Here is a 138,505-nt window from a genome sequence, read left to right on the forward strand (position 1 = left end):
GCTTCTTTAAGTCTAGGGGTAAAAAGATACAGTCTTACGATGATGAGTAAAGTTCAGTTCAGTTCAGTTCATGGTATTGAGTTGAGTAGTGATGGAGAGAGAGAGGGGGAGAGATTTGAGTCTTCAGGTGAGCTGATGACGTTGATCTTCTCGTTGTCCTTTGAAATCCTTTAAAAGTCACCGACTGTGACTTTAACAAAGGGGACCGGTTTTCTGTGGTGGAGCTATCCCCCAGGCAAGGGTGGACACATGGACAACTCCCCACGAGTCAACCCTTTTCCTCTTTCCACTGCAAGAGCGATGGATCGATCTGCCTGATCGATCCTCCAAAACCCACTTTACCTGCAGGCACAACAATGCTCATTCAGTGTCCAAACATGTGTCTGAGGTCTATCATCTGACCTATTTTATCTTCCCGTGCTGAGCGTCAACTATCATTCAAATAACTCTTCTATCCTCTCCCTGTGAAAGAAATCCAAGCAGGCAAAAATCCTTGAAGAAAGTGTCAACAACCTGCCAAAAATCATGACATCAAGTGTCCATTAAATAATACCGCCTTCGGTTACAATTGCAACTTACGAGCTGCTCGGTGCTTTCTCCAACTCAGCAGAATGCCTAAAGTTAACGAGTTCTTTCTCGTGCCTTAAAGTGACAGTCCCACAGTTAGTCTTTGTCTCTCTCTCTTTCAAAACAAGCTATCGATGTTAAATAACTCTCTCTCTCTTTTCAAAAGCACAGTTAATAGGGGTAATCGAACACAGTTCATAGGGGTAATTCAGGACCCTGTCACACAGGGTACTGATTTGTAACAGGGGACACATCATGCAGCATCCACCCAAATGAGATTTCTGAAGTTGGGCCGGGCTGGGGGGCTATCACTGCCTATATTACGCTGCCAGCCGAAGCGCGACTTAGATAAGGTTAGATGACCGCGTGAATCGCTTCCCACATTCGCAGCAGGTGAACAACCTCTCCCCAGTGTGAACTCAATGATGCACATTTGGTTGACACGGCTGACAGAATCTCTTCCCAAAGTCTGAGCAGGTGATCAGCCTCTACCCATTGTGAACTTGCTGGTGTCTCTGCAGTTGAGATGACCAAGTGAATCCCTTCCCACAGTCTGAGCAGGTGAATGGCCTCTCCCCAGTGTGAACTCGCTGATGTCTCTGTAGGTGGAATGAGCAAGTGAATCCCTCCCCACACACAGAGCAGGTGAACGGCCTCTCCCCAGTGTGAACACGCTGATGTACCTTCAGATGAGATGACTGTGTGAATCCTTTCCCACACTCTGAGCAGTTGAATGGCCTCTCCCCAGTGTGAACACGCTGATGTCTCTGTAGGTGGAATGAGCAAGTGAATCCCTTCCCACAGTCTGAGCAGGTGAACGGTCTCTCCCCAGTGTGAACATGCTGATGTACCTTCAGTTCAGATGACTGAGTGAATCCCTCCCCACACACAGAGCAGGTGAACGACCTCTCCCCAGTGTGTACTCTCTGATGTACCTTCAGATGAGATGACTGTGTGAATCCCTTCCCACAGTCTGAACAGGTGAATGGCCTCTCCCCAGTGTGAACTCGCTGATGTACTTTCAGTTGAGATGACTGAGTGAATCCCTTCCCACAGTCTGAACAGGTGAACGGCCTCTCCCCAGTGTGAACTGACATGTGTACCAGTAGGCTGGATGACTGAGTGAATCCCTTCCCACAGTCTGAACAGGTGAACGGCTTCTCCCCAGTGTGAACTGACATGTGTACCAGTAGGCTGGATGACCGAGGGAATCCCTTCCCGCAGTCTGAGCAGGTGAACGGCCTCTCCCCAGTGTGAACTCTCTGATGTACCTTCAGTTGAGATGACTGAGTGAATCCCTTCCCACAGACGGAGCAAGTGAACGGCCTCTCCCCAGTGTGAACTCGCTGATGTACCTTCAGTTTAGATGAGCAAGTGAATCCCTTCCCACAATCTGAACAGGTGAATGGCCTCTCTCCAGTGTGAACTCGCTGATGTACTTTCAGTTGGGATGACCGAGTGAATCCCTTCCCACAGTCTGAGCAGGTGAACGGCCTCTCCCCAGTGTGAACTCGCTGATGCACCTTCAGTTGAGATGAGCAAGTGAATCCTTTCCCACAGACTGAGCAGGTGAACGGCCTCTCCTCAGTGTGAACTGACTTGTGTATCAGCAGTTCGGATGACACAGTGAATCCCCTTCCACATTCTGAGCAGGTGAACGGCCTCTCCCCAGTGTGAACTCGCTGATGTACTTTCAGTTGAGATGACTGAGTGAATCCCTTCCCACAGACTGAGCAGGTGAACGGCCTCTCACCAGTGTGAACTGACTTGTGTACCAGCAGTTGGGATGACCGAGTGAATCCCCTTCCACATTCTGAGCAGGTGAACGGCCTCTCCCCAGTGTGAACTCGCTGATGTACTTTCAGTTCAGATGCCTGAGTGAATCCCTTCCCACAGTCTGAGCAGGTGAATGGCCTCTCCCCAGTGTGAAGTCGTTGATGCAACTTCAGCTTAGATGATCCAGTGAATCCCTTCCCACAGTCTGAGCAGGTGAACGGCCTTTCCCCAGTGTGAACTCTCTGATGCACCTTCAGTTGAGATGAGCATGTGAATCCCTTCCCACAGTCTGAGCAGGTGAATGGCCTCTCCCCAGTGTGAACTCTCTGATGTATTTTCAGTTCAGATGATGTAGTGAATCCCTTCCCACAGACTGAGCAGGTGAACGGCTTCTCCCCAGTGTGAACACGCTGATGTACCTTCAGTTGGGATGATCCAGTGAATCCCTTCCCACAGTCTGAGCAGGTGAACGGCCTCTCCCCAGTGTGAACTCTCTGATGCACCTTCAGTTGAGATGAGCATGTGAATCCCTTCCCACAGTCTGAGCAGGTGAACGGCTTCTCCCCAGTGTGAACTCGCTGATGCACTTTCAGTTGAGATGAGCATGTGAATCCCTTCCCACAGACTGAGCAGGTGAACGGCCTCTCCCTAGCGTGAACTCGCTGATGTACCTTCAGTTTAGATGAGCAAGTGAATCCCTTCCCACAATCTGAGCAGATGAATGGCCTCTCCCCAGTGTGAACTCGCTGATGCACCTTCAGTTTAGATGAGCAAGTGAATCCCTTCCCACAATCTGAGCAGGTGAATGGCCTCTCCCCAGTGTGAACTCGCTGATGCACCTTCAGTTGAGATGAGCAAGTGAATCCCTTCCCACAGACTGAGCAGGTGAATGGTCTCTCCCCAGAGTGAACTGACTGGTGTGTCAGCAGATCGGTTGACCAAGTGAATCCCTTCCCACAGTCTGAGCAGATGAATGGCCTCTCCCCAGTGTGAACTCGCTGATGTACCTTCAGTTTAGATGAGCAAGTGAATCCCTTCCCGCAGTCTGAGCAGGTGAACGGTCTCTCCCCAGTGTGAACTCGCTGGTGTGTCAGCAGATGGTATGATTGAGTGAATCCTTTCCCACATTCCGAGCAGATGAATGGCCTCTCTCCAGTGTGAACTCGCTGATGTACCTTCAATTTAGATGAGCAAGTGAATTCCTTCCCGCAGTCCGAGCAAGTGAACGGCTGCTCCCCGGTGTGAACTCGCTGGTGAGACATTAGGTCAGATGATCGAGTGAATTCTTCCCAACAAGTTCAGCCGATGACCAGCCCCTGCCCAGGGTGAACTGACTGGTGTGTCCACAGATGGAAAGACCGACTGAATCCCTTCTCACACACAGAATAGGTGAATGGCCTTGTCCCAGTGTGTACTTGCTGATGTACCTTCAGTTGAGATGACCGATTGAATCCATTCCCACAGTATGATCAGATGAATGGATTCCCCTCTGTGTAAAATGACGGGAATGCCAATCGGTCTGATGATCGAGAGAATCCCTCCCCACAGTCTGAGCAGGAGGGATGATTGAGTGAATGCATTGCTCCACTTCTTCCACTGTATGGTGCAACTGTAACGAAAACCAATTTCCCCCGGGATCAATAAGTATGACTATGACTATTAAATATCTGGACGGAGACAGCAAAACTGGCGTGTTCTGTTCGAGAGTCCAGTAGACAAATTCCTTGTCATTTTTAACCTGTAAAAAGATTTACAAAATCCATCAATCAGTGTTGGAAAACCTTTCAGATGAGGTCACTTGAGTTGTCAAAGTGTATTCTGGCATCACACTGCTACAGTAAAGTTCAACCCAAGCTGGAGAGAGAAATCATCTTCTAACTGGGTACAGAGCTGGTATCTGGAATGATCATCAAATTCTCTGATGCTCTTCCTGTCTCTCTAAGAATGCGGCATTTCTGCCATCTCCAATCTGTGACCTGACTCAGTTTGACTCTCTCCATTGGTATTATTCCCTGTTCCCACTGAGCTGCATGGGTGCCTAGCCCCACAGTAACTGGTACACTCTCACACAAATAGCCGGCAGTGAATTCCACACACCCACCACTCTCTGTGTGACAAACTTACCCCTGACATCCCCTCGGTATCTATTTCCAAGCACCTAAAACTATGCCCCCTCGCGTTAGCCATTTCAGCCCTGGGAAAAAAACCTCTGGCTATCCACATGATCAATGCCCCTCATCATCTTATACATCTAAAAAAGGCTCTAAACATAAACAAGGAAAGTACACATTGCTTTGAGGATTGGAAAGAAGTATACAAAATTATGAGGGTATAGACAGGGTAAATGCAAGCAGCTTTTCCCACTGAGGTTGGGTGGGATGACAACCAGAGGTCATGGGTAAGTGGGGAAGGTGAAAATTAAACAGAAACATTTGGAAAAGCTCTTTACTGAAATGGTCGTGAGAGTGTCAGCACAAGTGGTGAATATGAGCTCATTTTCACCATATAAAAGAAGTCTGGATGGGAGCCTGGATGGTAGGGGTATGGAGGACGATGGTCCCAGTGCAGGTAGTTGCATTAGACAGCTCAAATGTTTTTTTTGGCATTGACTAGATGGGCCAAATAGCCTGTTTCTGTACTGAACTTCTCCATGTTTCCATGACAGAGCAGCTGGACAAACTTCTTTGGAAGGAAAAGGTAGGAGTGACAATGGAGCAGCAACGGCTGGAGTTTCTGGGAGCAATTCGGGAGCTGAGTGATAGATACATCCCAAAGAAGTGGAAGCATTGGAAAGGCAGGAGGACACAATTGTGGATGAAATGAGAAGCCAAAGCTAACATAAAAGCCATAGAGAGGGCAAACAAAAGAGCAAAAACTATTGGGAAAATTTTAGAAACCTGCAGAAGACAACTAAAACAAGAAGTCGGATGAGCTCAGGGTGTGGAATTACAATATTGTAGTCATTAATGAGTCTTGGTAGCACCCAACAGTCTGAGGCATTTAGAGGAACAAAATATCCGGAGACTCAATATCTCTTGAAAACCAAGGTTCCCTGCAGTAGTTACCTTTCAACTTTTATTTTGGCAGGCACATACAAACTCTACACCCTCAGAATTTCACTTCTGAAGGCCTCCCACTTACCAAGTACTCCTTTGCCAGAAAACAGCCTGTCCCAAACCACACTTGTCAGATCCTTTCTGATACCATCAAAATTGACCTTTCTCCAATTTAGAATCTCAACCCGTAGTGCAGACCTCTCTTTTGCCATATTTACTTTGAATCTCATGGCATTATGATCACTAATTTCGATCATCAGCCCTGGATCATTTCCTAACAGCTCATTGCACACTTCTATGTCGGGAATTCTACGAACTGATTAAGGGTACATTTGGCAACCTCTACCCCCTTGACATCTTTTACAGTATGGGAGTCCCAGTCAATATATGGAAAGTTAAAATCACACCTTTGTTTCTTGGCATGGTCTGCAATCTCTCTACAAATTTGTTCCTCTAAATCTCTCAGACTGTTGAGTGCAACCAAGTCCCAATAATGGCTACAATATCATAATTCCCTGTTCTGAGCTCATCTGGCTTTCCTACGATGCTTCTTGCATTGTGATATACACAGCTCAGCACATTCATCGCTCCATGCTCAACCATTTGATTGCTGACTCTGTCTGAGGTCTGAACAACATCTGACTGGTGTCAAAAAAACAAACTCTCCCTCGTTGTCACAAAAACAAAGGAGCAGATTGTGGACGGCAGGAGGAATGGAGACAGGCTAACCTCTAGTGACATCAGTGGATCTGGGGTTGAGAGGGTGAACAGCTTTAAGTTCCTCGGCATAAACATCTCCGAGGATCTCACATGGTCTGTACATACCGGCTGTGTTGTGAAAAAAGCACACCAGCACCTCTTTCACCTCAGACGGTTGAAGAAGTTTGGGATGGGGCCCCAAATCCTAAGAACTTTCTACAAGGACATAATTGAGAGCATCCCGACTGGCTGCATCACTGCCTGGTATGGGAACTGTACTTCCCTTAATCGCAGGAACCTGCAGAGAGTGGTGCGGACAGCCCAGCGCATCTGTAGATGTGAACTCCCCACTATTCAGGTTATTTACAGAGACAGGTGTGTAAAAAGGGCCCAATGGATATTGGAGTCCCAATTCACCACAACCACAAACTGTTCCTGCTGCTCCCATCCAGGAAACGGTACCACAACAAAAGGACCAACAGGCTCCGGGACATCATCTTCCACCAGGCCATCAGACTGATTAATTCATGCTGATACAATTGCATTTCTATGGTATATTGACTGTCCTATGTACAAACTATTTATTATAAATTACTATAAATTACACATTGCATATTTAGTCAGAGACGTAACGTATAGACTTCTACTCCTCATGAATATGAAGGATGTATGTAATAAAGTCAATTCAATTCAATTCACCCTCCCCACTATCTGTTCTGTCATTCTGGTTCCCATTCCCCCTCCAACATATTTTAACCACATCACCCTCTCCCCACACTAGCACTAGCGAGCCTCACCACTGGGATATTAGTCCCCTCTTGTTCTGTTCCCCTCACTAACGAGTCCCCTCTCACCCCTTTGACTTTCCTCTGTCAGTAATCCCCCCAACAGTTTCTAAAGTGGATCCACCTGTTGTTGTGTGGGATGGACACAAGATTACTCTGCGATGGCTATTTAACCTCATTCTCCTTCCTGACTCTCACCCAGTTTCCTGTGTCCTGCACCTTGGGTGTAACTCATCTCTCTTCGTGTCATATCTATCACCCCCCCCAACTCCTGGATGATCCGGAAATCATCCATCTCAGTTCCAACCCCTTAAAGTGCAGAGTTACAAGCTGCAGCTGGATACACATCTTGTAGGTGAGGGCATCAGGGACACTGGAGGTCTCCTCACCTTCCCACCAATGTACTCTCTAATTTGTAATGACCAGTGTGCACATCAATCTTGTACTCTGCATTTTTTTACCCAGTGACAACATGTGCACAGTGAATTTTATATAGAGAGATATTCATTTTAACAGCTAGCAAATCACTCTCGATAAGAACTTTGATCTCCTCTGGGTTTGATGGAGTTCATCTGCACTCTCACACAACCTATGTAGCAGGCCTGTAACGGGTAATGAAGGATTTTCTCGCCAGAGCTTTTGCACACCGTCCATATGTGGTTTGCTTGCTAAATTACGCTTTAAAAACTCAGATTTCCAAATATCACTCCACTTCTTCCCACTTGTAAATTCTCCAGTAACTTTTACATCACCACAATACACACAGGTAACACCAGTTTCTGTATTGTACATAAATATTTCCCCTGAACCCTCCCCCAGGTGACTGACGGTGGTGAACTCAGTGATGGCAATGCCAATGAATATGAAGGAAGGGCAGTAGTCTGTCTCATTGGAGTCTGGCACGTTTGTGATGTGAAAGCTACTTGTTGCCCAGGGCAAAGGTGTTTGATATCATTATGTACCTGGAGAGAACAGGTCAAAACATGTCCCTGTCATTTGGAACCTGATCCTTTATTCGCTCTTTTCGGTATTTCTCGAGACTCTGACAAGCATTTGATCCCGGCTAAATGACGAACATTGTCTTTTGTCTCTCTTTTAGCTAGACGTGCAGTACTCCTTAAGTGGAGAGATGTAGTTCCCCCTACGCATGTTCGATGGCTCAGGGATATTATGTCTTATTTAGATCTTTAAAAGATTTACTATTCACTTTTTATTTCAGATATAAAGTTTCATAAGGTGTGGGGACCATTTCTGGAATATTTTCATAATTCTCACCTTGATTGACAAGTGTATTTTTTTCTTCCTTTGATAGTCAGAGCCTGCATTTCCAGCTTTCTTTGATTAGGTAGCAGGCTACTTTTTTTTTAATCATTCATTTCTCTTTTTACTACAATATATAGTTCTGGGGTGATAGAAGTTTATCTCAAATGTCCTTTTAAATATTTATACTTATAATGGTTGGCTTGGAGTTGGATCATGGGTGGGTTGGGAGCTTTCCTTTCTAACTTTTCATTTTTAATATGGGTGACTTGCTCATTTGTTAACATATGTATTATTGCTATTTTTGTCTGTATTGCAATGATCCCTCTATTTACACTATTGATTTTTTCTTCAACGCTGTAGTTTGTAGAAAATAACAAAAATAAAAAAAATTAAAAAAACATGTTCTCACGGGTAGAAAGTCCAGAACAAGAGGAGGGAGAACAAGCAACAGACACAAAATGCTGGAGGAACTCAGCAGGCCAGGCAGCATCTATGGAAAAGAGTACTAATGCTGAGTTCCTCCAGCAATTTGTGTGTGTTGCTCGGATTTCCAGCATCTGCAGATTTTCTCTGGTTTGTGACTGGAGGCAGAACAAAGGTGATTTTCACAACAGCTGATGTAAAAGATTTTGTTCCCTTTCTCCGAGTTCCCGATCCTTGCATTTAGACAGCTGGAGCTCAGCTCTGTCTGAGAGACCCATCGGTTCCCATTCCCTCATCAGCCGGAAGCTCCCCGGGGCCCGTGTACGGATGGTGGGGCTGAGAGAGAGGGAAGAGAGCAGGACTGTCCCGGGATTGCGGGTCACGGAGTCCGGAGTCACAGCAACTACCCGAAGTCGGTGTTGAAAACGCCGCCCGGTGAGACCCCCAACCCGGAGACCCCTTCTCACCTCAACCGATCATCCGGGGCCTTTTGTGCCCCGCGCGCTGGTGAGCTCGAGCTTGGTCGGTTTAACGGCTGGGCTACTGATCACGTGACCAGCCCCTCCCCCACCGCTGTCAGCAGAGCATTCATGCGCTGCGCTATTCACATTGGTGTGAAGCGATGTCAATCACTGCTTCCAACCAATAGCGGAGGCGGACCAGCCGAGAGGGCGTTACCCCCGATGACACCGTCTCCCGAACTTTCCGTCACGGCGGGACAACCGTCAAAGTAAATGTCCGCTTTCTGATTTATTTCCATTTCCCTCCGAGGGAAGTTGGGGCGTTTGTGAAGCGTCTCCTGCGGCCGGAGTCTGATGTGTCGCTGAGAGGTAGGAGGAGACCGCTCGGCCCGTCGGTTTGATGCCGGTTCCCCGGGGAGGGAGAGGATGAAGACGGTGAGAGAGGGGGCGGACAGGATGTTTGTCCCGGTGGGGACAGGAGGGGCTCATCTGTGGAAATGTCTGAGCCCACGGTGGTGGCGATTCACCACATTGGGGGGCAAACACCGGCAGACTGTTGCCCTGCAAGCGGGGCCAATGGTCCGGGCAAAGTGACAATTATTTGTGTTTTGTTGAGACTGTACCGGGAATATGGTGTAAAATCCCGCTCCCCACACTAACACGGGTCACACAGACCAAAGAACAAACTGCCGGAGGAACTCAGTGGGTCGGGCAGCATCTGTGGAGGGAAATGGACCGTCAACATTTCGGGCCGAGACCCTCCCTCTGGACTGAGAGTGGACGGGAAATAGTCCGAGAAAAGAGGTGAGGGGTGGGGATGGGGCAAGAGCTGGGGAGTGAGAGGTGGATCCAGGTGAGGGGGAGGTGGGAAGGTGGAAATAGTGACGGGGGTGGGAGGTGAGTGGTTGGGGCAACACGGGGCTGCAGAAAATGGAAATTAATTCCATAGAGGATTAACAAAGAGGTTAGAGAGTATTTGTTATGGAGAGTGCAATGAAGATTCACCAGACTGATCCCTGGAATGGTGGGGTCATCATATGAAGAAAGATCAAATGTGATAACCCTTTCAATTAGAGAATCGAGGACTGAGAGTTGATCACATTGAAATGCACAACATCATTACAGGCTGAACCAGGGATCCCAGTCTCTGAAAAAGGGGGTGGACTGTCCGGGACTGAGACAAGGGGAAATGTCTCCAATCCGAGGGTGGTGAATGTCTGTAAATCCCCACCACAGAGGGCGGTGAAGACTCAGTGATCGTCTTCACATAAAACAGAGGACGGCAGATGTGTGCAGACCGGAGGAATCGAGGAAATGAGGATCGGGCAGAAACGTGGCTGAGATGGGAGAGCAGCCGTCATCTTGTTGATGGTTAGAGGGGCTGAATGGCCACCTCCTGCTGTTTCTCACTTGATGTTTCAGTGTTCCTGTCCAGTGAGGCTGGAGGAATGTGAATAGAAATTAGTTTTTATACACAGAACTGATTTAAATGAAACCTGCACATTTCCAGTTTGGTTCTGAATTGTGTGTTGGACCGGAATGGGAATCGAGCCTGTGACTCTGTGACCTGGGGGTGGAGGGAAAGGGACAGGGAAGATCCGGAGGAAAAAGTAAAAATGTATCTGGTGTAAATATGGAATGATGTGGGAAATGAAGCATGTGAGGGGCGAGGAGCAGAGTCACCAGTTCAGATGGGAGACCCTCCACCCGTCATGTGATCCCATTTCCTGTTCACGCTTTTCCACAGACCTGCATCATCTGTAGTTCACTGCTGTCCGTGTCCGTGTACCTTCACCTTTCACCCGTTCAGACAAGGCAGTGAGATCCGGATCTGTCACGGCCTCTCGTTGTGGGTGGACAATGATTTATTCTGCAATATTTTCAGCATGTTTCCATAGAGCCACATAACAATTACAGCATGGAAACAGGCCATCTCGGCCCTTCTAGTCCATGCCGAATGCTTACTCTCACCTCGTCCCAGGCTTCAGACCATAACCACTGGGCTGAGGCCTTGGATTAGGCCTCATTCCACTGTTTTTACCTGCTGAAGGGCAGCCAATGTTTCTGGCTGTATGACCTATTTATGTGAGAATTTAGCCTTTTGTATTTATCTGAGCTTTTCATAAGTTTAGTTATAGTTTAGTACAGTTTAGTTAAGCTTCACTCCAGAATTTCCAAAATAACAACCCAGTCAGTCAAATAGTTCCACACAATTAAAATAGTTTACAGTATTACATTCTTAAAATGTTTATGTTGTACTACTTATATAATTTAACTATTTAATATGTATATTCTTATTTTAAATCACAATGGTTAAAATCTATTGTTATGAATTAGGTTCTGTTGCTGCCGCAGAGACAACAAATTACATGACATCTGCTGGTGCTATTAAACCTGATTCTGATAATTGGTCTGGGAGACCCACCACTGGTCACCTGATCCCAGTTACCGCAGATCGTAATGTGAGATTGAAGCCTTTTCTATTTATTTGCATTCCTCAGAAATGACAACAGTTAAGTTTCCTTCTCTGGTTCCAGAGCAGAAGCTCAGTCTGTCTAATATTTCCACACAATTAAAATGGGGAATTTGTTTATTCTTATCACGTACTGAGCTACAGTGAAAATCTTGCCTGACCTACCATCCACACAGATCAATACATTACAACAGTACTTTGAGCTGATATATGACAAAACAATAACTGTAACAAAGCATTATGGCTGCAGAGAAAGTGCAGTGCAGATAGACATATGGGGCAGTGTCACGTCGAGTAACATTGTGAGGTCGAGTCCATTTTATTGGACTGGAGACCATTAATTTGGCTGACAACCGCAGACAGGAAGCTGTCCATGAGCCTGGTGGTACGCACTTTAAGGCTTTCGTATCTCTTCCCCGATGGGGGATTGGGTTTGCAGCAATAATGTCCAAAGTTGTGGGCATCTTTGAGTGCACGGCCTGCTTTCCCGAGGCAGGGGAAGTGTAGGCAGAGTCCATAGAGGGGAGGCTTGTTTCTATGATGTTTCCAGATGAGACCAAAGATCTCTTCAGTTCCTTGCAGTCATGGGCAGAGCTTTAGCCATACAAAATCGTGAAGTATCGACAAGAAGCTCAGAGACCTCGGCCTTCACCCTGCCTTGTGCAGCTGGATCCTGGACTTCCTGTCAGATCGCCGGCTGGTGGTAAGAGTGGGCTCCCTCACCTCTGTCACTCTGACCCTCAGCACACATGCCCGACACGGTTATCTCCTTGGCCCCCTCCTTTAGTCTCTGTGCACTCATGACTTGTGTCGCCACCCACAGCTCCAATCTGTTAATTAAATTTGCTGACGACACTACATTGATTGGCCTAATCCCAAATAACAACTTTCAATCGATCAAATGCTTCCTGACAAGTCTCGGTCCAAACAGACTTTTCACCCTTCTTCAGGAGATTAGTCAGAGGAAGAGCGATATCAGCAAAGTTCTTCCAGAACTTACGATAATATCCAACCATTCCCAGAAACCTTCCAAGAGCCTTCTTACCAGTCTGTCACAAAAACTGTGGGTCAACTGTCTAAGAAAAATAACAAGATGGCTTGAGTCGCAAAAATAGATTGAGGTGCTTTTATTTACAAAAAGAGTGGAAAAACAAAAACTTGGATGTCCACATGAAAACAAGATCTTTTTTTTTTAAAAATACATATATATACACACACACACACATACATACACAGCTTGCAATTGTCACTTGTCTGGTTAACAGCCACCCTCAGACTAAACAGAAAAAGAAACGACCCAAAGCCTTGGTAACCTGAGGCTTATAACGGCTAAGCCAATCCCCCTAGACTAACCAAAAGCTAATTAACTCAATTATCTTCCATTTCACACAATCTGAAACTCTACCACCAGTTCTCACAGTAAACACATAGACTTCATCACAGGATTCACCATTTCCCGGTTAAATAAGTTGTATAAACCCCAAAACTTTACCACAAGATGAGTAATTAGGTAACATAACCCTTGTCCCAGGTAAAGATGGTATCCTCCACCATCGGCACACCTGTGCAGGTTGCTGCTGCCTCTATATAAGACAGCTCTATGCAGCAGCTCTGCTTCAGACCCAGTGACTGTGGAGGAGAGAGACGTCAGATTATCATGACACTTCGGCAAAACACTTACTGGAAAGATGAATATGAATAAATTGACCTGAGATAATAAAACTGTGACATAGTGTGTTTCTTTTTTTCATACCAGGGGATGAGTGTAAAATTGTGACTGTTGATTTATTGTGACGCGTGCACTCACCACAATAACAGAGGGAATAATGTGTGTGGATGACCCTTTGAGTGTTTTACTGAGTGTGCCATGAGATGTCTGTAATCAGTGACGGGCCTTCGTCACACAGTCGGAATAGGAACTTCAGAAATTGCCTGGATTTTGCCTGCACAGGAGCCAACTTGCCTTGACCTACAACACAGCCAAGACAGATCACGGTGGCATGGCCAAATTCACTCTTAGCTAAGTCAACTGTAAGGTTGGCCCTGGAAAGCCTGTCAAACAGCTTTTCTACTATAGAGATATGCTCTTCCCAAGTGTCACTCCCTGTGACTAAGTCATCAATATAGGCATCTGTGTGTCCTAACCCTTGAATTACAGAATCAATCATTCTCCGGAATGTTCCTGGAGCATATTTCATTCCAAATAGCGAAACATTGTATTCATACAACCCAGAAGGTGTCACAAATGCAGAAATTTCTCTACCTCAGTCCATCAATGGAACACACCAATACCCTTTCAACAGATCAATCTTTGTAAGAAACTACCTTTTCCAACCTTATCGATACAATCATCCACCCCAGGGATAGGATAGGCATCTGTTTTTGTTACTGCATTTACCTTCCTATAATCAGTGCAAAATCTAACACTACCATCAGGTTTGGGCACAATAACGCAGGGTGAGCCCCAATCTGATGTTGAAGGCCTAATAATACCATTTTCAGCATATATTCAATTTCCTGCTCAGCCAATTTACACCTTTCTACATTCATGCGATATGGGTGTTGTTTAATCGGTTTGGCTTGACCAATATCTACGTCATGTACTGCGACCGTGGTTTGCTTGGGAGCATCAGGAAATAAATCTTTAAACTTCAGAATTAATTCCTTCAGCTGATATTGTTGCTTTGGCTGCAGATGAGCCAACTTGTTGTCAATGTTTTCGAGAACAACCGAGTTCATTAGCCTAACTGAGACCATGTTTGGCTTGTGTAAAGTTACAGACGAGTCAATTGTTTCATTCTCAGGGTTGTCAGATTTATATGTTTGACAACACTCACCGATGGTGCCTGCTTGTCAGAATAAGGCTTTATCATATTGATGTGAACCACCTATGTTAGTTTACGTTGGTTGTGTGTTTTAATAACATAATTCACATCATTAATTTGAGAGACTAATTCATACAGTCCATTGAATTTCACTTGAAATAGAATCGTCAACATTGGAGATAAGGCAAGCACATTATCCCCCACCTTGTATTTTCTTTTGTGTTCGTCCACTTATCAAACCAACGCTTCATTTTGTTTTGAGAAATCTTTTAAGTTTTGTCTCGCTAGACGACAGGCTTGGTATAGTTTATTTTTGAACTTCAAAACATAGTCTAACAAGTTAACATATACATCCCCATCAATCCACTGTTCCTTTAACAAGGTCAAAGGTCCCCTCACTCCATGACCAAATACAAGTTCAAATGGACTAAAGCCCAGTGATTCCTGTACCAACTCTCTTAAGCCTGATTTATACTTGTGCGTCAAGTGTACGCCATAGGCACCACGTACCCTACGCCATACCCAACGCCGTAGGGTGACGTGCACCTCCTCTAAAAAGTAACTCACGCGTCGCGGCGACGCAGACCGCAACAACTGTGATTGGTCCGCTTGGTAGCATCGCATTTCTGGTTGCTTTTCTCCGCCATGTCTGTACACTGATGCAAAATAAATGGTTGGAGACAATGAACCAAATCGTCAAATCTACCTGCCGACATGGGAAAATATTTGAAATGCATTTCCTCATCTATGTCTCTCACGAAGAAGCTCAACAGTGTCAGAGAAACCCCACCACCAACATGCGTTTTGTTGGTGAAGTGCAGAGCAATGCAGACACAACTTATGCATGCTTGCTACGGCGTAGGGCTACGCAAAAATTAAATTGGGCCTACGGTGTAGGATATGGCGTATCCCGAAAGCACAAGTATAAATCAGCCTTTACAGTGAACAAAAGCAAATGTATTCCTTCATTCCAGTCGTTTCCATTTTCAACACAATATGTTTCACTCATTGTTTTGAGGGTAGAATGAAATCTTTCTAAAGCCCCTTGTGATTCCGGATGGTATGCAGACGATGTAATTTGTTTAGCTCCCAGTTCATAAACTACCTGCTGGAATAATCCATTTGTAAAATTACTTCCTTGATCACATTGGATTTCTTTAGGCAAACCAAATAAAGTAAAAAAAAACTTGTTAAGAGCCTTCGCCACAGTTTTAGGTTTAATATTTCTGAGAGGTATTGCCTCTGGGAATCTGGATACAGTACACACAATAGTTAGCAAATACTGATGGACAGCTTTAGTCTTTGGCAATGGGCCAACACAATCCACTATAAATTTGGAAAAGGGTTCACCGAATGCAGGTATAGGCCGGAGTGGGGTCACTGAGGTGACCTGATTAGGTTTACCCACAACTTGACAAGTGTGACAGGATCTGCAAAAGGTCACAACATCTTTCCTCAAATTAGGCCAGAAAAATTCTCTCATAATCCTGTTTACAGTTTTATTCTCTCCAAAATGGCCACCTAAGGGCATACTGTGGGCCAAAGTTAAAATTTCAGTCCAATAAAATTTAGGAACTACAACTTGGTGAACAATTGCCCATTCCTCACTCGCAGGTATAGCAGGTGGCCTCCACTTCCTCATTAACACTCCATCCTTGAGATAATACCCTACTGCCACTTTCTTAATCTCATCGTCTGAGAGAGCTGTTTCTTATAAAGCTTCAATCTCAGGGTCTCGGTTCTGTTCTGCTATAAACTCCTTCCTAGACAGGGATAAATCTTCCTCATCAGACTTACTACTTGAATCCTGTTGAAACAATGAAGGCTGAAAGGTCCCTTACAAGTCATCATAACCTGAATCCTGGTCAACCTGATTTTGGCTATCATGGGTATCAGAATCATGCTGCACAGAACCGTCTGCATTGGCAGACTTTTTAGCCATACTTCGAGTTACTGCACAGGAAGGATAAATGTTAAAATCCATCTGTGGGTCGTCAGTGGTTGGCTTAGTTGTCAACTGCACTGCAGGAACAACCTTACCATCCACCAGGTCATTCCCTAACAGCAAAGTAACATCTTCCACCTGTAAACTGGAGCATAGTCCGATCTTAACAGGTCCCGAAACAAACCCTGACTGTAAGGTTACCTTGTGCAATGGAACAGAAACAATGCTGCCCCCAATGCCTTTAATAAGATTTACCTCATCACTGTTCGTCTCTTCACCAAACTTTAGAACGCTGTCTCATGGAAGTGACTGAGAATCCCCAGTATCTCGAAGAATTTTCACTGGTACCGGGGTTGACCCTTCCATTACTAATACAAACCCATCTGACATAAAATGATCAAATCCCTTCTTAACTCAGTCAGACCTCTCAGTCCTTAACTGAGCCTCAACAGAATGTTCAGAACCCTTTGGGTTTATAGGTGCTTCAACATACTGATCACAGGCATTTGGGACTGTCTCCTTTTCCTTCTTCAGGACAGAACAATTAGCCATCATATGACCAGCTTTTTTACAATAGTAACAAAAAAGACCAGAATATTTCTCCTTCAACTGCTTCCCTTCATCCTTACTCTTGTCACTAGTCCCAGCTTTAATTTCTGATTTACCCTGGTTATCCCTGCTACTCTTTTGGAAGCTCTTATTCTGGGTAAACTTAACCTTATGAGTTAAAGCAAACACATCTGGTAATCTAGCAGACTCTGCAAAGTGGCAGCATCCTTTTCACCTAAATACATCTTTATGTCATCAGGGATGCACATTTTGAATTCTTCAATGAAAACCAGCTCTTTCAAGCTGTTAAAATCATCATTTACATTTTTATATGTGCACCAGCGGTCAAAACACACAAACTTCTCATCAGCAAATTCCATATAAGTTTGGTTCAGAGGTTTCCTCAAATTTCTAAACTTTTGCCTGTATGCTTCTGGGACCAACTCGTAAGCTTTGAGCACAGCCTGTTTCACTGTGTCATAATCAGTTGCTTCATCAACTGTCAAAGCAGAATAGGCTTGCTGAGCCTTCCCCTTAATTACACTTTGTAAGAGAATAGGCCAACCCTCTTTTGGCCACTTTAAACTCTGAGCAACTGTCTCAAATTGCTGGAAGTATTTATCAACCTCTGCCTTGTCAAATGGAGGTACCAATTTAACTTCTCAACTGGCCTCAAACTTATCACCAGAGTCTGACGTGAGACACCTTTGCTACAATCTTTCTATCTTTTCCAACTTGAACATCCACTGTCTTTCTGCTTCCTCTCTGTTCTTCTGCCTGTTCTCTCTGTTTTCCTGCCTCTCTAGCCTCAAACTGACTCTGCCTTTCCACAGCCTCCATCTTTAATTTTTCTAACTTGTACTGGAGCTCAAACTGACTCGGTTACTTTCAGGAAACACCTCCAACTCCTGCACTTTAAACACACTCTAAGATACATAATGCTCAGTTATGATCTTCTGCATCTGTGTCCTTCTCATTGTCAATTTCACCTTAGCAAGTTTTAACCTTTTAGCAATACTCAACAACTCAATCCTTCTGGTGTCCTTTACTGCCTCAGAGGTTGATGCTTCCAGAAATCTATCAACATCCATTGCTGCTGATTTTCCACACACAAATAAATCAAAAGGGATTTCCCCAATGAAATTGATAATTAATCAATACGCCTCCAAATCTTTTCCTATATCGGATGCAGGTCCCAATTTTGTCCCTGTAACACTTTAGAAATGAACCAGCAGCAACAAACTACAACTGGAGTCTGGTTTTGATGTTAAATCCACTATCTTTAATAGTATCTACTTATAATATCGTAACTTAAGCAAGATAAGCAAAAGTTAACAGTGCTATGTGTATATCTGTGTGTAAATATAACTCCCAAACTATTGAGCTCAGGGGAAACAAGGCTTAGTCTTGAGATGGTGAATTATGAAAGTTCAGTTCATCCACAGAATAGGTGATGAGAGAGAGATATTTGTAGTCCAGGGTAAATGTTGAGAGAAGGCAACTATGTCAAATTCCACAGGTTCCACAGTGGTAAAACAAGAGAACAGTAGCTGTAGATTTTATCCGTTGTCGTTTCACATCCACATACGAATTATCACCGAAAGTGACTTGTCACAAGGGGTATCGTCTTCAAGTGAATTTCCACACCACACCCAGGCAAGGGTTAACACATAAGTGGTCTCCACAGGATACCCCAAATCAGATCCACTCCTATTGATCAAACGAGGTGACAACCACACGTTTGATGTATGCTGAGTTGATAATTAACCCACCCTTGTCGGCATAGGAAAGTTCGAAACAATGACCCTTGGCCACTAGTTCCCTGGTTTCGATCCTTCCACTTTTCCGCCTTTGTCTCCATCTGAATCTGAGTGTCTGTGTCCTCAGTTAAAATTAAACAAGCTGTGAGTGATGTGAACAAGCTGAAAGTCAGACTGATTCACTTTCTTAATCTCTCTCTCTCGCTCTTAAAATGACAGTCCACAGCAAACGAAACCTTGTGATTCAGAACAACAGTAACTCCCCATTGTGAACTGACTGGTGTGCCAGTACTTCGGATGACCGAGTGAATCCTTTCCCACATTCTGAGCAGGTGAACGGCTTCTCCCTAGTGTGAACTCGCTGATGACTCTGTAGGTGGGATAACTGAGTGAATCTCTTCCCACAGACTGAGCAGGTGAACGGCTTCTCCCCAGTGTGAACTTGCTGATGTCTCTGTAGGGTGGATGACTGAGTGAATCTCTTCCCACATTCTGAGCAGGTGAACGGTTTCTCCCCAGTATGAACTCGCTGATGAATCTGTAGGTAGGATGACTGAGTGAATCTCTTCTCACAGACTGAGCATGTGAATGGCCTCTCCCCGGTGTGAACTGACTGGTGTGCCAGTAGTTGGGATGACCGAGTGAATCCCTTCCCACAGTCTGAGCAGGTGAGTGGTCTCTCTCCAGTGTGAACTGATTGGTGTGCCATTAGTTTGGACGACTGAGTGAATCCTTTCCCACAGTCTGAGCAGGTGAACGGCCACTCCCCACTGTGAACTGACTGGTGTGCCAGTAGTTTGAATGACTGAGTGAATCCTTTCCCACATTCTAAGCAGGTGAACGGCTTCTCCCCAGCGTAAACTCGCTGATGACTCTGTAGTTGGGACAACTGAGTGAATCCCTTCCCACAGACTGAGCAGGTGAATGGCTTCTCCCCAGTGTGAACTTGCTGATGTCTCTGTAGGGTGGATGAGTGAGTGAATTGCTTCTCACATTCTAAGCATGTGAATGGCTTCTCCCCAGTGTGAACTCGCTGATGACTCTTTAGGTGGGATAACTGAGTGAATCTCTTCCCACAGACTGAGCAGGTGAATGGCTTCTTCCCAGTGTGAACTCGTTGATGTCGCCGTAGTTGGGATGACTCAGTGAATCTTTTCCCACAGACTGAGCAGGTGAACGGCTTCTCCCCAGTGTGAACATGCTGATGTCTCTGTAGGTGGGATAACTGAGTGAATCCCTTCCCACATTCTAAGCAGGTGAACGGCTTCTCCCCAGTGTGAACTCGCTGATGACTCTGTAGGTGGGATGACTGAGTGAATCCCTTCCCACATTCTAAGCAGGTGAACGGCTTCTCCCCAGTGTGAACTTGCTGATGTCTCTGTAGGCTGGATGAGTGAGTGAATCCCTTCCCACAGACTGAGCAGTTGAACGACTTCTTCCCGGTGTGAACTCGCTGATGACTCTGTAGGTGGGATAACTGAGTGAATCTCTTCCCACATTCTGAGCAGGTGAAAGGCTTCTCCCCAGTGTGAACACGCTGATGTACCCGTAAGTGGGATGACTCAGTGAATCTCTTCCCACAGTCTGAGCAGGTGAATGGCTTCTCCCCAGTGTGAACTCGCTGGTGTCTCTGTAGGGTGGATGACTCAGTGAATCTCTTCCCACAGACTGAGCAGGTGAATGGCTTCTCCCCAGTGTGAACTCGCTGGTGTCTCTGTAGGGTGGATGACTCAGTGAATTTCTTCCCACAGTCTGAGCAGGTGAACGGCTTCTGCCCAGTGTGAACTCGCTGGTGAGCCATTAGGTTAGATGACCAACTGAATCCCTTCCCAGAGTCTGAGCAGGTGAACGGCTTCTCCATGGTGTGAACTCACTGGTGAGCCATTAGGTCAGATAACTAAGTGAATCCTTTCCCAGAATTTCAGCAGATGACCAGCCTCTGCCCAGTGTGAACTGACTGGTGTGTCCACAGGTGGGAAGACCGACTGAGTCCCTTCTCACACACAGAACAGATGAATGGCCTTGTCCAGTGTGAACTTGCTGATGTACCTTCAGTTGAGATGACCGATTGAATCCATTCCCACTGTGTGAAATGACGGGTGTGCCAGTCAGTCAGATGACCGAGTGAATCCCTCCCAACAGTCTGACCAGGAAGGATGGTCGATTGAATCCCTTGCTCTACTTCTTAAATATCTAGACAGAGACAGCAAAACTGGCGTGCTGTGTTTGCAATTCCTGGAGAAAAATTCCTTCTTATTTTTAACCTGTAAAAAGATCATCAAAATCCATCAGTGGGTGTAGGACAACATTTCAGATGAGATTACTTGAGTTGCCAAGGTTTGATCTGGTATCACACTGTTACAATGAGGTTCAACCCAAGTTCGACAAAGAAATCATCTTCTGACTGGTCACAGTGCTGGTATCTGGAATGACCATCAATTCCCTGATGCTCTTCCTGTCTCTATCAGAATGGGGCATTTCTGCCATCTCCAATCTGTGACTTGGCTCAGTTTGACTCTCTCCATTGTTGTTATTCCCTGTTCCTGCTGAGCGGCATGGGTGCCTGGCCCCACAGTAAGTGAAACAGTCTCACGCAAATTGTCTTTCTTGACGTGCAGCGAGGATTTTCTTTTATGTATTATTAACTTGAAGTGCCACAGTTTTAATGCCATATAAAAAAATCCTGCTGAGATGAATGGTTGGTCCACACAGCTATGAAAAGGACTTAGAGTGAATTTTTGTATTATTTCAGGTTCTTGTCACAGTCACAGAAAATTACAGCACAGAAACAGGCCCTTTGGGCCATCTGGGTTGTTCTGAACTATTTAAACTGCCCACTCCCATACCCCTACCATCCAGGTACCTGTGCAAACCTCTAAAATGTTGAAATTGAGCTTGCATGCACCACTTGTGCTGGCCGCCCATTCCACACCCGGATGACCATCTGTGTGAAGAAGTTTCCCCTCATGTTCCCCTTAACGTTTCACCTTTCACCCTTAACCCATGTCCTCTAGTTGTAGTCCCACCCAATCCCAGTGGAGAAAGTCAGCTTGCTTTTACCCTGTCTATGCCCCTCTATCACAAACAAATCTCCCCTCAGTCTTCCACATTCCAAGGAATAAATTCCTGACCTGTTCAATCTTTCCTTATAACCCAAGTCCTCCAGACCTGGTAACATCCTTGTGAATTTTCTCACAACTCTTTCAACATCTTTTACATCTTTCCTGTAAGTAGGTGACCAAAACTGCACACAATACTTCAAATTAGGCCTCACCAATGTCTTATACAAGTCAACATAACATCCATCTATTGTTGTCAGTACTTTGGTTCACAAAGGCCAATGGGCGGAAATCCTGCTTTCCGTCTCTATCTTACTGTGACACCACTTTCTGTGAACTAAGGACTTGTACTCCCAGGTCCCTTTCTTCTACAACAGTCCTCTGTGCCCGACCAGTCACTGTGAAAAACCTGCCCTGGTAGGTCATACCAAAGTGCAACAACTCGCACTTGTCTGCATTAAATTCAATTTTCCGCTTCTCAAACCATTTTCCCAGCTGGTCCAGATCGCACTGCAAGTCATGATAGTCTTTCTCGTTGTCCACTACACCACCAATCTTGGTGTCATTCACAAATTTGCTGATCCAGTTAACCACACTATCATCCAGATTACTGATATAAATGACAAACAACAACAGATCCAGCACTGATCCCCATGACACACCACTAGTCACAGGCTTCTAGTCAGAGAGGCAACCATGTGCTACCACACTCTGGCTTCTCCCAAAGTCAGTGTCTCATCCAATTTACTATCTCATCTTGAATGCTGAGTGACTGAACCTTCTTGACCAACCTCCCATATGAGACTTTGTTAAGTGCCTTGCTAAAGTCCATGTAGACAACATCCACTGCCTTGCCTTTATCCACTTTCCTGATAACTTCCTCGAGAGACTCTATAAGATTGGTTAGACATGACCTACCGTGCACAAAGCCATGCTGTCTATCCTTTATCAGTCCACACCTAACCAAATACTTACAGTATATATCCGGTTCCTGCACAAATGTTCCAATAACTTACCCAAAAACTATTGGGAAACTTTCAGAAACCAACAGCAGACAACTAAAAAAAGAGTCAAATGAGCTCAGGGTGTGGAATCATGATATTGTAGTCATTAATGGGTTTTGGTAGCACCCAACAATCTGAGGCATTTAGAGGAACAAAATATCCCGGGCCTCAATATCTAATGACAAGCAAGGTTCCCTGCACCTGTAACTTTTCAAATTTTATTTTGGCAGGCATGTACAAACTCTACATCCTCAAAATTTCACTTCTGAAGGCCTCCTACTTACCAAGTACTCCTTTGCCAGAAAGCAGCCTGTCCCAAACCACACTTGTCAGACCCTTTCTCATACCATCAAAATTGACCTTTCTCCAATTTAGAATCTCAACCCGTGGTGCAGATCTCTCTTTTTCCATATTTACTTTGAATCTCATGCATTATGATCACTAATTTCTGTCACCAGCCCTGGATCATTTCCTAACAGCTTATTGCACACTTCTACGTCAAGAATTCTACATACTGATTAAGGGCACATTTGATAAACTCTACCCCATCTAGTCCTTTTACAGTATGGGAGTCCCAGTCAATATATGGAAAGTTAAAATCACTTATTGGAACAACCTTTGTATCGTGGCATGGTGCAATCTCTCAACAAATTTATTCCTCTAAATTCATCAGACCGTTGGGTGCAACCAAGTCCCAACAATGGCTACAATATCATAATTCCCTGTCCTGAGCTCATCTGGCTTTCCTGCGATGCTTCTTGCATTGTGATATACACAGCTCAGCACATTCATCGCACCATGCTCAACCATTTGATTGCTGACTCTGTCTAAGGTCTGAACAACATCTGACTGGTGTCAAGAAAACAAACTCTCCCTCTTTGTCACAAAAACAAAGGAGCAGATTGTGGATGACAGGAGGAATGGAGACAGGCTAACCCCTATTGACATCAATGGATCTGGGGTTAAGAAGGTGAACAGCTTTAAGTTCCTCAGCATAAACATCACCAAGGATCTCACATATAACCATATAACAATTACAGCATGGAAACAGGCCATCTCGGCCCTTCTAGTCCGTGCTGAATGCTTACTCTCACCTAGTCCCACCAACCTGCACTCAGCCCATAACCCTCCATTCCTTTCCTGTCCATATAGCTATCCAATTTTACTTTAAATGACAATATCGAGCCTGCCTCTACCACTTCTGCTGGAAGCTCATTCTACACAGCTACCACACTCTACCACTCCCCTCATGTTACCCCTAAACTTCTGCCCCCTAACTCTCAACTCATGTCCTCTTGTTTGAATCTCACCTACTCTCAATGGAAAAAGCCTATACACGTCAACTCTATCTATCCCCCTCATAATTTTAAATTCCACTGTCAAGACCCCCCTCAACCTTCTACGCCCCAAAAAAATAAAGACCCAACTTGTTCAACCTTTCTCTGTAACTGAGGTGCTGAAACCCAGGTAACATTCTAGTAAATCTCTGTATTCTCTCTATTTTGTTGACATCTTTCCTGTAATTCGGTGACCAGAACTGTACACAATACTCCAATTTTGGCCTTACCAATGCCTTGTACAATTTTAGCATTACATCCCAACTCCTATACTCAATGCTCTGATTTATGAAGGCCAGCAAACCAAAAGCTTTCTTCACCACCCTATCCACATGAGATTCCACCTTCAGGGAATGATGCACCATTATTCCCAGATCCCTCTGTTCTACTGCATTCTTCAATGCCCTACCATTTACCATGTATGTCCTATTTTGATTAGTCCGACCAAAATGTAGCACCTCACACTTACCAGCATTAAACTCCATTTGCCATCTTTCATGTACATGGTCTGTACATACCGGCTGTGTTGTGAAAAGAGCACAGCAGCACCTCTTTCACCTCAGATGGTTGAAGAAGTTGGGGATGGGGCCCAAAATCCGAAGGTCTTTCTACAGGGACACACAATTGAGAGCATCCTGACTGGCTGCATCACTGCCTGGTATGGGAACTGTACTTCCCTTAATCGCAGGAACCTGCAGAAAGTGGTGTGGACAGCCCAGCACATCTGTAGATGTGAACTTCCCACTATTCAGGACATTTACAGAGACAGGTGTGTAAAAGGGGCCCAAAGGATATTGGGGACGCAATTCACCACAACCACAAACTCTTCCTGCTGCTACCATCCAGGAAACAGTACCACAGCAAAGGGACCAACAGGCTCCGGGACATCATCTTCCACCAGGCCATCAGACTGATTAATTCATGCTGATACAATTGAATTTCTATGTTATATTGACTGTCCTGTGTACAAACTATTTATTATAAATGACTATAAATTACACATTGCACATCTAGATGGAGATGTAAAGATTTCTACTCCTCATGTATATGAAGGACGTATGCAATAAAGTCAATTTCATTCAATTCACCCTCTCCACTATCTGTTCTGTCATTCTGGCTCCCATTTCCCCTACAACTTATTTTAACCACACACCCCCTCTCCCCACACTAGCACTGGCGAGCCTTACCACTGGGATATTAGTCCCCTCTTGTTCTGTTCCTCTAACTAACAAATCCCCTATCACCCCTTTGATTTTTCTCTGCCAGGTAATCTCAACAGTTTCTAAAGTGGTCCACCTGTTGTTGTGCGGGATGGACACAAGGGTACTCTGCGATGGCTATTTAACCTCATTCCCCTTACTGACTCTCACCCAGTTTCCTGTGTCCTGCACCTTGGGTGTAACTCACCTCTCTTCATGTCATGTCTATCACCCCCTCCAACTCCTGGATGATCCAGAATTCATCCATTTCAAGTTCCAACTCCTTAAAGTGCAGGGTTACAAGCTGCAGCTGGATGCACATCATGTACGTCATGGCATCAGGGACACTGGAGGTCTCCCCACCTTCCCACCAATCTCCCCTCAAATTTGTAATGACCAGTGTGCACATAAAGCTTGTATTATGCAATTTTCCCACATGTGCACAGTGAATTTTATATAGAGAGGTATTCATTTTAACAGCTATCAAATCACTGTAAGAACTTTGATCTCCTCTGGGTTTGTTTAAGTTCATCTACACTCTCACACAACCTAAGTTGCAGGCCTGTAACAGGTAATGATGGATTTTCTTGTCAGAGCTTTTGCACACCATCCATATGTCATTTGCTTGCTAAATGACACTTAAAAAAGTCAGATTTTCAAATATCACTCCACTTCTTCCCACTTGCTAATTCTCCAGCAAAATTTGCATCACCACAATACACACAGGTAACACCAGTTTCTGTATTGTACATAAATATTTCCCCTGAACCCTCCCCCAGGTGACTGACGGTGGTGAACTCAGTGATGGCAATGCCAATGAATATGAAGGGAAGGGCAGTAGTCTGTCTCATTGGAGTCTGGCACATTTGTGATGTGAAAGCTACTTGTTGCCCAGGGCAAAGGTGTTTGATATCATTATGTACCCAGAGAGAGTGGGACAAAACATGTTCTCACGGGTAGAAAGTCCAGAACAAGAGGGGGTGGAACCAGCAACAGACACAAAATGCTGGAGGAACTCAGCAGGCCAGGCAGCATCTATGGAAAAGAGTACTAATGCTGAGTTCCTCCAGCAATTTGTGTGTGTTGCTCGGATTTCCAGCATCTGCAGATTTTCTCTGGTTTGTGACTGGAGGCAGAACAAAGGTGATTTTCACAACAGCTGATGTAAAAGATTTTGTTCCCTTTCTCCGAGTTCCCGATCCTTGCATTTAGACAGCTGGAGCTCAGCTCTGTCTGAGAGACCCATCGGTTCCCATTCCCTCATCAGCCGGAAGCTCCCCGGGGCCCGTGTACGTATGGTGGGGCTGAGAGAGAGGGAAGAGAGCAGGACTGTCCCGGGATTGCGGGTCACGGAGTCCGGAGTCACAGCAACTACCCGAAGTCGGTGTTGAAAACGCCGCCCGGTGAGACCCCCAACCCGGAGACCCCTTCTCACCTCAACCGATCATCCGGGGCCTTTTGTGCCCCGCGCGCTGGTGAGCTCGAGCTTGGTCGGTTTAACGGCTGGGCTACAAATCACGTGACCAGCCCCTCCCCCACCGCTGTCAACAGTGGAGTCATGCGCTGCGCTATTCCCATTGGTGGGAAGCGATGTCAATCACTGCTTCCAGCCAATAGCGGAGGTGGACCAGCCGGGAGGGCGTTACCCCCGCTGACACCGTCTCCCGAACTTTCCGTCACGGCGGGACAACCGTCAAAGTAAATGTCCGCTTTCTGATTTATTTCCATTTCCCTCCGAGGGAAGTTGGGGCGTTTGTGAAGCGTCTCCTGCGGCCGGAGTCTGATGTGTCGCTGAGAGGTAGGAGGAGACCGCTCGGCCCGTCGGTTTGATGCCGGTTCCCCGGGGAGGGAGAGGATGAAGACGGTGAGAGAGGGGGCGGACAGGATGTTTGTCCCGGTGGGGACAGGAGGGGCTCATCTGTGGAAATGTCTGAGCCCACGGTGGTGGCGATTCACCACATTGGGGGGCAAACACCGGCAGACTGTTGCCCTGCAAGCGGGGCCGATGGTCCGGGCAAAGTGACAATTATTTGTGTTTTGTTGAGACTGTACCGGGAATATGGTGTAAAATCCCGCTCCCCACACTAACACGGGTCACACAGACCAAAGAACAAACTGCCGGAGGAACTCAGTGGGTCGGGCAGCATCTGTGGAGGGAAATGGACCGTCAACATTTCGGGCCGAGACCCTCCCTCTGGACTGAGAGTGGACGGGAAATAGTCCGAGAAAAGAGGTGAGGGGTGGGGATGGGGCAAGAGCTGGGGAGTGAGAGGTGGATCCAGGTGAGGGGGAGGTGGGAAGGTGGAAATAGTGACGGGGGTGGGAGGTGAGTGGTTGGGGCAACACGGGGCAGCAGAAGATGGAAATTAATTCCATAGAGGATTAACAAAGAGGTTAGAGAGTATTTGTTATGGAGAGTGCAATGAAGATTCACCAGACTGATCCCTGGAGTGGTGGGGTCATCATATGAAGAAAGATCAAATGTGATAACCCTTTCATTTAGAGAATCGAGGACTGAGAGGTGAACACATTGAAATTCACAACATCATTCCCGGCTGAACCAGGGATCCCAGTCTCTGAAAAAGGGGGTGGACTGTCCGGGACTGAGATGAGGGGATATGTCTCCACTCCGAGGGTGGTGAATGTCTGTAAATCCCCACCACAGAGGCCGGTGAAGACTCAGTGATCATCCTCACATAAAACAGAGGCCAGCAGATGTGTGGAGACCGAACGGATCGAGGAAATGAGGATCGGGCAGAAACATGTGGCTGAGATGGGAGAGCAGCCGTCATCTTGTTGATGGTTAGAGGGGCTGAATGGCCACCTCCTGCTGTTTCTCTCTTGATGTTTCAGTGGTCCTGTCCAGTGAGGCTGGAGGAATCTGAATAGAAATTAGTGTTTATAAACATGGACAGATTTAAATGAAAACTGCACATTTCCAGTTTGGGTCTGAATTGTGTGTTGGACGGGGATGGGAATCGAGCCTGTGACTCTGTGACCTTGGGGTGGAGGGAAAGGGACAGGGATGATTTGGAGGGAAAAAGTAAATATGTATCTGGTGTAAATATGGAATGATGTGGGTCAGACAGCGTGTGAGGGGCGAGGAGCAGAGTCACCGGTTCAGATGGGAGACACTCCACGAATCATGTGATCCCATTTCCTGTTCACGCTTTTCCACAGATCTACAGCATCTGTAATTCACTGCTCTACGTGTCCATGTAGCTTCGTCTTTCGCCCGTTCCGACAAGGCAGTGAGATCCGGATCTGTCACGTCCTCTTGTTGGGGATGGACAATGATTTTTTTTCGGCAATATTTTCAGCATGTTTCTATATAACCACATAACAATTACAGCACAGAAACAGGCCATCTCGGCCCTTCTAGTCCGTGCCGAATGCTTACTCTCTCCTAGTCCCAGGCCTCAGACCATAACCGCTGGGCCGAGGCCTGGGACTAGGCCTCATTCCACTGTTTTTACCTGCTGAAGTGCAGCCAATGTTTCTGGATGTCTGACCCATTTATGTGAGAATTTAGCCTTTTGTATTTATTTGAGCTTCTCATAAATGTGTCCAGTTTCATTCAGCTTCACTCCAGAATTTCCAAAGCAACAACCCAGTCAGTCAAATAGTTCCACACAATTAAAATAGTTTACAGTATTACATTCTTAAAATGTTTATGTTGTACTACTTATATAATTTAACTATTTAATATGTATATTCTTATTTTAAATCACAATGGTTAAAATCTATTGTTATGAATTAGGTTCCATTGCTGCCGCAGAGACAACAAATTACATGACATCAGCCAGTGCTATTAAACCTGATTCTGATAATTGGTCTGGGAGACCCACCACCGGTCACCTGATCCCAGTTACCGCAGATCGTAATGCGAGATTGAAGCCTTTTCTACTTATTTGCTTTCCTCAGAAATGACAACAGTTAAGTTGCCCTCTGTGGTTTCAAAGCAGAAGCTTAGTCTGTCTAATATTTCCACACAATTAAAATGGGGAATTTGCTTATTCTTATCACGTACTGAGCTACAATGAAAATCTTGCCTGACGTACCATCCACACAGATCGATACATTACAACAGCACATTGAGCTAATATATGACAAAACAATAACTGTAACAAAGCATTATGGCTGCAGAGAAAGTGCAGTGCAGATAGACATATGGGGCAGGGTCACGTCGAGTTACATTGTGAGGTCGAGTTCATTCTATTGGACTGGAGACCATTAATTTGGCTGACAACCGCAGACAGGAAGCTGTCCATGAGCCTGGTGGTACGCGCTTTAAGGCTTTTCTATGTCTTCCCCGATGGAGGATTGGGTTTGCAGCAATAATGTCCAAAGTTGTGGGCATCTTTGAGTACACGGCCTGCTTTCCCGAGGCAGGGGAAGTGCAGGAAGTATCCATAGAGGGGAGGCTTGTTTCTATGATGTTTCCAGATGAGACCAAAGTTCTCTGCAGTTCCTTGCAGTCATGGGCAGAGCTTTAGCCATCCGAAGACGTGAAGTATCGACAAGAAGCTTAGAGACCTCGGCCTTCACCCTGCCTTGTGCAGCTGGATCCTGGACTTCCTGTCAGATGGCCCCCAAGTGGTAAGAGTGGGCTCCCTCACCTCTGTCTCTCTGACCCTCAGCACACGCACCCCACAGGGTTGTCTCCTTGGCCCCTTCCTTTACTCACTGTGCACCCATGACTGTGTCACCACCCACAGCTCCAATCTGCTGAGTAAATTTGCTGACAACACTACACTGGTTGGCCGAATCACAAATAATAACGAGGCAGCCGACAGAGAAGAAGTCATCACCCCGACACAGTGGTGTCAGGAAAACAACCTCAGCCTCATGGTGACAAAAACAAAGGAGCTGGTTGTGGACGACAGGAGGAATGGAGACAGGGACCAAATTCAACATTTCCACGTCTGTTATTGACACAAAATGCACATTTCAATATTGATCAGGACAAAACATATTTATAGATTATCTCAATTACTTGTCTGTGATGCTGCCAGAAGTCAGTGTTTCTCTGTCCCTGTACCTTCCCGCACTGGTGCACTTGGCAATAAATTCAACAGGACCTGAGAAAACTCAGTGAGATTTGATTAGTGATGATCACCTTGGCAGCTCGGTAGGTTGAATGTAGAGGGACAGTACACTGTTGAATGAAAGTCCCTGAACAGTGTCGATGAGCAGAGGGATTTGGATCCAAGTTCACAGCTCCCTGAAAGAGACTGCACAGATTGATCGGGTGGTTAAGAGAGCTGTAACGAGAGGCTGGACAAACTTGAGTTGTTCTCTCCAGAGCGGCGCAGGCTGGGGTGAGACTGGATGAACGTTTATAAGATTACGAGAGGAATAGATAGAGCGGACAGATGACATATTTTTCCTGGGGTTTGAAATGTCTAATACATTTAGGGTGAGAGGAAATGTGAGGGGCAAGTGTTACGAGATCAGAGGTTTCATTTTGCTGTGGGTGTTATTGTGAGAGGCTGCAGGAGGCGGGAGTATGACGTCAGTACACTGACTGCTGGAGCTGAGAGAGAGAGAGACAGACACACACACACACACACAGAGGGCCAGCGGACTACAAGCTGTAGTTTGCTAAAGTAATGGGTAACAGTTTGATACCTTTCCCATGCCCAAAAGGACTGGGTGAAGGAGCGGCACGCAGTGACTGTCACTGTTTTGATCCATACGTGGATTGTTGTAGTATTTCTGTGGCGACCACTTTCGTTAACCCTTGCATGGATTCGGGTGTTGTGCAGCGACCACTTGTTCTAAAGCATATTCCTGTCACTGTCACTTTCGTGGATTTTGGAATACGGCTCGACGACTGAAAATCTTCTGTGATTTGTATTTCGTTTTCCCAGCGCGGAACCTGTGAAATTCTTTATGATTACTTCCTCGTTGCATTTTAATGTGGATTTACAAGTTTCCCCATTCCGTGGAAAACTGAAACTTGCCATCTTGAAACTTTCAGAACTGTTCCTAAACTTGACATTTTTGCAGCCACAAACGCATAACACTGTTAACTTCTGTTTAGAAGAGTAGTTTGTTTAATTGTCTCTATACTAATACAGATAGTAGTTTATACTAATACAGACTGAGTTTGTGGTCTATCGCTGCCGGTACATAACACAGAGTGACGGGCGGGTCGCTGGAGTCTCTCCCTGGGTTGTGGGACCCCACCGGTCACGTGATCCTGTTCGCCCCGCCCATTTAACCGCAGACGGGCAGCAGCAGCGCGTCTTTTCCCGAGGCCCCGCCCTCCGGATGACGCAATAATCTCTCCGCGCATGCTCACTGTCGCCAGATGGACGGTCTTTGCCTTTCCGCTCAGTGCTGAAGCGAGTTGTCTGCGGGATCGGGAAGGGACGATCGCCTCCCAGGTCGGGGAGCCGGGGGTCGGGATCACTGTCTGCGGGCCGAAGATATCACTTTCCCATCGGTGAGTACTGAGACCGATCCCGAGCGGGGAGATCTGATGTTGGCCGCCAGCCCCGAACGGCGGGCCAATTACTCATTTAGTACCCAGTTATCTGGGCTCGTCAGAAACGTGTCGACTTCACTTAATCTGCATTGAACGACCCAAACCAGGAGCGCAGGCTGTCTATTTCCGCAGAATTGAAATGGAAGTCCCGCCAACTGGTCACGTGAGGCTATTTAGCCCCGCCCTCCGCTTTGTGACGCAAGATCACGTGGTGTGTGCTCACACTCCCCGATGGGTGGCGATTCTCCGGGACCCCTGGTAGCAGCAGAGATGCAGAGGAGCAGATTGAGGGGCAGATTCTGGAAAGGTGCAAAAATAACAGGGTTGTTATCATGGGTGACGTTAACTTCCCCAATATTGATTGGCACCTGATTAGTTCCAAGGGTTCAGATGGGGCAGAGTTTGTTAAGTATGTCCAGGACGGATTCCTGTCACAGTATGTGGACAGGCCGACTAGGGGGAATGCCATACTAGATCTAGTACTAGGTAATGAACCGGGTCAGGTCACAGATCTCCCAGTGGATGAGCATCTAGGGGACAGTGACCACCGCTCCCTGGCCTTTAGCATTATCATGGAAAAGGATACCATCAGAGAGGACAGGAAAATTTTTAATTGGGGAAGGGCAAGTTATGAGGCTATAAAGCTCACACCTGTGGGTGTGAATTGGGGTGATGTTTTTGCAGAGAAATGTACTATGGACATGTGGTCGATGTTTAGAGATCTCTTGCAGGATGTTAGGAATAAATCTGTCCTGGTGAGGAAGATAAAGAATGGTAGGGTGAAGGAACCATGGGTGACAAGTGAGGTGGAAAATCTAGTCAGGTGGAAGAAGGCAGCATACATGAGGTTTGGGAAGCAAGGATCAGATGGGTCTATTGAGGAATATAGGGAAGCAAGAAAGGAGCTTAAGAAGGGGCTGAGAAGAGCAAGAAGGGGGCCTGAGAACGCCTTGGCGAGTAGGGTAAAGGAAAACCCCAAGGCATTCTTCAATTATGTGAAGAACAAAAGGATGTCAGGAGTGAAGGTAGGACCGATTAGAGATAAAGGTGGGAAGATGTGCCTGGAGGCTGTGGAAGTGAGTGAGGTCCTCAATGAATACTTCTCTTCGGTATTCACCAATGAGAGGGAACTTGATGATGGTGAGGACAATATGAGTGAGGTTGATGTTCTGGAGCATGTTGATATTAAGGGAGAGGAAGTGTTGGAGTTGTTAGAATACATTAGGATGGGTAAGTCCCTGGGGCCTGACAGAATATTTCCCAGGCTGCTGCACGAGGTGAGGGAAGAGATTGCTGAGCCTCTGGCTAGGATCTTTATGTCCTCGTTGTCCACAGGAATGGTACCGGTGGATTGAAGGGAGGCGGATGTTGTCCCATTGTTCAAAAAAGGTAGTAGGGATAGTCCGGGTAATTATAGACCAGTCAGCCTTAAATCTGTGGTGGGAAAGCTGTTGGAAAAGATTCTTAGAGATAGGATCCCTGGGCATTTCAAGAATCATGGTCTGATCAGGGACAGTCAGCATGGCTTTGTGAAGTGCAGATCGTGTCTAACAAGCCTGATAGAGTTCTTTGAGGAGGTGTCAAGGCATATAGATGAGGGTAGTGCAGTGGATGTGATCTACATGGATTTTAGTAAGGCATTTGACAAGGTTCCACACGGTAGGCTTATTCAGAAGGTTAGAAGGCATGGGATGCAGGGAAGTTTGGCCAGGTGGATGCAGAATTGGCTTGCCTGCAGAAGGCAGAGGGTCGTGGTGGAGGGAGTACATTCAGATTGGAGGATTGTGTCTAGTGGTGTCCCACAAGGATCTGTTCAGGGATCTCTACTTTTCATGATTTTTATTAATGACATGGGTGTGGGGGTAGAAGGGTGGGTTGGCAAGTTTGCCGGTAACACAAAGGTTGGTGGTGTTGTAGATAGTGTAGAGGATTGTCAAAGATTGCAGAGAGACATTGATAGGATGCAGAAGTGGGCTGAGAAGTGGCAGATGGAGTTCAACCCGGAGAAGTGTGAGGTGGTACACTTTGGAAGGACAAACTCCAAGGCAGAGTACAAAGTAAATGGCAGGATACTTGGTAGTGTGGAGGAGCAGAGAGATCTGGGGGTACATGTCCACAGATCCCTGAAAGTTGCCTCACAGGTGGATAGGGTAGTTAAGAAAGCTTATGGGATGTTAGCTTTCATAAGTCAAGGGATAGAGTTTAAGAATCGCAATGTAATGATGCAGCTCTGTAAAACTCTGGTTAGGCCACACTTGGAGTATTGTGTCCGGTTCTGGTCACCTCACTATAGGAAGGATGTGGAAGCGTTGGAAAGGGTACAGAGGAGATTTACCATGATGCTGCCTGGTTTAGAGAGTATGGATTATGATCGGATATTAAGGGAGCTAGGGCTTTACTCTTTGGAAAGAAGGAGGATGAAAGGAGACATGATAGAGGTGTAGAAGATAATAAGAGGAATAGGTAGAGTGGATAGCCAGGGCACCACTGCTCAATACAAGAGGACATGGCTTTAAGGTAACGGGTGGGAAGTTCAAGGGGGATATTAGATGAAGGTTTTTTACTCAGAGAGTGGTTGGTGCGTGGAATGCACTGCCTGAGTCAGTGGTGGAGGCAGATACACCAGTGAAGTTTAAGAGGGTACTAGACAGGTATATGGAGGAATTTAAGGTGGGGGGTTATATGGGAGGCAGGGTTTGAGGGTCGGCACAACATTGTGGGCCGAAGGGCCTGTAATGTGCTGTACAATTCTATGTTCTACGTTTCCTCTACGTTGTGTTGGGGAAATCTAATGTTGGCCACTGAGTCGCGTTAACTTCCCCCAACTCGCCTCGCTTCCTGAGGCCCCTCGCATTTGTCCCTCAGCTTTCGGCTGTAGACTTCTCCCCGATTGGGGTGGGTGAGAAAGGAGAACGTCCCAGGTTGTGGGGATCTTTGATTTCACTGCCTGCTTTACCGAGGGACTGGGAAGTCTAGGGGGCAGAATAGTTTCTATGATGTGCTGATCTGTATCCAAAGGTCTCTGGAGTTCATCACAGTCACGGGCGGAGCAGTTACCATGGAAACATGTGAAGTGTCCGGATGAGAAACTTTCTGTGGTGTGTTGATAAAAATTTGGTGAGGGTCAAAGTATATATGGCAAATTTCTTGTTGTTTGTTCTAACTTTGTCATTTTAGGATCTTTTATACAGTAGTATGTACTATTAATTCAGTATCTGTGTCTTGCTGGAGGACCATCAATGATTGTCTTTGATCCCTTCTCCCACCTGGTTCCATGTGCTCATCCCTGCCCATCTTGTTCAACCTCTGTCCAGTCTCCTAACCCCACCCCACTGTCCCGCTTCAGCGATATACATCAACCATCTGGGTCAACCTCGGTCACCCTGTGTCCCACCTCCTCAATGTTGTATATCAGCAATTTTTCTTCTAACCCTTGTTATTGTGAAGTGTTCTTTTGCACCTTTGGCCTTGCTGAGTTATTTCCAGAATCAGTTTTTGTTAGCTGGAATGCCAGAGGGTCATCAGGTACTAGTTGTGTTGTGCATTGGTGTGGAGATGCTGGTTTTTGAACTGTGACTGGCTGACACACTGCAGCATTTTCCTGTCAGCAAAGAGTACTGGGAGAGTCCTGTGATCTACATTCCAGGCATATGGAACTGTCGCTGTTTCGGTTTTGCCTTTGGTTAGTGCTTCTACAGATGGGGCAGGATGGTCGTCCTTCTGCAATGAAGCAGAAATTTCGAGCAGCTGGACATTGGTTGTGTGGAAATCCCAGAATGCACTACCCAGTCTGAGTTGCGGGGGTGATGTGTGAGATTTTCAGGGTCAGTGAGTGGCAGGTTCAGCTGTGTGAGGTTGAATCCTGGGGTATCACAGTTTTTGCTCCAGGTAAAATGGACCCGGGGATCGAGCTGCTTGGGTTTATGAGGTGTTGAGCGAGTATTTCTGGTCTGGGATCAGATGTTTATTTCTGGAGTTCCTTTGGAAGCAATGACTGCTAATCTGAGGAGAGGCTATGAGTAAATGGACTATTCTGTGTTTACAGCAGTAGAAATAGACCCATGAGTTTGGTGTTCAAACTGTGTTTGGAAATCCCCCCTGTCTGTCACTCAGTGGAAATCAGACAGAATCTCAAGTTGCTGGAGATTGGCACTAAAAACTGAAAATGTTTGAAGTCATTCTGATGAAACATTATTAACCTGAATTGTAAAGTGTGTTCCTGTCCCCACAGCTATTCCTTACCTGCTGAGTGTTTCTGGTAATTCCAGTTTCCTTTTATTACGTTCACCCTGGACTGGTTTATATTTCCTGAAATAAACCTGGTTTCACTTGGAAACGGAAATGGCTTGTTTTGTGATTGTAGTGTTATGTGGTCGGCAACTATGAATATAGAATTGAGTCAGGTTTTAACAAACAAACTGAAATATTTATTAAACTCTGCTCAACAATAGTGAAAAGTAAACTAACGACTAACTTAACCGGAAGTTAACTGCTATATGGCAATTTAACAAACAGCCAAACTCTGGAACAGTTCTTAAAGAGGTAAATTCAAACACAGTCTTAAAGTGGTAAATTTGAAAGTCCAAGTGATTTACGCAGTCAATAAGGAGAGACTTCTCTGGAAACGGATTTCTTCAAAGATGTGACGTTACTGCTGATTCTGTCCAAAGGATTCATGTCAAAGGAAATAAAACGGATTAAAGGAACTGACCTTTTTCTGGATGCTGAACACTGCACAAACCTTTCCCAAGCTTGCAGGGGTTATCTCAGATGCAGATCACTAATTCTGAACGAAGATTCAATAAGGTCGATCTTTTATGAAACCGCCAAATGACACAACCTTTACTCAATCCTTCAGGTTCCTGTAGTTTGGTAAAGGTCTTCACTCTCCGACACTAGACTGCAAAGGTAAACAAACAAAACCTGGCAGCGATTGGCGAAACTGCCAGAACAACGGTTTTACCTTAAAATAGAGAGTAAAACTTTGCTTTGAAACAAAACTACGTCATGAGATGATTACGCAGCAAAACTAACTGACGAACCAAAACTGATGAACTAACTCCGTAACAACAGGGGTTTCCCCATGTATACCTGTTGGAACAGGTCATCACATGACCTCACACTGGCAGGAAAATTACTTGACCCCACCATCACAACGCAATTACATCATGCTCACAAGATACTCCATTACTTCATGGTCATAAGACAGTCACAAGATGCCCACAAGGTATGTAACAGTAAAACAGTAAAGAAAGCACAACATTTCCCCCTAAATTATCCTGGTACCAATTTGTCTATTATTCCTGGAAATGTGTTTGTACAGTTGTTGCAAACAAGATTTACAAGAATAATCTGAGGAATGATCGGCATTATGTATGAGGAGAATTTCATGGTTCTGGGCCTGTGCTGGATGTAGTTCAGAGGGACAGTTGGGGTGGTGGAGGGATGTATGGTCAAGTAAACCTCTTGAAAGCTGAAAAGCCTGGATACAGTGGACATGGAGAGGATGTTTCCATTAGACGGAGAGTCTGTGATGTGACAGCACAGTCTCAGAATAAAGATGCTTCCCTTTAAAACTGACATGAGAAAAATGTTTTGGCCGAAGGATGTCCGATCTGTAGGATTTGTTGCCACAGATTTTGGTTGAGGCTGCCATTCGGGTATATTTTTGACAGAGATTAATATATTCATGATTGCTAAGTAACTTCGGGGTTACAGGAGGAAGGCAGGAATATGGTGTTGGAATAAAATTCAGCTATGGTTGAGTGGTGAGGCAGACCAGATGGATCGAATCACTTAATTCTGTTCCTGTGTCTTATGTCTTACCATGACTGAATGATGGGTTGTTCTTATCCCACATCGTTTTGTGACGTGTGAAGGACAATAATAGATTGTTCACTGAGATCATTATATCTGCCTTCAATGTTTAAATTTTAGTGAGTTTTGTTCTTAGTAACATTAAACAGAAATGTTTTTTTCTCCTTTTTATTGTTATTGTGCTTCATTATCTTTCACGTTAAAGTTAGACCTGCGGTGAGAGATTTATTGGAAGAAAAACCCCAACTGGAAGCAAACCACTACTGAAGATCAGGGAACAGCAACAAGAGAATCAGCCCGAGGGTTGAGAGCATCAGCTGGAGAGGACCCATCTGACTCGGAGAATCCAGTGATTCAGTCAGGGGAAAGTTTGGTGAGTCTCATTTACTCAAACACTGGTCTTTTAGACGTTGCATACTTGTACAAAGGATGGTAGGAAATAGTTGGGGTGAGACTGAATGTTCCCAGAAGAGCCAGTTATGCCTCTGTCAGACCCAGTTGCAATCACTCCAGGTCTGGTAATGTGCTTCCAGCAGCCCAGCCCTTTAAAACCACTCCCAGTCTGTGGAAGTCGAATCCGGATAAAGTCACTCAGAGATCGTATAAGTACAAACTCTTTATTCCAAGCACCCGGGGCTATTCAGTTATTCGCTCAAACAGGAACAGTCCATGACTGTTCCTGCCCAATCCACTAACTGACTAACAATTTCCCTTACACCACAGATATATCCGTCCAGATACCCCCCACACAAGACAGGCTGGAGTCAAAGTTATTTGCTAAAGACAAATTACAAAATAGTCATAATGGCTTACACACACAGAACAGACTGAATCTGTCCTATCTCTGTGCATGAGTGCACAAGGAGATAAGCATCCTGAAACCCTAGCTAGATACCCTCAAGAAGAAATATGGCTCAGCGTGGCTCAGCACATCTGTTGACCATCAGCAGTTTCTTTCAGAAAAACAGGCTGCTATCGTTTAACAACGTGTTAACCCTTTTATATACTTTATCATTCCCTCCTTTTGATCATTACATGATCAACAAAGCAGTAATTTTTCACAGAGAAAGCAACCGAGTACAGCATTGACATATCAGTGGGTAATAACAGCGTACAACAGTAATTATAACAATGACATGTAGAACTATTAGGCCATAATGCAATATCATGCTCCACATATGAGTGAACAGGCCTTCGAAGACCATCATTTTGACCCTTTGGTGACCCCATGTAAATCCTGTCCAACTTTCTTAATGCTGCAGTCTCCTCGGCAGTGTGCTCGGAGAGGGATGTAATGTTAGTAGACTCATCAGGGATATAGGTGTAGCATTCTGTGTCAATAATAGCACAGGTTCACCCTTTCTCAGCTGGGATAAAATCTGAAGCTATACAATTCTGTAGGACTGTGTGCCGGATTGCAGTCATTTCAGTGGATATTTCTGTTACTTGGGCCTGTGTTTCTGTCAGGGCCCCTGCAGTATTGTGGCCAGCTCCTCAAGTGCTGTAGCCAAATTGATTATCTCTCGTGTATTCCTGGCTACTTCATAGGAGAGAAAAGTGATCATCCAAAATTGTTCAGTCTTAGTTATTCTTCTCTGCTGCTGGCCACCTGCAAGTATGGCCAGGATGCATGTTTCCCAGTATAGGAACTTCTGTTTGGTGGGGGCCTGAGATAGCATCCCTCAAAACACTGACAGCCACAGTCATCTCTGACTAGACCACAGTTCCTCACCTCTCTTCCCCGGGTGTTATTTGAGAAAGCCCAGGCTAAGAGTTCCTCACTCTGGTTGAGCGGGATTACTGACATTGGAATCATAGTTTCACTATGCTGGGGAATTTCAGTACAAACCCAGCAGGCCCCAGTTCTACCTGTTTGGCATAGGTGTGACAGAGAGACAGAAAGATGTTAACATGGGGGCCCCCGGATGCTGGGGTGAGCCCTCTCAAAGACATGAACACAAACACCACTATCAGCCAATACATTTTCCTTTTGTCCGAGAGAGTCCTTCTACTCAGTTCCGTCAGTAACAAATTTGGTGTCTGTTCAATGTATCCACCGAGATTGCCCCTTCAGTTTCACAGCCGTGGGAGTGGTCAGTAACTCCTGATGTGGTCCTCTCCACCGAGGTCTGAGATTCCCTCAATCCCAGTTCTTCATCAGGACAAAATCCCCAGGTTCTATGGTGGGATAGTCACTCCTCTCTGCGGGGTAGTTCCCTTCCTTGCAAGCCTGTCGTACCTGTGAATGTAATGCTTGGAAAATTTTGGTTAGTTGGCATATGTATTTCCCCATCTCTTCCCCTAGAGTATGCTGTTACGTACCCCATAGGTTTTTTATATATGCTCAATTCCTCGGAGGGTTCAGGGGAAATATTTATGTGCAATGTAGAAACCGGTGTCACCTGTGTGTATTGTGGTGATGCAAAAGTTGCTGGAGAATTTACAATTGGGAAGAAGTGGAGTGATACTTGGAAATCTGACTTTTTAAAGCATAATTTAGCAAGCAAGCCATATATGGATAATGTGCAAAAGCTCTGATGAGAAAATCCTTCGTTATCTGTTACAGGCCTGCTACATGGGTTGCGTGAGAGTGCAGATGAACTTAAACAAACCCAGAGGAGATCAAAGTTCTTATAGACAGTGATTTGCTAGCTGTTCAAATGAATACCTCTCTATATAAAATTCACTATGCACATGTTGTTACTGGGTAAAAAATATACGGTACAAGATTGATGTGCACACTGGTCATGACAAATTAGAGGGGACATTGGTGGGAAGGTGGGGAGACCTCCAGTGTCCCTGATGCCCTCACCTACAAGATGTACATCCAGCTGCAGCTTGTAACCCTGCACTTTAAGGAGCTGTAACTTGAAATGGATGAATTCCAGATCATCCAGGAGTTGGAGGGGGTGATAAATATGACATGAAGGGAGGTGAGTTACAGCCAAGGTGCAGGACACAGGAAACTGGGTGCGAGTCGGGAAGGGGAATGAGGTTAAATAGCCATTGCAGAGTACTTTTGTTGCTATCCCACACAACAACAGGTGGACCGCTTTAGAAACTGTTGGGGGAGGAGGATTACTGACAGGGGAAAATCAAAGGGATGATAGGGGATTCGTTAGTTAGGGGAACAGAACAAGAGGGGTCTAATATCCTAGTGGTAAGGCTTGCTAGTGTGGGGGGAATGGGGTGATATGGTTAAAATAAGTTGTAGGAGGAATGGGAGCCAGAATGACAGAACAGATAGTGGAGAGGGTGAAATCAATTGAATTGACTTTATTACATACATCCTTCATATACATGAGGAGTAGAAATCTTTACGTTACGTCTACATGTAAATGTGCAATATGTAATTTATAGTACCTTATAACAAATAATTTGTTCATAGGACAGTCAGAATAACATACAAGTGCAATTGTATCAGCATGAGTTGATCAGTCTGATGGCCTGGTAGAAGATGATGTCCGGAAGCCTGTTGGTCCTTTTGCTGTGGTACGTTTCCTGGATGGTAGCAGCAGGAACAGTTTGTGGTTGTGGTGAATTGGGTCTCCAATATCCTTTGGGCCCTTTTTACACAGATGTCTCTGTAAATGTCCTGAATAGTGGGAAGTTCACATCGACAGATGTGCTGGGCTGTCCGCACCAGTCTCTGCAGGTTCCTGCAATTAACGGAAGTACGGTTCCCGCGATTAAGGGAAGTACGGTTGCCATATCAGGCAGTGATGCAGCCAATCAGGATGCTCGCAGTTGTGTTCCAGTAGAAAGTCCTTAGGATTTGGGGCCCCATCCCAAACTTCTTTAACCGTCTGAGGTGAAAGAGGTGTTTTTGTGCTTTTTTCTCAACACAGCCAGTATGTACAGGCCAAGTGATATTCTTGGTGATGTTTATGCTGAGGAACTTAAAGCTGTTCACCCTCCCAACCCCAGATCCATTGGTGTCAATAGGGGTTAGCCTGTCTCCATTCCTCCTGTCATCCACAATCAGCTCCTTTGTTTTTGTGACAATGAGCGAGAGGTTGTTTTCTTGACACCAGTCAGATGTTGTTCAGACCTCAGATAGAGTCAGCAATCAAATGGTTGAGCATGGTGTGATGATGTGCTGAGCTGTGTATATCACAATGCAAGAAGTATCGTAGGAAATCCAGATGAGCTCAGGACAGGGAATTATGATATTGTAGCCATTATTGGGACTTGGTTGCACCCAACAGTCTGAAGGATTTAGAGGAACAAATTTGTAGAGAGATCACAAACCATGCCAAGAAACAAAGGTTGATCCAGTAAGTGCTTTTAACTTTCCATATATTGACCTGGACTCCCATACTGTAAAAGGCCTAGATGGGGTAGAGGTTGTCAAATGTGCCCTTAATCAGTACGTAGAATTTCGGATGTAGAAGTGTGCAATAACCTGTTCGGAAATATTCCAGGGCTGGTGACAGAAAATAGTGATCATAATGCCATGAGATTCAAAGTAAATATGGAAAAAGAGAGGTCTGGGCCATGGGTTGAGATTCTAAATTGGAGAAAGGTCAATTTTGATGGTATCAGAAAGGATCTGACAAGTGTGGTTTGGGACAGGCTGTTTTCTGGCAAAGGAGTACTTGGTAAGTGGGAGGCATTCAGAAGTGAAATTTTGAGGGTGTCAAGTTTGTATGTGCCTGCCAGAATAAAAGCTGAAAGATGGCTGATGCAGGGTACCTTGGTTTTCAAAAGATATTGAGGCCCCGGACATTTTATTCCTCCAAATGCCTCAGACTGTTGGGTGCAACCAAGACTCATTAATGACTACAATATCATAATTCCACGCCCTGAGCTCATCTGACATTTTTTTAGTTGTCTTCTGTTGGTTTCTAAAAGCTTCCCAATAGTTTTTGCTCTTTTGTTTGCCCTCTCTTTGGCTTTTATGTTGGCTTTGGCTTCTCATTTCATCCACAGTTGTGTCCTCCTGTCTTTCCGATGCTTCAACTTCTTTGGGATGTATCGATCACTCAGCTCCCAAATTGCTCCCAGAAGCTCCAGCCATTGCTGCTCCATTGTCACTCCTACCTTTTCCCTTCCAACCAAGTTTGTCCAGCTTCTCTGTCATAGTAACATGGAGAAGTTCAGTACAGATACAGGTTATTTGGCCCATCTAGTCAATGCTGAAGAAAATATTTAAGCTGTCTTATACGACCACTTGCACCGGGACCATCGCCCTCCTTACCCCTACCATCCAGGCTCCCATCCAAACTTCCTTTAAATAGTGAAACCGAGCTCATATTCGCTACTTGTTCTGGCATCTCATTCCACACTTTCACAACCATTTCAGTAAAGAGCTTTTCCAAATGTTCCCATTAAATTTTCACCTTCCCCACTTACCCATGACCTCGGGTTGTCACCCCCCCAACCTCAGTGGAAACAGCTGCTTGCATTTACCCTATCTATACCCTCATAATTTTGTATACAGTACTTCTGGCAAATCCTCAGAGCAATGTATAATTTCCTTGTTGATGTTTAGAGCCTTTTTTAGGTGCACAAGATGATGAGGGGCATTAATCGTGTGGACACGAGGGGGTATCGCTTTAAGGTGCTTGGAAATTGATACTGAGAAGATGTCAGGGGTAGGTTTTTTTACACAGAGAGTGGTGGGTGCGTGGAATGCACTGCCGGCTATTTGTGTGTGAGTGTTTCAGTTACTGTGGGGCCAGGAACCCATGCAGCTCAATGAGAACAGGGAATAATACCAATGGAGAGAGTCAAACTGAGCCAGGTCACTGGTTGGAGATGGCAGAAATGCCCCATTCTTACAGAGACAGGAAGAGCATCAGAGAATTTGATGGTCACTCCAGATACCAGCACTGTGCCCAGTTAGAAGATGATTTCTCTCTCCAACTTGGGTTGAACTTCACTGTAACAGTGAGATGCCAGATCACACCTTGATAACTCAAGTAATCTCATCTGAAATGTTGTCCTACACCTATTGATGGATTTTGTAAATCTTTTTACAGGTTAAAAATGGCAAGGAATTTGTCTACGTGAATCTCGAACACAACACGCCAGTTTTGCTGTCTCTGTCCAGATACTTAAGAAGAGGAGCAAGGGATTCACTCGATCATCCTTCCTGCTCAGACTGTGGGGAGGGATTGTCATCTGACCGACTGGCATGCCCGTCATTTTACATATGGGGAGAGGCCGTTCATCTGCTCAGGCAGTGGGAATGGATTCACTTGGTCATTTCAACTGAAGGTGCATCAGCGAATTCACCTGTTCTGTGTGTGAGAAGGGACTCAGTCGGTCTACCCACCTTTGGACACATGAGTCAGTTCATACTGAGCAGAGGCTGGTCATCCGCTGAACTTGTGGTAAAGGATTCACTTGGTCATCTGGCCTAATGGCTCACCAACGAGTTCACACCGGGGAGTGGCCGTTCACCTGCTCGGACTGTGGGAAGGGATTCACTTACTCATCTAAACTGAAGATACATCAGCGAGTTCACACCGGGGAGATGCCATTCACCTGCTCAGACTGTGGGAAGGGATTCACTTGCTCATCTAAACTGAAGGTACATTGGCGAGTTCACACTGGAGAGAGGCCGTTCACCTGCTCAGTCTGTGGGAAGGGATTCACTTGCTCATCTCAACTGAACATACATCAGCGAGTTCACACTGGAGAGAGGCCGTTCACCTGCTCAGTCTGTGGGAAGGGATTCACTTGCTCATCTATACTGAAGGTACACCAGCGACTTCACACCGGGGAGAAGCTATTCACCTGCTCAGACTGCGGGAAGGGATTCATTCGGTCATCCTACCTACAAGCACACTGGTCAGTTCACACTGGGGAGTGGCCGTTCACCTGCACGGACTGTGGGAAGGGATTCACTTGCTCATCTAAACTGAAGGAACATCAGCGAATTCACACTGGAGAGAGGCCGTTCACCTGCTCAGACTGTGGGAAAGGATTCATCCAGTTATCCCACCTGCAAGCACACAAGTCAGTTCACACTGGGGAGCGGCCGTTCACTTGCTCAGACTGTGGAAAGAGATTCACTTACTCATCCCACCTGAAGGCACATCAGCGAGTTCACACTGGAGAGAGGCCGTTCACCTGCTCAAATTGCGGGAAGGGATTCACTCAGTCATCTCACCTGAAGGTACATCAGCGAGTTCACACTGGGGAGAGGCCGTTCACCTGCTCAGACTGTGGGAAGGGATTCACTTGCTCATCTAAACTGAAGGAACATCAGCGAATTCACACTGGAGAGAGGCCGTTCACCTGCTCAGACTGTGGGAAAGGATTCATCCAGTTATCCCACCTGCAAGCACACAAGTCAGTTCACACTGGGGAGCGGCCGTTCACTTGCTCAGACTGTGGAAAGAGATTCACTTGCTCATCCCAACTGAAGGTACATCAGCGACTTCACACCGGGGAGAAGCTATTCACCTGCTCAGACTGCGGGAAGGGATTTGCTCAGTCATCTGAACTACTGGTACACAAGTCAGTTCACACTGGGGAGAGGCCGTTCACCTGCTCAGACTGTGGAAAAGAATTCACTTGCTCATCTAAACTGAAGGTACATCAGCGAATTCACACTGGGGAGAGGCCGTTCACCTGCTCGGACTGTGGGAAGGGATTCACTCGGTCATCCCAACTACTGCTACACAATTCAGTTCACACTGGGGAGAGGCCGTTCACCTGCTCAGTGTGTGGGAAGGGATTCACTCAGTCATCTAAACTGAAGGTACATCAGAGTGTTCACACTGGAGAGAGGCCGTTCACCTGCTCAGACTGCGGGAAGGGATTCACTCGGTTATCCTACCTACAAGCACACTGGTCAGTTCACACTGGGGAGTGGCCGTTCAGCTGCTCGGACTGTGGGAAGGGATTCACTCGGTCATCCCAACTACTGCTACACAATTCAGTTCACACTGGGGAGAGGCCGTTCACCTGCTCAGTGTGTGGGAAGGGATTCACTCAGTCATCTAAACTGAAGGTACATCAGAGTGTTCACACTGGAGAGAGGCCGTTCACCTGCTCAGACTGCGGGAAGGGATTCACTCGGTCATCCTACCTACAAGCACACTGGTCAGTTCACACTGGGGAGTGGCCGTTCACCTGCGCGGACTGTGGGAAGGGATTCACTTGCTCATCTAAACTGAAGGAACATCAGCGAATTCACACTGGAGAGAAGCCGTTCACCTGCTCAGACTGTGGGAAAAGATTCATCCAGTTATCCCACCTTCAAGCACACTGGTCAGTTCACACTGGGGAGCGGCCGTTCACTTGCTCAGACTGTGGAAAGAGATTCACTTGCTCATCCCACCTGAAGGCACATCAGCGAGTTCACACCGGAGAGAGGCCGTTCACCTGCTCAAATTGCGGGAAGGGATTCACTCAGTCATCTCACCTGAAGGTACATCAGCGAGTTCACACTGGGGAGAGGCCGTTCTCCTGCTCAGTATGTGGGAAGGGATTCACTTGGTCAAGTCAACTACAGAGACACCAGTCAGTTCACACTGGGTAGAGGCTGATCAGCTGCTTGGACTGTGGGAAGAGATTCTCTCAGCCAAATCAACCAAGTGTGCATCATTGAGTTCACACTCGGGAAAGGCTGTTCACCGGCTGTGAATGTGGTAAAGGATTCATTCAGTTATCTATCCTTATGACACCCTATGCGATTCACACTGGGGAGAAAGTTTCAATAAGCTGCATGCTGGATATTTGTCCATCACTGTTGCTGAATGCTATTTCGAGAGTGACTGTCGGTGCTGAACTCTGCAATTATTGCTGCTGCTCACCCCACCCAGTTCTGCACCCTGGTCACTGGGCATGGGAGGAGGTTCTTCTGCTGCATATTCACCTTTAATGGGACTGGAGTTTTAATATTCTGGACCTGAGACAAATCAGTCAGTTCTATTTTAAACTCCGTCTCTGGTACTTAGTAAATTTATAACACACCTAGTGTGCAGTCGAGCAGCGGTCCCCAACCACCGGGCCACAAAGTATGCGCTACCGGGCCGCGAGGAAATGATAGGATTTGGCGATATGAGTCAGCTGCACCTTTCCTCATTCCCTGTCACGCACTGTTGAGCTTGAACGCACGTGAGGTCATTACCTGCGCGTCATCCATGTCAGCGCGGGAAGGAGATCAACTCCTCAAGCTTGCAAATGATGATGGGCTGCAAAGTATTTTTGACATAACATCTCTGCTGGCATTCTGGATCAAAGTCAAGGCTGAATATCCTGAGAAAGCCACGAAAGCACTGAAAATGTTGCTCCCATTTCCAACATATCTCTGCAATGAATGCAACGAAAACCAAATTGCGTAATGGACTGGACATAAGGAACCCCGTTCAAGTATCGCTGTGTCCCATCACCCCTCGATGGGACCATCTGGTTGCAGGGAAACAAGCCCAGGGCTCCCACTGATTCAGCAATATTGGTGTGTTGCAATGATTTATATGTTCATATGGGGAAAATATGTGCTGTGTATTTAATATCCAAACGTTACTTAAAATGTCATGATGCTATTGACATACTTATATAACCCTATAACAAGTACAGCATGGAAACAGGCTATCTCTGCCCTTCTAGTCCATGCTGAATACTATTCTCACCTAGTCCCACCGACCATGGAACACCGACCTAGACCATTCATTTCCTGTCCATACACCGATCTAATTTTTCTCTAAATTATATCGAACCTGCCTCTACCACTTCTACTGGAAGTTCATTCAACACTTACTTCAAGCTCCCCTGTCCTTCCCTGATACAGCAATTGACTTGTGGCTATATTCATGCAAGGAAAATATGCGCTGTGTGTTTAATATTAAATTTGTTAGATACCCTTTTAGAAACGAAATTGAGTGTATTAGCCACTTATCATCTATATTCCGGTCGTGATTAACACCTCCCTTCCCCCCACCCCGAACAGAATCGCCAAAAACGATTTCTAGAAGAAATCGGCAGGTACACGCATGCACACTGGTGCCCGCGCAAGGCTTCATGGTCATTGTAGTCTCTGTAAACAACGTATTTGGCTCAACTCTTGTCCATTGGCAACCCTACCCACCTCCCCCACCCCCGGGTATTGTCAATATGAAACCGGTCCGCAGTGATTCTGTTCCATGACCGTTCTTTTAAATCCTCCCGTGTACGGCCAAAGCCAGCATGGTTTTCCTCAGGAGAAATCTTCTCAGACGAATCTGTTGGAATTCTTTGGTGAAATGAGAAAGGCAGTGGGTGTTGTTTGTTTGGATTTTCAGATGGTCTTGAACAAGGTGTTGCACCTGACGCTGATTAACAAGACCACAGCTCATGGTGTTTGGTGTCTCTTTGCCTGTTCCCACTGGAGTTTAGAATAATGGGGGGGGGGGGGGGGCGCGGTTTCCTGAATACTGAGAAGCCAAGATAGAGAGGATGTGGAGAGGACGTTTCCCATAATGCAGAGCCCAGGACTGGGGGTACACCCTCAGACTACAGGGAAATCAATTCAGAAGAGAGAGGAGGAGGAAGTCTTATGATATTATGTTTATTCAACACGGCCGTGTCTGATCTATGCGTCTGTTCCCATCCCCCTCTATCTCCACCTCAATGTACCCAACCACCCGCCTACTCTCAGATACATAGACACTTCACTGATCCTGAAGGAATTTACATGGAAGATTTAGAATTCAGCAACTTCCATACGTCTCCATTTAAAATGAGCAGCCCTTTTCGATCTCTGTCCGTTTCCTTCTCACTGATCAGCAGAAATGTCAAAGAGCCCATCCCTTTCCTCGTTTATCTCCCCCGTCTCAATCCCTGGTTTCTATCCTGGTTTATTTCTCCATCCCTATTCTCTCCAATCTCTCTCCTCCATCGTTCTCTCCCACGTCCATCTCATTTCCCGCCATTCTCTCCCCTCACTGGTTGTCGCCACCGTCTCTCTCCCTTCTTGTTTCTCGCCTCCGCTACGTCCCTCCCATCTCTCCCCAGTCTGTCTCGCTAACACTCCAACAGCCTCTTATTTCTGTAACTCAGTTTCTCCCTCCCTCACTTTCACTACCACCACTCAGCCTGTTTTCTCTCTGTCTCTCTCTCTCTCTCTCTCTCTCTCTCCCCCTCTCTCTCTCCCACTTTCCCTTCTCTCCCCCTCTCTCTCTCCCACTTTCCCTTCTCTCCTTCTTTGAGTATTGTGACCATCATTGAACACAATACTCTAAGTGTGGTCTCACCAGAGATCTGTGGAGTTACAACATGGCCTCTCTACTCTTGAACTCAATCCCCCTGTTAGTGAAGCCTAGCATCCCATAGGCCTTCTTAACTACCCTATCAACCTGTGCAGCGACCTTGAGGGATGTATGGATTTGAACCCCAAGGCCCCTTTGTTCATCCACACTCTTAAGTAACCGACGATTAACACTGTATTCAGCCTTCTGGTTTGTCCTTCCAAAATGCATCACCTCACACTTATTCGGATTGGACTCCATCTGCCATTTTTCTGCCCAACCCTGCATCCTGCCTATATCCTCTTGTAACCTTCGACAACCTACAGCTCCATCCACAACTTCTCCAATCTTAATATCATCCGCAAACTTACTCACCCATCCTTCCACCACTTCGTCCAGGTCATTTAATAAAATCACAAATAGCAGGGGTCCCAGGACAGATCCCTGCATCACTCCACTTGTCACCGACCTCCAGGCAGAATACTTTCCTTCCACTACTACCCTCTGCTTTCTTCCTGTAAGCCATTTTTTTAACCAAACAGCCAAGGTTCCACTGATCCAATGCCTCTTGACTTTCTTGATGAGTCTCCCGTGAGGGACCTTGTCAAATGCCTTGCTCGGATCCATGTAGACCACATCTACCGCCCTACCCTCAACAATTTATTTTGTTACCTCTTGAAAAAACTCAATTAGGCTTGTGAGGCATGACCTTCCCTTCACAAAGCTATGTTGACTATCCTTGAGTAGACTGTACTTCTCCAAGTGCTCGTAGATCCGATCCTTGAGAATCCTTTCCAATAGTTTGCAGACCACCGACGTAAGACTCACCAGTCTATAGTTCCCAGGATTCTCCCTATTACCTTTTTTAAACAAGGGAACTACATTTGCCATTCTCCAATCCTTCGGCAACTCCCCTGCAGCCAAAGAGGATTCAAAGATCATAGCTACTGCTCCAGCGATCTCTTCTCTCACTTCCCACAGCAACCTGGGTATATCATGTCCGGCCCTGGGGATTTATCAATCTTGATGTTTTTAAGAAGGTCCAACACTTCTTCTTCCTCAATCTCCACATTGTCCAGCACACAGGCCTGTTCTATTTCGAAATTGTCCTGATCAAGATCCTTTTCACTTGTGAATACTGAAGCAAAGTATTCATTTAGGGCCTCCCCAACCTCCTCCGCCTCCAGGCATGTGTTGACCTCTTTATCCTTTAGCGGCCCCACCTTCATTCTTGTTATCCTTCTCTTCTTCACATACGCATGGAACACCTTAGGGTTCTCCTTAATCCTACGTGACAAGGCCTTCTCATGCCCTCTTCAAGCTCTCCTCAGTCCTTTCTTAAGCTCCTTCCTGACTACCCTATATTTCTCATGAGCCCCTCATGCTTCCTTCTTCTGGTATATTCTTCCTTTTTCAATATTTTTATTGGTATTATATAAATTACACGAATACAAATACAAAAATCATAAGGATATAAGTAAATAATACAAATTACATTACATTTAAATCAGAGTAATATGATCATAGTGTCCCATATTCCAAAGCCATCATGTATAAAAAAAAGATTGAATTATGAAATGAAACAGAAAAAAAATTGTATTTTATTTAAAAAAATCTATCCTCACTCCGAAAATGAGCTGGTTGGTAAAAGAAAAAACAGAAGAAAATAGAAAAATACCTTACCATATGATATAATAATAATAATAATAATGGCACAGATCCATACTTTAATAACTGTTCAAAGATTGTGACGATTATTCAGAAAGGGTCCCCATAACATTAAAAAATCATGTTTTGTATCAGAAATCGAACAACGAATCTTCTCTAGATTAAGGCACAACATAACGTCAGCTCGCCATTGAACATGAATGGGCGGGGCGGCCTCCTTCCACTTGAGCAAGATCGTCCTCCTGGCCATAAGAGACATAAAGGCCAATACCCGCAAATTAGATGGCTTCAATTTTGTAGCACTGTCCTCAACAAAACCAACCATGGCAGTCAAAGGATTGGGCTTAAAGCTGACATTCAAAAGTGCAGAAAGTGTTTGAAATACATCTTTCCAGAATTTTTCAAGGTTCAGACATGACCAGGACAATATGAATTAGTGTGGCCACTCCATTACCTCATCTATCACAGTAAGGGGAAATATCTACGTAGAAATCAGAGTGCTCATCTTTAGACATACGAGCTCTCTGTGTCACTTTGAATTGTAATAAAGAATGATGAGCACATAATGATGGAGAATTAATCAATTTTAAAATAATCTTCCAGCTCTCATCAGATATGAAAACCTGTAAATCCTTTTCCCAGTCTCCTTTAATTTTATCTAAGGAGGCCATTTTCAGTCCCGACAGTAGACCATAAATGTAAGATATTGAACTGTTATCAAAGGGTTTCAAATTAAAAATTGTATCTAATATATTCTTATCTGGACTTGTAAGAAATGTAAGTAATTGAGACCTTAAAAATCTCTAATCTGTATCGAAAAAAGTGAGTGTCGGAAAGGTTAAATTTCGTTGGAAGTTGCACAAAAGAAGAGAGATTCCCTCCATTAAACAAATCCTGAAATCGTTTAATACCGAATCTATCCCATTCTTTAGAAGATGAGTCTAAAGGAGGAGGAGGAGAAGATGGCACACGCGGCCATTTCAGTGGTGCTGTCTGTTATTTGTCAAGTAGGGGACCGTGCACAATTCTGATTTGATGGAGATAGACGTGAGAGTACGGAGGAACATCTGGAGAAACTTCTGAAATGCCCCCTTCGCTGCCGCTGTTACTGTGTGGTCCGGAATGTCCGGAGAAGGCCCCGAATCCTCGGCTTTGCTTGTTTCGGCGGCCAGGCGAGGTCAAAGGCACTCCGCAGAGGATGGCAGTCGGGAGGCTCGAAGTTTTTGGATAAATGGACTCAGTGTCGGCTGTGATCGGGTGTTTCCAATGCACTGGCAGTAGTCGGTGCCTGGAGGTTTATGGCAGGGAGTTTCTCCCTTTGACGCCTGCTATCGGGGACTCGGGAGTCGATCGACTCGGGATTTCGAGACTTGTTTTTTTTACCATGCCCATGGTCTGTTCTTTATCAAATTATGGGTTTGATTTTTACTGCTGTAACTATATGTCATAATTACGTGGTTCTGTCAGTGTTAGTCTTTGGTTTGTCCTGTTTTTCTGTGATATCACTCTGGAGGAACATTGCATCATTTCTTAATGTATGCATGCATTTCTAATGACAGTAAACGAGGACTGAGTGTTCTCATTATCTAATCTAATCTAAATTAAAGATGGTTTGAAAAAAAACAATCAGAAAATATGGGACTTGAGAGGGAGAATATCAATAAACCAAAATGTTTTCTAAACTGTAACCAAATCCTCAATGTATGTTTAACCGCCACATTGTAAATTAATTTATTTAAAGGTAAAGGAAGCAAGGATCCAAGTAAAGAAATAATGGGAAGTTTTATAACAGAGTTGACTTCCAAAGAAACCCATATAGGGCAATTCTCATGGTTAATGTAATATAACCAGAACGCAATATTACGTATATTAACTGCCCAGTAATATAAGCTAAAATTGGGTAGGGCAAATCCTCCATTCTGTTTGGTTTTTTGAAGGTGAGCTTTATTTATATGAGGTTATTTTTTTAATTCTTCCATATATAGGAAGAAGGAATTGAATCCAAAGAGTCAAAAAAAGATTTAGGAATAAAAACAGGCACAGCTTGAGAAAGGTATATAAATTTAGGTAAGATATTTATTTTAATAGAATTGATTCAGCCAATCAGTGATAAAGAGAGAGACGAGCAATTAGAGAGTGTTTTTTTAACATAATTCAAAATACTTTAAAAAATTTCCTTAAATAAATCTTCAGAATTCTTATTAATTGTTACTCCCAAATATGTAAATCATTCTCCTAAAATTTTAAAAGGTTACTATCAGTTGGTATGAAATTGTTAAAGGAAACAGTTCACTCTTCTGTAGCTTTAATTTGACTAAAATTAGTCAGTAAACGGAACACAAATGGTAAAGAGATTGTAACATTAGATATAAAAAGCAATAAGTCATCAGCATACAGCGACACTTTATGAATAGTACCTCTCCTTAGAATACCAGTGATCTCTTTTAACTCTCGAAAAGCAATTGCTAAGGGTTCTAATATCAAATCAAAAACCAGGGGGCTCAAGGGGCAACCTTGTCTAGTTCCACGTTGGAGTTTAAAGGGTTTAGAATTCTGAAAATTAGTAAGAATCTGAGCGGAGGGAGATAAATAAAGTAATTTAACCTAATGAATAAAATTAGGCCCAAAATTAAATTTTTCTAAGGATGTAAATGGGAAGTTCCATTCAAGTCTGTCAAAAGCCTTCTCTGCATCCGACAATATCACACACTGTTATTTCCTTAGATGGAGAGTATATAACATACAACAAATGGAAATATCGATTTTTAATAAATCCTGTCTGAACATTCAAAACTATAGAAGACATAATATTTTCAAGTCCGCGAGCCAAAATTGAGTAAAGAGATAAGTCTATACGAAGAACGTTCAGTAGGATTCTTATTCTTTTTGAGAATGAGCTAAATTAAAACTTGGTAAAAAAGACTGCTGCAGTCTTCCTACCTTAAAGGAATCAGTAAGGGTAGAATATAGTGTGGTATAAGCAAGGAGGAAAAAGCCTTATATTCTCCAGAGAATCCACCAGGTCCTGGGGATTTCCCAGAATGCAATTCTCAAATAGCCTGAGCAATTTCCTCCTGGGAAGAGGGCTGATCCAATTGCCTACGATCATCTAACGAAAGATTAGGAATATTTAATTGATCTAAAAAAATATACTTTACAATATTATCATTAACAGAGTCAGAACTATACAATTTAGAAATAAATTCCCTAAAAGTGTCATTAATTTCAAGGTGGTCAGTTGTCATGTCCCCACTAATTTTACGTATTTCTTTAATTTGCCACATGGCTGAAAATGGCTTCAATTGATTAGCCAGTAGCTTACCAGTTTTATCTCCATGAATATAAAGTTGACTTCTATCTTTTAAAAGTTGGCTTTCAATTGGATACATTAAAAGCAGATCATATTTAGTTTTAGTTTCAATACGTCTCTTATATGTTTCAGGATCAGGTACCGAAGCATATTTATGGTCCAGTTGCTTTAACTGATTGGCTAATTCATTTCTTTCTTTGTTAGCTTTTTTAAATGATGTTTACAGTATAAGTGATAACTTTTCAAAACTCGTTAGATTCTGGGCTAGTCCCTGAGGATTGGAGGGTGGCTAATGTAACCCCACTTTTTAAAAAAGGAGGGAGAGAGAAACCGGGGAATTATAGACCGGTTAGCCTAACGTCGGTGGTGGGGAAACTGCTGGAGTCAGTTATCAAGGATGTGATAACAGCACATTTGGAAAGCGGTGAAATGATCGGACAAAGCATGGATTTGTGAAAGGAAAATCATGTCTGACGAATCTCATAGAATTTTTTGAGGATGTAACTAGTAGAGTAGATAGGGGAGAACCAGTGGATGTGGTATATTTGGATTTTCAAAAGGCTTTTGACAAGGTCCCACACAGGAGATTAGTGTGCAAACTTAAAGCACACGGTATTGGGGGTAAGGTATTGATGTGGATAGAGAATTGGTTAGCAGACAGGAAGCAAAGAGTGGGAATAAACGGGACCTTTTCAGAATGGCAGGCAGTGACTAGTGGGGTACAGCAAGGCTCAGTGCTGGGACCCCAGTTGTTTACAATATATATTAATGACTTGGATGGGGGAATTAAATGCAGCATCTCCAAGTTTGCGAATGACACGAAGCTGGGCGGCAGTGTTAGCTGTGAAGAGGATGCTAAGAGGATGCAGGGTGACTTGGATAGGTTGGGTGAGTGGGCAAATTCATGGCAGATGCAATTTAATGTGGATAAATATGAAGTTATCCACTTTGGTGGCAAAAATAGGAAAACAGATTATTATCTGAATGGTGGCCGATTAGGAAAAGGGGAGGTGCAACGAGTCCTGGGTGTCATTATACACCAGTCATTGAAAGTGGGCATGCAGGTACAGCAGGCGGTGAAAGAGGTGAATGGTATGCTGGCATTTATAACGAGAGGACTCGAGTACAGGAGCAGGGAGATACAACTGCAGTTGTACAAGGCCTTGGTGAGACCACACCTGGAGTATTGTGTGCAGTTTTGGTCCTCTAATCTGAGGAAAGACATCCTTGCCATAGAGGGAGTACAAAGAAGGTTCACCAGATTGATTCCTGGGATGGCAGGACTTTCATATGAAGAAAGACTGGATGAACTAGGCTTGTACTCGTTGGAATTTAGAAGATTGAGGGGGGATCTGATTGAAACGTATAAAATCCTAAAGGGATTGGACAGGCTAGATGCAGGAAGATTGTTCCCGATGTTGGGGAAGTCCAGAACGAGGGGTCACAATTTGATGATAAAGGCGAAGCGTTTTAGGACTGAGATTAGGAAAAACTTCTTCACACAGAGAGTGGTTAATCTGTGGAATTCTCTGCCACAGGAAACAGTTGAGACCAGTTCATTGGCTATATTTAAGAGGGAGTTAGATATGGCCCTTGTGGCTAGGGGGATCAGAGGGTATGGAGGGAAGGCTGGGGCAGGGTTCTGAGTTGGATGATCAGCAATGATCATAATAAATGGCGATGCAGGCTCGAAGGGCCGAATGGCCTACTCCTGCACCTATTTTCTATGTTTTCTAAGACAATTTGACCCCAGATGTATGCTTTAAAAGTATCCCATATAATAAGGCTAAACATCTCTTCCAACGTATTTTCTTCAAAAAAAAAGAGCAATTTGATTCTCCATAAATTTAAGAAAATACTCATCGGACACAGAGTTAAACTAAATTGCCAAAATCTACTCATGGGGATAGGACCAGAAAGATTTAAAGACAGAATTACAGGAGAGTGGTCAAAGATAACAATCTCTTTATATTCAATTGATCGAAATAATGGAATTATTTGACTATCAATAAAAAGAACTAGTCAATCCTGGTATAAGAGTGATAGACATGAGAGAAAAATGAATACTCCTTGTCCGTCAGATAGAGAAAACGCCAAGCATCAACTATACCACGTTTAGTTGGAAAAGATTGGATAAGCACAGCTGATTTATTAAGTGTGTCTGCTTTAATAGATGAGCGATCTAATACTGGATGTAACCAGCAATTAAAACCTCCTCCTATCACAGGGGAGTAAGTACACAAACCTCGCAAAAATGAAAATAGACTTTCAAAAAATCCTGGATCATCTACGTTGGGGGCATATACATTAGCAAAAACAATCGATTCACTGTCTAAACTCTGATACAATAACAAATCGACAATTAGGGTCCGAAACAACTTTATGCTGAATAAAGGAAACTGTATTATCTACAAAAATCGAAACTCCACATGATTTTGCATTAAACGAAGAGTGGAATTCATATTCTTCCACCTAGTAAAGAAAAACATAAGCTATCACAGCTGCGTATGCGCATTTCTTGTAAAAAAAAAGGTGCTTTTAATTTTTTAATATAAGCAAACACTTTGTTCCTTTTGGTGGGGTGATTCAGCCCTTTCACATTCAAACTAAACAGGTTAAAATTTCGAAACATTTTAAATACCAATCAACATGTAATTAAAAGATCTGGCCATTAAGTTATTAAAACAAGAAAGCAAACTGTAAAGTAAAGTGGTCAAACAAACAATCATATATTCAACCCAACACAGCTCCCAGAGAGAAATAGGCCCTACCCCCTCCCCTACCCAAAGCGAGAAAGCTGACCAATAGACAGTCAGTGAGCTAAGAACTAAGTACCGGCCCCAAAAAATCCTGTTGACAGAAAAAACTCCAGTCCTGCAAGGTCATTATGTCCCTACCAACACACAACATAAAAAGTAAAATAACTTGGTATTCGGAAATACGAAAGGATCACTTTAAACAAATTCAAAGAAAGCTGTATTAAAATAAAGCCTCAAAACGGGATAAAATAAAGTAGTATCAAAAAAAAATCTAATAAAAGACAGTATATGAACAGCCAAAACGTAAGCTTAATGAAACCTTATTTCAAATTCATATTAACAGAAGAAAAAAAACTTGATCAAATAAGAAGTATAACAGTTTTAGACTTCATCCTTCAGAAACTCTTTTGCATCTTCAACTGAATTTATTCTTTTTCGCAATCCGTTCTTCAAAACAATACGCAGACGTGCGGGGAACTGAAGGGATGGTTTATATCCTTTATTATAAAATTCCAACATAACTTCTTTATATTTCATACGATCAGCCAAAACTTCAGGTGAATAGTCTTCCACAAATCTAACCTTGTAATTTTGGAAATCGATCATTCCTTGTCTCCGGGTATGACGAATTAAAAGGTCCTTAACACGAAATTCATGAAAGGCTAGTCTGACTGATCTGGGTTTCACCGCCAAGGACAATGGCTTCAAAGTCGGAGAGCGAGAAGCTCGATTGAGCTTCGGCTCCGAAGTGAATAAAGCAGGGAAAAGCTGCTTCAGAAAGTTTGCAAAAAACTTCGTAGGGTCAGCGCCTTCAATTGATTCTTCAAGACCCAGGATTCACAAGTTATTTCTCCTGTTTCTGTTTTCGAGACTGATGATCCTTTTCAGCATTTTATCACTGGATAAGGATAACTCCTTGCAGAGTTTAATTGTATCTTCAACATCCTCTTCAAGTGTCATTAGCTTCACAGTATTCTCCTGAATTTGGTTCTCATGATCTAATAAAGTTTGCTGAATTGTATCCAATTTGCCATTGATCCGCTGAAACTCCTCAGAGAATTCCTACTTTTGCTGTTTAAGGAAGTCACTGATTGAATCCAAAGTGACTGGGGATTCATCTTCTGTTTCTCTTTCTTTTGCAAATGCTTTGGTTCTTTTCCCAGCCATAGTAAAGCAGTATTGAAGTATTATAATAAGGTTTCAAAAAAAAAAAGACTGGTAGGAGACAATTAAGTAAACAGGGTAGGAGCAATCGAAAAGCGACGAACAGGGCTCTGACTGCTTCTTATATCTAACATATGCTTCCTTCCTCATCTAGGCAAGTTGCCTCATATGTTTCGTCAGCCACGGTTCCCTTTTCCTACCATTTTTTCCTTGCCTCAGTGGGACAAACCTATCCTGAACCCTGCACAAGTGGTCCCTAAACTTCCTCCACATTACTTCTGTGCTTTCAGCTTTGAAAATCTGTTTCCAATTTACTCTCGCTAATTCCTGCCTCATCCCTTCATAGTTAGCCCTTCCCCAGTTAAGCACTTTCCCATTTTGTCTGTTTTTATCCTTTTCCATAGCTATACTGAAGCTAAGGGAGTTGTGGTCACTCTCACCAAAATGCTCCCCCACCAAGATGTCTGCCACCTGACCAGGTTCATTACCCAGAACTAGATCCAGTATGGCCTGTCCTCTCATCGGCCGGTCACATACTGTGTCAGGAATCCTTCTTGAAAGCACCTGACAAATTTAGCCCCATCTATCCCCCTTGCAGTCAAGAGGTGCCAGTCAATATGAGGGAAGTTGAAATCACCCATAACTACAACCCTGTATTTCCTGCACCATTCTAAAATCTGCCTGCTTATCTGCTCCTCGGTGTCCCGAGGGCTATTTGGGGGCCTATAGACTACTCCCGGCACAGTGATTGATCACTTCCTATTTCTGACTACCACCCACACCGACTCAGTGGACACTCCCTCTGCAGCGTCCTCCCTTTCTATAGCCATGATACTATCCCTGACCAGTAATGCTACTCCCCCACTTTTCTACCTCCCATCCTAATCCTTGTAAAACACCTAAACCCCGGTACCTGCATCAGCCAATCCTGCCCTTCCTCCAGCCAAGTTTCAGTAACGGCCACAACATCGTAGTTCCACGTACTGATCCATTCTCTAAGTTCATCCCCTTTATTCCTAATACTCCTGGCATTGAAATAGACACACTTCAACCCCTCGAACTGGCTACATGTATGTTTTGTCCCCTGCCTGTCCTTCCTCAGCAACTCAGAACACACAGCATCGTGCCCTTGTCCTTCTACCCTCATCTCTGCACTCACATTCTGATTCCCACCCCCCTGACAAACTAGTTTAAACCCTCCCCAACAGCTCTAACAAACCTGCCCACCAGGGTATTGGTCCCTTTCCAGTTCAGGTGCAGCCTGTCCTTGTTGTACAGGTCAGACCTTCCCCAGAGGAGATCCCAATGATCCAGAAATCTGAACCCCTGCCCCCTGCACCAACTCTTCAGCCACGCATTCAACTGCCATGACTTCCTGTTCCTACCCTCTCTGTCTCGTGCCACAGGCAGCAATCCTGAAATTAGCACCCTTGCGGTCCTGCTTTTTCACTTTTTTCCCCTAACTCCCTTTATTCCTTCTTCAGGACCTCATCCGTACTCCCATCTATGTCATTGGTCCCCACGTGGACCAGGACATCTGGCTGCTCACCCTCTCTTCTGAGAATACCGAGAACTCCATCCAAGATATCGCGGACCCTGGCACCAGGGAGGGAACAGACTGGGATTCTATATCTTTCCCACAAAACCTCTTAACTGTCCCCTTAACTATCGAATCCCCTATCACTACTGCTCTCCTCTTTTCACTCCTTCCTTTCTGAGCTGAGGGTCCAGTCTCGGTGCCAGAGACGTGACCACTACAATTTGTCCCTGGTAAGTGTAGGTCGTCCCCACCAACAGTATACTTATTGTTGATGGGAACGACCACAGGGGTGCTCTGCTCTTTCTGTCTATTCCCCTTCCCTCTCCTGACAGTCACCCATTTACCTGTCTCCTGACTTTTAGGGGTGACTGTCTCCCTGAAACTCTGATCTATTACTGCCTCTGCCCCCCAAATGAACCGATTTCACAGGAGCTGCAGCTGGATGCACCTTCTGCAGGTGTAGACATCGGAGACAATTGTGCTGTCCCTGACTTCCCACATCCTACAATCGGAGCACTGGACTGCCCTATCTACTGCCTCCATTACTAACTCCTAGGTTAATTAATTAAATAAACTTTCCCGGCCTTACCTCACTGGGAGCAAGCTCATCCTCTGCCTCTGCTCGCTGAAATCTCTCGAGCCAAAGCCTCAAAGCTCCACTCCTTCACTGGCCGCTCTCCACTCCAGTCCACGTTAAACTCCAGTCCCAATAAAGGTGAATATGCAGCAGAAGAACCTCCTCCCATGCTCAGTGACCAGGGTGCAGAACTGGGTCTGGTGAGCAACAGCAATAATTGCAGAGTTCAGCACCGACAGTCACTCTCGAAATTGCATTCAGCAACGGTGATGGACAAATATCCAGCCTGCAGCTTATTGAAACTTTCTCCCCAGTGCAGAAATCGTGCTTGGCTAATCTTCCGGAATTTTTTGAGGATGTAAGTATGAAAATGGACGAGGGAGAGCCAGTGGATATAGTGTACCTGGACCTTCAGAAAGCCCTTGATGAAGTCCCACATAGGAGATTAGTGGGCAAAATTAGGGCACATGGTATTGGGGGCAGAGTACTGACATGGATTGAAAATTGGCTGGCTGCCAGAAAACAAAGAGTAGCGATTAACGGGTCCCTTTCGGAATGGCAGGCGGTGACCAGTGGGGTTCCACAACGTTCAGAGCTGGGACCGCAGCTGTTTACAATGTATATTAATGATTTAGATGAAAGGATTAAAAGTAACATTAGCAAATTTGCCAATGACACAAAGCTGGGTGGCAGTGTGAAATGTGAGGAGGATGTTATGAGAATGCAGGGTGACTTTGACAGGCTGGGTGGGTGGGCGGATGCATGGCAGATGCAGTTTAATATGGATAAATGTGAGGTTATCCACTTTGGTGGTAAGAACAGGAAGGCAGATTATTATCTAAATGGAATCAATTTAAGAAAAGGGGAAGTACAATGAGATCCAGGTGTTCTTGTACATCAGTCACTGAAAGCAAGCAGGCAGTGAAGCAAGCTAATGGCATGCTGGCCTTCATAACAAGGGGAAATGAGTATAGGAGCAAAGAAGTCCTTCTGCAGCTGTACAGGGCACTGGTGAGACCACACCTGGAGTACTGTGTGCAATTTTGGTCTCCAAATTTGAGGAAGGACATTCTTGCTATTGAAGGAGTGCAGCGCAAGTTCACAAGGTTAATTCCCGGGATGGCGGGACTGTCATATGTCGACAGATTGGAGCAACTGAGCTTGTATACACTGGAATTTAGAAGGCTGAGAGGGGATCTTATTGAAACATATAAGCTTATTAAGGGATTGGACACGCTGGAGGCAGGAAGCATGTTCCCACTGATGGGTGAGTCCAGAACCAGAGGCCGCAGTTTAAGAATAAGGGGTAAGCCATTTAGAATGGAGTTGAGGAAACATTTTTTCACCCAGAGAGTGGTGGATATATGGAATGCACTGCACCAGAAGGCTGTGGAGGCCAAGTCTCTGGATGCTTTCAAGAAAGAGATGGATAGAGCTTTTAAAGATAGCGGAGTCAAAGGTTATGGGGATAAGGCAGGAACGGGGTACTGATTGTGGATGATCAGCCATGATCCCAGTGAATGGCAGTGCTGGCTCGAAGAGCCAAATAGCCTACTACTGCACCTATTGTCTATTGTGAACCCAGTAGTGTGTCAGAACTGTAACGTGCTGTGAGTTTTCAGTGTTAATGTAATGGCCTCTCTGTAATCTATCACTACTGAGGTAACGGTTTCTCTGTAGCAGCAATGTTTATGTTACGACTAGAGACAACAGGGTTTTGAAGTGCAGGGCTATCCAATGAGAGAAATGTTATTCTTTCTTGTGAGTCTGGAAGAGAGATTTTTGTGGTCTTTTGCTGGGGAGAGATGAGAAGACATGAATGGAGAGAGTGGGCCATTTTCCTTTACTTTTTCTTTACTAACCCTATAGTCAAAGTAATAACTACAAAGCCCAATTGTTTAATCGCATATTATGTACCGTTTGTTATTTCGGGGTACTGATTTGTAACAGGGGACACATCGCACAGCATCCACTCAAACGAGATTTCTTAAGTTTGGCCGGGCTGGGGGGCTATCACCCCCTATATTAAGCTGCTAGCTGAAGAGAGAGTTACATATGGTTAGATGACTGAGTGAATCGCTTCACACGTTCACAGCAGGTGAACGGCTTCTCCCCAGTGTGAACTCAATGATGGACATTTGGTGGCGATGGCTGAGAGAATCTCTTCCCAAAGTGTGAGAAGGAGATCGGCCTCTACCCAGTGTGAACTCGCTGGTGTTTCTGTAGGTTGGATGACCGAGTGAATCTCTTCCCACACACTGAGCAGTTGAATGACCTCTCCCCAGTGTGAACTCGCTGATGTACCTTCAGTTCAGATGACTGCATGAATCTCTTTCCACAGTCTGAGCAGATGAACGGCCTCTCCCCTGTGTGAACTCGCTGATGTACCTTCAGTTGGGATGAGCAGGTGAATCCCTTCCCACAGTCCGAGCAGGTGAACGGCCTCTCCCCAGTGTGAACTGACTGATGTGTCAGTAGGTTGGATGACCGAGTGAATCCCTTCCCACACACTGAGCAAGTGAACAGGCTCCCACCAGTGTGAACTCGCTGGTGTACCTTCAGTTCAGATGATCGAGTGAATCCCTTCCCACAGTCTGAGCAGGTGAACGGCCTCTCCCCAGTGTGAACTCGCTGATGTACCTTCAGGTGGGATGAGCAAGTGAATCTATTCCCACACACTGAGCAGGTGAACGGCCTCTCCCCAGTGTGAACAGACAAGTGTGCTTGTAGGTGGGATGATCGAGTGAATCCCTTCCCACACACTGAGCAGGTGAACGGCCTCTCCCCAGTGTGAACTCGCTGGTGTCTCTGTAGAACAGAGGATGAAGTGAATCCCTTCCCACAGTCAGAGCAGGTGAACGGCCTCTCTCCAGTGTGAACTCGCTGATGCACCTTCAATAGGGATGAGCAAGTGAATCCCTTCCTGCAGTCTGAGCACGTGAACGCCATCTCGCCAGTGTGAACTGACAAGTGTATCAGTAGGTTATATGATTCAGTGAATCCCTTCCCACAGTCCGAGCAGGTGAACGGCCGCTGCCCATTGTGAACTGACTGGTGCCTCTGTAGGTGAGGTGATTTAGTGAATCCTTTCCCACAGTCCGAGCAGGTGAACGGCCTCTCCCCGGTGTGAACTCGCTGGTGAGCCATTCGGTCAGATGACTGAGTGAATCCCTTGCTCCTCTTCTTAAATATCTGGATAGAGACAGCAAAACTGGCGTGTTGTGTTTGAGATTCCCATAGACAAATTCCTTGTCATTTTTAACCTGTAAAAATATTTACAAAATCCATCAATGGGCGTAGGACAATATTTCAGATTAGATCACTTGAGTTGTCAACGTGTGATCTGGCATCACACTGTTACAGTGAAGTTCAACCCAAGTTGGAGAGAGAAATCATCTTCTAACTGGGCACAGTGCTGGTATCTGGAATGACCAACATATTCTTTGATACTGTTCCTGTCTCTATAAGAATGGGATATTTATGCCATCTCCAATCTGTGACCTGGTTCAGTCTGACTCTCTCCATTGTTATTATTCCCTGTTCCCAATGAGCTGCATGGGTCCCTGGCCCCACAGTAGCTGATACAACCTCACACAAATAGCCGGCAGTGCATTCCACGCACCCACCACTGTGTGTAAAAAACTTACCCGTGACATCCCCTTAGTATCTATTTCCAAGCATCTCAAAACTAACAACCTCGTGTTAGCCATTTCAGCCCTGGGAAAGAATCCTCTGGCTATCCACATGATCAATGCACCTCATCATTTTATACACCTAAAAAAGGCTCTAAACATAAACAAGGAAATTATACATTGCTTTGAGGATTTGTTAGAAGTATACAAAATTATGACGGTATAGATAAGGGTAAATGCAAGCAGCTTTTTCCACTGAGGTTGGGTGGGATGACAACCAGAGGTCATGGTTAAATGGAGAAGGTGAAAATTTTACAGGAACATTTGGAAAAGCTCTTTACTGAAATGGTCATGAGAGTGTGGAATGAGATGTCAACACAAGTGGTGAATATGAGCTCGGTTTCACCATTTAAAAGAAGTTTGGATGGGAGCCTGGATGGTAGGGGTATGGAGGTGAAAGTTCCAGTGCAGGTAGTTGCAGTAGAGACCTTAAATGTTTTTTCCAGCATTGACTAGATGGGCCAAATACCCTGTTTCCGTACTGAACTTCTCCGTGTTTCCATGACAGAGAAGCTGGCCAAACTTGTTTGGAAGGGAAAAGGTAGGAGTGACAATGGAGCAGCAATGGCTGGAGCTTCTGGGAGCAATTCAGGAGCCGAGTGATAGATACATCCCAAAGAAGTGGAAGCATTGGAAACGCAGGAGGACACAGCTGTGGATGAAATGAGAAGCCAAAGCCAATATAAAAGCCAAAGAGAGGGCAAACAAAAGAGCAAAAACGATTGGGAAGCTTTTAGAAACCAACAGATGATGACTAAAAAAATAGTCAGATGGGCTCAGGCGGTGGAATTATGATATTGTAGTCATTAGTGAGTCTTGGTAGCACCCAACAGTCAGGCATTTAGAGGAACAAAATATCTGGGGCCTCAATATCTCTTGAAAACCAAGGTACCCTGCACCAGTTACCTTTCAACTTTTATTTTGCAGGCACATACAATCCCTACACCCTCAAAATTTCACTTCTGAAGGCCTCCCACTTAGCAAGTACTCCTTTGCCAGGAAACAGCCTGTCCCAAACCACACTTGTTAGATCCTTTCTGATACCATTAAATTTCTCCAATTTAGAATCTCAACCCATGGCCCAGACCTCTCTTTTTTCATATTTACTTTGATTCTCATGGCATTATGATCACTAATTTCTGTCACCAGCCCCGTATCATTTCCTAACAGATCATTGCACACTTCTACATCGGGAATTCTACGTACTGATCAAGGGCACATTTGACAAACTACACCCCATCTAGTCCTTTTACAGTATGGGATTCACAGTCAATACATGGAAAGTTAAAATCACTTACTGAATCAACTTTTGTTTCTTGGCATGGTCTGCGATCTCTCTATGAATTTGTTCCTCCAAATCCCTCAGATGTTGGGTGCAACCAAGTCCCAATAATGGCTACAATATCATAATTCCCTGTACTGAGCTCATCTGGTTTTCCTACGATGCTTCTTGCATTGTGATATACACAGCTCAGCACATTCATCGCACCATTCACAACACGCTGGAGGTACTCAGCAGGTCGGGCAGCATCCGTGGAAATGATCAGTTAACATTTCGGGCCATAACCCTTCGTCAGGACTGAAGAGGGTAGGGGCAGAGACCCCATAAAGAAGGTGGCGGGAGGGTGGGGAGGAGAAGGCTCCAGGCTCAACCATTTGATTGCTGACTGTATCTGGTGTCTGAACAACATCTGACTGGTGTCAAGAAAACAACCTCCCCTCATTGTCACAAAACATGCATCATTGCTGTCGCAGTTTATGTTCCACTGGATGCTAATGCTAAAGTAGCCATGAAAGACCTCAGTGCTGCTATTAGCAAGCTGCAGACATTGCATCCAGATGGAGCTTTGACTGTCGCTGGAGACTTTAATCATTGTAACCTACGTACCGTGCTTCCAAGATATTACCAAAATGTATTATGCACCACCACGTGGAATAAAACCTTAGACAATGTCTACACAAATGTGGCTGACGCTTACAAACTCACTACCCTCCCCCACCTGGGACAATCTGACCATCTTTCATTGTATCTGTTTCCCAAGTATAGCCCGGTCACTAAACGTGTGAAACCCACAATGAAGACTATTAAGATCTGGCTGGAGGGGGCTGACTCTGCTTTTCAGCACCAATTCCAGCACACAGACTGGAGCACGTTTGCTGCCCATACCACCACAGACTCTCAGATTAACATTGATTTATACACCAACTCTGTCCTTGATCACATCAACAAGTGTGTAGATAGAGAGACATCACAAAAACAATAAAAGTTTTCCCCAATCGGAAATCATGGATGAACAGAGAGGTTCACCTCCCACTCAAAGCCATAGATTCAGCCCTCAGGTCTGGAGACTGGGAGGCTTACAGCTCAGCCAGGGCCAACCTGAGGAGGGGAATCTCTCAGGCTAAACACATTTACAAACAGAGAATCGAGGAGCATTTCAACTCCTCTGACCCCCGGCCCATGTGGCATGGCATACAGGTCATTACAGACTTCAAACCTCCTAGTACTGTGCCCCCTTCCAGCTCTGCTACCCTCCCTGATGAGCTCAATTACTTCTACATTCGCTCTGACCGAGGGAACAAGGAGGTCACCCTCAAAGCGGATCTCCCACCTGGTGAACTGTCTCTCTCACTTTCCACCTCCGATGTTTGTGCCACCCTGAGCAGGGTGAATGTACGGAAGGCAGCTGGTCCGGATGGAATACCTGACCATGTGCTCAGAGTCTGTGCAGGGCCGTTGGCCAGGGTCTTCACGGACATTTTTAATCTGTCACTGGCCCAGGGTGTTGTCCCCATAAGCTTCAAGATCACCACCATCGTGCCAGTGCCAAAGCATTCTACTGCCACGAGCCTGAATGATTTCCGGCCAGTTGCACTCACCCCCATCATTGCAAAGTGCTTTGAGAGACTGGTTCTATCACATCTGAAATCCTGTCTGCCCACTACCCTGGACCCCCATCAATTTTCCTATCACACCAGCAGGTCAACAGAGGACACCATCTCCACGGCACTTCACTCTGCCCTGACCCACCTGGACAGCCCCAACTCTTACGTCAGAATGCTGTTCATTGACTTTAGTTCGGCATTCAATTCTGTAAGCCCCTTCAAGCTGATCACCAAACTTGGCCGGCTTGGTATCAGCTCATCCCTCTGCAATTGGACCTTGGACTGTCTGACGAACAGACCCCAATCAGTTAAGTTAGACAACCTCTCCTCCTCCACTCTCACCCTGAACACCGGCGTGCCTCAGGGCTGTGTGCTGAGCCCTCTTCTGTACTCCCTTTTCACCTATGACTGCGTTCCTGTACATGGTTCTAACTCCATAATCAAGTTCGCAGATGACACCATGGTGGTTGGCCTGATCAGAGGGGATGACGAGACAGCCTACAGGGACGAGGTCCAGCACCTGGCTGCGTGGTGTGCCGACAACAATCTGGCCCTTAACACCCAGAAGACCAAGGAGATCATTGTGGACTTCAGGCATGCTAGGAGCCACACTCCCAATCTCCATCAACGGAACAGTAGTGGAGCGTGTATCAAGCTTCAAATTCCTTGGTGTCCACATTTTCGAGGATCTCACCTGGTCCCTGAGCTCTTCCATCCTGATCAAAAAGTTGCAACGGCGCCTTTAATTCCTGCGGAGCATCAATAAAGCTCACCTCTGTCCCAGGATATGACCGACTTTTACCGGTGTACCATTGAGAGCATACTCACCAACTGCATCTCAGTGTGGTATGGCAATTGTCCCCTTTCGGACCACAAAGCACTCCAGCGTGTGGTGAAAACTGCCCAGCGGATTATCGACACCTAATTGTCCACCATTGAGAACATCTACCATAAACGCTGGCTGGGCAGGGCGAAACACATTATCAAGGATGCATCTCACCCGAACCATGGACTTTTTACTCTCCTCCCATCCAGTAGGTGCTACAGGAGCCTCCGCTCCCACACCAGCAGGCACAGGAAGAGCTTCTTCCCTGAGGCTGTGACCCTGCTGAACCTCACATCACAGCGCTAAGCAGTATTGCACCCATATTGTACTGTCTCAGTACTTTTATATTTGTGTGCTGTAGCACTTATTTTTATTCTCAGTTATTTTGTAAATAACAATATTCTTTGCATCTCTGTTCAGATGCTAACTGCATTTCATTCGCTTTGTATCTGTACTTGGCACAATGACAATAAAGTTGAATCTGATCTAAAAAAAACAAAGGAGCTGATTGTGGATGACAGGAGGAATGGAGACAGGCTAACCTCGAATGACATCAATGGATCTGGGGTTGAGACGGTGAACAGCTTTAAGTTCCTTGGCATAAACATCTCTGAGGATCTCACATGGTCTGTACATACCGGCTGTGTTGTGAAAAGAGCACAGCAGCACCTCTTTCACCTCAGACGGTTGAAGAAGTCTGGGATGGGGCCACAAATCCTAAGAACTTTGTACAGGAACACAATTGAGAGCATCCTGACTGGCTGCATCACTGCCTGGTATGGGAACTGTACTTCCCTTAATCACAGGAACCTGCAGAGAGTGGTGCAGACAGCCCAGCACATCTGTAGATGTGAACTTCCCACTATTCAGGACATTTACAGAGATAGGTGTGTAGACAATAGACAATAGGTGCAGGAGTAGGCCATTCAGCCCTTCAAGCCAGCACCACCATTCACTGTGATCATGGCTGATCATCCGCAATCAGTACCCTTTTCCTGCCTTCTCCCCATATCCCTTCACTCTGCTATCTTTAAGAGCTCTATCTAACTCTTTTTTGAAAGAATCCAGAGAATTGGCCTCCGCTGCCTTCTGAGGCAGAGCAATCCACAGAAGCATAACCCTCTGTGTGAGAAAGGGCCCAAAGGATTTTGGCCACCCAATTCACCACAACGACAAACTGTTCCTGCTGCTACCATCCAGGAAACGGTACCACAGCAAAAGGACCAACAGGCTCCCGGACATCATCTTCTATCAGGCCATCAGACTGATTAATTCATGCTGATACAATTGCATTTCTATGTTATATTGACTGTCCTATGTACTAACTATTTATTATAAATTACACATTGCACATTTAGATGGAGATGTAATGTAAAGATTTCAACTCCTCATGTATAGGAAGGATGTATGTAATAAAGTCAATTCAATTAAATTCACCCTCCCCACTATCTGTTCTGTCATTCTATCTCCCAAATCCCCTGCAACTTATTTTAACCACATCACACTCTCCCCACACTAACACTAACAAGCCTTATCACTAGGATATTAGTCCCCTCTTATTCTGTTCCCCTCACTGACGAATCCCCTATCACCCCTTTGACTTTCCTCTGTCAGTACTCCGCCCAACAGTTTCTAAAGTGGCCCGCCTGTTGTTGTGTGGGATGGACACAAGAGTACTCTTCAATGGCTATTTAACCTCATTCCCCCTCCTGACTCTCACCTAGTTTCCTGTGTCCTGCACCTTGGGTGTAATTCACCTCTCTTCATGTCATATCTATCCCAACGACCCCCCCTCCAAACTCCTAGATGATATGGAATTCATCCATTTCAAGTTCCAACTCTGTAAAGTGCAGGGTTACAAGCTGCAGCTGGATGTACATCTTGTAGGTGAGGGCATCGGGGACACTGGATGTCTTACCACTTTTAATCCCCTCTAATCCCCTTTCCCCTCTTGTCCCCTCTAATTTATAATGATGAGTGTGCACATAAATCTTGTATTCTGCATTCTTTTAACCAGTGACAACATGGGCAGAGTGAACTTTAAATAGAGAGGTATTCATTTTAACAGCTAGCAAATCACTGTCGGTAAGAACTTTGATCTCCTCTGGGTTTGATCGTGTTCAGTCTGCACTCTCACACAGACTATGTAGCAGTCCTGTGATGGGTAATGAAGGATTTTCTTGCACATTGTCCATATCTGATTTGCTTGCTAAATGACGCTTTAAAAAGTCAGATTCAAACTATCACTCCACTTCTTACCACTTTCAAATTCTCTAGCAACTTTTGCATCACCACAATACACACAGGTAACACCAGTTTCTGTATTGTACATAAATATTTCCCCTGAACCCTCCCCCAGGTGACTGACGGTGGTGAACTCAGTGATAGCAATGCCAATGAATATGAAGGGAAGGGCAGTAGTCTGTCTCATTGGAGTCTGGCACATTTGTGATGTGAAAGCTACTTGTTGCCCAGGGCAAAGGTGTTTGATATCATTATGTACCCAGAGAGAATGGGTCAAAATATGTCCTCCCGGGTAGAAAGTCCAGAACAGTAGGAGGTGGAACCAGCAACACACACAAAATTTTGGAGGAACTCAGCAGGCCAGGCAGCATCTATGGAAAAGCATACTGCCTTGCAGAGGGTGGTTAGGGGAGCAGAGAAGGTTATTGGGGTCTCCCTACCTTCTGTCCAAGACCTCTTTCAGAGGCGATGCCTCCAGAAAACACGGTACATCATTAAGACCCCTCACACCCTCTCCATGAACTGTTTGTTTTTCTGCCATCAGGCAAACGTTACAGGAGCATCAAAACTAAAAGCAGAAGGCTACTAAACAGCGTCCTCCCACAGGCAGTCAGACTGCTAAATAGCTGCTCCACCTGACTCTGCTTTGGACACTTTTCACTTGCACTGGACATTTATAACTGATTTTAACTGACATGTGGCTGTTGTGTTTTACTATTTATTGTTATGTTTATTATTTAGTGTTGTGTTTGTTATGTTATGATTGCACTGCCTCTGAGAAACGCTGTCTCATTCTGCCCTGCAGAGCTGATGTGCGGTTAGAATAACAATAAAGTTTCTTGAATCTTGAATCTAATGCTGAGTTCCTCCAGCAATTTGTGTGTGTTGCTCGGATTTCCAGCATCTGCAGATTTTCTCTTGTTTGTGACTGGAGGCAGAACAAAGGTGATTTTCTCAACAGCTGATGTAAAAGATTTTGTTCCCTTTCTCCGAGTTCCCGATCCTTGCATTTAGACAGCTGGAGCTCAGCTCTGTCTGAGAGACCCATCGGTTCCCATTCCCTCATCAGCCGGAAGCTCCCCGGGGCCCGTGTACGGATGGTGGGGCTGAGAGAGAGGGAAGAGAGCAGGACTGTCCCGGGATTGCGGGTCACGGAGTCCGGAGTCACAGCAACTACCCGAAGTCGGTGTTGAAAACGCCGCCCGGTGAGACCCCCAACCCGGAGATCCCTTCTCACCTCAACCGATCATCCGGGGCCTTTTGTGCCCCGCGCGCTGGTGAGCTCGAGCTTGGTCGGTTTAACGGCTGGGCTACTGATCACGTGACCAGCCCCTCCCCCACCGCTGTCAACAGTGAAGTCACGCGCTGCGCTATTCCCATTGGTGCGAAGCGATATCAATCACTACTTCCAACCAATAGCGGAGGCGGACCAGCCGAGAGGGCGTTACCCCCGCTGACACCGTCTCCCGGACTTTCCGTCACGGCGGGACAACCGTCAAAGTAAATGTCCGCTTTCTGATTTATTTCCATTTCCCTCCGAGGGAAGTTGGGGCGTTTGTGAAGCGTCTCCTGCGGCCGGAGTCTGATGTGTCGCTGAGAGGTAGGAGGAGACCGCTCGGCCCGTCGGTTTGATGCCGGTTCCCCGGGGAGGGAGAGGATGAAGACGGTGAGAGAGGGGGCGGACAGGATGTTTGTCCCGGTGGGGACAGGAGGGGCTCATCTGTGGAAATGTCTGAGCCCACGGTGGTGGCGATTCACCACATTGGGGGGCAAACACCGGCAGACTGTTGCCCTGCAAGCGGGGCCGATGGTCCGGGCAAAGTGACAATTATTTGTGTTTTGTTGAGACTGTACCGGGAATATGGTGTAAAATCCCGGTCCCCACACTAACACGGGTCACACAGACCAAAGAACAAACTGCCGGAGGAACTCAGTGGGTCGGGCAGCATCTGTGGAGGGAAATGGACCGTCAACATTTCGGGCCGAGACCCTCCCTCTGGACTGAGAGTGGACGGGAAATAGTCCGAGAAAAGAGGTGAGGGGTGGGGATGGGGCAAGAGCTGGGGAGTGAGAGGTGGATCCAGGTGAGGGGGAGGTGGGAAGGTGGAAATAGTGACGGGGGTGGGAGGTGAGTGGTTGGGGCAACACGGGGCTGCAGAAGATGGAAATTAATTCCATAGAGGATTAACAAAGAGGTTGGAGAGTATTTGTTATAGAGAGTGCAATGAAGATTCACCAGACTGATCCCTGAAGTGGTGGGGTCATCATATGAAGAAAGATCAAATGTGATAACCCTTTCATTTAGAGAATCGAGGACTGAGAGGTGAACACATTGAAATGCACAACATTATTATCGGTTGAACCAGGGATCCCAGTCTCTGAAAAAGGGGGTGGACTGTCCGGGAAATGTTTCCATTCTGAGGGTGGTGAATGTCTGTAAATCCCCACCACAGAGGGGGTTAAAATCTATTGCTATGAATTAGGTTCTGTTGCTGCCACAGAGACAACAAATTACATGACATCTGCCGGTGCTATTAAACCTGATTCTGATAAATGGTCTGGGAGACCCACCACCGGTCACCTGATCCTAGTTACCGCAGATGGTAATGTGAGATTGAAGCCTTTTCTATTTATTTGTGTTCCTCAGTTCAGTTAAGTTTTCCTCTGTGGTTCCAAAGCAGAACCTCAGACTGTCTAATATTTCCACACAATTAAAATGGGGAATTTGTTTATTCTTATCACGTACTGAGCTACAGTGAAAATCTTGCTCGACCTACCTCCACACAGATCAATACATTACAACAGTACATTGAGCTGATATACGACAAAACAATAACTGTAACAAACCATTATGGCTGCAGAGAAAGTGCAGTGCAGATAGATTTGTGGGGCAGGGTCACGTCGAGTTACATTGTGAGGTCGAGTCCATTTTATTGGACTGGAGACCATTCATTTGGCTGACTACCGCAGACAGGAAGCTGTCCATGAGCCTGGTGGTAAGCACTTCAAGGCTTTTGTACCTCTTCTCCGGTGGGGGGGTTGGGTGTTTCTCTGTCCCTGTACCTTCTCGTACTTGTGCACTTGGGAATAAATTCAACAGGACCTGAGAAAACTCAGTGAGATTTGATTAGTGATGATCATCTTGGCAGCTCGGTAGGTCGAATGTAAAGAGACAGTACACTGTTAAATGTAAAGAGACAGTACACTGTTGAATGAAAGTCCCTGAACAGTGTCGATGAGCAGAGGGATTTGGATCCAAGTTCACAGCTCCCTGAAAGAGACTGCACAGATTGATCCGGTGGTTAAGAGAGCTGTAACGAGAGGCTGGACAAACGTGTTGTTTTCTCCAGAGCGGCGCAGGCTGGGGTGAGACTGGATGGACATTTATAAGATTAAAAGAGGAATAGATAGAGCGGACAGGCGATATACTTTTCCTGGGGGTTGAAATGTCTAATATATTTAAGGTGAGAGGAGATGTGAGGGACAAGTGTTACGAGATCGCAGGTTTCTTTTGCTCTGGGTGTCACTTTAAGAGAGGCTGCAGGAGGCGGGAGTATGACGTCAGCCACTGACTGCTGGAGCTCTCAGTCTCAGAGAGAGAGAGACAGAGAGAGGGGGGGGAGACACACACACACACACACACACACACACACACACACACACACACTTTGGAATACGGTTCGACGGCTGACAATCTTCTGTGATTTGTATTTCGTTTTCCCAGCGCGGAACCTGTGAAGTTCTTTCTGATTACTTCCTCGTTGCATTTTAATGTGGATTTACAAATTTCCCCATTCCGTGGAAAACTGAAACTTGCCATTTTGAAACTTTCAGAACTGTTCCTAAACTTGACATTTTTGCAGCCACAAAACGCATAACACTGTTAACTTCTGTTTAGAAGAGTAGTTTGTTTAATTGTCTCTATACTAATACAGATATTAGTTTATACTAATACAGACTGAGTTTGTGCTCTATCGCTGCCGGTACATAACACAGAGTGGCGGGCGGGTCGCTGGAGTCTCTCCCTGGGTTGTGGGGGACCCAGCGGTCACGTGATCCCGTTCGCCCCGCCCATTTAACCGCAGACGGGCAGCAGCAGCGTGTCTGTTCCCGAGGCCCCGCCCTCCGGAGACGCAATAATCTCTCCGCGCATGCTCACTGTCGCCAGACGGACGGTGTTTGCCTTTCCGCTCAGTGCTGAAGCGGGTTGTCTGCGGGATCGGGAAGGGACGATCGCCTCCCAGGTCGGGGAGCCGGGGGTCGGGATCACTGTCTGCGGGCCGAAGATATCACTTTCCCATCGGTGAGTATTGAGACCGATCCCGAGCGGGGAGATCTGATGTTGACCGTCAGCCCCGAACTGCGGGCCAATTACTCATTTAGTACCCAGTTATCTGGGCTCGTCAGAAACGTGTCGACTTCACTTAATCTGCATTGAACGACCCAAACCAGGAGCCCAGGCTGTCTATTTCCGCAGAATTGAAATGGAAGTCCCGCCAACTGGTCACGTGAGGCTAGTTAGCCCCGCCCTCCGTTTTGTGACGCAAGATCACGTGGTGTGTGTTTATACTCCCCGGTGGGTAGTGATGCTTCCTCCACGTTGTGTTGGGGAAATGTAATGTTGACCACTGAGTCCTGTTAACTTCCCCCAACTCACCTCGCTTCCTGAGGCTCCTTGCATTTGTCCTTGAGCTTTATGGCTGTTGTCTTCTCCCTGACTGGTGTGGGTGAGAACGGAGAACGTCCCAGGTTGTGGGGATCTTTCATTTCACTGCCTGTTTTACGGAGGGACTGGGAAGTCTAAGGGGAAGAATGGTTTCTGTGATGTGCTGATCTGTATCCAAAGGTCTCTGCAGTTCCTCACAGTCACGGGTCACTCGGTGGAAATCAAGCAGAATCTCAAGTTGCTGGAGATCTGCACTAAAAACTGAAAATGTTTGAAGTCATTCTGATGAAACGTTATCAACCTAAATTGTAAAGTTTGTTCCTGTCCCCACAGCTGTTCCTTCCCTGCTGAGTGTTTCTGGTAATTCCAGTTTCCTTTTATTACATTCACCCTGGACTGGTTTATATTTACTGAAATAAACCTGGTTTCACTTGGAAATGGAAATGGCTCGTTTTGTGATCGTAGTGTTATGTGGTCGGCAACTGTGAATATAGAATTGAGTTAGGTTTTATAAACAAACTTAAACATGTATTTAACTCTGCTCAACAATAGTGAAAAGTAAACTAACGACTAACTTACGTTAACTGTAAGTGGTAAATTCGAACACAGTCTTAAAGTGGTAAATTTGAAAGTCCAAGGAGATTTACAAAGTCAATAAGGAGAGACTTCTTTGGAAACAGATTTCTTCGAAGACGTGACGTTTCTGCTGATTCTGTCCAAAGGATTCACGACAAAGGAAGTAAAACGGCTTAAAGGAACTGACCTTTTTCTGGATGGGGAACACCGCACAAACTTTTCCTGAGCTTGCAGGGGTTACCTCAGATGCAGATCACTAATTCTGAACGAAGATTCAATAAGGTTGATCCTTTATGAAACTGCCAAACGACAGCAACTTTACTCAATCCTTTGGGTTCCTGTAGTTTGGTAAAGGTCTTCACTCTCCGACACTAGACTGCAAAGGTAAACAAACAAAACCTGGCAGCGATTGGCGAAACTGCCAGCACAACGGTTTTACCTTAAAATTGAAAGTAAAACTTTGCTTTGAAACAGAACTACGTCATGAGATGATTACGCAGCAAAACTAACTGACAAACTAACTCCATAACAACAGGGGTTTCCCCATGTATACCTGTTGGAACAGGTCATCACATGACCTCACACTGGCAGGAAAATTACTTGACCCCACCATCACAACGCAATTACATCATGCTCACAAGATACTCCATTACATCATGCTCACAAGATACTCCATTACATCGTGGTCATAAGACAGTCACAAGATACCCACAAGATATGTAACAGTAGAACAGTAAAGAAAGCACAACATTTCCCCGTAAATTATCCTGGTACCAATTTGTCTATTATTCCTGGAAATGTGTATGTACAGTTGTTCCAAACAAGGTTTACAAGAATAATCTCAGGAATGATCGGCATTATGTATGAGGAGCATTTGATGGTTCTGGTCCTGTGCTCTATGGAGTTCAGAGGGACGATGGGGGTGGTGGAGGGATGTATGGTCAAGTAAACCTCCCGAATGCTGAAAAGCCTGGATACAGTGGACATGGAGAGGATGTTTCCATTAGACGGAGAGTCTGTGATCTGACAGCACAGTCTCAGAATAAAGATGCTTCCCTTTAAAACTGACATGAAAAAAATTTTTTGGCCAAAAGATGTCTGATCTGTGGAATTTGTTGCCGCAGAGGTTGGTTGAGGCTGCCATTTGGGTATATTTATGACAGAGATTAACATATTCATGATCGCTAAATAGCTTCAGGGTTACAGGAGGAAGGCAGGAATATGGTGTTGGAATAAAAATCAGCCATGGTTGAGTGGTGGGGCAGACCAGATGGATCGAATCACTTAATTCTGTTCCTGTGTCTTATGTCTTACCATGACTGAATGATGGGTTGTTCTTATCCCACATCATTTTGTGACGTGTGAGGGACAATAATAGATTGTTCACTGAGATCATTATATCTGCCTTCAATGTTTAAATTTCAGTGAGTTTTGTTCTTAGTAACATTAAGCAGAAATGTTTGTTTCTCCTTTTTATTGTTAATGTGCTTCATTGTTTTTCACGTTAAAGTTAGACCTGCGCTGAGAGATTTATTGGAAGAAAAACCCCAACTGGAAGCAAAGCACAACTGAAGACAAGGGAACAGCAACAAGTGAACCAGCCTGAGGATTGAGAGCATCAACGGAGAGAATCCATCTGACTCGGAGATTCCAGTGATTCAGTCAGGAGAAAGTTTGGTGAGTCTTATTTACTCAAACACTGGTCCTTTAGACATTACATACCTGTACAAATGAAGGTAGGAAATAGTTGGAGTGAGACTAAATGTACCCAGAAGAACCTGTTATGCCTCTGTCAGACCCAGTTGCAATCACTCCAGGTCTGGTGATGTGCTTCCAGCAGCCCAGCCCTTTAAAACCACTCCCAGTCTGTGGAAGTTGAATCCGGATAAAGTCACTCAGAGACCGTAGAAGTACCAACTCTTTATTCCAAGCACCCAGGGTTACTCAGTTAGTCGCTCAAACAGGAACAGTCCATGACTGTTCCTGCCCAATCCACTAACTGACTAACAATTCCCCTTACACCACAGATATATCCGTCCAGATACCCCCTACACAAGGCAGGCTGGAGCCAAAGTTATTTACTACATGACAGCCCCTAAAGACAAGTTACAAAATAGTCATAATGGCTTACACACATAGAACAGACTGAAGCTGTCCTATCTCTGTGCATGAGTGCACAGGGAGATAAGCATCCTGAAACCCCAGCTAGCCACCCTCAAGAAGAAATATGGCTCAGCGTGGCTCAGCACATCTGTTGATCATCAGCAGTTTCTTTCAGAAAAACAGGCTGCTATTGTTTAACAACGTGTTAACCCTTTTATATACTTTATCATTCCTTCCTTTTGATCATTACATGATCAACAAAGCAGTAATTTTTTACACAGAAAACTACTGAGTACAGCGTTGACTTATCAGTGAGCCCTCTCAAAGACCTAAACACCAGGGAACCACAGAACACCGCTATCAGCCAATACATTTTCCTTTAGTCTGAGAGAGTACTTCTACTCATTTCCTTCAGTAATAAATTTGTAGTCTGTTTGATGTATCCACCAAGATTGCCCCTTCAGCTTCACAGCCGTGGGAGTGATCAGTAACACCTGATATGGTCCTCTCCACTGAAATCCGAGATTCCCTCGATCCCAGTTCTTGATCAGGACAAAAGTCCCAGGTTCTATGGTGGCATAGTCACTCCTCTCTGGGGGGCAGTTCTCTTCCTTGTAAGTCTGTCGTACCTGTGAATGTAATGTTTGGAGAATTTTGGTTAGTTTGCATATATATTTCCCTATCCCTTTCCCTCGGGTATGCATATCGAATTTTGCTGGTAGACTTTCTGTGAGAAATGGTACACCAGGTCTTGGTCCCCAGTGTGTCCTCATGGGCCATCCATAAATGATTTCAGCTGGTGACAACCCTGTTTTCCCCTGTGGGGTAACCCTCATGTGGAATAGGGCTAACGGTGGGACCTTCAACCAAGTGAGTCCAGTCTCCGCTGTTAGTTTGGCCAATTTACTCTTCAGAGTGGCTCTCTCCACTATGCCAGTGGCCCGTGGGTTGTGTGCACAGTGGAATTGTTGCTTCATAGCTAGTTCATTACATACCCCATCATTTACTTTCACAACAAAGTGTGGGCCATTGTCAGAGCTTAGCATCTTTGGCAGGCCGTACCTGTGAATTATTTCCCATAATAATACCTTCACAACAGTCAAAGCAGTATTATTGGTAGTTGGAATAGCTTCAGTCCAGCTACTAAATGCATCTATAATAACTAAGCACTATCTAAAGCAATGTACTCTAGGCAATTCAATAAAATCAACTTTTAGACACAAAGAAGGTTCACCTGTTAAGGGAGTCATACCCGGTGTGCAGGGTACAGGTTACCAATGATTCCCTCCTTTCCCAGGTGTCTACAATCATGTATATAATCAACCAATATTGGTAAAAACTGTGTAGGAACACAAACCTGTCCCGCTGGGGTGATCCAAAAACTTAGGTCGGGGACTTTCTGGCACCCCATCTGGGACCACAGTTTGCGCTCCTCCTCGGAGGTGCCCCCCTGAAAAGTATATACCTCCCGCATGTCTGGCAAACCTGTTCTGCTTCAGTCACAGAAGGTTGCCTGACGGGAACCCGAGGGGACTACAACTACTGAGGATTGTGCCACACTTTTTGCTGTCTTAGCTGCTAAAGTATTGCCTTTAGTGACCCGGTTGGACATGTGGGTGTGGGCCGCACATTTATTAATAGCCAAAACTCGAGCTAGCCATAGAGCGGTGAGTAAGTTGTTTACAAAGGTGGCATTACTAATGGGGTGGCCAAAAGAAGTTAGGAATCCCCGATGTTCCCAGAGAGCCCAGCAGTCATGCAGAACTCCAAATGCATAATGGGGATCTGTGTAAATGTTCACAATCTTGTCTGTTGCTAGGATACAGGCACGAGTCAGAGCAAACAGCTCAGCCTTCTGGGCGGAGACAGCCGCTTCAAAAGAGGCCTGCTCAACTATTTCATTGTCCATCACTATTGCATAGCCAGAATATTGTTTTCCTGCTGGATCCACAAAAGAGCTTCCTTCCTCATAAAATGTTGCCTCGGGCTTGAGGGGGTATTGCAAAATGGATGGGAGAGTCTGTCCTTCTTTCACGGTGATCTGGACAGGGGGGCAGTTGGTGCGGCCAACGTCATGGCCTGAAATTGCTTAGAGATGGGGTACAGCGTCTTGGGTTCAGTCAATATTAAAAGAATGTCGTACTAAATGTCCCGTCTTCACCTCAGAATCCTTCCAGTATCGCAGATGGCCCGCGGGCAAATCTTGCCAATTTCCCTTCGCGTTGGAGGCTTGTTTCGTCAGGGTGTAGGCAATGAACCCGAGGCTCTTTGCTTGAACCCAGGGCAAACCCTAACGGTGGTATGGGGAACCACCAGTCCTGTCTGTCGCCTAAGGTAATCTGGAACTTCAGCCTGTGATGCACTGCCCTCTCTTCCTTTAACCTCTCCAATCACCGTGACTAGGAACTACTGTCCCTCGAGGGGTGAATAATATTGGCTTTCCTCAGTTGAGCACCCCAGGCACAGAGTCACATGAGGGTCGACCACTGGCAGTGGGGGTTCAAATGCAGTGGAGTCCAGATTAAGTGCCCAACACTGGGGGGGTCAGTAACTGAGGAAGCTGCCAGTTGTTCACTAGCCCCAGGGTGGCACCCTTGTCTGTGCATAGAATCTTGACTTCCAATGGACAGAGCAAGTCTCTCCCTGCTAGATTACACCCCAGACTGGTGGTGTCTGTAAATGAAACCTCGCACTGAGTCCCCCTGCAGTTCCACCTGCAGTGGTTGAGTATGTGAATATGTACGTTCCTTGCCTTCGAACCCAGCCAGAGTGATTGTAGTGTCTGATAGCTGGAATCCCTTTTCATTCCTGATTTCCTGATTGAGAGTGGTTGTGATTGCCCCCATATCAATCATAAATGGAATTGGAATTCCAGCAACTAGCAATATTACATTGTCAGGCCAATCCATATTATTTGTTTCAATCATGTTGGCTAACTTCGTTGGTAAGCATTGGAGCAGTAGGCATTAAACTGGCGGGTGGGGGGATGGATTCCCATCATTAAAAGCTTGGTCTCCTGTGAACTTGCCGTAGCAGGCCACACATTGCTCCCAATAGTCTGGTCCTGATTCCCCAGGCTTAGGTTTGCATTCAAGTACTTTAGTGATGTTTACAGGTTGCTGGAGAGCCCTTTCCAAGGCTTGAATAATCTGGTCTGTCTGTTCATTCTCATTGTGGTTTCCCACCTGTAACTCCTGATAGGTTTGGTATCTCAATTCTGCTTTCCATTTCTGCCCCTCATTAGCTGGGAGAATCACGTAGCAGAGACCGAATGAATCTTCCCGGGTCACATTAAACATGTGTGTAGTACTGCAGACATACTGAGCAAACTGTGCTGGTTTTTCTTTTCTATCTGGGGCTGAATCATGATCATTATCATTTCCTGAGGCTTCCAGGGTGCATACACAGGAATCACTGAGGACTGTCCCTCCTCCTGCTCGTGGATTAGGCAGCATTTGGGTCAGCAATCGTCTTCATGGAGCCATTAACTCTGGGGTTTTATTGGATTCTTCCCTCCCTCTCTCGGAATAATCCTTGGTATTCCCGTTCTGGATCTCAGGATATAGAGAGCCTCCCCTTCCCTGCCGCCGCTGTTTGACCCGAGCGGCCACCGTATCTGAGTACTGGGAGGATTGGGGTTCAGGAGCACTGGGTGCACTTGGCCCTTGGTAAGGTGGGAGGTGCCCACTCCTCATCACGGTCACTGTCCTGACACAGGGTCAGTATGCCAGACATGGGTTCCGGATCCCTTGTTTCCCAAACAGTTCGAACTTCAGACTGACGTTCCTGCCCTTCTCTCCTACCTAGGCCACCCTTGGTTTGCTTATGTTGTTTTTCCTGCTCTCGTTTTCGGTGCCCATCCACCCATTCACGCTCTGCTTTTAGCGTCTCCCAACCTTTGGCGTTCCTTCTGCAGTACATACCTCGATCCCTTTGTCACATGCATTATTCCTCCAACTTGCTAATAATATACTGTTCCACTTTACATCTGCCTTTTCCTTCCACCCCCTTTTCAACAATTTCCACTTCTTCCCACTGTTCTTTTTCCATATCAAATTTACTGCTTATTCTCATGAGGTAATATCCCACCACAGTCTGCTTGGCACTCCCTATATTCGGATCCTGTTCGTGACGCCAAATGTTCAAGTTGTATCTGAATAAAACTTGGGAGACCAGCTTCTTATCATCACCGCAGTTTATAGCGCATTCTCCTGCAGGAGTTTGAGACCCAGTCGTCAAAGGGAAGGCACGTAAGCACTGTCACCATCTGACAAGTGGACTGACTTAGTCAGGTTACAGCCGTATATTTATACACAGTAAGTCCCATACATTACTATTGCAAGATGTTATTTGAACTGGTACACCCACCAAGTCTGTTGGTGCAAAACTTAATTACTTAAATAAGAGTGTTCGCTAAATCAAGGTTTTAATTACAGACAGATGTACTGTCCAGTCCTTATCAGTTAATCCCTTTGCAAGGCTCTGATTTAATTACAGACAGATGTTGATTCCTGTCCTTATTGGTGAGTCCTCCTCTCTTTACTCAAACGAGGGTACAAGGTATAATGTATCAACTAATGAGGGTACAATGTATAATGTTATCAGCTCTCAGTGTGTCTCCCCGCAAGCCACAGAGAACTGGCAATGAACCTGTCTTTGCTAACTGCTGATGACAGAGTTTACTTCAGTTCAAAAATTCCTATTCAGTCCCAATTATTCTTTTAACCAGAGATTACACAGGTTCAAAATAATTTTTTATATATATCCTCAATTCCTCATGAGGGTTCAGGGGAAATATTTGTGTACAATACAGAAACTGGTGTTACTTGTGTGTATTGTGGCCATGCAAAAGTTGCTGGAGAATTTACAAGTGGGAAGAAGTGGAGTGATATCTGGAAATCTGACTTTTTAAAGTGTAATTTAGCAAGCAAAACACATATGGACAATGTGCAAAAGCTTTGGTGAGAAAATCCTTCATTTCCCATTACAGGACTGCTACATAGTCTGTGTGAGAGTGCAGATGAACTCGATCGAAGCCAGGGGGGATCAAAGTTCTTACTGACAGTGATTTGCTAGCTGTTAAAATGAATACCTCTCTATATAAGATTCACTGTGCAGATGTTGTCACTGGTTAAAAAAAATACACAGTACAAGATTTATGTGCACACTGGTAATTACAAATTAGAGGGGACATTGGTGGGAGGGTGGGGAGACCTCCAGTGTCCTTGATGCCCTCACCTACAAGATGTACATCCAGCTGCAGCTTGTAACCATCGTACCATAGAACATTACAGTACAGAAATAGGCCTTTTGGCCCTCCTTTGCTGTGCCGAACCATTTTTCTGCCTAGTCCCACTGACCTGCATACAGACCATATCCCTCCATACACCTGCTATCCATGTATCTGTACAACTTATTCTTAAATGTTAAAAAAGAACCCGCATTTACCACTTCATCTGGCAGCTCATTCCACAATCCCACCACTCTCTGTGTGAAGAAGCCCGCACTAATGTTCCCTTTAAACTTTCCCCTTTCACCCTCAACCCATGTCCTCTGTTTTTTTCTCCCCTTGCCTCAGTGGAAAAAGCCTGCTTGCATTCGCTCTATCTATACCCTCATAATTTTGTATACTCCTTACAAATCCTCAAAGCAATGTATGATTTCCTTGTTCATGCTTAGTGCCTTTTTTAGGTCTATAAAATGATGAGGGGTACATACAGGGTTAATGGTAAGGCACTGAGGAGTGCAGTAGAACAGAGGGATCTGGGAATACAGATACAAAATTCCCTAAAAATGGCGTCACAGGACCGTAAAGAGAGCTTTTGGTACATTGGCATTTATTTATCAAACTATTGAGTACAAGAGCTGGAATGTTATGGTGAGGTTGTATAAGGCATTGGTGAGGCCAAATCTGGAGTATTGTGTTCATTTTTGGTCACCAAATTACAGGAAGGATATTAATAAGGTTGAAAGAGTGCAGAGAAGGTTTACAAGGATGTTGCCGGGATTTGAGAAACTCAGTTACAGAGAGAGGTTGAATAAGTTTGGACTTGAATGCAAGCAGGCTTTCTCCACAGAGGCAAGGGGAGAAAAAAAAGAGGACAGGGGTTAAGGGTGAGGGGGAAAAGTTTATAGGGAACATTGGGGGGGCTTCTTCACACAGAGGGTGGTGGGAGTATGGAATGAGCTGCCAGACGAGGTGGTAAATGCGGGTTCTTTATTAACATTTAAGAATAAATGGGACAGATACATGGATGGGGGGGGTGTATGGACGGATATGGTCCATGTGCAGGTCAGTGGGACTAGGCAGAAAATGGTTCAGCACAGCCAAGAAGGGCCGAAAGGCCTGTTTCTGTGCTGTAGTGTTCTATGTTTTTTTTATGGTTTCTAGGGGCATTGATCATGTGCATAGCCAAAGGTTTATTCCCGGGGCTGAAATGACGAACACGAGGGGCATAGTTTTAAGGTGCTTGGAAATAGATACCAAGGGGATGTCAGGGGTAAGTTTTTTACACAGAGAGTGGTGGGTGTGTGTAATACACTGCCAGCTATTTGTGTGAGTGTTTCAGATACTGTGGGGCCAGGCACCCATGCAGCTCAGTGGCAACAGGGAATAATACCAATGGAGAGAGTCAAACTGAGCCAGGTCACAGATTGGAGATGGCAGAAATGCCGCATTCTTATAGAGACAGGAAGAGCATCAAGGAATTGATGGTCACTCCAGATACCAGCACTGTGCCCAGTTAGTAGATGATTTCTCTCACCAACTTGGGTTGAACCTCACTGTAACAGTGTGATGCCAGATCACACCTTGGCAACTCAAGTGATCTCATCTGAAATGTTGTCCTACAACCATTGATGGATTTTGTTAATCTTTTCACAGGTTAAAAATGACAAGGAATTTGTTTACGGGAAAACTGAACACAACACGTCGGTTTTGCTGTCTCTGTCCAGATATTTAAGAAGTGGAGCAAGGGATTCACTCGATCATCTTGCCAACTGGCATGCCCGTCATTTTACACAGTGGAGAGGCTGTTCATCTGCTCAGACAGTGGGAATGGATTCACTTGGTTATCTCAACTGAAGGTACATCAGCAAGTTCACACTGGGACAAGGCCATTCATCTGTTCTGTGGGTGAGAAGGGATTCAGTCGGTCTTCCCACCTGTGGACACAACAGTCAGTTCACACTGGGCAGAGGCTGGTCATCTGCTGAATTTGTGGGGAAGGATTCACTCAGTCATCTGAACTAATGGCTCACCAGCGAGTTCACACTTGGCAGAGGTCATTCACCTGCTCAGACTGTGGGAAGGGATTCACTTGCTCATCTAAACTGAAGGTTCATCAGAGAGTTCACACTGGAGAGAGGCCGTTCACCTGCAAAGACTGTGGGAAGGGATTCACATCGTCGTCTCACCTGAAGGTTCATCAGAGAGTTCATGCTGGAGAGAAGCCATTCACCTGCTTAGACTGTGGGAAAGGATTCACTTGCTCGTCTAATCTGAAGGTACATCAGAGAGTTCACACTGGGGAGAGGCCGTTCAAATGCTCAGACTGTGGGAAGGAATTCACTCGATCATCAACCCTACAAGCTCACCAGTCAGTTCACACTGGGGAGAGGCCATTCACCTGCTCAGACTGTGGGAAGGGATTCACTCAGTCATCCAACTTACTGGTACACAAGTCAGTTCACACTGGAGAGAGGCCATTCACCTGTTCAGACTGTGGGAAAGGATTCACTTGCTCATCTAATCTGAAGGTTCATCAGAGAGCTCACACTGGGGAGAAGCAGTTCACCTGCTCAGACTGCGGGAAGGGATTCACTCAGTCATCCACCCTACTGGTACACAAGTCAGTTCACACTGGCGAGAGGCCATTCACCTGCTCAGACTGTGGGAAAGGGTTCTCCCGGTTATCTCAACTGAAGGTACATCAGCGAGTTCACACTGGTGAGAGGCCATTCACCTGCTCAGAGTGTGGGAAAAGATTCACTCAGTCATCTGAACTGAAGGTACATCAGCGAATTCACACTGGAGAGAAGCCGTTCACCTGCTTCGACTGTGGGAAGAGATTCACTCTGTTATCTCAACTGAAGGTACATCAGCGAGTTCACACTGGGGAGAGGCCATTCACCTGCTCAGTCTGTGGGCAGGGATTCACACAGTTAACTAGCCTACAGGCACACCGGTCGGTTCACACTGGGGAGAGGCCGTTCACCTGCTCAGTCTGTGGGAAGGGATTCACTCGGTCATCTTTTCTGAAGGTACATCAGCGCATTCACACTGGAGAGAGGCCGTTTATGTGCTCAGACTGCGGGAAGGAATTCAGACGGTTAACTAGCCTACAATCACACCGGTTAGTTCACACTGGGGAGAGACCATTCACCTGCTCAGACTGCGGGAAGGGATTCACTCGGTCATCCTACCTACTGGTACACAGGTCAGTTCACACTGGGGAGAGACCGTTCACCTGCTCAGACTGTGGGAAGGGATTCACTGAGTCATCTAAACTGAAGGTACATCAGCGAATTCACATTGGGGAGAGGCCGTTCACCTGCTCAGACTGTGGGAAAGGATTCACTCAGTCATCCCACCTACAAGCTCACCGGTCAGTTCACACTGGGGAGAGGCCGTTCATCTGCTCATACTGTGGGAAGGGATTCACTCAGTCATCTCACCTGAAGGTACATCAGAGAGTTCACACGGGGGAGAGGCCGTTCACCTGCTCAGACTGTGGGAAGGGATTCACTTGGTCATCTCAACTACAGAGACACCAGCAAGTTCACACTGGGTAGAGGTTGATCACCTGCCATTGAGTTCACACTGTGGAGAGGTTGTTCACCTGCTGTGAATGTAGGAAGCGATTCGCTCAGTCATCTAACCTTATATAACTCTCACTTCAGCTAGCAGGTTAATATAGGGGGTGATAGCCCCCCCAGCCTGGCCAAGCTTAAGAAATCTCATTTGGGTGGATGCTGCACGATGTGTCCCCTTTTACAAATCAGTACCCCGAAATAACAAGCGGTACACAATATGCAATTAAACAATTGAGCTTTATAATTCTTAATTTGACTACATGGTTCCTGAAGTAAACAAAAAAAAAAAGAAAAAGAGCCCACTCTCTCCATTTGCGTCTTCTCATCTCTCCCCAGCAAAAGACCATGAAAATCTCTCTTCCAGACTCACAAGAGAGAACATTTCTGTCACTGGATAGCCCTGCACTCCAAAACCCTGTTATCTCTAGTCATAACCTAAAGATTACTGCTACAGAGAAACCATTACCTCAGCAGTGATACATTGCAGAGAGGCCATTACATTAGCAGTGAAACCTTACAGCATGTTACACTTGTGACACACTACGGGATTCATACTGGGGAAAAAGTTTCAATAAGCTGCATGCTGGATATTTGTCCATCACCGTTGCTGAATGCAATTTCGAGAGTGACTGTCGGTGCTGAACTCTGCAATTATTGCTGCTGCTCACCACACCCAGTTCTGCACCCTGGTCACTGGGCATGGGAGGAGTTTCTTCTGCTGCACATTCACCCTTAATAGGGCTGGAGTTTAATATTCTGGATCTAAGACAATTAAATCAGTTCTATATTGAATTCTGTCTCCGGTACTTAGTGAATTTATAACGCACCTAGTGTACAGTAGGGAGACAACTCAGGCCGGCTGGACCCTGCCAGTGATTCTGTTCCATGACAGTCCTTTTAAATCCTCCCCTGTTGTTCCCTTCTTGCTCTCCTTGTGGTGATGGGTTCCAAACAGTCGCCACTCTTTGGGTGAAGAGGTTTGAATTTCTGCAGCCTGAAGAAGTGGAGCTGACTGCAGTTCTGTCTGAGATGTTCTTCGTCCCTCTAATCTCTGGGCTGAGGAAGAATGACATTGGTAGTTAACCTCCTTATTGATGTCTCATTTCCACATTATGGGTCATTTTCCCTGCTTCTAAAGGGTTGTTAGAAAACACCCTGTCCTCTGAAGACTGAAAACAGAATGGGAAACCATTAGTTGGATGTTGAACGGAGCAGGGTCAGAAACCAGAGGCGGGTCTGCACAGGGCAGAGTCTGGGGCTCTGGACGATGGCCGGGGTAAGAACATATGATGAGGAGAAGGGAATCAGCAGCGGGCCGTGGCAACAAATGATAGAGTAGCAATATTTGGAAGCTGATTGACAGAGAAAATAATCTGGTTGTCTGACTGATGACACAAACAATACCTGTGGTGAGGTGCTCCACTGGTCGAGGAACATGTGTGTGTTGGGAATGGTTTTATCTATTGAGGGAGTTGTTCCTGCTTGTTTATCCTGTAATATTATACCCGGATGGTTATTATGGATTGTCCTCTCTGAAATAATGTGCAGTATTGATTATCATATAATTTCTCAGATTTTGACTCTAAAACTGGATCAGGCTTGAATTTATGGTGCCTTTATGGAGTGATGGAGGGCATTCATGACTTTGCATTTTAAAGCACGATTTTGGTGAATGATATTTGCCACTTGATTGTACCTGGGCAAGTAATCAGATTGAGTTAAACTGCTGCAGGATCCTGGAATGTGTTGATTGTGACTGGTTTCTCTTGGCATTTTCTGCATTTACTGCCTTGTTTGTTTGTATTTCATGTATTTTTGATTTTTTTTTCTTTTTGTTACCCACCTTGTCCTGTATTTCTGCAAGGAACCCCCCTGTTTCTGGGAAGAGGTCTCCAACTCTCAGTCAGGTGCTCGATGCTTCCTTGTCACCATCTCATCTGCTCAGATCATTGGAATGTCTCCCATGGAGGGTCATGCTCATTCCACTGGTTAATGTTTTCTTCCATAGTGATGATTCATTTTTCTGAGTTGGCCTCTCATTTAAGTTTTCTGGTCTGTATTTCTTATCACGATTGCATATACACACACATGGAGTGTTGAATCCTGTTCAGTTTTGAAGAAAATATAAATGTTGTCTGATTTTTTTTTCATGTGTGTTATTTCTCTTCCTCCTTCTGTCCAAGGTAGCCTCAATCTAAGTGGGTTTGAGTGTAAATAGTCTTTTCTAAAGTTTTCTGAAGTTCTTATTCATCTTTGTAAATTTTACTGATTGAAATGGGACCAAGGTATTTTTATAAACAAAAAGTCACTGTAGGCATTGATGAAAGTGATTTTTGCCTTTTTTTGTATTTGTTAACTATTGAGCTCTGTTTGGCAGGTTCATTAAATCCTTGAACTAGATTTTGTCAAAGGTTTTCCGTATTTCGCACTACTTTCTATTTCCTTTGCTTGTCTGATCTGATATCTGATATTCCAGATACGTGGGTATCAAGAGTCGCTGTGAAGGGTCTTGGCCCGAAATGTTGATTCCCATCCATAGATGCTGCCTGACATGCTGAGCTCCTCCAGCACTTTGTGTGTAGTTCTGTAGATTTCTAGCATCTGCAGGTCCTCTTGTTTCCCCAGATATTTATAAGTTTCTTGAAAGAACAAGCTGGTAGTGGGGTTGTGTGGCTCTGTTGGTAAAATATTAAATAAAATCATTAGAAAGAGGTGGCATGGGGTTGGAAGGTGTAGAATCTGTGGGTAGAATTAAGGAACAGCAAATGTAAACAAAAATCCCTGATGAGAGTTGTATAGAGACCACCAAACATTAGTGAGTATGTGGTCCACAAATTAGAATGGGAGATAGAAAATGCGTGCCAAAAGGGCAATATTACACGGGGGATTATCGCGCAGGTGATTAGGAAAATTAGGATGGTGTTGGTCTCAAGATGAGGAATTCCTAGAATGCCTGCAAGATGCTTTTTCAGAGCAGCTCATGGTTGAGCCCACTTGGGGATCAGCTATTCTGGATTGGGTGTTGTAATGAACCAGAACTAATTAGGTCACTTAAAGGACCCTTAGGGAAAAGTGATCTTAATATGATCAAATTCACCCTGACATTAGAGAAGGAGAAGCTAAAGTCAGATGTGGGATAAAGAGAATTAGAGAGGCATGAGAGAAAAATTGGTCAAAATTGATTTTAAAAGAATATGGGCAGGGATGAAATGCAGCAACAATGGCTGGAATTTCTGGAAGAAATTCTGAAGGCACAGGATATATACATCAGAAAGAGGAAGTAGTATTCTAGAGGTAAGGGAACAAAACCGTGGCTGATAAGAGAAACCAGAGACAACATAAAAACCAAAGAGAGGGCATAGAGCAAAAATTACTTGGAAGTTAGAAGTTTGGGAAGCTTTTAAAACCAATAGAATGTAACTAAAATAATTAAGAAGGAAAAGATGGAATACATAGGTGAGGTAGCCAGTAATATTAAAGAGGATACCAATTTTTTCTTCAGGTACATATAGTGTAAAGGAGCAGCAGAAGTGGATATCAAACCACTGGAAAATGATGCTGGAGAGGTAGTAATGGGGTGGGGGTGCAGGGTGATGGCAGATGAACTGAATAAGTATTGTACATCACTCTTCTCTGCCGCAGACACTGGCAGGAATATGGAATTCCCAGATGTCAGTGGTCAGAATGTGTAAAGTTACGTTACTCGGGAGAAGGTTCTTGGGAAACAGAGATGGTCAGAGATGGTCACCTGGACCAGATGGTGTACACCCTGGAGATCTGAAAGGGGTGGCTGAAGAGATGTGGATGCATTAGCAATGATCTTTCGAGAATCGTTAAGGAAATTGTATCCTAGAGTCTCTCCCAATTGAACATGTAAATCTGATGGACTTTCGAAGTTATCACTTTAAGAACTATATCTGACTGTGTCGCTTTAAGAACTGTTTTTGCATTTAACGCTTTGAGAACCAGAGCCGAGTGGCGAGTTGGTGCACGGCTGCATATCTGTCAACTTCCGGTTAAAGTTTTAGTTCGATTTTTCCTTATCGTTTAGACGTGTGTAATAAATGTTTGGTTGTTTTTATATAACCTGTCTCGATTGATACTCATCGCTGCCGGTTACGTAACAATAAAAGCAAAAGTGGTGTCATATTATATAGCAAGAAAACAGTGGATAGTTAGAGGATTGGAAAGCTTTTACATAACCAATAGGAGACAACTTAAAAAAAGACACGCAGGAGAAAGAAGATGATAAGTTAAGGTAAGTGAGCCAATAATATCAAGTATCAAAAGTTATTCAGATATATAAAGAGCAAAAGAGAGGCAAGAGTTGATATTGTACTGCTGGAAGATGATGCTGGCGAGTTAGTAATAGAGCAAAGAAATAGCAGCTGAATGTGATAGTATTTTGTGTCAATCTTCACTGTGTAAGACACTAGTAGTATAAGTCCATAAGACATAGGAGTAGAATTAGGCCATTCAGCCCCATCGAGTCTGCTCCGCCATTCTATCATGGCTGATCCCGGTTCTCACTCAACCCCATACACCTGCCTCCTTGGCATATCCTGTAATGCCCTGACTGATCAGCAAACTATTAGCTTCTGCCTGAAATTTACCCACAGAGTTGGCCCCCACCGCTGTCTGTGTCAGAGAATTCCACAGATTCACTGCTCTCTGACTAAATAAAATCCTCCTTAACAATACTAAAAGGTCGCTCCTCAGTTTTGAGGCTGTGCCCTCTGTTATGGCTACCCCCCCCATACGAAAAGTCCTCTCCTCATTCACCCTATCTAGACCTTTCCACATTCGGTGGGTTTCAGTGAGATTTAACACCCCCTCCCCACCCGCGTTTATTAAACATAGGTCAGTGCAGGAGTACAGGACCAAGGCTGGCAAACACTCCTCATATCTTAACCCCTTCATTCCCGGAATCATCTTGAACATCCTCCAGACTCTCCCCAATGACAACACATCTTTTCTGAGATATGGGTCCCCAATACTCTTAAGTAAAGTTTAGGAAGTACCAGCATTATTATCTCCTTGCTTATATATGCTACTTCACTTTAAATAAATGCCAGCATTGCATTTGCCTCCCTTACCACAGACTCAACCTGTAAATTAACCTTCTGGGAGTCTTGTCCGAGGACTCATATTTCATATTTCCGAGGACTCGGATGTTTACTATAAGCCTACTGACTCTCACAGCTACCTGGACTACTCTTCTTCTCACCCTGTCCCTAGCAAAATGCCATCCCCTTCTCGCAATTCCTCCATCTCCACTGCACCTGCTCTCAGGATGAGGCTTTTCATTCCAGGACGAGGGAGATGTCCTCCTTTTTTAAAGAAAGGGGCTTCCCTTTCTCCACCATCAACTCTGCTCTCAAACGCATCTCCCCCATTTCAGGTACATCTGCTCTCACTCCATCCTCCCGCCACCCCACTAGGAATAGGGTTCCCCTGGTCCTCACCTACCACCCCACCAGCCTCCGGGTCCAACATATTATTCTCCATAACTTCCGCCACCTCCAACGGGATCCCACCACTAAGCACATCTTTCCCTCCCCCCCCCCTCTGCTTTCCGCAGGGATCACTCCCTACGCGACTCCCTTGTCCATTCATCCCTCCCCACCAATCTCCCTCCTGGCACTTATCCTTGTAAGCGGAACAAGTGCTACACATGCCTTTACATTTCCTCCCTCACCACCATTCAGGGCCCCAAACAGTCTTTCCAGGTGAGGCGACACTTCACCTGTGAGTCGGCTGGGGTGATATACTGCATCAGGTGCTCCCAATGCGGCCTTCTATATATTGGCGAGACCCGATGCAGACTGGGAGATCATTTCGCTGAACACCTACGCTCTGTCCGCCAGAGAAAGCAGGATCTCCCAGTGGCCACACATTTTAATTCCACGTCCCATTCCCATTCCGTGTCTATTCACAGCCTCCTCTACTGTAAAGATGAAGCCAGACTCAGGTTGGAGGAACAACACCTGACATTCCGTCTGGGTAGCCTCCAACCTGATGGCAAGAACATTGACTTCTCTAACTTACGCTAATGCCCCACCTCCCCTTCATACCCCATCCGTTATTTATCGAAATATACACATTCTTTCTCTCTCTCTCCTTTTTCTCCCTCTGACTATACCCCTTGCCCATCCTGTGGGTCCCCCCCCCCCCACCTTGTCTTTCTCCCCGGACCTCCTGTCCCATGATCCTCTCATATCCCCTTTGCCAATCACCTGTCCAGCTCTTGGCTCCATCCCTCCCCCTCCTGTCTTCTCCTATCATTTTGGATCTCCCCTTACCCCTCCCAAATTTCTTACTAACTCTTCCTTCAGTTAGTCCTGATGAACGGTCTCGGCCTGAAACGTCGACTGTACCTCTTCCTAGAGATGCTGCCTGGCCTGCTGCGTTCACCAGCAACTTTGATGTGTGTTGCTAGAAAATATGGGACTTGAGGGGGAAAATCTCAATAAACCAAAATGTTTTCTAAACTATAACCAAATCCTCAATGTATGTTTAACCACCAGATTGTCAATTAATTTATTTAAAGGTAAAGGAAGCAAGGATCCAAGTAAAGAAATAATGGAAAATTTTATAACAGAGTTGACTTCCGAAGAAACCCATATAGATCAATTCTCATAGTTAATGTAATATATCCAGAACGTAATATTACGTATATTAACTGCCCAATAATATAACCTAAAATTGGGTAGGGTAAAGCTTCCATTCTCTTTGGTTTTCTGAAGGTGAGCTTTATTTTTTACGAGGTGTTTTTTTTTTACTTCTTTCATATATGCGAAGAAGGAATTGAATCCAAAGAGTCAAAAGAAGATTTAGGAATAAAAACAGGCACAGCTTGAGAAAGGTATATAAATTTAGGTAAGATATTCATTTTAATCGAATTGATTCGGCCAATCAGTGATAAAGAGAGAGGCAACCAATTAGAGTTTTTTAAATGTAAATTCAATAAACTTTAAAAATTTTCCTTAAATAAATCTTTATAATTCTTATTAATTGTTACTCCTAAATATGTAAATTGCTCTCCTAAAATTTTAAAAGGAAGGTTAATATCAGTTGGTATGAAATTGTTGAAAGGGAACAGTTCACTCTTCTGTAGATTTAATTTGACTAAAATTAGTCAGTAAATGGACACAAATGGTAAGGAGGTTGTAACATTAGGTATAAAAAGCAATAAGTCATCAGCAATAGAGCGACACTTTATGAATAGAACCTCTCCTTAAAATACCAGTGATCTCTTTAGACTCTCGACAAGCAATTGCTAATGGTTCTGATACCAAATCAAAAAGCAGGGGGCTCAAGGGGCAACCTTGTCTAGTTCCAGGTTGGAGTTTAAAGGGTTTAGAATTCTGAAAATTAGTAAGAACCCGAGCGGAGCGAGATAAATAACGTAATTTAATCTAATGAATAAAAGTAGGTCCAAAATAAATTTTTCTAAAGATGTAAATAGAAAGTTCCATTCAACTCTGTCAAGAGCCTTCTCCGCATCCAAAGATATCACACATTCCGGTATTTCCTTAGATGGAGAGTATATAACATTCAACAAACGCCGTATATTAAAATGGGAATATAGATTTTTAATAAATCCTGTCTAATCATCCAAAACTACAGAAGATATAATATTTTCAAGTCTGCGATCCAACACTTTAGATAAAATTTTTTTATCAAAATTGAGTAAAGAGATAGGTCTATACGAAGAACATTTAGTAGGATTCTTATTCATTTTGAGAATGAGCGAAATGGAAGCTTCGTAAAAAGATTGTGGTTGTCTTCCTTCCTGTAATGGTAGAACATAAATGTGGTGTAATCAAGGAGGACAAAGCCTAATAAAACTCTCCAGAGAATCCACTGGGTCCTGGGGATTTCCCAGAATGCAATTCTCAAATATCCTCCCCAATTTCATCCTGGGAAATAGGTTGATCCAATTGCCTACGATCATCTAACGAAAGATTAGGAATATTTAATTGATCTAAAAAATTATTCATTGCAATATTATCATTAACAGAGTCAGAACTATACAATTTAGAATAAAATTCCCTAAAAATGTCATTAATTTCAAGGTGGTCAGTTGTCATGTCCCCGTTAATTTTATGTATTTCTTTAATTTGTCGCTTGGCTGAAAATGGCTTCAATTGATTAGCCAGTAGCTTACCAGTTTTATCTCCGTGAATATAAAGTTGACTTCTATCTTTAAAAAGTTGGCTTTCAATTGGATATGTTAAAGGAAGATCATATTTAGTTTTAGTTTCAATACGTCTCTTATATGTTTCAGGATCAGGTACAGAAGCATATTTATGGTCCAGTTGCTTTAGCTGATTGGCTAATCCATTTCTTTCTTTGTTAGCTTTTTTAATGATGTTTGCAGTATCAGAAATAATTTGACCCCGGATGTATGCTTTAAAAGTATCCCATATAATAAGGCTAGACGCCTCTTCCAACGTATTTTCTTCAAAAATAAAGAGTAATTTGATTCTCCATAAATTTTTAAAAACCCTCATCGGATAACAGAGTTAAACTAAATCGCCAAAATCTACTCATGGAGATAGGACCAGGAAGATTTAAAGATAGAAATACAGGGGAGTGGTCAGAGATAGCAATCTCTTTATATTCAATCGATCGAACTAATGGAATCATTTGACTATCAATAAAAAAGTCAATCCCGGTATAAGAATGTTAGACATGAGAGAAAAAAATACTCCCTGTCTGTCGGATGAAGAAATCGCCAAGAATCAACTATACCACATTTAGTTAGAAAAGATTGGATAAACAAAGCTGATTTATTAAGTGTGGCTGGTTTGATAGATGAGCAATCTAACCAGCAGTTAAATCTCCTCCATCACAAGAAAGTACACAAATCTGGCAAAAATGAAAATAGATGTTCAAAAAATCCTGGATCATCTACGTTGGGGGCATATACATTAGCAAAAACAATCGATTCACTGTCTAAACTCTGATACAATAACAAATCGACAATTAGGGTCTGAAACAACTTTATGCTGAATAAAGGAAACTGTATTATCTACAAAAATCAAAACTCCACATGATTTTACATTAAACGAAGAGTGGAATTCATATTCTTCCACCTAGTAAAAAAAAACATAAGCTATCACAGCTGCGTATGCGCATTTCTTGTAAAAAAAAACGGTGCTTTTAATTTTTTAATATAAGCAAACACTTTGTTCCTTTTGGTGGGGTGATTCAGCCCTTTCACATTCAAACTAAACAGGTTAAAATTTCGAAACATTTTAAATACCAATCAACATGTAATTAAAAGATCTGGCCATTAAGTTATTAAAACAAGAAAGCAAACTGTAAAGTAAAGTGGTCAAACAAACAATCATATATTCAACCCAACACAGCTCCCAGAGAGAAATAGGCCCTACCCCCTCCCCTACCCAAAGCGAGAAAGCTGACCAATAGACAGTCAGTGAGCTGAGAACTAAGTACCGGCCCCAAAAAATCCTGTTGACAGAAAAAACTCCAGTCTTGCAAGGTCATAATGCCCCTACCAAGACACAACATAAAAAGTAAAATAACTTGGTATTCGGAAATACGAAAGGATCACTTTAAACAAATTCAAAGAAAGCTGTATTAAAATAAAGCCTCAAAACGGGATAAAATAAAGTAGTATCAAAAAAAAATCTAACAAAAGACAATATATGAACAGCCAAAACGTAAGCTTAATGAAACCTTATTTCAAATTCATATTAACAGAAGAAAAAAACTTGATCAAATAAGAAGTATAACAGTTTTAGACTTCATCCTTCAGAAACTCTTTTGCATCTTCAACTGAATTTATTCTTTTTCGCAATCCGTTCTTCAAAACAATATGCAGACGTGCGGGGAACTGAAGGGATGGTTTATACCCTTTATTATAAAATTCCAACATAACTTCTTCATATTTCATGCGATCAGCCAAAACTTCAGGCGAATAGTCTTCCACAAATCTAACCTGTAATTTTGGAAATTGATCATTCCTTGCCTCCGGTTATGGTGAATTAAAAGGTCCTTCATACGAAATTCATGAAAGGCTAGTCCGACCGATCTGGGTCTCGCCGCCAAGGACAATGGCTTCAAAGTCGGAGAGCAAAAAGCTCCATCGAGCTTCAGCTCAGATGTGAATAAAGCAGGGAAAATCTGCTTCAGAAAGTTTGCAAAAAATTCGTAGGGTCAGCACCTTCAATTGATTCTTCAAGACCCAGGATTCGCAAGTTATTTCTCCTATTTCTATTTTCGAGACTGATGATCCTTTTCAGCATTTTATCACTGGATAAAGATAACTCTTTGCAGAGTTTAATTGTATCTTCAACGTCCTCTTCAAGTGTCATTAGCTTCACAGTATTCTCCTGAATTTGGCTCTCATGCTGAAATAAAGTTCATTGAATTGTATCCAATTTGCCATTAAGTCATTGAAACTCATTCCGATTTTTGCCGTTTAAGGAAGTCACTGACTGAATCCAAAGTGACTGGGGATTCATCTTCTGTTTCTCTTTCTTTTGCAAACGCTTTGGTTCTTTTCCCGGCCACAGTAAAGTAGCATTGAAATATTATAATAAGATTTCAAAAAAAAAAGACTGGTAGAGACAATTAAGTAAACAGGGTAGGAGCAATCGAAAAGCGACCAACAGGGCTCTGACTGCTTCTTATATCTAACATATGCTACCTTCTTCCGCTTGACAAGTTGCCTCGCGTGTTTCGTCAGCCACGGTTCCCTTTTCCTACCATTTTTTCCTTGCCTCAGTGGGACAAACCTATCCTGAACCCAGCACAAGTGGTCCCTAAACTTCCTCCACATTACTTCTGTAATTTCAGCTTTGAAAATCTGTTTCCAATTTACTCTCGCTAATTCCTGCCTCTTCCCTTCATAGTTAGCCCTTCCCCAGTTAAGCACTTTCCCATTTTGTCTGTTTTTATCCTTTTCCATAGCTATGCTGAAGCTAAGGGAGTTGTGGCCACTCTCACCAAAATGCTCCCCCATCAAGAGGTCTGCAACCTGACCAGGTTCATTACCGAGAACTAGATCCAGTATGGCCTCTCCTCTCGTCGGCCGGTCACATACTGTGTCAGGAATCCTTCTTGAACACACTTGACAAATTCAGCCCCATCTATCCCCCTTGCCGTCAGGAGGTGCCAGTCAATATGAGGGAAATCACCCATAACTACAACCCTGTATTTCCTGCACCATTCTAAAATCTGCCTGCTTATCTGCTCCTCAGTGTCCCGAAGGCTATTTGGGGGCCTATAGACTACTCCCAGCACAGTGATTGATCCCTTCCTATTTCTGACTTCCACCCACACCGACTCAGTGGACGCTCCCTCTGCAGCGTCCTCTTTTCCTACAGCCGTGATACTATCCCTGATCAGTAATGCTACTCCCCCCCTTTTCTACCTCCCATCCTAATCCTTTTAAAACACCTAAACCCCAGTACCTGCATCAGCCAATCCTGCCCTTCCTCCAGCCAAGTTTCAGCAATGGCCACAACATCGTAGTTCCATGTACTGATCCATTCTCTAAGTTCATCCCCTTTATTCCTAATACTTCTAGCATTGAAATACACACACTTCAACCCCTCGAACTGGCTACATGTATGTTTTGTCCCTTGCCTGTCCTTCCTCAGCAACTCAGAACACACAGCATCGTGCCCTTGTTCTTCTACCCTCATCTCTGCACTCACATTCTGATTCCCACCCCCCTGACAAACTAGTTTAAACCCTCCCCAACAGCTCCAACAAACCTGCCCACCAGGATATTGGTTCCTTTCCAGTTCAGGTGCAGCCCGTCCTTGTTGTACAGGTCAGACCTTCCCCAGGAGAGATCCCAATGTTCCAGAAATCTGAACCCCTGCCCCCTGCACCAACTCTTCAGCCACGCACTCAACTGCCATGACTTCCTGTTCCTACCCTCTATGTCCCATGGCACAGGCAGCAATCCTGAGATTACCATCCCTGAGATCCTGCTTTTTCACTTTTTTCCTAACTCCCAATATTCCTACACTCCAAAGAATAAAGACCTAATTTGTTCAACCTTCTGCTGTAACTTAGGAGATGAAACCCAGGCAACATTTTAGTAAATCTCCTCCGTACTCTCTCAATTTTATTGACATCTTTCCTATAATTTGGTTACCAGAACTGTATACAATACTCCAAATTTGGCCTTACCAATGCCTTGTACAATTTCAACATTACATCCCAACTCCTATACTCAATGCTCTGATTTATAAAGGCCAGCATACCAAAAGATTTCTTCACCACCCTATCCAAACGAGACTCCACCTTCAGGGAACTATGCACCATTACTCCTAGATCCCTCTGTTCTACTGCATTCTTCAGTGCCCTACCATTTACCATGTATGCCCTATTTTGATTACTCCTACCAAAATGCAGCACCTCACATTTATCAGCATTAAGCTCCTTCTGCCAGCTTTCAGCCCACTCTTCTAAGTGGTCTAAATCTCTCTGCAAGCTTTGAAAACCTTCTTCATGATCCACAACTCCACCTATCTTAGTATCATCTGCATACTTACTAATCCAATTTACCACCCCATCATCCAGATAATTAATATATATGACAAACAACATTGGACCCAGTACAGATCCCTGAGGTTTAGTCATCAGAGACAATTGTGCTGTCCCTGACTTCTCACATCCTACAATCGGAGCACTGGACTGCCCTATCTACAGCCTCCATTACCAACTCCTAAGTTAATCAAAATAATTATAGGAACATACCCGGCCTTACCTTACTGGGAGCAAGCTCGTCCTCTGCCTCTGCTCGCCGAAACATCTCGAGCCAAAGCCTCAAAGCTCCACTCCTTCACTGGCCCACTCACTCACTGGCCACTCCGCTTCAGCTACCCCTCTTTTTACTTGTTTGTTGAACTTCTCAATTTTCAATTGCCCAATCAGCTGCTTTCTGCTGGGTCTGAGCTGTTCAAACCTTGATTGACTTGATTGTACAATCCAACTGCCAAAATCTCTTGAGTCAAAGCTCCATTCCTTCACTGGCCGCTCTCCACTCCAGTCCCATTAAAGGTGAATATGCAGCAGAAGAAACTCCTCCCATGCCCAGTGACCAGGGTGCAGAACTGGGTGTGGTGAGCAGTAGCAATAATTGCAGAGTTCAGCACCGACAGTCACTCTCGAAATTGCATTCAGCAACGGTGATGGACAAATATCGAGCATGCAGCTTATTGAAACTTTCTCCCCAGTGTGAACCCGGCAGTGTGTCACAAATAACATGCTGTAAGGTTTCACAGCTAATGTAACAGCCTCTGTGCAATGTTTCACTGCTGAGGTAATGTTTTCTCTGTAACAGCAATGGTTAGGTTACGACTAGAGACAACAGGGTTTTTGAATGCAGGGCTATCCAATGACAGAAATGTTCTTTATTGTTCGTCAGGAAGAGAGATTTTTGCAGTCTTTTGCTGGGGAGAGATGAGAAGACATGAATGGAGAGAGTGGGCCCTTTTTCTTTACTAGCTTTATAGCCAAAGAAAGAACTATAAAGCCCAATCGTTTAATCGCATATTATGTACCATTTGTTATTTCGGGGTACTGATATGTAACAGGGGACACATCAAGCAGCTTCCACCCAAACAAGATTTCTTAAGTTTGGCCAGGCTGGGGGGCTATCACCCCCTATATTAAGCTGCTAGCCAAAGTGAGAATTACCTAAGGTTAGAATACTGAGTGAATTGCTTCCCACATTCAAAGCGGGTGAACAACCTCTCCCTGGTGTGAACTCAATGATGCACATTCGGTGGAGGTGGCTGAGAGAATCCCTTCCCGAAGTCTGAGCAGGTGATCGGTCTCTACCCAGTGTGAGCTCGCTGGTGTTTCTGTAGGTTTGATGACCGAGTGAATCCCTTCCCACACACTGAGCAGGTGCACGGCCTCTCCCCAGTGTGAACTCGCTGGTGTCTATGTAGGACACCTGACGAAGTGAATCCCTTCCCACACACTGAGCAGGTGAATGGCCTCTCCCCTGTGTGAACTCGCTGATGAACCTTCAGGTGGGATGAGCAAGTGAATCCCTTCCCACAGTCTGAGCAGGTGAAGGGCCACTCTCCAGTGTGAACTCGCTGGTGAACCTTCAGGTGGGATGAGCAAGTGAATCCCTTCCCACAGTCGGAGCAGGTGAACGGCCTCTCCCCACTGTGAATAGACCAGTGTGCTTGTAGGTGGGATGATCGAATGAATCCCTTCCCACACACTGAGCAGGTGAACGGCCTCTCCCCAGTGTGAACTCGCTGGTGTCTGAGTAGGACACATGACGAAGTGAATCCCTTCCCACAGTCTGAGCAGATAAACGGCCTCTCCCCAGTGTGAACTCGCTGATGTACCTTCAGTTGGGATGAGCAACGGAATCCCTTCCCACAGTCTGAGCAGGTGAACGGCCTCTCCCCAGTGTGAACTCGCTGATGTACCTTCAGTTGAGATGACACAGTGAATCCCTCCCCACAGTCTGAGCAGGTGAATGGCCTCTCCCCAGTGTGAACTCGCTGATGTACCTTCAGTTGGGATGACTGAGTGAATCCCTTCCCACAGTCCAAGCAGGTGAACAGCCTCTCCCCAGTGTGAAAAGACCAGTGTGCTTGTAGTTCGGATGATCGAATGAATCCCTTCCCACACACTGAGCAGGTGAACGGCCTCTCCCCAGTGTGAACTCGCTGGTGTCTCTGTAGATCAGGTGACCGAGTGAATCCCTTCCCACAGTCTGAGCAGGTGAATGGCCTCTCCCCAGTGTGAACTCGCTGATGTACCTTCAGTTGGGATGAGCAACTGAATCCTTTTCCACAGTCTGAGCAGGTGAACGGCCTCTCCCCAGTGTGAACTCGCTGATGAACCTTCAGGTGGGATGAGCAAGTGAATCCCTTCCCACAGTCTGAGCAGGTGAACGGCCTCTCCCCAGTGTGAACTCGCTGATGTACCTTCAGTTGGGATGAGCAACTGAATCCCTTCTCGCAGTCTGAGCAGGTGAACGGCCTCTCTCCAGTGTGAACTCGCCGATGAACCATCAGGTGGGATGAGCAAGTGAATTTCTTCCTGCAGTCCAAGCAGGTGAACAGCCGCTCCCCAGTGTGAACTGACTGGTGTCTCAGTAGGTCAGATGAGTTAATGAATCGCTTCCCACAGTCTGAGCAGGTGAACGGCCGCTCCCCGGTGTCATCTCGCTGGTGAGCCATTAGGTAAGATGATCGCGTGAATCCTTCCCCACAAATTCAGCAGATGACCAGCCTCTGCCCAGGGTGAACTGACTGGTGTGTCCACAGGTGGGATGACCAACTGAATGCCTTCTCACCCACAGAACAAATGAATGGCCTTGTCCGGTGTGAACTTGCTGATATATCTTCAGTTGACGGTGTGAACTTGCTGATATATCTTCAGTTGAAATGACTGAGTGAATCCCTCCCCACAGTCTGAGCAGGAAGGATGATCGAGTGAATCCCTTGCTCCACTTCTTAAATATCTGGACAGAGACAGCAAAACTGGCGTGTTGTGTTCGAGATTCCCATAGACAAATTCCTTGTCATTTTTAACCTGTAAAAATATTTACAAAATGAATCAACGGGTGTCAGACAATATTTCAGATGAGATCACTTGAGTTGTCAAGGTGTGCTCTGACATCACACTGTTACAGTGAGGTTCAACCCAAGTTGGAGAGAGAAATCATCTTCTAACTGGGCACAGTGCTGGTATCTGGAATGACCATCAAACTCTCTGATGCTCTTCCTGTCTCTCTCAGAATGGGGTATTTCTGCCATCTCCAGTCTGTGACCTGGCTCAGTTTGACTGTCTCCATTGGTATTATTCCCTGTTCCCACTGCGCTGCATGGGTTCATGGCCCCACAGGAACTGAAACACTCTCACACAATAACCGGCAGTGCATTCCACACACCCACCACTCTCTGTGTAAAAAACTTACCCCTGACATCCCCTCGGTATCTGTTTCCAAGCACCTTAAAACTATGCCCCTCGTGTTAGCCATTTCAGCCCTGGGAAAAAACCTCTGGCTATCCACACGATCAATGCCCCTCATCATCTTATACATCAAAAAAAGGCTCCAAACATAAACAAGGAAATTATACATTGCTTTGAGGATTTGTAAGAAGTATACAAAATTATGGGGGTATAGACAGGGTAAATGCAAGCAGCTTTTTCCACTGAGGTTGGGTGTGATGACAACCAGAGGTCATGGGTAAGGGGGGAAGGTGAAAATTAAACAAAAACATTTGGAAAAGCTCTTTCCTGAAATGGTCATGAGAGTGTGGAATGAGATGTCAGCACAAGTGATGAATATGAGCTCGGCTTCACCATTTAAAAGAAGTTTGGATGGGAGCCTGGATGGTAGGGGTCTGAAGGCGAAAGTCCCAGTGCAGGTAGTTGCATCAGACAGCTTAAAAGTTTCTTCAGCATTGACTAGATGGGCCAAATAGCCTGTTTCTGCACTGAACTTCCCCATGTTTCTATGACAGAGAAGCTGGACAAACTTGTTTGGAAGGGAAAAGGTAGGAGTGACAATGGAGCAGCAATGGCTGGAGTTTCTGGGAGCAATTCAGGAGCTGAGTGATAGATACATCCCAAAGAAGTGGAAGCATTGCAAAGGAAGGAGGACAAAATCCTGGCTGAAATGAGAAGTTAAAGCCAAAATAAAAGCCAAAGAGAGGGCAAACAAAAGAGCAAACACTAACAGGGAATGGACTTGCACAGTGTGAACTTGCTGATGTACCTTCAACTGAAATGACCAACTGAATCCATTCCCACTATCTGAGCTGATGAATGAGTTCCCCCCTGTTTAAAATGATGGGAATGCCGGTCAGTCAGACGGTCGAGTGAATCCCTCCCCACAGTTTGAGCAGGAAGGATGATCGAGCGAATCCCTTGCTCCACTTCTTAAGTATCTGGACAGAGACAGCAAAACTGGCGTGTTGTGTTCGAGATTCCCGTAGACAAATTCCTTGTCAGTTTTAACCTGTAAAGAGATTTACAAAATCCATCAATTGGTGTAGGACAACAGTTCAGATGAAGTCAAGGTGTGATCTGACATCACACTGTTACAGTGAAGTTCAAACCAAGTTAGAGAGAGAAATCATCTCGTAACTGGGCACAGTGATGGTATCTGGAATGACCATCAAATTCTCTGATGTTCTTTCTGTCTCTATGAGAATGGGTACAGAGGAGATGTGAGGGGCAAGTTTTTTTATGCAGAGTGCTGAGTGTGTGGGATGGGCTGCTGGCGACAGTGGCAGAGCTGGATACAATAGGGTCATTTAAGAGACCCCTGGACAGGTATATGGAGCTCAGAAGATTAGAGGTAATTTCTCAGGTAAGGACATGTACGGCACAGCTTTGTGGGCCAACGAGCCTGTCTATGTTTCCACTGTCCCCAATCTGTGACCTGGTTCAGTTTGACTCTCTCCATTTGTATTATTCCCTGTTCCCAGTGAGCTGCATGGGTACCTGGCTCCACAGAAACTGAAACACTCTCACATACAAATAGCCTTTGTTGACCTGCAGCTGGGAGTTTCTTTTATACGTTATTAACTTGAAGTGCCACAGTTTTAACACCATATAAACAATTCCTGCTGAGATGAATGCTTGGTCCACACAGCTGTTAAAAGGACTTAGTGTGAATTTTTGTATTATTTCAGGTTCTTGTCACAGTCACAGAAAATTACAACACAGAAACAGGCCCTTTGGGCCATCTAGGTGGTGCCCAGCTGCTTAAACTTTCTACTCGCATACCCCTACCATCCAGGTACGTACACAAACCTCTTAAATGTTGAACTTGAGCTCGCATGCACCACTTGTGCTGGCTGCTCATCCCACACCCGGATGACCATCTGTGTGAAGAAGTTTCCCCTCATGTTCCCCTTAACGTTTCACCTTTCACCCTTAACGCATGGCCTCTGATTGTCGTCCCACCCAATCTCAGTGGAGAAAGCCAGCTTGCATTTACCCCATCTATGCCCCGCTATCACAATCAAATCTCTGCTCAATCTTCCACATTCCAGGGAATAAAGTCCTGATCTGTTCAATTTTTCCTTATAACCCAAGTCCTCCAGACCTGGCAACATCCTTGTGAATTTTCACAGAACTCTTTCAACCTCTTTTACATCTTTCCTGTAGGTAGGTGACCACAACTGCAAACAAGACTCCAAATCAGGCCTCACCAATATCTTCTACAAGTCAACATAACATCCGTAAGACCGAAAGAAGCTGCAGAAGATCGTGAACACGGCGCAGCACATCACACAAACCAATCTTCCGTCCGTGGACTTACTTTTCACCACACGCTGTCGGAGCAGTGCGGCCAGGATAATCAAGGACATAACCCACACAGCCAACAGACTTTTCGTCCCTCTTCCCTCCGGGAGAAGGTTCAGGAGCTTGAAGACTCGTACGGCCAGATTTGGGAACAGCTTCTTTCCAACTGTGATAAGACTGCTGAACGGATCCTGACCCGGATCTGGGCCGTACCCTCCAAATATCCAGACCTGCCTCTCGGTTTTTTTCCACTACCTTACTTCCCATTTCTCTATTTTCTATGTATGAGTTATAATTTTTTTTTAATATTGACTAATTTTAACATTTTAATATTTAATATTTGTAATCCAGGGAGTGTGAAGCGCAGAATCAAGTATCGCTGTGATGATTGTACATTCTAGTACAAATTGTTTGGCGACAATAAAATATAAAGTATCTATCATTGTCAGTACTTTGGTTCATGAAGGCCAATGGGCTGAAATCTTGCTTTCCGTCCCTATCTAACTGTGACACCACTTTCAGTGAATTAAGGACTTGTACTTCCAGGTCCCTTTCTTCTACAACTCTCCACCGTGCCCGACCAGTCACTGTGAAAGACCTCCCTTGGTAGGTCATACCAAAGTGCAACAACTCACATTGTCCGCATTAAATTCCATTTTCCATTTCTCAAACCATTTTTCCAGCTGGTCCAGATCGCACTGCAAGCCATGATACTCTTCCTCGCTGACCACTACACCACCAATCTTGGTGGTCAGCCACAAATATGCTGATCCAGTTAACCACACTATTATCCAGATTACTGATATAGATGACAAACAATAACAGATCCAGCACTGATCCCTGTGGTAAACCACTAGTCACAGGCCTCCAGTCAGAGAGGCAACCATCTGCTACCACACACTGGCTTCTCCCAAAGACAGTGTTTCATTCAATTTATTATCTCATCTTGAATGCTCAGTGACTGAACCTTCTTGACCAACCTCCGATATGAGACTTTGTCAAGTGCCTTGCTAAAGTCCATGTAGACAACATCCACTGCCTTGCCTTCATCCACTTTCCTGATAACTTCCTCCAGAGACTCTGTAAGATTGGTTAGACATGACCTACCATGCACAAAGCCATGCTGTCTATCCTTAATCAGTCCACATCTATCCAAATACTTATATATCCGGTTCCTGCACATATATTCCAATAACTTTCCCACTACTGATGTCAGGCTCACCAATGTATAATTTTCTAGTTTATTTTTAGAGCCTTTTTTGAACAGTGGAACAATATTGGCTGTCCTCCAATCCTCCAGTACCTCACCTGTCACTGAGGATGATTTAAATATCTGTGCTTGGGCCCTGACAATTTCTGCACTTGTCTGCCGCAGAGTCCCAGGGAACAACTTGTCAGGCCCTGGGGATTTATCCACGCTAATTTGCCTTCAGACAGCCAACACCTCCACCTCTGTAATCTGTACAGGGTCCATGAAGTTGATGCTGCTTTGCCTCACTTCCATAGACTCTGTGTCCATCTCCTGAGTAAATACGGATGCAGAAAAAATCTCCCACATTTATTTTGTCTCCTCATATGGATTACTGTTCTGATCTTGCAGCCGATTATTTTTTCCCTTGCAATCTTTTCACTCTCAACATATTTGCAGAATCCATGAGGATTCTCCTTCACTTTGTCTGCTGGGGCAACCTCATGCCTTCTTTCATTTCCTTCATAAGTGTTCACTTGAATTTCCTGTATTTCATAAGTACCCCATTTGGTCCTATCTGCCTGTACCTGGTATGTACCTCCTTTTTATTGATCTGGGGGAGGAAAGCCAAAGGGGTGATAGAGCTGCATGGTGGGAGGTGGGGGTGGGGAAGGGTAAAACTAAAGTTGCAGGGGGAATGGGAGCCTGAATAACAGAACAGATAGTGGAGGGGTTGTGGAGACAGTTGTTGTTCAGTCCTCAGACAACGTCAGGAATGAAGAAGTTGAGCATGGTACAGTGAATATGCTGAGCCCGGTATATTTCAATACAGCGCAGGAAAGGCGGATGTGTTCAGGACATGGATCAACACCTGCAATTATGACACTAGGATCTGGCAACTGTGAACTGGGACAGGCTGCTTTATGGAAAAGGTGTGCTTGGTAAGTGGGAGGCCTTCAAAGTGAAGTTTTCAAAGTACAAAGCGGTTGTGTGTTTGTCAGAATAAAAGGTAAAGATAGAAACTGCAGGGAACCTTGGTTTGCAAGAGATATTGAGACCCTGGTGAAGCACAAAATGGAGTTGCAGAACAGAGATAGGCAGGTAAGTTCTTATGGAGTATAAAAAATGCAAGAGGACACATAAGAAATAAATCAGGAAGGCTAAAAGAAAGCATGAGATTGTCCTCGCAGAAAAGAGGAAGGATAATCCTCAGGGATTCTAGAGATAGATCAAGAGCAAAAGGATTGCAAGGCATCAAGTTGGTCCTCTGGAAGACCAGAATGGCAATCCACGTGTGGAACCAAAGCAAGTTTTTCATCTCTATTTACTCAGGAAATGGACACAGGGTCTACAGGCTCTAAACATAAACAAGGAAATTATACCTTGCTTTGAGGATCTGTTGGAAGTGTACAAAAGTATGAGGGTATAGATAGGGTAAATGCAAGCAGTTTTTTTTCCCACTGGTGTTGGGTGGCACGACAACCAGAGGTCATGGGTAAGTGACTTCCCCATTTATACAACAAATACAATACAGCACAATACAGGCCCTTCGGCCCACAATGCTGTGCCGAACGCTACTTACTTTAGAAATTTCCTGGAGTTCCCCATAGCCCTGTATTTTTCTACACGCCGTGTACCTATCCAGGAGCCTCTTAAAAGACCCTATTGTATCCGGCTTCATCACAGTCGCCGGCAGCCCATTCCACGCACTCACCACTCTGTGTAAAAAAACTCATCCCTTGAGGTGATATCACGTGTCAGGACGTGACTGGAGCATAAGCAGAAATGAAGAATGATCGAGAAGCATGGCAATGTAAAACGTGGTTTTGTTGCTGTTAAATTAAAGTTCAATTCTGCAGAATATGGTTTGTTATTAGTAACCCACGGTAAGTATAAAGAACACAACACCCCTGACATCTCCTTCGTACCTGCTTCCAAGCACCTTAAAACTGTGCCCTCTCTGCAGATTTTCTCTTGTTTGTGACTGGAGGCAGAACAAAGGTGATTTTCTCAACAGCTGATGTAAAAGATTTTGTTCCCTTTCTCCGGGTTCCCGATCCTTGCATTTAGACAGCTGGAGCTCAGCTCTGTCTGAGAGACCCATCGGTTCCCATTCCCTCATCAGCCGGAAGCTCCCCGGGGCCCGTGTACGAATGGTGGGGCTGAGAGAGAGGGAAGAGAGCAGGACTGTCCCGGGATTGCGGGTCACGGTGTCCCGACTCACAGCAATAGTCCCGAAGTCGGTGTTGAACACCACCCAACCCCCCTTCTCCCCGCCCCCGCCACCCCGCCTCACCCTCTCTCCCTTCTCCCCTATCCCCGGAAACTCGCTCCTACCTGCCGTCGCTCTGCTAAAGCTTTTGTGTACTGCGCGCATGCGTGATATTCGGGAACGTCCCAACGCTGACGCTTGCGCATTTGATCGGTGCCTCGGCGACGGCGAAATTTGAAACGCAAGGATTTATGGGCAATCACGGTGCCATTAAAAGTTTCTGGAAGCACCAGTTCCATGTCCGCAGCTCAGCGTTTTTTGGTGCGCATAGAAAATGCAGCGGCTGTTTTAACGCAGAAAGCGGTTCCCATAAAGAATATAGTCAATATCAACGTGTATCTAATGCCAAAGTCCAATCCTCTTACAAATGTAGATATAAAACTCAAGAGATTCTGCAGTTGCTGGAAATACAGTACAAAGACGCACACGCACAAAATGCTGGAGGAACTCTGCAGTTCAGACAGCAACTAAGCAGAGAAGTACACAGTCTAGACATGCTGAAGGGGCTCAGCATAAACGTCTATTTATTCCTCTCCGCATTTGCAGCCTGATCTGTTGATTTCCCCCAGTATTTTGCAGAAATTAACCACCTTTTTTTTCAAACTGTTTCAAAATGTTTCTGATCTCTCATTTGCATCCACATCCTACTGGTCTGATTCCTCTTCCTGCTCCTCCTGGTAAACTCTAGGTCCCATCTCTTTCAGGAGCCCCAAAGCCCTGACTCAGGCGGATTACTCTTTGGTTTCTGACTCTGCTCCATCAAAGATTCACTCGCTTGCCTGCTGTCAGACTTTAGAGGCACATTGCAACAACCCAGCTGTTTGAGACACAGTCCTTTGAAATGAGTGAAAATGATACAAAACGTTGAAAAGAGCGGGGAAGAAGGAATTTAACCAACTTCATCCAGAGCCCTGAAGGACGTCAAAACCACAGTGAGCTCATTGTCTTATTCAGCCTGGAGAGAAACATGCAGGAAATTCATGCAGGTGTACAGGATGATGAGAGACATTGGTCGTGTGGATAGCCACAGGCTTGTTCCTAGGGCTTTAGTTTTAGATTATGAAGACACGCAGTCCTCTTTTATTGTCATTTAGTAATGCATGCATTAAGAAATGATACAATATTTCTTCCGGTGTGATATCACAAAATACAGGACAGAATAAGACTGAAAAATCTAACAAAATCACATAATTATAACATATAGTTACAACAGTGCAACAATAACATAACTTGATGAAGAACAGTCCATGAGCACAGTAAAAAGTTCAAAGTCTCTCAAATGTCCCACATCTCAGGCAGACGGGAGAAGGAAGAAAAACTTCACCATGCCATGCCCGACCACTATCCGACTCCGAGGCGTCCGAAAATTTCGAGCCTCCCATCGGCTTTCCGACACCGAGTTCCGAGTACTGTATCTATCCGAGCGATTCGACCTCAATCTCGTTCGCCAACAGCAGGCAAAGCCGGGGATTTTGAGACCTTCCCTCCGGAAGATTCACGATCGCGCAGTAACGACAGCAGCGAACGGGCGTTTCAGAAATTACTCCAGGTGTTCCTCTGTACTTTCACGTCCCTCTCCATCAAATCAGAATTGTCCACGGCCCCTATTTAACGGATACGATATCATTTTTCACCGAAGGGCTGCGCACGCGCGGAGATCTGCACTCTCTCCTTCCGCCGAACCGGCTGAACACGAGGGGGCAAAGTTTTAACTTGTTTGGAAGTAGGTACAGAGCAGATGTCAGAGCTAAGTGGTGTGTGTGTGGAATGCACTGCCGGCGACAGTGGTAGAGGTGGATACAATAGGGTCTTTTAAGAGACTCTTCGATATCACATAGATGTTAGATAGTACATGGAGCCTAGAAAAATAGAGGGCTGCATCTAGAGTACAGCACTGCCGTTCCGTGTGTCAGTGTGCTGTCTATCGCACAGAAAATGTTGACCAGCTATTTCTGAGACAGATCGGCTCTCCCTCATCACCTCATATACTATAGTCACCGTTGTGCTTTCGTTGCTAACGAGGTTTTGCTGACAGGCCGAGAGAGCTCCTCGGTGATATTCATCCCCAAAAACCTGAACCTCTGAACGCTCCCCATTACTTCACCGTTTAGGGATAGTGGGGCTTGTTCGAGACGTCTTGCATTTTTGAAGTCGATTACCATTTCTATTGTCTTCTTAATGCTGGTCGAAGTTTGAGGTTCACCCTCTCTATATGCAGATTCATCAGTGTTTGTGATGAGGCCAATCACTGTTGTGTCCTCTGCCACTATGATGACTGAGTTTGTAGCAGGAGCGGGAGGGCAGTCATGGGCGAAGAGAGAGAGTAGAGACGTGTCTCTGTACACGCCACTGCGGGGCGCCTGTGCTGGAGTTTTGGGGGTTTGATGCGCACTTGCTTAGTTTCACCGTTTGGGTACGATGACTGAGGAGGTCTAAGTTCCAATTACAGGCTGATGTGCCGAGACTTGTGGAGCTCCTGAACGTCATCTCCAGAAATTCCTCCCAAATTTGCCCGTCTCTGAAGTAAGAGTAATTGGTCTATCATTCCCAGGGTTAATCCCGGTACCTTTCTTGAACAAAATAATGATATTTGTCAGAACCTCCCAACGTCTGATGCTTCGCACCTATTCCTGTGGCCACTGAGGACGCACAGGTCATCACCAAAGCCGAGGCAATCTCTTCCCACGCATCCATTAGTATCATGTGCGATATTCCTTTCGGTCTCGGGGTCTTATCTATCCTCATGCTCTTCAAAACCTCCAATGCATCTTCATTCGAAACCTTGACATATTCCAGCATATCAGGCTGTTCACGCTGCCCCCACATTCATCAAGTTTCCTCTGGGATTCCTACTCTGTGGTCTACGGAGTCCTGGCTGAATAGTGCTGGTCCGCGGCATCTGATCTGTCGGGAAGCTCTGCACTGGTGAATACTGAAGCAAAGCGTTCATTACCGACTCCACTACCGCCCCCGTCTCCAGGCGCATGTTTCATTCCTCTTGTATCCTTCATCGTCTCTGCACTCTCGTCCTCCTCTTCTCCTCCTCGCCAATGCACACTCCTAACACTTATTTCCACAGTTTGGCTCCTTCTTGATGACCTTGTAACTCTCCAGAACCGTCTCTGATGATCTCTGCTTCTTAAGCCTTAAGCATGCTTCTTTCTTCCTCGGGAATGGATATTCCTCATCTCGTCACAGCCGTGACCCCTTCGAGTTAGCGTACTTTCCCCACCTCAGCGGGACAAACCTACCCAGAACGCCAAGCAAGGGCACCCGGAACAACCTGCACATCTCTGTTGGGCATTTCCCTGAACACATCCGTTCCTGGTTTACATCCCCAGGTTCCTGCCTCATAGCGTCATGATGGGTACTCCCCCAAATTAAACACTTCCCAATATTCACTGCTCATATCCTTGTCCATGGCTCTGTAAAAGTTCAGGGAATTGTCGTCAGTATCACCAAAATACTCGCTAAGCCTCGTATGTCTCAGTTGAGCTTATTCTCTTCAAGCATCGACTTTCTAAATTATTTCTAAACCTTTCTAAATTAAACAATACTACGTCACTGTTTGCATTCTTTTAGCGCTGCCTCTCTTGTTTATTTATTTATTGTTTATTTCGGTGCTTTTGGACGTATTGCACTGTACACACATTTCACGACATTTACTGGAGACAGTAAACGTGATGCTGGTTGCGATTCTGATGATGGAAATGAGGAGCCAGTGATGATCCATAATATGCGCCGCCATTTACTGAGACCTTATTCGGAGCCGGAAAAGCCGATGCACATTCGGTATCGGGAATATTTGTCACAGAGGTTATTATAGAGATTTTTAACCTTCAATGTCAAAAAAGCAGGGGTTACTTCAATACATTTCGTGCTGCCCTTATCAATCACGCCCGCACAACGGGCTGCTGAGTTCACTGTGAGTGAAGAGGAATGGACAAATTTGGAGTAAGGTGATGGAATCCGTGTGGTCTACAATGACACTGGGCAAATAACGCAGACTGTGCAGGCCCGCTGTAATGTTCACATAATGTGGGGTTGGTTTCAGGATAAATTGTGAGATCGCTCAGAGCTAACATTTGCTTTGAGAGATATGGAGCGAGATATCGTACAATTAATATCAAATAAATGAATGTGAAGGCAACAATAGAAGTAGGTACGAGAAAATCTGCAGATGCTGGAAATTCAAGCAACATACATAAAATGCTGGTGGAACGCAGCGTTTTGTGTGTGTTAATATAAGCAGGTGATAGGTCATGACTGGCATTTCAATCCGGAGTGCGTGGAACAGCTTTAAAAACTTTCTGATTGTCTACTTTACTAGACGGTGTTCTGGACTGAGCTTTAAGTATTCCCCGCGGTGCCGAGAGAAACGGCGCCTTGTTTGTTAACTGACTGTAACTAACTCGAGTTATTGTGCAGCCTCTGTGTTTTTTTCACCGGGGTATAGATTAATGTATAAAAGGGCAGCAAGGTCAGAACGCAGGCGAGTGGCTCTCAGTGCTAGCAGTGCGGTGCATTTTGTACAACACCCGAAAATGGCTCTACCAACAATCCGGCATGTGACGATTGTATTTTACCCTATTCTCGCAGCTTTCGGTGTTCCGGGTAAGTCGACACATCCTCTGTCTGAAATGTTAGCGACGGACTTCTATTGACAGTCATTTCACTGGGTGTTGTTTCCCGGCGAAACCGACCCAGCGCGGAGACACGGCAGACTACCGCTGCTGAACGGTTCGTCTCCGCTCCACACGCTGATGCAGGGTCAAGTTCACTGTCACCCCGACCCCCCCATCCCGCCCCCAGAGTTCATCGTAGACGATGCTGCTGAAATTCAGGGAGATCAATCCTCTCCGCTGTTCACCACTGTCAGCGTAAATCTGATACCGGCATTGTTGCAGATTGAAACGTATTTTGTGACCTAACTTTTGGTGAAGGAGCAGTAGAACAGGACGATTTGTGGGAACGTTGCGGATTGTACCAACTGCCGCCGGAGCTGAATTTTCTCTCTCTCTCTCTCTCTCTCTCTCTCTCCCTCTCGCACAATCTCTCTTGTTCTGTCTCTCTGTGTCTCTCTCTCTCTCTCTCGCTCACTCACTCTCTCCCTCTCCTTCCCTCCCCCCTTTGTGCATTTCCGATCAAACCTTTCATTATCTGTCTTACCCGAACCAGTTGGGAATTATAGTAAATATAGCTAGCACAAGAATGGGGTGCCCACCTGGAGATTTGAATTAATTTCTCCCTATCGCACCTTTAAGATGATACCGAATGTGATCAAAAATGGCGGATATATCCAAGTGGAAGAGCTTATTTATTGATAGACGTTTCTGAAATTATTCGAGTTTAAGCTAGATTGCGTACAAGCGACACTAAACGAGTCAGTGAAGTCCGATTCTGTTCACCGGACCCGGCGCTCATTCATTGACTAAACGGAGGGAACGAGTGCATCGGTTTCACCCTGGGGCTGATGACCGACAGCGGGCACGGCCCCACTTACTCCGGGCCAGTACCGGCTCAATAATAATGAGTTCCGTTGAGTGGAATCTGTCGCTGCACATCAGCCGATCCTCCTACAGCTGCTGTGTTCAGCTCTGTCACGGCTCTCATTCCCTACGGCTGGTGTCTGAATGGGGCTTCGAGGGTAAGAGCCATTGAAATGACGATCCCACGGGTAGGGAGTGTAGGGCGCAGGGGAGGTATGGGAGAAGATGGTGATCTCCCCTATTTTTCTGGGTTGTGATGGCGAATGAGCCCCAGTGCTGCCCCCTCTCGGTTACTTCGCCAAGGTGACATCGAGACCACGTCACCAGCAACTTAACCAGGAGCAGTGCTGCCCCCTCTCGGTTACATCGCCAAGGTGACATCGAGAGCACGTCACCAGCAACTTAACCAGGAGCACTGCTGCCCCCTCTCGGTTACATCGCCAAGGTGACATCGAGAGCACGTCACCAGCAACTTTACCAGGAGCAAATGCGCAGTTCGAATGCAAACTGTTTTAGTTCACTGAATGAGGAGTTTTTATTCTCTCTTGGAACATATTTACCCGGTAATTTTGCCGATCACAGTCGGATTAGTATTTTCACTTTGGATTCCGAGAACGTTTCTCCTCGCCCTGTTTGTAACTCACAATTTGTGACTCTTTCCCTAGCGAACCTATTGACAATGGTGGTCCTCTTCCGAGGGAATTGTGACCTTTCCAAATGTATATCGCTCTACATGGCTTTCATGGCAATGGCAGATTTCCTGGTGATGATCGTCTCTGTAATTGTGTATCATATCGTCATGTACCAGTTTCCATTCTCCTTCCTGTCCTACACATCCGCCTGTAAGGTCGTCCTGTACTTCAATTCGACCTGCCTGCAAACCTCGGTCTGGTACACTGTCCTGTTCACAGCCGATCGGTTTGTAGCGATCTGTTGTCAGAAGCTTAAAACGAAATATTGCACGGCGAGGACAGCTGTTGCTGGCATTATAACCGTGCCGCTCCTGATGTATTTACAGAACGTCCCATATCTATTTGAGTATAAACCTGTGCGTGTAATTAACGGTATTCAATGGGGCTGTCAGCCGAGCTCATGGTTCATTACGTCTCTTGTGGGCGTCGCATTCTCCTTTCTGCAGACTATTTTAACGGTTATATCACCTTTTGTTCTGATAACCCTGTTTAACTGTCTGACGGTAAGGCGCATTTTATTAGCCAGTAAAGTGCGCCGCGGACTGCGCGGTCAAGGCAGTCAAACACAGAAGGATCCGGAGATGGAAGGCCGCCGGAAATCCATCATTTTACTCTTTAGTGTGTCCGGCAGTTTCATTCTGTTGTGGCTGTCGGTCACTGTGATCTTTCAGATCACCCGACTCGCAGGAACCGCGCATTACGACGGCGATTACACCGACTCTGCCTATGTCGCCATTGAAGCCGGCTACATGATCATGTATCTGAGTTCCTGCACGAACGCCTGTATTTATACAGCGACCCAGGCTAAGTTTAGAGAGGAAATGCGGCTGGTGTTAAAATACCCTTGGACTTTGTTTTTAATACTGGTTAAAAAACACAGGTAAAGCAAAGCACATGTTGCTAAAGTTCGAAAGTTCATTACCCACTAATTCTGCGCATCGGAAATCTGTCATTGGGTCGCGATGTACATCTGCGTTTTATGTGTTTAACTATAATGTGTCTCGCTATTAAATTGACTTGGAATCAAATATAAATCCATTTCTGTGCAGAAGCGTCCTTGATAGCCGTTATGTCATCAACAATCCTGGTATCCGATCGCTCAGTTGATTTCAGTCACTCGTTACGTTTGACAGCTGCGTTGACACTCAGGGCTCATTTGGCCGCTGGGTAACTCGGGTAAAGGTGGAGTCATCGGAATGACTTTTGCACTGGCAGTGCAGATTCGCTGCGGTCAGCGCTGTGACAGAGCTACCTTCTTGTAGATTGCAGTGCGGAATCAATATTGCATAGATTCTGCCCCAGCTCGACTATGGCGACCTATGCCAATCCCCAGAGCCATAATGCAGCCCGTATCCCTCTCTACCTTTGTTAACCAAGGGTTCTCCAGACACGTTTCCATTATTTTATTATCACCTGCATTCAGCACGTCTGCTGCAGACATAACCACGCCGCACTGGGCGAGAAAAAGAACGTCTTCAGATCTGTGTATGGACGTGCCACTGCTGACATAGGAGAAGACAAAGTTGTTGGCTATCTGTACAATATACACCTCCTCATAATTGTATAAACTTTTACAAGGACCATTCATTTTATTTTTTATTTCAGACAATCAAACTTTTCCTTATAGTTTATCCCCTTCCCCACAGTCCAGGAAACAATCTGGTGAATTTTGATCTACCATAGCTCAGTTCTTACAACATCCTTCCCATGGCGTGGCAATCAGAATTGCACCCATTGCTCTCAGTCTGTTATCACCAGTGCTCCGTATAGCTGTAAGACCGAGTCGGAATTCTTCCACTCAAAGCCTCGGTGAACAATGCAAGAATAACACAATCCACTTCTGCTGTACTGTCCTCCTCCATTCAGAAAGGTATGGCCTGGCATTGCAAGGTTACAACTGAAAACGACCCTCCAAAGGTCTATATTGTCTCCCAGATTTTTATTTCACAACGTGGATCAAGTCATATTTTGTTTCACATACTCTTTTACAAACAACAAAGGATACATCAGCAAATCTACAGCTCGCCGCTTATTGCCGGCGTCCGGGAGGAGAGACAAGCTGGCACATGACCATTCACATGCGTAGGTCTTCTGCAGCACTTGCTATTAGGGTGATATCGGCTGCATATCTTATTATATTGTTGATGTTAACACCTCCAATTTTTATCCCATCTAGGTCTTCTATTTCTCTGAGAATCATTTCACTATAGATATTAAATAATTCCAGTGAGGCAACGCATCCTTGTCTAACTCCTCTTTGAATTTTAGTCCAACTGCTTATTTTATCATACTTTTTTTAACCGTCGCTGTTTGATTCCAATATAAATTTTGAAGCAGTTGTTGGCCCCTTCCGTCAGTGTTTAGTTCAGCTAGAGTTGAAAGAATTTTTCATGTTTCACTTTGTCGAATGCTTTAGTGAAATCAATAAAACATAAAAAGACATCACTTTGATATTCAATGGTCCTTTCTGAAAGCATTCATAGTATGAAAATTGCGTTCCTAGTTCCTCTATCGTCAATAAACATATATTGCAGTTTAGAAGTTGCTAGACTTAACTTGTTTTTAATTCGACTCAGAACAAGTCTCAACAAAATCTTTATTATGTGATTCACCAGACTGATTGTTGTATAATTTTCGCAGTCAATAGTTTCAGGAATTTTTGGCAGAGTTATAAATACTGACTTCAAGAGATCGTCAGAGCATACACCAGACTCATATATGACATTAAACAGTTCAAAAAGAATATCTATGCCCAGATCCTCCAGGACTTGTATCATGTCCACTGAAATTTCATCAGGTCCAGTGGCTTTACCATGTTTTATGCTTTTCATTGCTTTAGTTATTTCTTCTTTGGTAATAGGTGGGCCAGGATTAGGGTGTTTAATATCTGGGAGTTCCCCTCTATTATCTTCAAAAAGCTGATCTGTATACTGAATCCACCTCTCACATGCTTTATTTGGGTCTGTTAGCATGCATCAGTCTGCTGATCTTATGCATCCTGTAGAGGAGGTTTTCTTAATTAGATTAGATTATGAGGACACGCAGTCCTCTTTTTTGTCATTTAGTAATGCATGCATGAAGAAATGATACAATATTCCTCCAGCATGATATCACAGAAAGATAGGACAGACCAAGACTGAGAAACTAACAAAAAACACATAATTATAATATATAGTTACAACAATGCAACAATACCATAACTTGATGAAGAACAGGCCATGGGCACAGTAAAAAAATTCAAAGTCTCTCGAAAGTCCCACATCTCACGCAGACGGGAGAAGGAAGAAAACTCTCCCTGCCATGCCCGACCACAATCCAACTTTCAGTCGTCCAAAAACTTCGAGCTCCGATCAGCCATCCGACGCCGAGTACCGAGCGCCATCTCTGCCGAATGCTTCGACCTCAGCCTCGGTCACCAGTGGCAGGCAAAGCCGGGGATTTTGGGGCCTTCCCTCCAGAGATTCTCCATAGCACAGTAGCAGCGGCAGTGAACCGGGTATTTCAGAAATTTCCAGATGTTCCTCTGTGCCTTCTCACGTCTGTCTCCATCAAATCAGAATTGTGCACGGTACCCGATTTAACAAATATGATATCATTTCACTGGAGAGCTGTGCGTGCTGCATCACGTCGCCATCTTCTCCTTCTGCCTGAAATTAATTCCTCCCGAAATTAATTACAGTAATTTCCTTAATTTTCTTGTGCATTTCTTTGCTGTTGTTAATATGGCTTTCTACTTCATTGCATTTTTGAATCAGCCATTCATCCTTTGCAATATTGCACAATTGTCTGGTCTGTCTGTCTAGCTCTCTGTGTTCCACTTCCTTATTCTTCACTAACCTCCTTTGTTCCATCAGATCCGGAATTTCTTGAGGTATCCTCCCCTTGTTGGTGTGTTGGATTTCTTGTACTGGGATTATCTCCTCTGCTGATTGCTGTATAGCATATTTAATTCCATCCCAAGCTGTTTTGAATTGTTGCTTAGCTATGCTACCATTTTTAAGTTCTCCCAACATATACTTTTTTCTCTTTTTTCCAAGTTTTAGTTTCTTTAATTTTGTTTTAATGGTAGTTACTACTGGATGGTGATCTGAACCACAGTCTACTCCTGGGTAGGTTTTAGAATATGTGATATTATTTCTAAAGCCTTCATAAAACCTGTCGATATCTTCTTCATCTGCATCATTTGTTGGCACATTGGCTTGGATTATGCTAATATTAAAAGGGTTACCGCTAAATTTAACTAAAAGCAGCCCAATATCGCCCAATATCCCATAACACATTCTGATACTTGTTTGTTTAAAATAATTCCAACTCCATACATATGCTGTTGACGTCCAGAGTACATGATCAGAGAACTATTCTCAGTGAATTTGCCACTATTGGTCCATCTAATTTCTGACACGCCTAAGATATCAACTTCCAACCTTTACATTTCAGTTAAAGTGTTGTCCAACTTCCTTTCTGGTAAAGTACACGGATGTTCCATGTTGCTACCCTTAGCCTTTCCCTATTGCTTACAGTCTCTGGATGACGGACTGGTGTCACCTGCAGCACGTGACTACCCCGGCCGAGCGAGGTGTTGTTCTGTTCATTAGAATAAACCCCATTCCCGCTGTTGTCTGGTTTCCTTCTTTTGTTTCTTTTCATGACTGAAGAGGCAGAAATTTCAACAGTGGGTTGCCGTTGCCTTCTGTTGCCGCAGTGCTCATCTAACTAGAGCATTTGACCTCTACTGGTGTTCCCGATTGGGAATCATACACTAGGCGTCGCCCTACCTTTGCTGTTGTTGTACAAAGACAATCCTCCACCACAGCTTGAAATCAATCTCCCTGCTGCCAGAGCCTTCAGTGATTTTAGGTGACACCACCAGCGTCGGTCTGGTTATTTTTCTGGCGCTAAACACTCGCCATAGACAGAGCTCCTTCAGCGAGACAGGCTGCACCCGGACCTGAGCCCGACGTGAAGGCGGAGTTGTCTTGGGCGGCAGAAGCTATATAATCGCTATTGCAATTTCCTGATATTTAGTCAGGACCCAACCACCCCATACACCCCCATTGCTTAACAGGATAAAACTCAGAAGAAATACTGGCATGGATAGAGGAATGTCTGGCAGCCAAGAGGCAGTGAGTGAGAATAAAAAGAGCCTTTTCTGGCTGGCTAACAGTGACTCATGGTCTTCAGGGGTCAGTATTCGGTCCGCTATTTTTCACATTATTTGTCGATGATTTGGATAAAGGAATTGATGGCTTTGTGGGAAGGTTTACGGATGATACAAAGATAAGTGGAGGCGTTGGTAGTGCTGAAGAAGCAATGCTATTGCAGCAGGACACAGACAAATTTGGAGAATGGGCAACAAAGTGGCAGATGGAATACAATATTGTGAAATGTACAATAATGCATTTTGGCAAAAGCAACATTAGTGAACTATTATCTGATTGGGCAAACGGTTCAAACAACAGAAGGAAATACAAGTAACACACATCAAAGTTGCTGGTGAACGCAGCAGGCCGGTCAGCATCTCTAGGAAAAGGAACAGTCAACGTTTCGGGCCGAGACCCTTCGTCAGGACGAACTGAAGGAAGAGCTAGTAAGAGATCTGAAAGTGGGAAGGGGAGGGGGAGATCCAAAATGATAGGAGAAGACAGGAGGGGGAGGAATGGAGCCAAGAGCTGGACAGTTGATTGACAAAAGGGATATGAGAGGATCATGGGACAGGAGGCTCAGGGAGAAAGAAAAGGGGGAGGGGGGAAAACCCAGAGGATGGGCAAGGAGTATATTGAGAGGGACCGAGGAAGAAAAAGGAGAGAGAGAAAAAGAATGTGTGTATATACATAAATATCAGATGGGGTACGAGAGGGAGGTGGGGCATTAGCGGAAGTTTGAGAAGTCAATGTTCATGCCATCAGGTTGGAGGCCACCCAGATGGAATAAGGTGTTGTTCCTCCAACCTGAGTGTGGCTTCATCTTTACAGTAGAGGAGGCCGTGGATAGACATATCAGAATGGGAATGGGATGTGGAATTAAAATGTGTGGCCACTGGGAGATCCTGCTTTCTCTGGCGGACAGAGCGTAGGTGTTCAGCGAAACAATCTCCCAGTCTGCGTCGGGTCTCGCCAATATATAGAAGGCCGCATCGGGAGCACCGGACACAGTATATCACCCCAGCCGACTCACAGGTGAAGTGTCGCCTCACCTGGAAGGACTGTCTGGGGCCCCGAATGGTGGTGAGGGAGGAAGTGTAAAGGCATGTGTAGCACTTGTTCTGCTTACAAGGATAAGTGCCAGGAGGGAGATCAGTGGGGAGGGATGGGATCGACGAATGGACAAGGGAGTTGCGTAGGGAGCGATCCCTGCGGAAAGCAGAGGGGGGAGAGAACGATGTGCTTATTGGTGGGATCCCGTTGGAGGTGGCGGAAGTTACGGAGAATAATATGTTGGACCCAGAGGCTGGTGGGGTGGTAGGTGAGGACCAGGGGAACCCTATTGCTAGTGGGGTGGTGGGAGGATGGAGTGAGAGCAGATGTGCGTGAAATGGGGGAGATGCGTTTGAGAGTCAAGTTGGTGGTGGAGGAAGGGAAGCCCCTTTCTTAAAAAAGGAGGACATCTCCCTTGTCCTGGAATGAAAAGCCTCATCCTGAGAGCAGATGCGGCGGAGATGGAGGCATTGCGAGAAGGGGATGGCATTTTTGCAAGAGACAGGGTGAGAAGAGGAACAGTCCAGATAGCTGTGAGAGGCAGTAAGCTTATAGTAAACTTCTGAGTCCTCGGAAATATGGAATATGAGTCCTCGGGCAAGACTCCCAGAAGGTTAATTTACAGGTTGGGTTTGTGGTAAAGGAGGCAAATGCAACGCTGGCATTTATTTAAAGTGAAGTAGCATATATAAGCAAGGAGATAATGCTGGTACTTTCTAAACTCTACTTAAGAGTATTTGGGACCCATATCTCAGAAAAGGTGTGTTGTCATTGGAGAGAGTACAGAGGATATTCAAGAAGATGATTCCGGGAATGAAGGGGTTAAGGTATGAGGAGTGTTTGCCAGCCTTGGTCCTGTACTCCTGCACTGACCTATGTTTAATAAACGCGGGGGGGGGGGGGGGGTGTTAAATCTCACTGAAACCCACCGAATGTGGAAAGGTCTCGATGGGGTGGATGAGGAGAGGACTTTTCATATGGTGGGGGTAGCCATAACAGAGGGCACAGCCTCAAAACTGAGCAGCGACCTTTTAGAATAGTTAAGGAGGATTTTATTTAGTCAGAGAGCAGTGAATCCATGGAATTCACTGACACAGACGGCGATGGGGGCCAAGTCTGTTGGTACATTTCAGGCAGAAGCTAATAGTTTGCCGATCAGTCAGGGCATTACAGGACATGTCGAGGAGGCAGGTGTATGGGGCTGAGTGAGAACCGGGATCAGCCATGATAGAACGGCGGAGCAGACTTGATGGGGCTGAATGGCCTAATTCTACTCCTATGTCTTATGGTCTTTTACTGCTAGTGTCTTACACAGTGAAGATTGACACAAAATACTTACTACATTCCACCACTATTTCTTTGCTCTTTTACTAACTCGCAGCATCATCTTCCAGCGGTACAATATCAACTCTTGCCTCTCTTTTGCTCTTTATATACCTGAACAAATTTTGATACTTGATATTATTGGCTCACTTACCTTAATGTTTCATCTTGTCTCTCCTGTGTTTTTTTTTTCAGTTGTCTCCTGTTGGTTATGTACGTTTGTAAAAGCTTTCCAATCCTCTCATTCCCACTGTTTTCTTGCTATATTATATGACCCTGCTTTTGCTTTTATCAAAAACAGGAGAAACTCTGTGGATGCTGGAAATCCAACTAACACATAGACAAAATGCTGGAGGAACCTAGGAGGCCAGGCAGCATCTATGGGAAATAGTGAACAGTCAATGTTTTGGGCCGAGACCCTTCATCAGAACTGGGAGAAAAAAGATGACACGTCAGAGTCTGGGGGTGAATTGGGTGGAAGAAGTGGTAGGTGATAGGTGAAACTGGGAGAGGGGGAAAAAACTTCTTAGGATATAATTTCCTTAACGATTCTTGAAAGATCATTGCTAATGCATCCACATCTCTTCAGTCACCGTTTCAGATCTCTGGGGTGTACACCATCTGGTCCAGGTGATCTGTTTACCTCCAGACCATCTCTGTTTCCCAAGACCCTTCTCCCGATTAATGTAACTTTACACATTCTGACCAGTGACATCTGCGACTTCCATATTCCTGCCAGTGTCTTTGAAAGATAAGAGTGATGTACAATACTTATTCAGTTCATCTGCCATCACCTTGCACCCCCACCCCATTACTACCTCTCCAGCATCATTTTCCAGTGGTTTGATATCCACTTCCGCCTCTCTTTTACACTATATGTAACTGAAGAAAAAAATTGGTATCCTCTTTAATATTACTGGCAAGCTCACCTATGTATTCCATCTTTTCCTTCTCAATTATTTTAGTTACATTCTGTTGGGTTTTAAAAGCTTCCCAGTCCTCTAACTTCCTAGTAATTTTTGCTCTGTGCCCTCTCTTATCAGCCATGGGTTTACCACCTTACTATTAGAATACTGCTTCCTCTTTCTGATGTATATATCCTGTGCCTTCTGAATTGCTTCCAGAAATTACAGCCATTGCAAATGTTTTCATCGCTACCTGTGTTCTTTTCAAATCAATATTGACCAATTTTTCTCTCATGCCTCTCTAATTCTCTTTACTCCACATCTGACTTTAGCTTCTCCTTCTCCAATGTCAGGGTGAATCTGATCACATTAAGATGACTTGCCCCTGAGAGTTATTTGAACTAAAGTAACTATATTAATTCCGGTTCATTACAACACCCAATCCAGAATAGCTGAACCCAAAGTGGGATCAACCATGAGCTGCTCTAAAAAAGCATCTTGTAGGCATTCTAGGAATTCCTCCTCTTGACACCAACACCATCCTAATTTTCCTAATCACCTGCATGATAATCCTCCATGACTATTGTAACATTGCCCTTTTGGCAGGCATTTTCTATCTCCCATTGTCATTTGCTCCCCATATCCCTTGACTCCGCTATCATTAAGAGATCTATCTAACTCTTTCTTGAAAGCATCCAGAGAATTGGCCTCCACTGCCTTCCGAGGCAGAGCATTCCACAGATCCACAACTCTGTGGGTGAAAAAGTTTTTCCTCATTTCGGTTCTAAATGGCCTACCCCTTATTCTCAAATTGTGGCCTCTGGTTCTGGACTCACCCATCAGCGGGACATGTTTCCTGCCGCTAGCGTGTCCAATCCCTTAATAATCTTATATGTTTCGGTCAGATCCCCTCTCATCCTTCTAAATTCCAATGTATACAAGCCCAGTCGCTCCAATCTTTCAACGTATGACACTCCCGCCATCCAGGGAATTAACCTGGTGAACCTACGCTGCACTCCTTTAATAGAAAGAATGCCCTTCCTCAAATCTGAAGACTAAAACTGTACACAATATTCCAGGTGTGGTCTCACCAGGGCCCTGTACAGCCGCAGAAGGACCTCTATGCTCCTATACTCAACTCCCCTTGTTATGAAGGCCAACATGCATTAGCTTTCTTCACTGCCTGCTGTACCTGCATGCTTACTTTCAGTGACTGATGAACAAGGACACCTAGATCTCGTTGTACTTACCATTTTCCTAACTTGATACCATTTAAGTAGTAATCTGCCTTCCTGTTCTTGCCACCAAAGTGGATAATCTCATATTTATCAACATTAAACTGCATCTGCCATGCATGTGCCCACTCACCCAACGTGTCCAAGTCATCCTGCGTTATCATAACATCCACCGCACCCTAATTGGGATTTCAAGCGCCCTAAACTTCATGATTATATGATGTTATTTTTCTTCGCAAGAATATCAGTAAACACTCAAATTGTTGAGGAAGAACGCTCGTTTTGTTTTATTATCATTATCATTATCATTATCATGCCGGGGTAGCACTCCGAGTGGACCAGAGAAAGAACGCGTTTCTCGCACAGGGTTACACATCGGTAAGACCTGAGGAATTTGCTACACTTAACACCGAAGAATTTTGTGATTTATAAGTTCAAATTTAAATCTCATCACTGTTCAGTTGATTAGCATATAAAGAACCTGAAGTTACATAATCATCTGCCGATTGTATTCAGTGGCTAGACGTAATGGTGCCGACAGTAGAATCTAGTGATATCTTTCTTCAGCATTTACTGTTTATTGAATGTTACACAACTGTGCTTGTCTGATGTCTTGTGTGACAAAGAAATATGTTTTAATGTAACATATATACATTTAATAAAACGTTTCCCAGCGTTAAACACCTTTCTTTCGAATTTATTGCTATCAACAACGTGCCCGCTGTTTCTATAATTCTAAGATTTATGAGAATTCATTGCAAACCACAACAAAGTTAAATAACAGTCAAGAAAAGAAGCTTTGGTTCACCAGTTTCCGTTCGGCCTTTGTAGGTTCATAAATATACCATGTTATTAGTCTGGGGAAAATGAAAACAACACTGGTTTCCAAAGATTTTGGAATAAGTGATTGCAGATACTGCTCAAGTGAGAGGAAGCATTCCAAGAAACCGAATACATAGGGGAAAAAAAATAAACTGAATAACAGATTTAGAGCACTGGTGGTTTCTGGTTTGTGTGACCTTCAATGAAGGGTAAATTGTACAATGTTACAGCGTCCATTGTGCTTACCAATAAACACAAAGTCATTTTGTAGAAAGATGCCGAATCTCTCGGATTAACGCTTATCCTATCACACCGACTCTTTACACCCAGTGGAACATCATCAGCTCCAACGCAGTGATAATGTGTCTATGACTGCGGCGTTGGCCCTTGTAGGGGATATGGGTATGGGTATGGGCCGCAAGGAAAGCGTTTTCTTTTCTTTCTCCTTTCTGATTCAACAGCATCAGGAATTCGCAAGGAATATATTGAAGATCATCAAACTACTAGTATATCGGGATGGCATGAGAAATAACAATCAGCCACTTGTAAAACCACGGAACCAATGCGCAAGGAATGACGATCGGCCGCTCAGTGATCTGATCCACATCGTGCTGGAGGAAATACAGTTTCCGACAGCTACTTCAATCATTCTCTGCATCTGTCTCTCTCTCTCACTCTCTGCCATGCTTTCCTGCAATGGATTCTGTGGGAGGCATCATATCAGTTCCAATTCCCTTCACCGTATCCTTTGCTCTGTGGTTAACACATTCAACATCTCTCTCTCTCTCTCTCTCTCTCTCTCTCTCTCTCTCTCTCTCTCTCTCTCTCTCTCTCTCTCTCTCTCTCTCTCCCTCTCTCTCTCTCTCTTCCCTTCCTCCCCATGAGAGCATGTTTGCACAGAAGGCTGATAGAATTTTTCTCCGTCATAATCTTCTGAGGTGTGTCTATGTCAATGCAAGGAGTATTGTGGGGAAGGCTGACGAGCTGTGGGCGTGGATTGACTCATGGAATTACTACCTTATAGCCATTCGTGAAACTTGGCTGCAGGAGGGGGAGGACTGGCAGCTTAATGTTTCAGGTTTCCGATGTTTCAGACGTGATAGAGGCAGATTAATGAATGGTGGCGGGGTGGCATTGCTAGTCAAGAGAATGTTACAGCAGTGCTCAGGCAGGACAGATTAGAGGGCTTGTCTACCGAGGCTATATGGGTGGAGCTGAGAAACAGGAAAGGTATGACGACATTAATGAGGTTGGATTATAGACCACTCAATATTCAGCGAGAATTGGAAGAGCAAATCTGCAGAGAGATAGCAGAAAACTGCAGGAAACATATAGTTGTGATAGTAGGGGATTTTAATTTTCCATATGTTGATTGGGACTCCCATACTGTTAAAGGTCTAGACGGTTTAGAGTTTGTAAAATGTGTTCAGGATAGTTTTCTAAATCAATATATAGAGGTGCCAACTAGAGAGGGTGCAATATTAGATCTCCTCTTGCAAACAGGTGGCAGAAGTGTGTGTAGGGGAACACTTTGGTTTCAGTGATCATAACACCATTAGTTTCAACTTGATCATGGATAAAGATGGATCTGGTCCTCGGGTTGAGGTTCTAAACTGGACAAAGGCCAAATTTGAACAAATGACAAAGGATCTAAAAAACGTGGACTGGGACAGGCTGTTCTCTGGCAAGGATGTGATTGGTAAGTGGGAAGCCTTCAAAGGAGACATTTTGAGAGTGCAGAATTTGTATGTTCCTCTCGGGATTAAAGGCAAAGTGAATAAGAATAAGGAACCTTGGTTCTCAAGGGATATTGGAACTCTGATAAAGAAGAAGAGAGAGATGTATGACATGCATAGGAAACAGGGAGCAAATAAGGTGCTTCAGGAGTATAAAAAGTGCAACAAAAATCAGGAGGGCAAAGAGAAGACATGAGGTTGCTTTGGCAGGCACGGTGAAGGATAATCTAAAGAGCTTCTACAGGTATATTAAGAGTAAAAGGACAGTAAGGGATAAAATTGGTCCTCTTGAAGATCAGAGTGGTCGGCTATGTATGAAACTAAAAGAAATACGGAAGATCTTAAATGGTTTTATGGCATCTGCATTTACTAAGGAAACTGGCATGGAGTCAATGGAAATGAGGCAAACAAATAGTGAGGTCATGGAACCTATACAGATTGAAGAGGAGGAGATGCTTGCTATCTTGAAGCAAATCAGAGCAGATAAATCCCCAGGACCTGACAGGGAATTCCCTCGGACCTTGAAGGAGACTCGTGTTTAAATTGCAGGGGCCCTGACAGAAACATTTAAAATGTCGGTATCTACGGGTGAGATGCAAGAGGATTGGAGGATCGCTCATGTTGTTCTGTTGTTTAAAACCACGCTCTAAAGTAATCAGGGAATTATAGGCCGGTAAGTTTGACGTCGGTAGTTGGTAAATTATTGGAAGGAGTACTAATAGATAGGATCTACAAGTATTTGGATGGACAGGGACTTATTAAGGAGAGTCAACATGGCTTTGTGCGTGGTAGATCATGCTTAACAAATGTATTAGAGATTTTCGAGGAGGTTACCTGGAAAGTGGATGAAGGGAAGGCCGTGCAAGTTGACTACATGGACTTCAATAAGGCCGTTGACAAGGTCCCGCATGGGCAGTTAGTTAGGAAGATTCAGTCGCCAGGTATACATGGAGAGGTAGTAAATTGGATTAGACATTGGCTCAATGGAGGAGGCCAGAGAGTGGTAGTAGAGGAGGCCTGTGACTAGTGGTGTGTCACAGGGATCAGTGCTGGGTCCATTGTTATTTGTCATCTATATTAATGACCTGGATGATAATGTGGTAAACTGGATCAGCAAATTTTCTGATGATACAAAGATTGGAGGTGTAGTGGATAGTGAGGAAGGTTTTCAAAGCTTGCAGAGGGATTTGGACCAGCTGGAAAAACGGGCTGAAAAATGGCAGATGGAGTTTAATACTGAAAAGTGTGAGGTATTAGGCTTTGGAAGGACAAACCAAGGTAGAGCATACAAGATAAATGGTAAGGCACTGAGGAGTGCAGTAGAACGGAGGGATCTAGGAATACAGATACAAAATTCCCTAAAAGTGGCGTCACAGGTGGATAGGGTCATAAAGCCTTTATGGTACTTTGGCCTTTATAAATCAAAGTATTGATTTGGAATGTTATGGTGAGGTTGTAAAAGGCATTGGTGAGGCCGAATTTGGAGTATTTTGATCACCAAATTACAGAAAGGATATTAATAAGGTTGAAAGAGTGCGGAGAAGATTTACAAGGATGTTGCCGGGACTTGAGAAACTCAGTTACAGAGAAAGGTTGAATAGGTTAGGACTTTATTCCCTGGAGCGTAGAAGAATGAGGGGAGATTTGATAGAGGTATATAAAATTATGATGGGTATAGATAGAGTGAATGCAAGCAGGCTTTTTCCACTGAGGCAAGGGGAGAAAAAAAACAGAGGACAAGGGTTAAGGGTGAAAGTTTAAAGGAAACATAAGGTGGTGTGGGGGGGTGGTTCTTCACACAGAGAGTGGTGGGAGTGTGGAATGCGCTGCCAGATGAGGTGGTAAATGCGGGTTCTTTTTTAACATTTAAGAATAAATTGGACAGATACATGGATGGGAGGTGTATGGAGGGATATGGTCCGTGTGCAGGTCAGTGGGACTAGGCAGAAAAATGGTTCGGCACAGCCAAGAAGGGCCAACAGGCCTGTTTCTGTGCTGTAGTTTCTATGGTTCTATACAACTTCACATTCCAAGCTAATGCCGCTTGTTTCAGAACCGTTGTTTTCTCTCTCCTGACTTACGGCTGCAATGGAGCAATCAAGTGTAATTTTTGACTAATTTACCGCTTTCCTAACACTGAATTTTTAAATAAAATACTTATATTTGCTTATTCTGTTTGGACCATATTTTCTACTTCAAACTGTCTTAACCCACCGAAATCTTATGAGATATTTTATTTATGTTTTGCAATTTCATGGTATGTACTAGCAGCAGCACTTATCTCCACAGTTGTTTCCTAGGCCACTGGGTAAACCAAGAGTTAACTCTTTCTGGACTTTCATGCAAAATAAATTGCGTAGTTTCAAGAAGCGTTTAACCAATTTCCCCCGGGGATCAATAAAGTAAGATTATGACTATGACTATGACTATGACGTCACCAGAGAGTTTCTCTCACTGAGTTTCCCCAGCTTCAGCGAGAACAACCTCTCCTTCCTGTCACGGACAGAGATCAGGAGCAGCACTGTCAGGGAGCGTAAGGACAGACTGGCTCGATCTGTCATGGATCAGAATTCTGGAAAGACAGCATGGAATATAACAGGAAATGGGAAAAACATCTGGGTGGTTTCATTTATTTTTACACTCGATGCAGTAGATGTTCGAATCGCTCATGCGCTTCCTACCATTCAGGTGGTTTTCTTCCCCGTCCTCGCCATCATTGCTCTTCCCGGTGAGTCAGTTTGTAATTCTTAACCGCACATTTGCCTTCTCACGCGTACCTTTCTAACTATAATAATTAATGCTCCTATCGCACATACTAGTTATTGATTAAGAAAACCCTTGCTCTATGCAGTAGGGTAGTTTTCTGTCCTGAAGATCTCTGTTTCATAAAATATGTGGTGTCAGTGGTGATGATCCAGAACAGGTTTACGAGAAGAATCGACCCAGCGATTGAACGATCTCACGTATGAGGCGTATTTGATGGTCCCGTGTCTGTATTCGCGTAACTTAAGCGGAGGTTAACAACGGCATCAACGTTTATGTAGAGAAAGCAAGAAGACGGCTTTGGGAGGGAAATGCATCGACCATAGCGTGTGGTCCTATGCTGTGGTCATACCGGCGCAGTTTATGCTCCCGATGTGACGGTTAAACCTCTGACTTACAGTTATTCAACACAGCAGCCTGTCACTGAGACGTTAACACATTACATTTTGAAAGGATATCCCCCTTAAACCCAATCTAACCTCGCCTCCTGCCGTCTACGCGCCAGCACCTCCCTGAGCATTAAACAGGTCCCTCCGCTTTTAAGATCTTCTCATGTGTCCACCATATTATCAAAGAGCACATTCGTATTTTATCTCGTAACAGAACTATCTCCCGAGATACCGTCGTTCATTCTTCACGTATCCGCATTAGCTATCGTTCAGCAATAACATTTTGCGCACGTTCTCTAAACTGTGAACGTTTATCTTAATGTCTCCGTTTCTGCCCATTTTGCGTTCGCCTGCTCTGTATCCACGTTTCTTTTGTTCTCATTCCAATCGGCAGTCGGAGGCTGTCGCAGAACGGTGTTGCATAAATCGTCGTATTATCTGTCTTCCCGTCGGAAGAATAATATTATTGTCAACACCCCTCCTCCATTTCTCCCTGGCCATTTAACCACAACGGTCGCAATACAAAACTAATAAATTCGTTAATACCTTTCCAACTGCCATGTGCTGTCCGAGATTCCCCTGAAGCGAAGTAATCATTCCCGCCGCGAATGTAGTCACTGGTTTCCTCTTCCGGCTCTGGCTATCCTCCTCCAAACTGTGTTCGTAAAATGCATTTTCCGATCAGGGACCGGAATCTGTGCTTCAACTAAACCTGGTGGGTGTCCAGGACACTTAGTTCACGACAGCTGAGATCCCGCAGGTTCCTCGGATGCACCATTCAACTCTTTTTCCCTCTGCACGTACAGAGTTTCCCGATCACCACCATCGTTGTCTGTGTTCTTCGCTTTCTAGTTCGTTGCTGATATTCGGTGGAACAGACAGCAGTGAGTTTACACCACTCTGCAAAACGGTTTAATTTTATTAATTGGTAATCGCTACCATTAAATTATTCCGTCAGTTAAAATCATTTCTCTCATTGGTACACAATATATGCTCGCTTTGAGATAAACCTTCTTGGTGTGTTAACCGTAATCGCATATTTTGTTTGGCAGTGAACATGGTGACCATCTTCATCCTGTCTCGGGGAAAGTGCGGCCTCTCCAGAGTTGTCACTTGCTACCTGGTTGCCATGGCAGCGGCGGATCTTCTGGTTCTGATCCTGGACCTGATATTGAGCAAACTTCCACTTACGTACATGTCAAACCCGGTTTTCCTCCGCTCTATGCCCAGTAGCTGTAATGTCCACGCTGCTCTGATGTACACCACAACCGATTGCTCGGTCTGGTTCACCGTCACTTTCACCTTTGATCGGTTCGTCGCTATTTGTTGCCAGAAGCTGAAAACAAAGTATTGCACCGGGAAAACTGCGGCTGTGGTTTTGGGGACAGCGAGTGTGATCAGCTGTTTGAAGAATATTTACTGGTATTTTCGTCTCTTAAGGGAATACACATGGATAATCTCTCCATTCATTTGTTTCGCGAGAGATTATTATTTCTATATCATGAAACAAATTGAACTATTTTATAACTTCATCACCCCTGTGTTCCCATTTGTGCTGGTTCTAGTAACGAATGGCTTCACCGTCAGGCACGTCTTAGTCACCAGCAGACCTCGCAGGAAACTCAGGATTCCCGGCAACGGACAGAGATCCAGAGATCCGGAGATGGAGAAACGCAGGAAATCTCTCGTTTTATTGCTGATCGTCTCGGGCAATTTCATCCTGCTGTGGGCACCTTTCACTGTGTACTCCATGTGGAGTCGGCTATATGATCTTAGCACATCTGTGTATCCGCCAGATTCGCTGCGAGAGCTGGGCAGTATTCTGCAGCTTCTTAGCTGTTGTACAAACATGGCCCTTTACGCCGTTACACAGACCAAGTTCAGAGAGCAGCTAAAGAATGTGGTAAAATCTCCGCTCGCTCTCTTTGTTTCGAAGAAGTCGTGAACTCGCGGCGTCTCCCGCTGTAACCGTACATTTCGGTATTTTCTGTTCCTCTCGGCCCGTCGCTATATTTCTTCCACTTACACTTCCCAAGCGGAAATGACGTACAAAAGCCCGTTATAGAGCCAAAAAGCTCTTCCCTCATTTGCCGGCCTATCTTCCAATCTCTACCCTACAGATCGTAGTGCATTTTGCCCCACAGTTCCACCGTACTGTCCTTCTGGCGCCCCGGACACATTCGTCCTGCTGCAAGGCCATACCCCTGCGAGGTCCCGAAACAACCCGTTCGATCCCGAAAGTGACGACTGAATTGGTGCTGCTAGTCCATTGACTGCTCAATGGGTGCTCCTCCTTGCACGTAGGCTGAGCTCGTCATTTTCATGTACATTCCCTGCACTTTCCCACTCCGCCCTCAGAACGGGCTGGTCCCATTATAACACGACTCTCATCTCTCGATCTCTCTGTCCCCAACTCCAGAGGAAGATCATCAAACAACATCTTTTACAAAGCCAGTCTACTTACTCTCACAGTTACCTTGTCGATCCCTCCTTCCACACGGACACTCGGAAAAGTGCTATTCCATTCTATCATTTCCTTGGGTGAGAATTTCTGCTCAAGGCATTTTTCAGTAAAGGGAGATTCCCCTTCCCCCACGATCGATGCTGTCGTCACCATTTCCTGCAGGCGACATCGATCCAACTCATCACCGTACACCAAGTTCCACCTCTGGAATCCTTGAGAATTAAGCTGCTTATACACTACTACCATTTTTATTTTTCATAATGAGGTCGCTCCTTATCCTGTCGCATCACTAAACATAACGACAACATCTGAATTTAAACACGTCAGTCAGTAGAACCAGACTACCAAAGACGAATCTCAGGCATCACCGACAGCAATGTCGGTTATACAGACCCAACTCAGATTTTTTTTCCCGATAAAATGTATTCAATTCGCAATTCTCGCTGACTTGATAACACATACAATCCCTATGAAAAGTATTCACACCCCCAACCCCTTGGAAAACCCTTGTAGCCGTGTGTATCCCAGCTATGCCTGCCTTTTCATCCAGCACGTGGAAAGGTCTCTGTTGCAGGCCGACACTGGCGTCACTCCCTGATCTTTCCTTGGCGACATCGACGACTGCATTCGGGCTGCTTCCTGCATGCATACGGAGCTCGTCGAATTCTTCGACCACCTCCAACATCCAACCTGCCTTCAGCTTTGCCTGGTCCATTTCCGACAAGTCTTTCCCCTTTCTCAGTCTCTCTGTCTCTATGTCTAGGGGCAGCTTACATACTCTTGTGTTTTACAAACACATCGGTTCTCACAGATACCTGGACTACACCTCTTCCGATCCTGTACTTGTAAAACTGTGATCCCCTTCTCTCAATTCCTCCCATCTCCGCTGCTTATTCTCTCACGATGAGGCGTTTCATTTCAAGACGAAGATGATGTCTTTTTTCTTCAAAGAAAGGGACTTCCCTTCCTTCACCATCAACACTGTCCTCTCATCCTCAGCTCCTCCATTTCACGCAGGTTTGCATTTACATCACCTTCCCGCCACCCCAGCTACGATATGGAACTCTTGTCCCCATCTATCATCCCACCAGCCTTTCGCGTTCAGCACATAATTCTCCGTAACTTCCGCAATCACCAGCGACATCCCACCAAAAAAACACTTGGCGCTTTCTACAGGCATCGTACCTACGCGACTCCCTTGTGCATTCGTCCCTCGCCCCTGATCTCCCTCCTGGCACTTATCCTTCAAGCTAAACAGGTGTCTAACACCCTCCTCTACACAGCCTCGCTCAGTAAGATTCAGATCCTCAAAATGTCCTTCCAGGTGAGGCGACACTTCAACTCTGAGTCTGGTGAAGTCAATGATTTTATCTCCTGTTTATCGGTGAGACGAGATGCTGAATGGGAGAATGCTTCACCGAAAACATTTGCTCCCTCTATCAGAAAATGTGGGACCTCCCAGTTGCCATCGACTTAAATTCTCCTTCGTATTGCCCATTCCAACATGTGTGTCCATGGCCTCCTCGACTGTCGAGATGAAGCCGCTCTCTTGTTGGTGGAGCGACACCTTATATCCCGCCTGGGTCGCCTGCAACTAGGTGGCGTGAACATCCATTCCTCGAATTTTTGGTAATGCTCCCCCATTTCACCATTCCCCATTCCCATTCCCCACTCCAACCTTATCTCCAATCCTGCCCCTCACCTCCCTCCGGTCCTCCTCCCCCTTTTCTGTCTTCTATGCCATTCTGTCTTCTCCTAATAGATTCCCTTCTCCATCCTGTTTTACTTTCACTAGTCTACTACCCAGCTCTTTACCTAACCCTTGTCTCCATCCGTGTTTCACCTTTCCCCCTGTGATTCTTCCTCAGCTTCCCCAAACGTCTACATCCGTCTCCTCACCTTTTGTCTCGAGTCCCGCCGGAGGGTCTCGGCTTGAAACGTCGACCATCACCTTTCCACAGATGCGGAGTTCCTCCAGCATTTTGGGTGTGTTTCTCAATAAAGATAATTCCCTGAGTATTTATGGTTGGTAGGCGGTGGGAGAGTGCAATGCCCTGGTTCAGAGCATTACTGCCAGGCCGTATGTGTTTCCTTCAGCAGCTCTGTAAGAGCAGTCTGTTCTGCTTTCAGTCTGTTCGGGTCATCGTTGAAGATGAGGAATCTGTGCCATCCAGTTAGGAACTAGGAGGCGGGGGGGGCGGGGAGGAGATTTTTTTTATTGTTGTTGTTGTTGAGGGGAAATGAGGTCGATCCCGAGGTTTTTTTCGGCGGAAGATGAAGAGGGAAGACGCTGGGGAAAAGCGGTGGGAGACCCGTTTGTTCGAGATGGATTGCGAGCAGCGTTGGGAAGCGGGGTGTGAGTTCTCACGCAGACCGACGACCCAGCGCGTGTGGACGGAGATGTATAAGATGAGCTCCAACTTGTGCAATTTGTTCAAATAAATTTGGCTTTTTCGGTTTTTTTTTCTTTCCTTTTCTCATGCTTAGGTTAAGATTCATAAATATAATTCCTTTATCGTATGTAGTGCACTGTCTTTTACTTCTGTTCCACAAATCTAATATCTAAATAGAATAACCGTAACAAGTGGATGTTGCAACTATTTGGTTTCGCTTGAACAAATGGACCCAGACTTGGCAGTTCCTCCGAGACTCTCTTTATTGTTAATTTAAGACATCCGTTAGTCTTACGAGACCATGGATCTGCGCCTGGAAAGTCTTCACTCTCCAGGGTGCAGGCCTGGGCAAGGTTGTATGGAAGACCAGCAGTTGCCTATGCTGCAAGTCTCCCCTCTCCACGACACTGATGTTGTCCAGGGGAAAGGCATTAGGACCCATACAGCTTGGCACCAGTGTCGTCACAGAGCGATGTGTGATTAAGTGCCTTGCTGAAGGACACAACACGTTCCCTCGGCTGGGGCTCGAACTCATGACCTTCATGGCTCTAGTCCAATGCCTTAACCACTTGGCCACGTGCCCACTATTGTTAATACATAGAAGAAAATAGAGTTGCGAGAAATGCTTTATGTTGTACACTACCTACACCACAAACAGGTAGGGCTAACTGAAGCAACCCCTAGTAGTCTACACCGCCCAGTATACTTAGCAATGTCTGCGTGGTCCCTGAGGCAGGCGATCGACCGTGGACTGGCTGGGGTGGAGGTCCTTGGCGCCGGTTCGGCTGCTCGGCCCGAAGCTGGGGCCCAGGCGAGTGGTCGGCGCAAGAAAGAACTTCCACACCTTTATAGCTGTATTGCCACCTCCTAGTCCAGCTGGTAGGGCCCTGGCATCCAATCCGACGCCTGCACATCTCCCCTTGTTTAGTATCAATGGTCAATCTGCCCAGCAACATGAATTCCTACTTGTTAACCATTTCTTTACCGCATCCATTGTCATACCCACTCAATCCACCCATACACTACACACTTACCTGTACACTCCACCCCCTGACCCTGGTGCAGCGGATCACGGACGCCTGAAAGCAATTACAGCAGCACACATTGACTTCAGCACATGCACAATAACTACTGTAACGACTAATATTATTACAATCCATATTACCCATTGCTGTATCTTATGTCCAATGCCCCTAAAGGCGTTAGATAACCAGGAAAAGGATATTTGGATCATAGGAGCCCCTCCCAATGCATGCAATGCTCCCATTGAACACACCCAACATTTTGATACATTCAATCGTACAACATATTCATAACTCATTCTCAAAAACGCAATTGGATGCCCGATACTATCACCAAAGTCCTCAATTCCTGAATCCTTTGACGCGGACGGCCCATCCAGACCTCCTCAGTCCATATGCGTCGACGAGGAGGGACGGCAGAGGGAATCCGCGACTCCGGACGGTGACCTATAGACCAAAGGTGTTTTCTTCGCGCCTTAAAGCATCTGTATCACTCATTGATCTGGGAGAACGGCTGTATTGATCGCGCAAGGTTCCACTTTCTTTTTTGATCGGCTGGGGAGGGGTTCCAAGCTCAGACCCCAGGCTCTTCCCCTCAAGTGCCCTTAATAGAGCACTGTACCTTAGCAACATTCCAGCCATCGGTCTGTAATACACAAGAAAACATTAATTCTAGTTCCGAGCTGTCAGGCGTTCGGAATTTAAACCTTACAATTCTACCTGTCCTTCTATAGCGACCCACCGAGTGCTGCCCTGTGCGGGGCTACTATTTCCCCCTTCTGCTGTTCCCCTATTGGCCCTGTCACCCATGCTTTACCAGCTACCTGACTTATCTCACTTAGACACAGGATAAGTCTGCGTCAAACGGGAAATAGGGGAACCTCCTGTTGTGGTCGATTGTTCAGAACATTCACCGCTTGTTGCAGCACTGAATGCCATCTCTTCATGGGTGGGTCATCAATCGAATCTGCTGCTTCACAAGTCCATTTAATCGTTCAATCAAGCCAGCTACTTGGGGGTAATAAAGTATATGGTGGACCCAATAAATACCTTGCTCTTTCGCCCAGTCCTGGATCTGTTGCCCTGTAAAATGGGATCGATTATCAGACTCTATTTCCTCGGGTGTGCCATAATGTGACATCAGGAGTTCCACCCCCGGAATAGTGGACTCCTGACTGGCACTAGAAAACGGTCTGGCCAACAGGAATCCAGAATAAGTGTCCACCATTGTCAACAAATATTTATCATTCTTATGTGGGGGCAGGGGTCCAATGTAATCAATCTGACATACTTTCGCCGGGTACGGAGCTCCTCTTAATATGGCCGAAAGGTCCACGCGGGACAGAGCGAGACTTGACTTGCTGGAAATAGACATTCCGACACAGTAGTCCGACAGTCATCCACCGTCAAAGGTCTCGTCCCCACTCTCGCCTCCCCTTCTCTCCGGGACGGCCGGACTGCTCGTGGGCCCACCTAACTAGAGGCACTGTAATCGCAGATACCGCAGCCAATCCATCTACCTGACTATTGTAGAGCGTCGTAGGGCTAATGTCCTCCTGGTGAGCATTCACAAGATACACATAAATATCGCGCCTCTGCACCTCTTGCCATATCTGTTGCCAATATTCCTTGCCCTAGATAGGTTTATTATGAACTGTCCACTGGTGCATCTGTCAGCTCACCATCCAGATAGCCATTCCAGTAGCCACCACCCGCGAGTCGTTATATATTCTAATTTCCTTGGTGGGGAGTGAAGAGGGCAGGGTAACAGCTACAGGTTCCGGCAGCTGACTGGATCCGCCCTCTCCTTCTTGTATTAGCTGAGAATCGTCCGAGGGTCGCAGGGCAGCGGTCTTTCACCGTTGGCGCCCCGACACCCAACGGTTCCAGCCGTCCGTAAACCAGGCACCAGCCTTTTCATCCGATGTCAATTCCTCGTCCGGCCGGCCCCATCGAATGGAGGAGGGTTCGAGGTGGGGAGACGCCTTCTCTTTCTTGGTTCCCGCTGTCATAGGTCATCTGGCTACTTGTTCATGAAAACGGCTTTGTCGGCCCGGTCCTGTATACACCATTTCCACTTCACCGTGGATGACAGCTGTGCACACCCCTGTCTCACCTTCGTATCTGGGCGAGCACCCAGAACATAATAGGCAAATCGGGTCGCAACACCGTGGGGTCCGATCCCGTGATGGATCCACCAGGGCCTAGTAACAAGCCAGGAGCTGTCGTTCTAACGTGGTATATCGCCCGGCAGCCTCCGGCATAGTGCGTGACCAGAACCGGAGGGGCACCCTCCTTCCATTCTGCAGTTGCCACAGACTCCATACGGCCACGTTATCGTGAACAGACACCCGTAATTCATACGGGCCCCCGGGAGCCGAAGTGAAAGGGGAAGAGTCTCTTCAACTGCCATTTTGGACTGCTCGAATGCCTCCTTTTGCTCATCTCCCCATGTGAATTCACTCCTCTTACGAGTGACCGCGTACAACGGTTTCAGTAGGAGAGTCAATTCGGGAATATGTCTTCTCCAATATCCTAATAACCCCACAAAGCGCTGAGCTTCTTGCTTATTAGTGGGGATAGCTGTGGTTTGTATTTTATTTCGTACCTTTTCCGGTATAATCCTCTCCCCAGCATGCCAGTGGATGCCCAGAAACGTCACGGATTGACTGGGACCTTGCACCTTATCTTCACTCACACCCCATCCCCTCTCTCACACACTGTAACAGGGACCGCAGCGCCTCTGCGACACTCTCCCCGTCCGGTCCCTGCAACATGACATCATCGATGTAGTGGTGAACTCCGACGTTAGGGGGCAGTGCGCAGGTCTCCAGATCACCTGCCACTATCCCGCGGCATGAGGTCGGACTATGGACAGGTCCCTGTGGCAAACGAGTGAAGGGATATTGCCGACCGTTCCAGGTGAAAGCCAACTGCTCCTGTGATGCCTCCTCCAAGGGAATCGAACAGAAGGCGCTGGCCAGATCAATAACAACATACCATCGACCATCTGCATCATCCGGAATATCATCTACCAGCGTCACTATGTCGGGCACAGCAGAACTCAACGGGGAAGAGTATCGATTCAATTGTCGATGATCAACAGTCATTTGCCAGGACCTGTCTGGCTTCTTTATCAGCCAGACTGGGCTATTGTACGGGGACGTGGCGGGTCGAATAACCCCAGCTTGCTCCAAGGAGGCAATAGTTTCAGTCATTTCCTTGTGACCTCCCGGGATCCGGTATTGTGGAACCGACACTAACTGCGTCGGTGGAGGCATAAACAGGGGCTCCCACTTTGCCCTCCCGACTACACCCGCATGCTCCGGATCCCAAAACTAAAGGTCCCTAACGATGTCTTCAATTGCACTCCCCGTAACGCATTCATTCCGAAGATACGCTCGGTGGTTACAGCAATTAGGACAGACACAGAACGCGGGACGTTTTTGTCAATCGTTACTCGTACCGTTACTTCCTGGGCCCTCGTAAGGGCACCCCCCCCCCCATCCCTTCAATATTATACTCGGGTCCCCTCCACTTATTGGGGTCTCCCGGGATCACAGTATGTTCTGCCCCAGTGTGGACCAGGACAATCCGTTGATCATTTCTCTTAGCCTAATGGACATAATGGTATATAACGCCTACGGTCCCCCGGGTCCACATCGAATGGATCTTATATGTCGGGGGAACCCGGTCACCCCCTAGGGGTTGGGAGGCCACCATTTTCCGGTCTCCTCCAGCTGACAATGGGTACGGTGAGAAGGCAGGAGGAGCAGGAGGGTCCACCGGCGTCTTCCCAGCTTTCATGTGCTCACGATACATAGCATACAATA

The 138,505-nt window shown here is 45.2% G+C and overlaps 5 protein-coding genes and 1 long non-coding RNA gene across 10 annotated transcripts; 3 read left to right on the plus strand and 3 right to left on the minus strand.

Moving 5' to 3' along the window:
• Nucleotides 1-17,395: 17,395 nt before the first annotated feature.
• Nucleotides 17,396-26,683, minus strand: LOC140207505 (uncharacterized). 2 transcript variants are annotated; one of them, XM_072276031.1, is made up of 2 exons: nt 26,617-26,683; nt 17,396-20,846 (listed from the first exon to the last, which is right to left on the minus strand). In XM_072276031.1, the coding sequence occupies exon 2, from the start codon at nt 20,441-20,443 to the stop codon at nt 18,827-18,829; it is 1,617 nt and encodes a 538-aa protein (XP_072132132.1). In that variant the 5' UTR covers nt 20,444-20,846; nt 26,617-26,683; the 3' UTR covers nt 17,396-18,826. The 2 variants fall into 2 exon arrangements, with proteins under 2 accessions (XP_072132132.1, XP_072132131.1); XM_072276030.1 differs by lacking the exon at nt 26,617-26,683 and adding an exon at nt 24,452-24,583.
• A 4,810-nt stretch (nt 26,684-31,493) lies between these two features.
• LOC140207864 (uncharacterized) lies at nt 31,494-85,499 on the plus strand. The gene is given in 4 exon segments (XM_072276411.1): nt 31,494-31,632; nt 37,697-37,864; nt 43,476-45,964; nt 83,910-85,499. Coding segments are annotated over 2 exon segments (3,696 nt in total). The 5' UTR covers nt 31,494-31,632; nt 37,697-37,864; nt 43,476-43,858.
• LOC140208650 (uncharacterized) lies at nt 59,879-62,847 on the minus strand. The gene has a single exon (XM_072277496.1). The coding sequence runs from the start codon at nt 62,837-62,839 to the stop codon at nt 61,886-61,888; it is 954 nt and encodes a 317-aa protein (XP_072133597.1). The 5' UTR covers nt 62,840-62,847; the 3' UTR covers nt 59,879-61,885.
• LOC140208658 (uncharacterized) lies at nt 73,499-83,696 on the plus strand. The gene is made up of 3 exons (XR_011888854.1): nt 73,499-73,643; nt 76,093-76,259; nt 83,569-83,696. It is a non-coding gene; the product is annotated as an uncharacterized lncRNA (long non-coding RNA).
• A 240-nt stretch (nt 85,500-85,739) lies between the features above and the next one.
• LOC140208643 (uncharacterized) lies at nt 85,740-107,332 on the minus strand. Of its 4 annotated transcripts, XR_011888851.1 has the most exons (5): nt 107,311-107,332; nt 102,247-102,489; nt 98,257-101,057; nt 87,343-88,174; nt 85,740-86,555 (listed from the first exon to the last, which is right to left on the minus strand). XR_011888851.1 is itself a non-coding variant. In XM_072277477.1 (3 exons), the coding sequence occupies exon 3, from the start codon at nt 100,700-100,702 to the stop codon at nt 99,329-99,331; it is 1,374 nt and encodes a 457-aa protein (XP_072133578.1). In that variant the 5' UTR covers nt 100,703-101,057; nt 102,247-102,489; nt 107,311-107,332; the 3' UTR covers nt 97,339-99,328. The 4 variants fall into 4 exon arrangements, 1 of the variants encoding a protein (XP_072133578.1); XR_011888850.1 differs by having other exon boundaries at nt 85,740-88,174; XR_011888852.1 differs by lacking the exons at nt 85,740-86,555; nt 87,343-88,174 and adding an exon at nt 93,778-95,881.
• Nucleotides 107,333-128,200: 20,868 nt separating this feature from the next.
• Nucleotides 128,201-130,738, plus strand: LOC140207865 (probable G-protein coupled receptor 139). The gene is made up of 2 exons (XM_072276412.1): nt 128,201-128,369; nt 129,846-130,738. The coding sequence occupies exons 1-2, from the start codon at nt 128,201-128,203 to the stop codon at nt 130,736-130,738; spliced, it is 1,062 nt and encodes a 353-aa protein (XP_072132513.1).
• Nucleotides 130,739-138,505: the final 7,767 nt, after the last annotated feature.

Source organism: Mobula birostris, chromosome 13 (genome assembly GCF_030028105.1).
Source record: "Mobula birostris isolate sMobBir1 chromosome 13, sMobBir1.hap1, whole genome shotgun sequence".
NCBI classification, from domain to species: domain Eukaryota; kingdom Metazoa; phylum Chordata; class Chondrichthyes; order Myliobatiformes; family Myliobatidae; genus Mobula; species Mobula birostris.

Excerpts from the sequence above, each read along its gene's own strand:
- LOC140207505 (XM_072276031.1), bottom strand. The coding sequence starts at position 20,443 with ATGGAGAAGCCGTTCACCTGCTCAGACTCTGGGAAGGGATTCAGTTGG.
- LOC140208650 (XM_072277496.1), bottom strand. The coding sequence starts at position 62,839 with ATGGCTCACCAGCGAGTTCACACCGGGGAGAGGCCGTTCACCTGCTCG.
- LOC140208643 (XM_072277477.1), bottom strand. The coding sequence starts at position 100,702 with ATGGCTCACCAGCGAGATGACACCGGGGAGCGGCCGTTCACCTGCTCA.
- LOC140207865 (XM_072276412.1), top strand. The coding sequence starts at position 128,201 with ATGGATCAGAATTCTGGAAAGACAGCATGGAATATAACAGGAAATGGG. Across the intron at positions 128,370-129,845 it reads CGCCATCATTGCTCTTCCCG|TGAACATGGTGACCATCTTC; the intron begins GTGAGTCAGTTT and ends TTTGTTTGGCAG.